Source organism: Schistocerca gregaria, chromosome 6 (genome assembly GCF_023897955.1).
Source record: "Schistocerca gregaria isolate iqSchGreg1 chromosome 6, iqSchGreg1.2, whole genome shotgun sequence".
Taxonomy (NCBI): Eukaryota; Metazoa; Arthropoda; class Insecta; order Orthoptera; family Acrididae; genus Schistocerca; species Schistocerca gregaria.
The window spans coordinates 50,085,165-50,229,343 of NC_064925.1; the positions used below are offsets into that span (position 1 = coordinate 50,085,165).

Below are 144,179 nucleotides of genomic sequence, written 5' to 3' on the forward strand. Positions count from 1 at the left end.
CGTGTTGGCGAATTCTACGATGTGGTCGGCCTCACACAGCGCGTGCTCTGCCACGGTCCATTCCTCTACCTGCCCCAAATAGCAAAGCCGCTTACCTTTGTTGATCCTGGTGTAGACTGATCGTCCAATCATTCCAACATAGACTTTTCCTCTTGTTTATGATATGTAAATGCCCTAGTCGGTCCCTTTTCTCTTTTGTCAATGTGAGGCACTCTTTGACTTCTTTGTCGGTTTATAAATAATTTTTACACCGCGTTTGCACAATATACGGCCGATTCTATCCATCACTCTGGGAATGTATAGTAGAAGGACCCTGCTCGACATGTCTTCTTGCCATGTGCTGCCTCACCAGGTGTTTGAATCTGTGGCACCTCTTGTGTAACTGGCTTAGTATTAATTGCACCTCTGAATCCTCGAGTTGCATCTCACGTCTGAGGTGCTACGGATGACATATTCGTCCTCCTTGCCTTACGAGTATATTAATCAAGGCTCTTTTCTGCTTGGGTGTTGATTTCAAAGTATGCACAAAGTATGAATCCGTGTGTGTCAGTTCTAGGTACACGCTATGTTCCAGGTTTTCAGCATCCCTCATGACCAGCACTTTTAGAAATGTTAGTTGTTGGTCCTTTTTTCCAAGTCGCCGATTTGTTCCTCGCTATTGCTCCACACAGCAGGGAACGTTGACGTATTTGTACCATACCTTAGGTTTAAAAAGTTCCAAGTCCAGTGCCTGTGTTTCGAAGTGTTCCATGAAGAAGTTGGCCACCACTGGACTAAGCAGAGTAGTCATGGTGACCTCTTCCAGCGGGTCGTACAAGTTACCATTCAAAAGCTGGTGGTGAGACAGCATGTAACAGTTTGGTGACGTCATGCGTGAAAATGGAACCGTTATACTCAGGTGAACCTATGAGTGGCACTTTGGTAAGCAAAGAAACAACATCAAAGCTGACCAGGATATCGTCCGGTCCAACATTTAGTTTCTGTAGCTCATCAGTGTAGCTGTGTCGGATCTGCGCTTGGTTATCGTTACGTCGTCGGATCCAAAAGGTCTCACATCTTCTGCTCAGAAAGAGCGAAGGTTATGAGCAGAAGATCCAGTGCCTATTAAAGCCGACTGCGTAACCGAAAACTAAGTGCAGCGGATCACACGGAATACAAATTGGTTAATCAAGGCGTCTTCTCTCTCGTCGCACGCACATAATAACCTGCGCAACACAGATACCCTATCACCTCTGCTGTATGGATTACCAGAGATCCATAAGAATTATCTTCCATTGTTAACGCTCCTGGTTCCCCTACGTATAAACTGGCAAACACCCGGCCTTTCTGCTCCAGCCGTACGTGGCAAAGACTAACACATACACTAGGGATTCAGGACATTTCATTGAGAACCTGACCGATAGACATCCTGGTAAGTTCTGATGTTGTTCCTCTGCTTACCGTAGTGCCACTCATTGATCCTCTGGAGTACATCGATTCCATTTTCCCAAAAGACATCAGCAAACTATTTTATACATACCTCACCACGAGCTTTTTTAGTTGAAATAATAACTTCTACAAAGAACCTTTATCAGCAGCTAGAAGGCGTCGCTGGTGGTAGTCCACTTAGTCCCAAGTTCATGGAACTTCTCGAAGCACAGGCGTTGGACTTGGGATTTTTTAAACCTGAGATGTGGTACAGATACGCTGACGATATCTTTGTTGTATGGAGCCATGGTGAGGAACAACTCTGTGACTTCCAGAGACACCTGAACAGTTCCCCATGCCAAAATAAACTGTACCATGGAGTGTAACATAAAGAAGCAGAGAAAGAAGAATTATTGGAATATATGCAGAACGAATATCAGGAATTGATACACTTACATGAGAAATTGAGGACTCAGTTACAACAGTTAACAGGAGTAATAGAACGAACGCTAATACGTGAAAAACGAGGTTGGTTAGATAAGGGGGAAAAACTGTTCTTGGAACCGTGGATAATAAGTAAATCAAGAAGTTAAACAGCCTAATTGTAAATGTAAGAGTCAGCGGAAGATACAAAAGTATACTGGCACACAACACAGTTAGGAAACATGGAACAAGGAATGTTATTAAAACGGCCGGAACTTTGCATGAAGCAGTACATCATCCTGGTCATGGGCAACTGAGTGCATCGTAATTAAATCCAAAATAAATTTTGATGGCATTTCAGAGAGCACGAAGAGACTTTCCAGAGGGACTTCTACATGTCGTGTCTGTAACAAGTAAGAATATAGCATTATTTTATCGAGTGTCTGATGGAAGAGTGGATACTGATGAAGCTAGTTTGCACATTAAAATACAGCTTCCAGTAACAGGTATAAATGTCCAATACCAGTGTTACGTGGTACATCGAAATCCGACGAAATGGAATGCAAATGGGAAATAGATAGAAATTCAAGTTCATGAAGTATTATTAGTTTCTACACGGAGAGATGATCATGTAAATATGTTTATAGTATATTTGAAAAATTGTATTGGAGAAAATGTTATTATCTGTCCAGCACGGGTGATACAAGTAGACAACAAATCATGTTAAATGCAGTTTTTAGGGAAAATGGAAGCAGTAGAGTACGCCAAAAAGGTCATAGTTCCTCAGCCAAAATTCCAGAAATTTGAGATGACTGGATTTACTCTATATCTGCACCTGAAACAGTAATCATCCTTTGCTATAAAAATGGTAAAGCAACTGGGATAATGAAACTAGAGTTACAGGATAATAAATTGTTAATTGACGGAACTAGATGTGAAATAGCAGGGAGAGAATTTCACGCTCCTGGTACCATCCCAGGCACAACAGTTATTAACAGGACGTGACCAACGATGCACCGGCTGTAGCATCCGCCACACACTTTACCTAACCGAAAGCTAACGTGTACTGACGATACCTTAGAATCCACTTTGCTACAATTGCCTAGACAAATTAATAACTTCAGAAAAAGTTATATTTCTGTCACTGGAATATTGCACCATGTGGAACAATGTCATAAGAAACGAACATAAAATTCAGCTATTTTCTGTGTATCAACAACAAGCATACTCTTGTTTCTAGAGTTCATTTGCACAACATACTTTTGTATAAGGCGTAAGGTATCCCATTCAAATGAGACAACCTATGGAATGGATATAAACTGGTAATAAGTAATGGAAATAAGAAGTATAAATAAAGTGTGTAACCAGGACAGAATGATCAGCAGATTATTTAAGCTGAGATTGAAGATGGGTTGAGAAACAGCACCGAAAACTCTAGTGGAGTAGATTTTTAATTACAAGAGAGCTATAGTCTAAAATTACACTACTGGCCATTAAAATTGCTACACCACGAAGATGACGGGCTACAGACGCGAATTTAACCGACAGGAAGAAGATGCTCTGATATGCAAATGAAAAGCTATTCAGAGCATTCACACAAGGTTGGCGCCGGTGGCTGACATGAGGAATGTTTGCAACCGATTTCTCATACACAAACAGCAGTTCACTGGCGTTGTCTGGTGAAACGTTGTTGTGATGCCTCATGTAAGGAGGAGAAATGCGTACCATCACGTTTCCGACTCTGATAAAGGTCGGATTGTAGTCTATCGCGATTGCGGTTTATCGTATCGTGACATGGCTACTCGCGTCGGTCGAGATCCCATGACTGTTAGCAGAATATGGAATCGGTGGGTTCAGGAGGGTAATACGGAACGCCGTGCTGGATCCCAACGGCCTCGTATCACTAGCAGTCGAGATGACAGGCATCTTATCCGCATGGCTGTAACGGATCGTGTAGCCACGTCTCGATCCCTGAGTCAACAGATGGGGACGTTTGTAAGACAACAACCATCTGCACGAACAGTTCGACGACGTTTGCAACAGCATGGACTATCGGTTCGGAGTCCATGGCTGCGTTTACCCTTGACGCCGCATCGCAAACAGGAGCGCCTGCGATGGTGTACTCAACGACGAATCTGGGTGCACGAATGGCAAAACGTCATTTTTTCGGATGAATTCAGGTTATGTTTACAGCATCATGATGGTCGCATCCGGGTTTGGCGACATCGCGGTGAACGCACATTGCAAGCGTGTATTCGTCATCGCCATACTGGCGTATCACCCGGCGTGATGGTATGGGGTGCCACTGGTCACACGTCTCGGTCACCTCTTGTTCGCATTGACGGCACTTTGAACAGTCGACGTTACATTTCAGATGTGTTACAACCCGTGGCTCTACCCTTCATTGCCGGCCGGAGTGGCCGAGCGGTTATAGGCGCTACAGTCGGGAACCACGCGACCGCTACGGTTGCACGTTCGAATCCTGCCTCGTGCATGGATGTGTGTGATATCCTTAGGTTAGTTAGGTTTAAGTAGTTCTAAGTTCTAGGGGACTGATGACCTCAGCAGTTCAGTCCATAGTGCTCAGAGCCATTTGAGTCTACGTTTCATTCGATCCCTGCGAAACCCAACATTTCAGCAGCATAGTGTACGACTGCATGTTTTCAGGTCCCGTACGGGCCTTTCTGGATACAGAAAATGTTCGACTGCTGCCCTGGCCAGCACATTCTCCAGATCTCTCACCAACTGAAAACGCCTGGGCAATGGTGGCCCAGTAGCTGGCTCGTCACAATACGTCAGTCACTACTCTTGATGAAATGTGGTATCGTGCTGAAGCTGCGTGGGCAGCTGTACCTGTACACGATATCTAAGCTCTGTTTGACTCATTCCTCAGGCGTATCATGGCCGTTATTACGGCCAGATGTGGTTGCTCTGGGTACTGATTTCTCAGGATCTATGCACCCAAATTGCGTGAAAATGTAATCACATGTCAGTTCTAGTATAATATATTTGTCCAATGAATACCCGTTTATCATCTGCATTTCTTCTTGGTGTAGCAATTGTAATGGCCACTACACAGAGGCCTGCTAGAAACCGTTCTTCCCGTGACCCACAAACTACTGGGACAGGGAAAGGAGGGCGTGATAATGGTACACAAAGAATCCTCCGCCACACACGGTAAGGTGGCTTGAGGAGCGCAGGTGTAGAAGTAAACACGGTAATGTTAATAAGGGCACGGAGCAGTTCAGTCGCAAGCAGACAGAAAACGTCGTTATTCTTGTGGGTGATCGAGGAGCGTCAAAACGCTGCAGTCGCTACGAAACGAGCACAGCTGTCTTCCGGACGCATCCGTGTCTGGACTGAGCCTACCGTGTTTCCATAATGACTCCTTTATCGACAGGGCGGTAAACCCCAATTTCCCCCTCGTCTCCGTTCCACTTTCCCCACAGCGGCAGGTAAGCATTATGCGTTCTCACCGTTACTCTTAAAACGGTCAGCGCTCAGCTCCTCCTCGCAAAGTGGTCCCTTCTGGCACTCGCATTTCCCTTGATCTCTGTCGCACAGTTCGATCTCTTCAAACCTCCCTCTTAAAACTAAACTACTCCCGAACAGGCCACGAAGGCCCAACGTTACCGACCGGCCGCCGTGTCATCCTCAGCCCAGAGGCGTCACTGGATGCGGATATGGAGGGGCATGTGGTCAGGACACCGCTCTCCCGGACGTATGTCTCTTAGGAGAGCGGAGCCGCTGCTTCTCAGTCAAGTAGCTCCTCACTTTCCGTCACAAGGGCTGACTGCATCCGGCCTGCCAACAGCGCTCGGCAAACTGGTTGGTTACCCATCCAGGTACTAGCCCAGCCCGACAGCGCTTCGGGTATCTGAAGGGGAAGCGGTGTTACCACGGCGGCAAGGCCGTTGGCAAACCTCCCTCTTACACGTAGCAAATAATGAAATGAGAACTACTCTGCCACGCATTTATAATAATTTAATGCCGATATACGTCCAATTTACGAGAATATACATCTACATCTACGTACATACTTTGCAGGTCACCGTATGGTGCATAGCTTGATTCGGGAGAGGGGATCAAACAGCGAGATCGTCGGTCCCATCGGATTAGGGAAGGATCTGGAACGAAGTCGACTGTGGCCTTTAAAGGGAACCATCTCGACATACGAAACGATTTAGGGAAATCAAGGAAAATCTAAATCACGGTGGCCGGACACAGGTTTGAACCGTCGTCCTCCCGAATGCGAGTCCAGTCTACTAACTACTTCGACACCTCGCTCGGTATGGTGCATGGCGCAGAGCACCTTGCACTACTACTGTCATTTCCTTTCATGTTCCATGCGCAAATACATCGAGGGAAAGACAACAGGCTATATGCCTCAGTACGAGTCCCAATTTCTTTTATTTCGTCTTTGCGGTCCTTAAGCGAAATTTATGTTGCCGGCAGTAGAATCGTTCTGCAATCATCTCCAAATGCTGGTTCTCCAAACTTTTTATCTCTCGCGGAAAGAACGTCGCCTTCCTTCCGGGGATTCTCGTGAATCGTCTCTGTACCACTCGCGTGACGGTCAAGTCGATCAGTAACTGCAAGCTTCAGAATAGCTTCGATGTACTCGTGTAACCCGACCTGGTGGGGGTCCCAACCACTCTAGCCATACTCGAGAATGAATCGCACTACTGTCCTAAACGCGGTCTGCCGGCCGGTGTGGCCAAGCGGCTCTAGGCGCTTCAGTCTGGAACCGCGTGACCGCTACGGTAGCAGGTTCGAATCCTGCCTCGGGCATGGATCTGTGTGATGTCCTTAGGTTTGTTAGGTTTAAGTAGTTCTAAGTTCTAGGGGACTGATGACCACAGATGTTAACTCCCATAGTGCTCAGAGCCATTTGAATCATTTTTTAAACGCGGTCTGTTTAACTCGTCCAGTAAACCGAACTTGGTCACTCACCTTTACTACTACCGGCCTTTCGTGCTCGTCTCATTTCGTAACGGTTTGCTTACGTCTAGATGTGACTGTATCAAGCAGCAGTGTACCAATTCTCTATTCGAACATTATGGGATTGTCTTTCCTATTTTTAGAGAAGGCTACCAAATTTTGTCTAAATCGTCCTTTATCGCCCTACAGTCACTCAATGACGACACCCGCCAATACACCACAACATCATCAGCAAACGGCCCCAGACCGTTACTCACCTAGTCTGTCAGATGATTTATGTGTGTAACGAATAAGAGCCGTCCTGTCACACTTCCATGGGGCACCTCTGACGATACCCGTGTCTCTGATGAACTCTCGCCATAGAGGACAACGTATTGGGTTGTCTTATTTAAGAACTCTTCTACCGTTCACGTATCTGGGAACCTGTCCTGTATGCTCGTACCTTCGTTAATAGCCTCCAGAGACGCACCGTGTCAAAATAATATGCTTAATATAGCAATTTCTCACGTTCTCATCGAGCAAGGTGGGACGGCGACCGACACATTGGGTGTAGTGCGAACGGACAGCGGTGTTCAAATCTCCGTCCAGCCATCACGATTTATGTAATGCCTGATTCACTGAAATAGCTAGAAACGAATGCCGGAGTGGTTCCCTCGGAACGTAGACGGCCGATTTATTTCTGCCAAACCGAGACTGTGCCCATCTCTGACGACCTGCCAGACCCTAATTTTCAGCCTTTCCTTTTTATTTCCTCGCTTAATGAAATGTTGATTGCTAATTTCGAAGAACGATTGCCTATCGCAGTCGCTGGGTCTAAACGATACATATCGAACGCGCGATCGTGAATCGATCATGCAACTGTGGTGGCGGGCGTTATGAGTATGTTTACACTGGTCACTAAAGCAACGACAAAAGAAGAGCGTTACAAAAATACTTGCAATTACAAAGGAGACGACTTACCTTACTCGTCGTCGGTGTTTTTGTCATGTTAAAGTCCATTACAGTGGTCTGGATGGATAATTCTTCCTGATACTCGTTCGTTTTCGGCACTGTCCACAATGAAATTGTAACGGTATTTCACAATCCAAACTGTTCTCACGAAGTTTTGCACACTTCGTACCACCACAGTCTACCCAGTCCCTTCTTCCCCCGTCTCGTACTCCTTTTTCTACACTGGATAAACATTGAATTAGACTTTTCCATGTGAGAGAATCCGCTGAAGAAACATCAAGAAGGCCAGACATCTCACTCACTAATGACTTATTTCCCTAGCAACTCACAGACAATTCGCAGACGTATGTAATTTAGAGCAATGGGAAATAGATGAAAATGACGATCACAAATAATTGATCACAACGCCCACCACCGTTGTCGCATGATCGATTTACGATCGCACGTTCGATATGTATCGTTTGGACCCAGCGACTTCGATAGGTATTCATTCTTGGAAATTATCTGTAGATTTTGGTAAAAGCCTTTAACGAGACATTGTTGTTGTTGTTGTCTTCAGTCCTGAGACTGGTTTGATGCAGCTCTCCATGCTACTCTATTCTGTGCAAGCTTCTTCATCTCCCAGTACGTACTGCAACCTACATCCTTCTGAATCTGCTTAGTGTATTCATCTCTTGGTCTCCACCTACGATTTTTACCCTCCACGGTGCCCTCCAATGCTAAATTTGTGATCCCTTGATGCCTCAGAACGTGTCCTACGAACCGGTCCCTTCTTCTTGTCAAGTTGTCCCACAAACTCCTCTTCTCCCCAATTCTATTCAATACCTCCTCATTAGTTATGTGATCTACCCACCTAATCTTCAACATTCCTCTGTAGCACCCCATTTCGAAAGATTCTATTCTCTTCTTGTCAAAACTATTTATCGTCCATGTTTCACTTCCATACAAGGCTACACTCCATACAAATACTTTCAGAAACTACTTCCTGACACTTAAATCTATACTCGATGTCAACAAATTTCTATTCTTCAGAAACGCTTTCCTTGGCATTGCCAGTCTACATTTTATATCCGCTCTACTCTACGAGACATATTCTTTACTATTACGCTGGTGCATAAGTTCGTGGCGTTTTTGTTTTGCATGTTGGAATTCCGGCTGCTGTGCGTTTATTTACCGAGTATCAGTTTATATACACTGCCCGTTTACTGTTGCTGTTTGAGTTTCCATTTTGTTGTTTTTTCATTTGGAGATAATGAGTGGAGCTGTGGAAGGTAGAAAATAGAGTGCCATTGGAGAAATCGGAGCATTTCGGACATATTCTTCTGTTTCTCAGTAGAAGGGTGACAGCAGCGGAGACAATCAGAAACATTTACCATTGGACTGAGAAAAGCAAGAAAAAGGCTTTTTCGTTTGATGGAGGATCGTTTTGAGATTAGTGACTTTCGACGTTAAAGACTATCTTCCGAATTTGATGTAGATCGTTTAAACGCGTTAAGCCACAATGAGACATTTCAATGTGATCGAGAACTGGCAAATGGAATGAACTGTGATCATTCACCATAATGCGACATTGTAGTGCAGTGGGGAAGGTGGTCTAATCCAAAATCACAAAAATCAGCATGTGGGCAAATGCTTGCGCATCATCAGTTAGCTCGGGAACAACTCCGACCATTCCTGTCCGGTATCGTTACTGGTGACGGTCAGTGGTGTCTTTATGCTAACTTAAAGAAAGGGGTGGAATGGTTGAGCCCAAATAAAGCCGTACAAAGACCTGTGCCCGTCCACAAAGATAACGTTGCGTATTAGGTGTGACGTACTGCGAATTGCGTCCTCGAGTGTAACAATCACTGCTGACATTTATTGCCAACAAGAAGTCTAGCAGACGCAATCTAAGAACAACGACCACGAATACGTGAAGCGATGCTACTCCACAACAAAGTCCTCCAACATTCTGCTACACTGAAAAAGTTATACAGGGACTGGGTTTGGAAGTCATCCCGCACCCACCTTATTCACCCGATTTTGCGCTGTCAGATTTTCACCATTTACCCTCCCAGTACAGCAGCCTTCAATGAATTTGCTTTCCGGATGCGAATATCCCCCAAACTTGGTTCGACGAGTTCTTCGGCTCAAAAGCACGTGGTTTCCACAATCGCAGTGTCGGGATGTTACCCCAAGATTGTGGACTATTGTGAACTTATGCACCAACTTCATATTTCGCAGCAGGCTCTGGAATTTAGACAGCGAGAAGGGAAACAACTCAGTTTTCTGTAAAACGCAAAGACAGCGGTGCCTGTTTACACTGACCACCTTTCGAGACTAGCTTCGTATCTTTCGCGCTGAAATGCTTTGTGCGAGCGGCGCTTCAGGGAAAGAGGGGCCTGACGTAGTGTTCTAGTGGGGTGTGCGCCGCGAGCTAGTGCAGTGGGCAGACGCAGCAGCAGCGCAACACGTGGGGTGAGAGCGAGACCGCCTCTTCTATCGGACACAAACTGCGCAGACTGGGTTTCTTTGACGAACGACTTTTGATGGTGACAGTCAAGTTTCATTTATTTCTTGCACGGCGCTTTTAGCAAAGTGATTGCCATTTTCAAGCACGTTTTTCCGTATATCGACAGTTGTGCAAAACCCACGGAAAAAATATGTCCATACGTTGTGGAATAATTAAATCAAAGAAAAGTCTCATTGACTGCAGCGAATGTTGATTTGTAAACAAATCAGTTCTTACAGTCATAGGCGTTTACTAGCCATTTCTAATGTATGGAATAGAATTAAATCGCGACGATTAGCTACTTAACTGTGTGTGTGTGTGTGTGTGTGTGTGTGTGTGTGTGTGTGTGTGTGTGTGTGTGTGGTGACTGGGGGGGGGGGGAGGGAGGGAGGGAGGGAGGGAGGGAGGGAATAGCAGGACTCTGCTAGGATAGCAGACAACTTAAGGAGGGTAGGAAGTCAAACGTGTCGACTTGGAGCACGAGAGGCACCGCAGGACACTTTAATTTCCACTGTCTATACTTTTACAAATAAATTCATAAAACTTTGAATTCTGAATCCTTCCTGGTCATGGTGACACACTCATAGCAGTGGAAGTTCGAAAACATAACTAAATAATTTTCTTTACATGTGAAATTTCATCATTTTTTCACTTACTAATGGAAGCATTTGTTGCTATAGGTACACTTTTCTTCGCAAGTAAGAGATTCGAGTAATTTTACACGACATACAAACCATACTTAAAGGTGTAGGAAACTCTAGAATTTTCCACATGTATTAAAAACTGTGGTAAAAATTGAGGTAATTAACTATTAATTTTTTTCTAAACATCAAGTTTAAAATAAAACTCATTCGTTTTTTCATAATTTAAATAAATTCTAGAGTTTCATACACCTGTAAGTAAGGTATGTATGCTGTGCAAAATTCATCAAAGAATCTCTCTAACTTATGAAGAAAAGTGTACCTATAGCAACAAATACAGCCGTAAGTGGAAAAAATGAAATTTCACATGTAAAAAAAATTATTTCGTTGTTTTCGAACTTCCACTGAAAGGAATTTGAATCCCTCCTGGTGATGCTGACAGTTTTATGACTTTATTTGTAAAAGTGTAGACACTGGAAATTAGTGTCCTATGATGCCTCTCCTGCTCAAAGTCGGCCGGTTTGACGTCCTACCCCCCCCCCCCCCCCCCCCTCCTTAAGTTGTTTTACGCGCATTAGTTTGCTACAGAAGTGTAAATACCGTATTAGTTGAAGGGGAGGGGAACGGTTTGGTTTCTCATTTTCAAAATTTTTTGTTTACTTTCACATTTGTATTACGCATGCCACTGTTTCCTATTCGTTTCGCAGACAGCACTCGGCAAAAAAGGTTGAATTTGTCGTGATAAAGGATTTTGTCAAGCTAGCGTCGAACCGAGATAGCCTGTTTCCAGACGATTACTTGTGAAAAGCAGGCAATCTGCGCACGCCTTAAGGCCTGTCTCAAACTGCCACTCGTCTTTCCGCCTATCACTTAGACATTCCAACCAGACGTTTTGTGGGGTACCGAGCAAAGACTCCACTGGGGGAGCGTGCGTTGGTCTGTCACAGGAATGCACGCCTACTGAATTAAATCACTGAAACCAAACGCAGGCAATGGGAATGAAATCCATGAAGCTATAGTGAGATGAATACCGTTCCAGAAATTCTGAACCCCCTATGAATAGTGTCGTGGTAGAAACTGCGACTGTTGTTGAGGTAATGCATGGAAACAGCTGTGTGTGTGTGTGTGTGTGTGTGTGTGTGTGTGTGTGTGTGTGTGTATTTTCCCCGCCAGCCCTGAGCACGTGCCCACACAGTCTGACTGAGGCGGTAAAATACGCTAACCGCTAAAACAGGGTTAGTGTCGGTCTGCACAAATTTTCATCGGAAGCTATGTCTATTACACTGCAGTTCCGATACTTCTCATTAGTTTTCACTGCATTTTAATTACTGTCGTCTGCTCTGAATGCATTTTACTGAAACTAGTTTCGCATAAATTCTCGCTGCCCTGCCAGAAGGAACATACTACCATTCATGTTTGACATAACATGGTAGATGAGTGGTACCCAAGATCGGGCGCTACAGTAATTTCTCGAACATCACAATGCGAAACGCATTTATTGTAGCGCCTTCCGCTGCCGTTTTAGTACATACCGACGCTCTCGCCCTGATTAACACGTTCCTCGATTAACTGTACAGCTAGTTTTGAAATTTGCTGCATGCTTCCTGGTGCCCTAGATTAGTGCTAGATTGACGAACACTAATCAAGAACTGATTTATTTTTAATTTGACCTCTACTGTGCTGTGCAAAACTTAATTTCTGCGTAATTACCGCGACTTAGCTCCCCATGAAAGTGCTTCCTGTAAGACAAGCATTGCTCTGTCGTCGCACCTACCTAGTCCTTGCTGCCTCAAAACTTCCTGCCGTCACTTCCAGTCGAGTTTTGTCACAAAGCGTCGTCTTCCTTTATTCGATTCAGTCCCTCTTCACTAGTTACACACGCCCCCCTCTCTCATCGTCTGTACTTTTGATCGTACACGTAGCTTTCATACATAACACAAATGAAATAGTTTCAGGAGAGACTTCTTACAGGTTACATCCACTTTAGAGGTCACAGTTTATTTTCCACAGAAAATTCTATTGCCACTTGGGCCATAATTCTGCTGCTCAAATAGTAAAACTCGTTGCTACTTTCAGCCTCTCGTTCTGTAATCTTATTTCCTCAGCAACGCCGGGTTTAATTCCACCACATCCAATACTTTTCCAAGCATCGTCCATTCCCTTTGTACGTCAGGGTCCATAGCCGCTCCATGTTTTAGGAAGGTCATTGTCCTGGGTAGGTTTTTATTTTTGAAATAAACTCTTTAATTCATGTTTTTCCGCTCTTTAATAATTTCCTCCCTTAGGTTGTTCCAAGCTACCCGGTAGTGAAAAAAATGCCTAGTGACAGCAGTTTAAAGAATAGAAAAATAAATCAGGGTAAACTTTTTGCCCACATCCGTCGTAGTGAGAAACTAGTCACATCCCTTCCTCCATATTAATTGTCAAGTTTTTATGTAATCGTACATTTCAAACTTCATTTTTCTATTCTTGAAGTTGCTGTAGTTTTCCTAATTTGTTTCACTGACGAGGTAGATTGGAAATGGTAAAGAGGGTGCAATCAGCCTACGGACCAAAACTATGAAATATCAGGTTTATTTCAAAAATAAAAAAGCTTACACACCACAATGACTTCGTCAATAAACTACAGGGCGTCCGATCGCACGCGTCGGCCTTGACCCGTGACGTAATGGGGCTTGTGTGACGTCATGATGGCGTGGTGTTCGGCTTGAGTCTGCCGTGTTTGTAGATGTCGTGTTGTGGTTTGTTGCGCTCTCTGGTGGTATGTTCAGGGTTTTCGTTTGTGTGGTGTTATGGGCTGTTTGCTTTTGCTAATCATCCAGAATTGTTAGTGTCGGCTGTGTTTATAGTGGAATTCGTTTCAGTGAGTTAACGGTTTAGTGTGAAGGTTAATTTAGTGTTCGCTGTACATCGTATGGTAATTTTAGTAAAATTAATAGATTGCTGTTTTTGTTCAGGAATGGATATGACGGATAAGATTAACAGTGATCAGGTCAAGGGAAGTGTTAAATCCCAATGTATGGCTATGTATGTTGATATTGGTATTGGGAGATGTTTTTGAGCCATATATGTCAAGGGAAGTTTTGATCCTAATTTATGGGAATAAGCCAAGGGAAGTGTTTGATCCAAATTTATGGGATCGGGAGCTGCTGTTGAGCTATATAGGTCAAGGGAAGTGTCTGTTTCCATATATTTAGTGGTATTTGGGGAGATCTGTGATGTCGGTTTTTTCGTCGTGTTGTGTGGTTTTGTATGGGGGTGGGTGTCTAAATTTGTTTATTTAGTTTGCCCACATCCAAAAACACCCCATTTCCCGCGCTTGTCCCGTAAGTGTCATTAGGCTTTTTGTGGAAAGTGTTTTTCGATGTATTTTCGTCCTCATGTGTACCTACCGACTTTATATGCGCCATATTGGAATCGTTGTTTATGATAATTTCCGCCATATTTGTGACGCCATGGGTCAAAGCAGACGGGCGGGATCGGACGCTTCCGTATTTCCAACTACAGATTCCGTTAAGATCTTCGAAGTTATATTGTCTCCCAATTTTATCGGCAGACCTCACTTAGCTTTCCTACATGTCCTCTGTTTCGTTCACTGCTTGCTAAACGTAAATCGGTGAGAGGCTACAAACGCGTCTGCCTCCCTACTCAACTACCACTTTACTTTCACGTCGTCATTCTTGTAACTGCAGTCTGGTTTCTGTAAAAATTGTAAATATCCGTTCGCTCCCTATATATAATAACTGATAATTATATAGTTGTGGAGACCGTATTTCAGTCAACACTGTCAAAAACATCTCTAAATCTACGAATGTTATAAATGTCGACTGGCTTTTCTTCACGCAGTCATGTAAGACACGCCATCGTGTTAGTACTTCCTCGCGTGTTTCTACATTACTCTGAAACCAAAAGTGCTCAAGTGGCTCTGCATCAGTAAATTTCTTTCGCAGAAAATTTTGGTTTTGTCATAACTGGTTCCCCTCAAGAAAAATACTGAAGGAATTTTGTGTACTGCAGAAAACATGTTTCAGGATGCTTGTTCATGTGTCCAATTCTTATCGCAATATCATTTCCCGCCAGTTCATTCGCTTTCTCTTTTTCTATAATGTCGTGATTCTATAGTTTTGAATTTCTCTTGTAGCATGCGTTGCCACTTTGCACAATTTTTATAGGCGTCTAGTTTTTTACTGTAGTTCATTTTTATCAAAGATGAACTAAGTTATTAAAATGGCATGTCCTTCAGTGGAGTTGTTTCTCTGAAGCCCTCACTATTTCAGCTCTCTAAGATGTTCTGTAAGCACCCATTTTTAGGTACTAGGTGACGTTGCTTAATGTTTTTCTGAAGTCAGGGAAAAGCGACACATTTGTACTTCTTAAATCGTGGACCGTGTGAAAGAACAGAGCACGCTTGTAGAATGACTCTCCGGTTCTGCGTTGGAGAGGACCGTTTCGCAGGACCGGGAAAGTACCAACGCCCGATGTAACTTCCCGGTGGAAGGCGATCAGTGGGGGCCAGTGACTTGTAGTGCCTGGGCAGAAGGGCGCTGCCCGCGAAGCCCAGGAGTCGGCCTTCGTGCCGTGCACCACACAGGGGTGCAGTCCTGATTTGCCAGGAAATTTAGGAGTACGCCTCACCGCCTCTCGACCGGCGGGTTCGTGAGGCAGACTTTCCCTTTGAGAGAGAAATGCTAAAACATGTTGGACTTCCCTGTGTTTTAAATTTTCAAGTTGAATAGTTTGCAGTGCGGCTCCTATTAAAGCAAGACTTTCTTTTTTACTGTATTTGGTCCGGTGCGAGGAGGTCATTAGCCATTTGCCGTTGTGACGGCGTCGGTGAAGGCGTCAGGGTACGGTCGACATTTTCCGAATGTCTCAAATCGGTATACCACTAGGTCACAATGCAGTAGAATTCATAGCCTTGAACGTACCTACTTCAGACGCCGATCTGTCAAATTCATGCCAGTTTTTTCTTTTTGTGGAAGCTGGCGACATTCTCGCATAAAATACGGACTGAGAGTGATAAGTATAGTCCAAGAAAGGGGTTTGTCATCCTCACGATGACAAATATCGTAACTGGAATATAGTTCGGAATCTGTGGACTGAAATTGCAACTTTATTTGAAGACCAGAAGTGGGTAACATCTTTATCGGAAATTGTATGCCTAAATTATAACCCCAAAAATTAATTCCTTAAAATGACAATGGAGGCGTATCTTAGTTACTGCAGTGGAATTTTTTTGGGTTCGGGTAGGTGGTATCAACTGTCTACAGGGTGTTAGAAAAAGGTACGGCCAAACTTTCAGGAAACATTCCTCACACAAAAAGAAAGAAAATGTTATCTGGACATGTGTCCGGAAACGCTTAATTTCCATGTTAGAGCTCATTTCTTACTTCTCTTCAAATCACATTAATCATGGAATGGAAACACACAGCAACAGAACGTACCAGCGTGGCTTCACTTTGTTACAGGCAATGTTCAAAATGTCTTCCGTTAGCGAGGATACATGCATCCACCCTCCGTCGCATGGAATCCCTGATGCGCTGATGCAGCCCCGGAGAATGCCGTATTGCATCACAGCCGTCCACAATACGAGCACGAAGAGTCTCTACATTTGGTACCGGGGTTGCGTAGACAAGAGCTTTCAAATGCCCCCATAAATGAGTCAAGAGGGTTGAGGTCAGGAGAGCGTGGAGGCCATGGAATTGGCCCGCCTCTACCAATCCATCGGTCACCGAATCTGTTGTTGAGCAGCGTACGAACATTTCGACTGAAATGTGCAGGAGCTCCATCGTGCATGAACCACATGTTGTCGTACTTGTAAAGGCACATGTTCTAGCAGCACAGGTAGAGTATCCCGTATGAAATCATGATAACGTGTGCCATTGAGCGTAGGTGGAAGGACAAACTAAAATGAGCTCTAACATGGAAATTAAGCGTTTCCAGATAACTTTTCTTTGTGTGTGAGGAATGTTTCCTGAAAGTTAAGCCGTACCTTTTTGTAATATCCTGTATAAATGTTATTACTGCTTGCTGGTGGCTGTCGGTTGACTGACGTGGTCTGTGCTTGTTATAGGTATTTAGTGTCTTATTCTAAAACTTCTCTTTTTATTTCATATGTTCGCTGAAAAACTCATTGAAGGTTAATTGGCATACGGGTATGTCTGTTCTACTGAATTTATTTGGAGTTGTGCCGTGTGTCTGTAATACTCCTCTCCAAAGTCACCACGAATCACCTGTGGCGTGTAATAGGATATTTCTCTCTTCATGTAACGTAATTGTAAAACTTCTGTGGTTACTTCACTGAGTAAAACCAGTATAGTACAGAGCGCGTTCTTTTGAAAACAGATGCGGCTCATTAGCGTGTATTAGGCGTATTTTTAAGGGCATTGTAGTACCCGTAGCCAAGCAGAGGCGTCCTGGCCCCCATCCCGTCCAATGAAGTTAAAACCTAACCTCGCTGACAGATCAGTCTAACGTAATCTTAATCCCTCCAAAAACCTAGTCGGTGGGACGCAGTTTTTGGGCAACGTTGTGGGGCGGCCTCTGGCGGCGCCACCGTGTTAACGCAGCCTCCGTGTCTCGCTTGTAGGTGGAAACTTGTCGCCAAGATGTGGCGTTGCTAAATTAAACTTCTGCTCCAAAGGTATCTCTAGGCACCTCTAGTCTTTTATTAAAAGGGTGCACGGAATTAATCCTAACCAAAATAAAGCTTTACTCTGACGTAATAACAATCATAACTAAAATACCTGTAACGGATACGCGGTTACTACTCTTGTATCTACACGTGCTCCATCTAATCGGCCGACCGATCAATTTCGTGACAGCCTACAGACGTCCCGACCGACTGCATTCAGGAATTACAGCGCCGTCCTATTGAGATTTATCTTTAAGTCATTCTTTGTTCTAAGAGATCCCGTTTGGTTTTACACAAACAGATATGGGGCTTGTCTTGACTGTTGGAGAGGTAACAAATCCAAAAGTGGAGAGAAAGCTGTGGCCAGAGAAGTGGCTAACTCAAAGAAACAAATTCACCCACTTTCGGTCACTTTAGCTGGGAGCTGATAATTTTCGTAATTGTATAAGAATGGATGGATTGTGCATTTCGGTGCTGAACTTAAATCCTTCACAAGAAACGTCATGAGAGGCTGTTAACTGAAATTCATAGGCAGTGGCAGAAGTTGAGAATCTCAAATTGTCGTTGTATCCTCACAATTATTAACTGATTCCTGAAACCTGCAACGTGATTTGAGTGAAGAAATATATAATGGTAAAGCAAAATAAATAAAACATGTTCATGTAAACATTAATTTACATATGTAGCATAAGATGACCTGTATGCTTAAGAAAGTCATTTCAAATTCGAAGGAGGACTACAGATAGTGGTGCCGCCCATCTGGTAAGTACATCAGATACATAAGTGATGCATTGAGCGACAGAGCTGCAGAAAAAAAGCATGCTTTGCTCTTCATAGCCGAGGGCTTGGATATAGGCTGGACCGTTTTGACACTCCAATGCAGCAACTATGTTTAATGAATGAACTTCCATTGAATTTAGGTATTTGTTTTTAAATGTCATTTCCGGTAAGTTTCGGAAACAAAACCTAAAAATAGGAACACAGAAGGTCGACGGACTTCCATATACCACACGAAACCATTTTGAATTCGTCAAAAATATGAAAACTGCTTCGTTTCTTATCTCTGTATTGAAAAAATTATGCAATGCTGAAAGTTGTTAGCATCTGTATTGCTATACTCCTTGCACATCCATTTCCTACAAACGTCTGCAGCCCTTAAATTGCCGACCGCGGTGGTCTCGGGGTTCTAGGCGCGCAGTCCGGAACCGCGCGACTGCTACGGTCGCAGGTTCGAATCCTGCCTCGGGCATGGATGTGTGTGATGTCCTTAGGTTAGTTAGGTTTAAGTAGTTCTAAGTTCTAGGGATTTATGACTACAGATGTTGAGTCCCATAGTGCTCAGAGCCAACCTTTAAAGAAACCTCAAAACAGTTCTGCCTCTATTTCTTATTCGTGGACCATCTTCCGGCTTTCCTATACACACTTCTGCCACACAAACATGCTGTTTTAAGTCAGATAACAACCATAATTTTATTCCACATTTCCCTTTGGGTTTGGAGGAGGGGACTCCTCCCTCAGAGTGGAACCAATTGCTCATCCCCAATGATATCTTCGTAAGGAACAAACATTTTAGGAAGTTGTTCCAGGAACATTTCACAGTTTGAGAGAGTGTGGGTTTTATTTTGTCAAGTTGTGCAATGCGTTGCTCTAACAAGTACCCTTTGGCTCCTGGAAGAAAAAAATTCCACCTCACACTACTACAGAAGTCAGCCAGACGCTCCTAATGTATCATCAAGAACTGCTTGAAAAACATTCAGCAACACATCTTCTGGAGTCGTCCAGTGTAAGGAAAAAGACACAAATATTCTCTTAAGTAACTAGTGGGTTTCTTGGGTGCTGGAGTATCGCTAGTTAGTGTAAGAAAAACATTAAACGACCGAAAAATATTTATTGCAAAAAATGGAGAAATGAAAAAATTTTCTTATAAATTCATGAAATTCCAGGTTCTTTTCGGAACAGTATATTTCTTATGTATAGGAATGCTATTAATTTACAAAGTATGGAAAGGTTCTTTTCTCCCTTTTCTTTAAGAATCTTATTTACTCGGCAGAATGGCTGAGGGCCGCACCTCCACAACTTGAATAACTTTTCTAGGTATGGTCAAGGCTGTCATGTGAGAAAGGTAATGGTGTGTACTGTTATGGAGGACAGATGGGGCTCACGTGTGCTGTAGCGCACAATACCGTGAGCTGCGACAATTGCTGCCTGTGTTGCTTACTGCTGACAAATAACCCACCTATCTGGATTAACCTTTGCCAAGCACTCTCCCTACGCCTTGATGAAGTAAAGGACTCGTATCTGCATCTAGGCTAACTATTGGTGTGGTACACCAGTCAGATAACCAGTCTACCGCGATGCCACTCAATACTCACTCGCAGGCGTTTAACTAGTACTGTCAGTGTTCACACCGCATAAGTGTGGTAGCCAACACAGTGAACAATGCTTCATTGCGAGTGACTCAATATAGAGTATCTCTGATTTGCTAATGAGAGGTGATCTCCCAGTGAAGTACTGAGGAGAGACTTTGTTCCTCACTCTTTCAGTGCACTCGCTCTTGTTAAATGTTCCCACTCAAAGAGCGACAATGGAACGGCCCCTTTTTCTGGAAAAGTTGCAAGGGTATATCATTCGCTGTCTTCCCTCACTCCTCTGGCTCTTTGAGTCAGAAATATTCCGCCAATCAGCATTGCTCTTTTAAACGGGAGAAGGACGTTTCGTTTAAGTCGGCCAATGCGGAAAGATGTAGCATCTCGTTAGGTGTATACTGTCCTCCTGTGAACTCCGTAACTATGCAGTTGGTCCATCAAAAAATGCGTCTCTTGGGCACTACAACACAATGTAGCGGAATCTGCTTTAAAGTCTAACACGGGGGTCATTATCCCTTAGCTCTGGCTGAAGCTGTGCTCTCTGGGCGTTCGTTCCAGTTGAAGTGTGTGTGTTGACTCACCCCTCTGAAGGGACGGGCCTTCCAGTGGCCCGACTGCCTCCCTAGAACAAAAATTCCTGTGGCCGTCATGTTGTGTACATCAGCATCGACTTTTTCGACCTCAGTGCGCACTTCAGATTTACTTACTAGATTTGCATATTGCTTACATGAATTCATACAAAATTGACCCTACCTTGTCGAGTTTTGGTTTGAATGCAGTGTCTTGCTGTGCAGAATAGGATTGTGAGGACAGAATATGCAAGAAATGTTCAGAAGACCAGGCCACCTTTAAAGTTATGATAGCAGCCAGGAAGTGAACGCCCAACAAGTCAGATGTTGGTCACCTGTTCTGCTGTAGGGTGTACAGACCTACAGCTGTACTTCATTGCTGTAGGAAGTCTTAAGGTAGCCAGTTCCCTTAATGCGTGACAAATGTTTGTTCTAGCTATGTGCTAGTAGCTGAGGTTGTGGCGGTTATGTTGTTGCTACCAATTTCAACAACTATAAGTTTATACAAACCTGAAGAATAATAATTTTCTGCAAAACTGTATCACTTGAAGTAACTTGCATCACAGTAGTTACAAGCATCTTAACCATCACAGAGGAAAATTGCATTCATGATGGCTGTAAGAAGTGAGTTTTCTGCTGTAACGTAGATATACTCATACACTGAGATAAGTCATAGGCTACTTCCTAGAAACCTGTCTGACCTCATTTTGCCTAGCGCAGTGCAGGAACTCAATGTGACAGGGAAATATTGAACCATACTGCCTCTGTAGCCGTCCATAACTGCAAAAGTGTTGTGTGGCAGGATTTCGTGCGTGAACTGTTCCCTAGATTGTCCCATCATTGTTCAATGAGTTTAATGTCGGCCGATCTGGGTTGCTAAATTATTTGCTCAAATTGTCAATGTTCTAGAAATCAATTGTGAAAAGTAGTGGCCTGGTGACATAGTACATCGTCATCCATAAAAATCCCGTAGTTTTTTGGCTGAAAATGATCTCAAAGTATAGGAACATAATAATTTCCAGTCAGTGATCGTTTGACCAGAGGACCCAGTTCACTCCATGTAAACAGTCCACAGCATTATAGAGCCACCACCAACTTGCACAGTGCCTTGATGACACCTGGGTCCATGGATCTGTGGGCTCTGTACCACAATAAAGCCCTACCACCAGCTCTTTCCAACTCAAATCTCCCCCCTGGGGGTCCGGGGTAAGAATAGGCCCGAGGTATTCCTGCCTGTCGTAAGAGGCGACTAAAAGGAGTTTCAACATTTTCAGCCATTCATGTTATGGTCCAGCGCGGCCCCAAAGACCATCGCATCGACACCAGGGACTTTATCCTCGCCTTCGAGAGAGACCTTCTCCCAGAGAAGGTAAAGGTGATGAGCTACCGGTGCGACGTGCGACCTTACATCCTGCCTCCTATGCGCTGCTTTCAGTGTTTGTGCTTCGGGCACATGTCGTCACAATGTCAGGCTGAGCCCCTTTGGGGCGATTGTGGACGTCCTCTTCGTGAGGAACATGCATGCACCCCACCACCTCTGTGCATCAATTGTCCTGGCCTCCACTCGCCTAGATCTTAAGACTTCCCCGCATATCAGAAGATGACTCAATAATTAAAAACTTCGGACCGTCTCTCTCATTCTGAGGCCAGGAAGAAGTATGACCGCCTCCATCCCGTGACGTTAACAACTTCATTTGCCTCAGTCGTGTCCACTCCTTCCACAGTATCCTCACCGCTATCCTGTCCCCCCTCCACCTCCTCACCCCATCCAGGTCTATGCCTCCGCCTCCCAAATCCCTGCCCCCTCTGCCCCAGGGCACACCCTTCCTCCTCACCCTCCACACCTGAGAAGCGGTCATCTTCTCAGGCGTCCATCGGGGAAACGTTCCGGACCCCAGCTTCTGAGGTCCGGTGTTCCAAAACGGACCCCGCTCATGAGGACCTTCTTCGCGTCCAGCCCACCATCGCCGTTCCTCATCGGACTTCCAATAAGGCCTCAAAAGAAGTTCTCTTTATCCCCCTCTCCACCCTGGCGCGTTTCGTCTGACGCTCCATCCGTGAGTCGCTGCTCCTGGCCGTCCTCTGTTTTGCTGGGACACTCGGCTGCCAGGCACTCAGCTGGCCTGTCGTCGGAGAAAGATGCTGCCCTTCCTACGCAACCCAGGAATGCAGAAGCAGCAGCTGGCGACGACTCGATGGAACAGGATCCGCCTCCCGCCGATCGTAGCGTTGTTCCCTCGAAACCTGGCCCTCCGCAGACATAGGGGTGACCAGCTCTTCACCCGTTTCGTTCCCCCTTTCTTCTGACTAGCGATGCCTTTGTTACATTGGAACATAAGAGGTATTCAATCTAATTGGGAGGAATTAAAACTGCTCCTCCACCTGCACTGTCTCCTCATCCTTGGTCTCCAGGAAAACAAGTTGCGCCCAACTGACCGTATTGCTTAGAGCAGTCTGACCTCGACCCTGTGGACGGTATTCCAGCTCATGGTGGGTTCATGTTGCTCGTTCGTGGACGATGTCTATTACCATCCTATCCCATTGACCACTCCACTCCAAGCAATAGCTGTCTGTATTACTCTTTCTGCCTTTACTTTTTCTTTTTGTACTGTCTACACTCCGTCATCCGCAGTTATATGGGCTGACATGATGCACCTGACTGTTCAGCTTGCTCCGCCGTTTTTATTGTTTGGCGACTTCAATGCCCACATTCCCTTTGCTCTCCTGCTTCCTGTCAGAGAGGCTCCCTCTTGGCGGATGTCTTCAACCAGCTCAATCTTGTCTTCGTCAATATTGGCGCCCCGACATTCCTCTCGGACTCCTCACACCTACTCCCACTTGGAACCTCTCGATCTGTTCTACCACTCTTGCCCGTCGGTTCGAGTGGTATGTCCTTTCTGACGCCTATTCGAGCTATCATTTCCCCTGTGTCATTTGTCTCCTGCACCACATCCCATCCCCACGTCCTTTGAGCTGGAACATACTGAAAGCTGACTGTGGACTTTACTCCTCCCTGGCGACCTTTCCGGACCACGATTTTCTCAGTTGTGACAGTCAGGTCGAATACCTCATGGCTTTTATCATCAATGCTGCCGAACGTTCCATTCCTCGTACTACCTCTTCTTCACGTCGCGTTTCCGTCCCCTGATGGAATGAGGCTTGTAGAGATGCTATCCGTGCTCGACGACGTGCTTTACGCACCTTTCGCCGCCATCCTACGTTGGCAAATTGTATTGGATACAAACGATTTCCCCTCCAGGGGGCTCGCGGTCCTTTCGTGAGTACGTGCGTGGCGAGCACGGGGCCCCGAGCTATTGCAGCCTTCCTTCCTTTTTCCGGGCTGCATTTCCTTTCCCTTCCCCTCCTTTCCTGTCCTTCATCCTTCCCTCCGACCTCTCCTCTCCCTCTCTTGGTGTCCCTACTTATGGTGTCCTTCCTTATGTTAGCCCTGCTATTCTCCTGGTTCTGTTGACCTTGCAATTTGGCCTTGTTCTGTAATTCCTTCATCCATTTGGTATTCTCTGGTCCCCTCTGGGGTTTGACCTCCATCACTAAATTTTCTTCCGTAGTGTGAGCCATTTGGGGAAGAGCACCTTACCTAGTGTCCCCGGCGTGTGCCATCATCATTGATTCCATCGTTTCCTTTACGTCGTTGTTTGACGCTAGGGTCCATAGCCAGCACGGTAGCCAGCCCCTGTGGTGGGGTCGCTATGTACCCTTTTGGTTGAGCCCCCTGAAAACACAGGGATCACACGTCTGATACCTGAGCTGTGACCTCCTCATGTAAGCCTAGGAGTGGTTGCTTGTCGTCCTGGAGCATCGGAACTCCCAGCAATGGCCGCCGTGCCAGACGGTCCTTGCTGTGGCTGGGTGGCGCCCATGAGGAGAGCCCCTGATCGGAGTGGGTGGTATCAGGGCGGACACTATGCTCATGAAACGCATAAGAGTCCACAACTCTGGCCGTTCTCCGGCCGTCTCTTTGACTGGAAAAGATTCTTCACGCACTGCTTCCTCTGCCCCTTCCGCCTTCCCTTCCGTGTCTACCCCCTGGGAGGAGGGCCAGGCTCGTCGGCTGGGGGCGAAACCTTTCCCTCGCTATCTGGTTTGCGCCAGAACTGATGGGGATACTTTTACTCATACGAAACCTATGTTTTTTGTTGAACACATCGAAGACAAGTTTGGCGAGGTGGACTCTATCAGCAAGATGCGGTCAGGGTCACTGTTGATTAAAACCGCTTCAGCTACCCAGTCTGCAGCTCTCCGTGCCTGTACCCATCTTGGTACGATTCCTGTGTCAATTACCCCACACCAGTCCTTGAACATGGTGCAAGGTGTAATTTTCCATAGAGACCTCCTCCTTCAATCTGATGAGGAACTTCGGGACAATCTAAGCCGGCGGGGGGTTCACTTTGTTCGGCGGGTTCAGAGGGGTCCGAAGGACAACCGCGTTGACACTGGTGCCTTTATCTTGGCCTTTGAAGGGGACACCCTCCCTGAGAAGGTCAAGATTATGGTCTATCGGTGTGACGTGAAGCCATACATCCCACCACCTATGCGATGTTTCAAGTGTTTGCGTTTTGGCCACATGTCTTCGCGCTGTTCGCAGGCCCCCTTCTGTGGTGACTGTGGACATCCGTTCCATGAGGGAAGTTCCTGTGTTCCCCCTCCTGTGTGCGTAAATTGTCATGGGAATCATTCTTCACGGTCACTGGATTGCCCAGTGTATCAGAAAGAGAAAAAGATACAGGAGTATAAGACTCTTGATCGTCTCACCTATACCGAGGCCCGTAAAAAGTATACACGCCTTCATCCAGTGACCCTGACAACTAGTTATGCTTCAGTAGTATCTTCACCTCCTCCTCCTCATTCCTTACCCCAGTCCCGAACCCCTTTCCTCCCCCCTCCCCCTGCGGTTCCCACACCATCCCCCCCGGGCACCGCTTCCTCTCCCCGGCTGGAGAAGTGTCCTGCTTCTTCGGCGTCTGCCGGTCATGGGCGCCCCTCGCGGGATCCCCCTTCCCGGCACCTTCCAGGCCAAAGGTCTGCTGCCACGCGGCCACCACGAGAACCACGGTCTGCGGGCCCCCAGATCGCCCGCTCTCTTTCTGTTCCCGATCTTGCTGTGGCTGGCTCCATTTTGTTGCACAGCCCTCCACGATCCCAAACAGAAAGAAAGAAGAAGCACAAGTCCCGGGTCAAGGAGTCTCTGGTATCGCCAGAGGTCTCGTCCCCATCTTCACAACCTAACTCTGACCTGTTATTCATGGATGTCGCCCCCTCCTTGTCGGTGACGGGTGGTGACCCACCGGCATGACTGACATTAGCCTGTTCACCCCCCAATTGACTCATCGTTCTTTGGCTATCCAATGGAACTGTAATGGCTATTACCGTCACCTACCGGAGTTGCAATCCCTTCTTTCGTTTTACTCTGCGGCTTGTGTGGTTCTACAAGAAACTCATTTTACTGGTGGTCACTCACCAACCCTCCGTGGCTTCTGTGCTTTCTGTCGAAATCGGGTCGGCCCCTACGGGCGTCTGGCGGAGTTTGCACGTTGGTCCGAACGGACATTGCCAGCACGTGGATTCCTCTCCAAACTACATTGGAAGCAGTTGCTGTTAGGATCCACCTGGACTCTGGGGTCACAATTTGCAATCTGTATCTCCCTCCTGACAGAACTCCTACACCTGCCTCCTTAAGTGCCCTCCTTCAGCAACTTCCTCCTCCCTTCCTTATACTTGGCGATTTTAATGCACATCATCCCTTGTGGGGCAGTGCATTTCCATCTAGTCGGGGTCATCTCATTGACCAGTTTATTACCGACCACGACTTGTGCCTTCTTAACGATGGCTCCCCTACCCATTTCAGTGCCGGTCATGGTAGCTTTTCTGCCATTGATCTTTCTCTCTCTTCTCCCTCCCTCCTCCCTTCCCTACAATGGTCACCGCACGACGACCTTTGCGATAGTGACCACTTCCCGTTGATTCTCTCGCTCCCTTCCCGCTCCCCCATGGACAGATCACCTCGTTGGTCCTTCCAACGTGCCAATTGGCCTCTGTATACTGCACAGGTCGTTTTTTCTCCCTCATTGTCGGATGGTATTGATGATGTCATACGTGACATGTCTGACGCGATTGTTCACGCTGCTAGCCTTGCTATCCCGCGCTCATCTGGACCATTTCGCCGCCGGCAGGTCCCTTGGTGGAGTTCGGACATTGCCGTTGCCATTCGTGATCGCCGTCGAGCTTTGCAACACCTTAAGAGGCATCCATCCGTTGCCAATCTTATTACCTTTAAACGCCTTCGCGCAAGGGCCCGTTACTTAATCAAACGGAGCAAACGGATGTGTTGGGAACGCTTTGTTTCTTCCCTCGGTTCTGCTGTCCCTCTGTCGCGGGTATGGGCTACACTTCGCTCTCTCCAAGGTTGCCATCGGCAGTCTACCCTCCCGGGTCTTCACCTCCCGGATGGCCTTTGCACGGACCCGTTGATTCTCGCGGAACACCTTGCGACCCATTTTGCAACAGCGTCGGCATCAGCCTCCTATCCGGCTGCTTTCCTTCCCCAGAAACACCGGGCCGAAGCTTCCGCCTTATGTTTTACCCCCAGCCAGTCAGAATCATACAACGACGCTTTTACTGAATGGGAACTTCTTTCCGCACTCTCCTCTTCTCATGATACGGCCCCTGGCCCAGACTTCATTCATAACCAACTGCTTCAACATCTCAGTGCTCCACAACAGCGACATCTTCTCCGGGTATTTAACCGTATTTGGCTCCAGGGTGACTTCCCTTCTCAATGGAGGGATAGCATCGTGGTTCCCGTCATTAAGCCCGGTAAGAACCCCCTGTTCGTCGACAGCTATCGGCCAATTAGTCTGACGAACGTTGATTGTAAGTTACTTGAACGGATGGTAGCCCGTCGGCTCACTTGGGTCCTCAAATCTCGGCGTCTGTTGTCCCCTTACCAGTGTGGCTTCAGAGAGGGACGGTCTCCGATCGATCATTTACTTCGCTTGGAATCCGCAGTTCGGCAGGCCTTTTCCCAGCGCCGCCATTTGGTTGCTGTATTTTTCGACCTTCGCAAGGCCTATGATACGGCTTGGCGCCATCATATCTTACTTACACTTCATGAGTGGGGTCTTCGGGGCCCACTCCCGATTTTTATCCGCCAGTTCTTGTTTCATCGTTCGTTTAGGGTTAGGGTTGGTACAGTTTTAAGTTCTCCGCGAACCCAGGAGAATGGCATCCCTCAGGGTTCCGTATTGAGTGTACTTCTGTTCCTCATTGCTATAGATGGACTTGTGGCCTCCGTCGGTCCTTTGGTCACTCCTGCTCTGTATGTGGATGATTTCTGCATTTGGGTTAGTTCCTCTTCGATGGCCGCTGCAGAGCGTCAGCTCCAGGGTGCTATACGGCGTGCCTCTGCATGGACCATCTCACACGGATTTCAGTTTTCTCCTTTAAAATCGCGAGTGGTCCACTTCTGTCGCCGTGTGACAGTCCACCCCGATCCAGAGCTCTATCTCAATGCACAACGATTACCTGTGGTCCCACAGTTTCGTTTCCTTGGCCTTCTTTTCGACAACAAGCTCACTTGGCTGCCTCATATCAGACGCCTGAAGATAGGATGTTTCCGTAAACTAAACGTCCTTCGCTTCCTTGCCCACACCTCTTGGGGTGCTGACCGTTCCACTCTCCTCCACCTTTATCGGGCCTTAGTGTTGTCTCGCTTGGACTATGGTTGTCAAGTTTACGGTTCAGCTGCCCCTTCTACATTGCACCTCTTGGATCCGGTCCACCATCGTGGTATCCGTTTGGCCATCGGTGCCTTCCAGACTAGCCCTGTTGATAGTCTCCTGGTTGAGGCTGGGATCCCCCCCCTTTCCGTTCGGCGCTCCCAGCTTCTGGTTTCGTATGCAATCGCTGTCCGTTCCTCTCCCACTCATCCTTCCTATTCTATCCTGTTCCCTGCCCAAGGAAGTCGCCCACCTGACTCCCGCCCTCGGGCGGGTTTACCGGTTGGGCTCCGCCTAGCGTCTCTTCGCCGTGATTTTCAGCTTCCTTCCTTTTCCTGTATCCCACGTTCCCTCCCCAACACACCTCCTTGGTTAGTTCCTCGGCCCCGAGTTCGGATGGATCTCTGCCGAGGTCCGAAAGATTCCGTTCCCCCGATGGTGTTCCGTTGTTTTTTCCGCCGCATTTTATCTGAGTTTCGGGATGCTGTTGTTTTTTACACTGATGGCTCTAAATCTGCTGATCGTGTGGGCTATGCCTTCACCTCCTCTGTAGGCATGGAAAATCATCTCCTGCCAAATGCATGTGGGGTGTTCACTGCGGAATTGATGGCGGTCTCCCGGGCCCTGGCCTTTATTAAACAGTCCAAGCTCAATCTCGTTTTGTTATGTACAGACTCAATGAGTGGCCTTCAGGCACTTGACCAGTGTTTCTCCCGTCATCCCTTGGTCTCCTCCATCCATGACCATCTCGCTGATCTCCACCATGCTGCTTGTTCTGTTAGCTTCCTTTGGGTCCCTGGCCATGTGGGCATCCAAGGAAATGAGCTTGCTGATCGTCTGGCTGGGGGAGCAGTCTCTTACCCCCCATTCCCTGTCACCCCTCCTGTGGCGGATTTACGGCTTCATCTCAAATCCCACTTTGCGCAATCATGGGCCACATCCTGGGAGGCTACCTCCTTGTCTAATAAACTTCGTACGATTAAGGTGACACCTGTCCCATGGCGTTCTTCCTTACGCCTCTCGCGAAAGGACTCAACCACCCTCTGTCGTCTTCGCATCGGCCATACCAGGCTGACCCATGGTTTTCTTTTGCGTGGTGAGCCACCCCCACTTTGTGGTTGTGGAGCTTTCCAGTCAGTGGCCCACATTTTGGTGGAATGCCCCCTTCTTTTAGCTCTGCGTACTAAGTACAGACTTCCCTGCACTTTACCCTTAATATTAGCAGACGATTCCCGGATGGTTGAACTGGTTCTCAGTTTCCTCCGTGAAAGTGGTTTTTATTCTCAGTTTTAAGGATTTTCATCTCCCTCTGGAGTAGGGGCAGGGCGGTGAGGGTTAGGATGTCTCCCACTGTAGGCTGTGCTTGGAGATTCCTGACTCCCCTCCCTGGCCATGTTCCTTCTTTTTTCCCTTTTACTGTTTTTATCGCCTTTTAGGTTTGTTTAATCCCTTTTACAATCCGCCCTTTTACACTCTGGCGGTTGAACGCTTTTAAATAGCATGTGGTCTTGCTTGTACTGCTTCACAGGTGGGATATTTCCTCTCTTGAGTTTGCCCATTTACTGACTTCCCTCCTTGTGTTTTTATCATTGACGACACAACTGCACTTCTTTAGCCTTTTACCTTTTACCTTTTATCGTTTTTGACTCTTCTGAGCTGTCCCTCTGTCGGAACTGACCGTCTTTGTAACAAGGGACTGATGACCTTGCTGTTTGGTCCCTTCAACCCCAATCAACCAACCAACCAACAAACGATTTCGAGCGCAACGCCGTAGAGTCATCAAAGACAGCAAAAAAGCTTGTTAGGCCTCTTCCACCAGTTCCTTTAACAGTTTTACTCCCTCTTCTGTCGTCCGGGGTGGCCTGCACTGGCTGTCGGGCCTGAAGGCCCAGTCCTTGGTACATGGCCTGACTTCAGGTAATGAGGTACTTGTTGATCCTGTGGATGTCTCGAACGCCTTTGGCCGCTTTTCCGCGGAGGTTTCAATCTCCGCCCATTACCACCCTGCCTTCCTTCCCAGGAAAGAGGCAGAAGAGGCTCGGCGACCTTCCTTCCACTCGCTGAAGCTGGAAAATTATAATGCCCCCTTTACTATGCGGGAACTCGAACGTGCACTTGCAGTGTCCCAGTCCACTGCTCCGGGGCCAAATGCCATTCACGTTCAGATGCTCACACACCTTTCTGCGGCAGGCAAAAGCTTTGTTCTTCGTACCTACAATCGCGTCTGTACCGAAGGTAAAGTCCCCATGCGTTGGCTTGACGCCGTCGTTGTTCCTATACCCAAACCTGGGAAGGATAGACTCCTTCTAGTTACCGCCCCATTTCTCTTTAAAGCTGTATCTGTAAGGTGATGGAGCACATGGTTAACGCTCAGTTAGTTTGGATTCTTGAATCTCGACGGCTACTTGCCAATGTTCAAATCGGCTTTCGTCGCCGCCGCTCCGCTGTTGACCACCTTGTGACCTTGTCGACATTCATCATGACTAACTTTCTGTGAAAGCGCCAAATGGTAGCCGTGTACTTCGATTTGGAGAAGGCTTATGATACCTGTTGGAGAGGAGGTATCCTCCGCACTACGCACAGGTGGGGTCTACACAGACGCCTACCCCTTTTTACTGATTCCTTTTTAACAGATTGAAAGTCGGACGTCTTCCTCCAGGAGAACTGAGTGCCTCAAGGCTTCGTATTGAGCGTAGCCCTTTTTGCCATAGCGATCAATCCCATTATGGATTGCATTCCACCTAATGTCTCAGGCTCTTTTAGTCGATGACTTCGCGATCTACTGCAGTGCCCAAAGAACATGCCTCCTGGAGCGCTGCCTTCTTGACAGCCTATACTCATGGAGTGTGGCTATTGGCTTCCGGTTCTCTGAAGAGAAGACGGTTTGAATCAACTTTTGGCGATATAAAGCGTTCCTTCCGCCATCCTTATATCTTGGTCCTGTTCTCCCATTCGTGGAAACGACAAAGTTTCTAGTGCTCACACTGGACAGGAGACTTTGTCTCTGCATGTCTCTTATTTGGCTGCCCATTGTACACGTTCCCTTAATGTCCTCAGAGTTCTTAGTGGTTCATCTTGGGGAGCGGATCGCACTGTCCTGCTTCGCTTGTATCAGTCCATAGTCCGATCAAAGCTGGATTATGGGAGCCTCATCTACTCGTCTACTCGGCCATCCCTCTTACGCCGTTTCAACTCCATCCACCATCATGGGTTGCGTCTTGCGACCGGAGCATTCTACACTAGTCCTATCGATTCTTCATGCTGAAGCTGCCGAATTACCATTGACCTACCGGCGTGGTGTACGGCTTTGTCGGTATGTCTGCCGGCTGTTGTCAATGCCCGACCACCCATCCTATCAGTCCTTCGTCGTCGATTCTCTCGACCGTCAGTATGGGTTGTACGTGTCTGCCCTGCTGCCCCCTGGAGTCCGCTTTCGTCGCCTGCTTCGAGAATTGGATTTTGCCCTACCTACCACCTTCAGAGAGGGTGTGAGCTCGACACCACCTTGACTCCAGGCTCTGGTCCATACTCACCTCGACCACAGCTCGCTCCCGAAGAAGGGTACTCTGGCTGCAGTGTATTGCTCACGGTTTGACGAACTTCGTGCGCGACTTGCCAGTCACACCTTTATCTACACTGATGGCTCCAAAACTTACGATGGTGTCGGCTGGGCCTTTGTCGTCGGGGCCGTCACCTTTAAATATGAGCTCCTCGGCCAGTGTTCCAGCTTTACGGCCGAGCTTTTTGCTCTCCATCAGGCCGTTCAGTATGCCCGCCGCCACCGCCATTCATCGTATGTACTCTCTGATTCACTCAGTGCTCTTCAGAGCCTTGGAGCTGCATATCCGGTCCATCCCTTGGTGCAACGTATCCAGCAGTCCCTCCATTCTTTTGCTGATGATGGCTCTCCTGTCAGCTTTCTGTGGGTTCCCGGCCATGTAGGAGTGCCTGGGAATGAGGCTGCTGATGCTGCAGCCAAGGCTGCAGTCCTCCTGCCTCGGTCAGCCTCCCATTGTGTCCTGTCATCTGACATTAGTAGGGTTGTTTCTAAGAGGCATGGTGGTGGGATACTTGGTCATCACTTCAAGGAAACAAGCTCTGGGCCGTAAAACCGTTCCCAACTGCTTGGACAACCTCCTCCCGACCATCTTGGCGAAAGGAGGTCCTTCTGACCAGGTTGCGGATTGGGCATTGCCCGTTTAGCCACCGCTATCTGCTCTCTGGTGACGCAGTCCCGCAATGCCCTTGTGGTCATGCATTGACAGTGCGCCATGTTTTATTGCCGTGTCCCCGTTTTAGTCAGTCTCGTGTTGTCCTGTCTCTGCCATCTACTTTACAGGATATTTTAGCTGATGACGCTCGTGCAGCTGCTCGTGTTCTTTGTTTTATTACTTTGACTGGCTTGTCCAAAGACATGTCTTTCACTTATTTTATCTGCATCTTTGTAAGAACTTTCTGGTGTCCCTCCCCCTCTTGAGTTTCACTAGATTCTGTGTGATCTTAAAATTGTGGCTGGGCGCTAACGACCTCAGTAGTTGAGCGCCCTTAAACCCCAAATAAAAAAAGCTATCCACATTCAGATGATGCAGCACCTCTCTTGTGGACAAGCACTTTCTGCTGAACACACACAACCACATCTGGACTGGGGGCACATTTCCTGGACGCTGGCGTGAGGTCAGTCACTCACACCTAAGCCCTGTAACGACAAAAACCTTCCTTTAAGCTACTGCCCCTTCTCTCTTGCCAGCTGCGTTTGCAAGGTGATGGAGCATAAGTCATGCCTGGCTGGTGTGGCGGCTCGAATCTCGCCATTTACTTAGGAATGCATTGTGTGGATTTAGAGCGTGGCGTTTTGCAGTTGACCATCTCGTTACTTTGTCCACCCATGTCATAAATGGTTTTCTGTGGAAATCCCAGACAGTGGCAATGTTTTTCGATTTAGAGGAGGACTAAGACACCTGCTGGAGAACTGGTATCCTCCGTACTCTTTACACGTGGGCCTTCAGTGGTTCCCTGCACCATTTGCTACGGGCGTTTTTACAAGAGTTGTCAAGGTGTGAGTAGATTCTGCCTTGTCGGACACCTTATTCAGGGTTGCGTCCTGAGCATCATCTTTGCTATCGCCATTAACCCTATCATGACCTTTCTCCTGCCAGGCTTTACCCACTCCCTTTTTGACGATGATTTTGCCATCTATTGCAGTTCTCTACGGACCTGTCTCGCTGAGCGGCGTCTTCAGCGCTGTCTGGACAGTTTTAAGTCGTGGAGCATCGCCAATAGCTTTCGCTTTTCTACCGACAAAAGTCTGTATGAATTTCTGGCGCCGCAAATGTTCTCCCATCATCTCTACACTTTGGGACTGTTGCCTTTTCGTTCGTTAAACTAAGAAATTTCTGGGGCTCATGCTCGATAGGAAACTCTCGGTTCTTCCATGCGTCTTACCTGGCAGCCTGCTGTACGCGATTCGTCAATGCCCTAAGTGTCCTCAATGGTACTTTCTCCCCCCTGCGGGGTCGGGGGTTAGAATAGGCCCGCGGTATTCCTGCCTGTGGTAAGAGGCGACTAAAAGTAGTCCCTCCCACTCAAGGGGGTAGTTAGCGCCTGCATCCGGAGACGGACGGTTTCACGACCTATATTTGAGTTCATTTTGGTTTTTCACTACTTGAGGTTTCTTCATTCCTTTGGTTGGTTCCTTTCTTAGTTCTTCTCCATCTCACTGTCTTACTCTTCTAATTGGCTTCTTCTTCTTCTTCTTCTTCTTCTTCTTCTCCTCCTGATTGGTTTCTTCTTCTTCTCCTCCTCATGCTTGGCTTCTCCGCTTCGGCGTTTGAGACAGGCTGTCCTTTCTTTTTCCTCTTCTTCCTTCCTCCTTGTGCGTGCCTGAAGGCTGACCCATGCGTTCACACGCGTAGCTGGTGACGGGGTAACGCTTAATTCTCCGCCATGGGTAGACAAATAAGGCATGGACGTACCCCCTGGTAAAGGCAAGGCCCAGGGAGTGGTGATTGCCTGAGCTGCACCTTCCGACCATGCCGATTGGTCCCTCCGCCCGTTTCTCGGGAGGTGTGACCTGAGGTGTGAACAATCACCTAAGGCGGGAGTGCCCTCTGAGAGGGTCCCCACAAGGAAGGAGCGCGCCATAGGAGACACGGGCAATCATGGCGATTCCTCCGCAATGGATTTCTCTTCTTCTCTCTCGACTTCTGCCCAGCCACCAGTGACAAAAGTACTACAATCTGTCCCACAGTTCCTCGATCTGAGGACGGAAAGGATTTTTCCTCGGTCAACCCTTTAGTTATCCAGAAGGGCGTAGATGCCAAAGCCGGATCTGTCAAGTCTTGTACCAGGTTGAGTAATGGTACCTTGTTACTAGAAACTGAGAGCGCGTTTCAGGCACAAAAACTGCTTCGGGGCCACACGTTCCCTGTCCAGGTGGAGGCCCACCGCACTTTGAATTCGTCTCGTGGTGTGGTATATACTAGATCACTCGACGGATTGACTGACGAGGAGATTGTCTTCCCTCGCTGAGCAGGGGGTGACGGCTGTCCATAGGGTCATGAAAAAGTCAACAATGACCTTGTACCAAACCGGACACTTTCCTTGACCTTTGATACTGTTCAGCTGCCGTCGCGCATCAAAGTGGGCTAGGAGGTTATATCTGTTCGCCCCTATGTCCCGACACCTATGCGCTGCTACAAGTGTCAGCGTTTTAATCACACTCGCCAGTCTTGTTCCAATGCAGCTACATGTATGACTTGACAGGGATGCCCATGAGGGTGACTGTCCACCTCCATCCCCTTGTTGTGTGAACTGTCAGGGTGACCATGCAGCGTCCTCCCGCGACTGTCCCATCTACAAGGAAGAATGCTGTATCCAAGCAATTCGGGTCAAAGAGAGTGTCTCCACCTCGGCTGCTCGCAAGCTATTCGCTAGTAGGAAGCCCACGCTGCTCCCAGCGGGCAAGTACAGTACAGTACAGTACTGTCCTCGCCTCTCCTCGGACTACCAGGGAGGTGGCGTCACAGACATGCGATCTGACCTTCAGCACTACGGTCGTCCGTTCGGCCAGTGCTAAGATCACCCGGTCGACGTCTCCTCTTCCTCCCATCACCTCTCCGACACAAGCACCTTTATCAGCTTCTGCCAGGACGAAGACTCAGAAGTCAGATGCACGGGCCTTCAAGAAGGAACCGTCCCATGCAGACCTTCTACATACCTCGAATTCCCAGCCATCGACCAATACTTCCACAAAACGACCTTCCAAGAAGGCTCATAGGAAGCACAGTTCTCCTTCTCCGCCACGGCGCATTTCTCCTCCTGCACCACCCAGCGGTTTCCGCCCCAGGCCGTCATCCGTTTCGCCTGGCCGCACCGCTGGCAGCCGAACATCAGCCCGTTCACAGACGGAGGAAGTTCCCCCTCCTGGCCTTCTTAACAAGATGGCCGATGAACCTATAGAACAAATGGACGATGACTGTCCGCCCACTGCTAGCGGTGGCAGTGCTCGCTCGAAGCCGGGCTCTCAGCGGCCTTCGAGGTGACCCCCTCTTGCATCTTCTTCTCACGATGGCACTTATTAACTGGAACATTCGGAGCATTCGCTCCAACCGAGAGGACTTGAAATTGCTGCTCCACTTGCCCCGTCTGCTCGTCGTAGCCCTCCAGGAAACGAAGCTACGGCCATGTGATCAAATTGCCTTGGCACACTACACCTCTGCGTTTTGACTTGCACTTGTGGCAGCTATTCCGGCTTATGGAGGGGTTATGTTGCTGGTCCAGGATGATATTTACTATGATCCCATCACATTGCACACCGACCTGCAGGCAGTTGCCGTCTGTATTACTCTCCCCACTTTAACATTTTCCTTTTGTACCGTTTACACTCCATCGTCGTCTGCCGTTACCAGGGCAGACATGCTGCAAATTATTGCTCAGCTACCTGCACCATTTTTGTTAACTGGAGACGTCAATGCTCACCGTCCTCTTTGGTGCTCTCCAGCATCCTGTCCGAGGGGCTCCCTGTTAGCAGACGTTTTCAACCAACTCAATCTTGTCTGCCTCAATGCTGGCGCCCCTACTTTCCTTTCAGACACCTCTCACACCTATTCCCATTTAGACCTCTCTATATGTACTACCCAACTTGCACGCCGGTTTGCCCCCCTGTGGGTTCGGGGGTAAGAATAGGCCCACGGTATTCCTGCCTGTCGTAAGAGGCGACTAAAAGGAGTCTCAAACGTTCTGGCCTTGTGAGATGGTCCCCTAACGGGTTTGACCTCCATCCTTCTAAATTTTCCGAAGAGCGAGCCGATTGGGGAAGGGCGCCTTAAAAGGAGCGATGTGTCCATCATGCATTACCATCTCTAGCCAGGTTTGTCGTAATCGCTTAGCAGTCCCACTCACCTACCATCTCTTGGGCGTGGATTTGTTCTTGGGTGCTTTTTATTGCAGTCTGCTATGCTGTGTCACTTTATGCGCCAATGACGATATTGGACTAGATCAACTGAAATCCAGCACGGTAGCCAGTCCGTTGTGGTGGGGTCGCCATGTACCCTGTTGGTTGTAGCCCCCTGACTACACAGGGATCACTCTGCTGATGCCAGCGCTGTTAACTCCCCACGTATCCCAAGGAGTAGATGCCTATCTCCTTGGGGCATTGGGACTCCCGGCAATGGCCATCCTGCCAGGTGGTCGTTGCTGAGGCTGGGTGGCGCCCGTGGGGAGGGCCCTTGGTCGGAGTAGGTGGCTTCAGGGCGGATGACCTGCAATGAAGCTTGGTACATCATCTCTTGCTGGTGGACAGCCGCCAGCAGTCTCTAAGCGTTCCAGGGCTCAATACAACGCAACTACATGTGACCCCAAATCGTTCCCCTCCCTGGCTACACCATAGGAGGAACGAGACTAAGGATGCCAGCGAACCATACTCGCCCCACTACCTGGTGTGTACGAGAGCTGATGGTGAATCCTTTACATCCATGAAGCCTCAGTTCTTCGTTGAGCACTTAGAGGACAAGTTCGGGGAGGTGGAGGGCTTGTCCAAAATGTGCTCGGGCTCATCTTCATCTTGGCCTTTGAGGGTGATACCTTACCTGAGAATGTCAAGGTGATGGTCTATCGTTGTGACGTCAAGCCATATATCCCTCCCCCGATGCGGTGCTTTAAGTGCTGGAAGTTCGGGCATATGTCTTCCCGCTGTACTTCCAGCCTCACATGTCGAGATTGTGGACGCTCATCACATCCCAACACTCCATGTGCTCCGCCTCCCATCTGTGTAAACTGCGGAGAGCACCACTCACCTTGCTCGCCGGACTGCAGGATCTTCCAGAAAGAGACCAAAATCATGGAGTACAAGACCCTGGACCGCCTGACATACACTGAGGCCAGGCAGAAGTTCGAACGCCTCCATCCTGTTTGAATGACTGCCTCTTACGCCGCGGCTACTACTGTTATGGCCCCATTAGCTCTCCCTCAGACTGCCACCTCTCAGAGCCGGAATGCTACACCTGCCCCCTTGATGGTGGGGGCACTTCACTCCCTGCTGCTCCTGCACTACCTGCCTCAGGAGCAGCAACCCCCAACCATTGGGGACATCAGTCCCCACTTCTAAGCTGGGGAAGCCTCAAACTTCCCCTGCTCGAATAGCACGGAAAGGGTCCCTTGGGTCCCTTCCTTCCCAGGTTTCCGCCTCTGGGAAGGGTGACGTCAGCCAATGGAAGAAAAGCAGAACAGCTGCTGGTCACAGGGCTTCCCGCTCCTCCTCCGTCCCGGAGACTGACTCGCTGGAGCCCTCCCAGCCAATGAAACCCAAGGACCAGAGAGACAAGACGAAGAAGACGACCTCTAAGGCCAAGGACCACGCGGTGGCAACCACCCCACTGCTCCCTACAGGCTCTGCGTCCAAGGATAAGGTGGAGATCCGGGCGTCCGCTGAGGACCTGGATCTCGCCGGACCCTCCATCGGTGGCAGCAGGTGACCCTGTGGCGTGATCTGCCTCCTCGGCCCCTTCACGCCTTTTTCGGACATGGACAAAGCGATACTCCAGTGGAACTGCAGCGCTTTTTTCCACCACCTTGCTGAGCTTCGCCAACTCATCAGCTGTCACCCTTTCCTCTGCATTGCCCTACAGGAAACTTGGTTTCCGGCAATGCGGACCCTTGCCCTACGTGGGTATCGGGGTTATTACAAGAACCGGGCAGCTTATGAGAGGGTATCTGGTGGAGTCTGCGTCTACATCCTTAACTCTGCCTATAGCGAATGTGTACCTCTTCACACACCTTTAGAGGCTGTCGCTGTAAGGATGTGGACGCCTCAGCCTATTACTGTCTGCAGTTTGTATCTTCCGCCAGATGGTGATGTCTCGCGTCATTTGTTGGCCGCATTGATAGCACAACTGCCTCCTCCTTTTGTGTTACTGGGCGACTTTAACGCCCATAACCCCCCTGTGGGGTAGCGCCGCGATTACTGGCCGGGGTAGAGATGTCGAGACTCTTCTCTCGCAGCTTGCCCTCTGCCTCTTAAACACGGGAGAGCCGACACATTTCAGCGTAGTCCATGGCACATTTTCGGCCATCGACCTTTCTATCTGCAGCCGTGGACTTTCACCATCCATCCACTGGAGTATCCATGACGACTTATGTGGTAGTGACCATTTCCCCATCTTTCTGTCACTACCACAGCGTCACTCTTCTGAACGCCCCTCCAGATGGGCTCTGAATAAGGCTGATAGGGGCTTGTTCTCCTCTCTCGCCACTATCGCACCTCCTTCCCCTGACACCATTGATGCGGTGGTTGTCGGTCACCACCGGCATCGTTTCTGCGGCGGCATCTGCGATTCCCTGCTCATCCGGGTCCCCTCGACGGAGGACTGTGCCTTGGTGGGCGCCAGAGATCGCAGAGGCGATTAGAGATCGCCGGCGGGCTCTTCAACGCCATAAGCGGCACCCGTCCTTGGAGAACCTCATCGTTTTTAAACAGCTCCGTGCCCGTGCCCGACGCCTTATTCGCCAACGGAAGCAGGAGTGCTGGGAACGGTATGTTTCCACCATTGGCGACCGTACCTCTGCATCGCAGGTTTGGGCTAAGATTAGGCGACTCCATGGCTATCGGCCGCCTGTCTCTGTCCCTGGGCCTTCGCTGAATGGAGTGGTGTGTACTGACTCCGACACGATTGCGGACCGGTTAGCAGCGCATTTTGCTGAGTGTTCCGCATCTACGAATTACCCACTGGCCTTCCGCTCCCGGAAAGAGCGGTTGGAAAGTTGGAGGCTTTCCTTTCACACGCGCCACGCGGAGTCGTACAATGCTCCTTTCAGCGACTGGGAATTCCAGAGTGCCCTATCTGCTTGCCCTGATACGGCTCCTGGGCCAGACCGCATCCACAGCCAGATGCTGAAACACCTCTCTGTGAATTGCAAGCGACGCCTCCTAGATGTTTTCAACCGCATCTGGGTTGAGGGTGTGTTCCCGTCTCAATGGCGAGAAAGCATCGTCCTCCCCGTGTTGAAACCTGGCAAGAACCCGCTGGAGGTGGACAGCTACCGCCCCATAAGCCTCACCAACGTTCTTTGCAAGTTGCTAGAACGTATGGTGAGCCGGAGGTTGAGTTGGCTCCTCGAGTCTCGAGGCCTTCTGGCTCCGTCTCAGGGTGGGTTCCGCAAAGGCCGCTCTGCCGTCGATAATCTGGTCTCCCTAGAGTCTGCCGTCCGTACAGCCTTTGCACGCCGCCAACATCTGGTTGCCGTCTTCTTCGACATGCGGAAGGCGTACGATACGACTGGGCGATATTACATCCTGGCCACACTTCATGGGTGGGGTCTTAGGGGCCCGCTCCCGATTTTTATTCAGAATTTTCTGTCGTCTCGTTCCTTCCGCGTGCAAGTTGCTGCGTCCCATAGTTCCTCCCGGGTCCAGGAGAACGGGGTCCCACAGGGGTCTGTCCTCAGTGTCTCCCTGTTTTTAATTGCGATCAATGGGCTCGCTGAGGCGGTGGGATCGTCCGTCGCAGCTTCGTTGTATGCAGACGACTTCTGCCTCTACTACAGCTCCGCTGGCATTGCAGTTGCTGAGCGCCAGCTGCAGGGCGCTATCCGCAAGGCGCAGTCGTGGGCTGTAGCGCACGGCTTCCAGTTTTCGGCCGCTAAGACCTGCGTTAGGCATTTCTGCCGGCGTCGCACGGTTCACCCTGAGCCACGCCTTTACCTTGACAGTGAACCTCTTGCTGTGGTAGAGACGCATCGGTTCTTGGGACTGGTATTTGATGCCCGGTTGACTTGGCTGCCTCATATTAGGCAGCTGAAACAAACATACTGGCGGCATTTAAACGCTCTCCGTTGCCTTAGCCACACCGGATGGGGTGCCGATTGGTCCACCCTTCTCCGGCTGTATCAAGCGCTGATCCAGTCCCGCCTTGATTATGGGTGTGTGGCTTATGGTTCGGCATCGCCATCAGCGTTTGCAATTGCTGGATCCCATCCATCACTGCGGGATCCGACTCGCCACAGGAGCATTTCGGACAAGCCCTGTTGACAGCTTACTTGTGGAGGCTGGTGTTCCTCCATTGCGGATCCGGCGCGACCGACTTCAGGCCGCTTATGCTGCCCACGTTTGTAGCTTGCCATGGCATCCCAACTACCGTCTCCTGTTCCCGCACTCGATCGTCCATCTTCCAGACAGGCGGCCCCGGACAGGGTGTACGATCGCGGTTCGCATCTGGGCTCTACTGTGTGGGATTGAGTTTTTTCCGGACCAATCTCCGTCTGCCCCCTTGGTGTGTGCGCCGACCATGCATTCGGCTGGATTTGGCACAGGGTCCGAAAGACTCGGTCCCTCCTCCGGCCCTCCGCCGCCGCTTTGTTGCTCTCCTTGCCGAGTTTCCCGGATCTGCCGTGGCCTATACCGACGGTTCGATGGTCTCTGGTCGCACTGGTTACACTCTTACTCTAGAGGATCATTGTGAGCAACGGTCGCTGGCACCCGGGAACAGTGTATACACTGCCGAGTTGGTTGCCATCTATCGCGCGCTAGAGTATATCCGCTCCTGCTCAGGTGAGTCCTTTGTCATCTGTAGTGACTCCGAGTGGTTTACGAGCTCTTGACCAGTGCTTTCCTCGTTCCCGTCTGGTGATGGCCATCCACGAGTCTCTCCAAGCTCTTGCCCGTTGCGGCCGCTCCGTGGTCTTTGTTTGGACCCCAGGTCATGTCGGCATCCCGGGCAATGAGCGGGTTGATACGCTGGCTAAACAGGCAGTGAGTTCACCGGCTCTGGAACTTGGCCTTACGGAGTGTGATCTCCTGTCGCTTTTGCGCCAGAAAGTGCTTGGTGCCTGGGGTGAAGAGTGGCGCACCCTGCCCACGCCCAACAAACTTCGGGCGGTGAAGGAGACGACCGGTGTGTGGCGCTCCTCCATGCGGGCCTCTCGGAAGGACTCTGTCGCCCTCTGCCGGCTGCGCGTTGGCCACACGTGGCTGTCGCACGGCCATTTGTTGCGCCGGGAGGACCCACCGCTATGTCACTGCGGGGCAGCTCTGACGGTGGTCCACATTTTGGTGGACTGCCCGCTTTTAACAAGACTCAGGCAGACGTTTGCGCTGCCTGATACCCTCCCTGCCCTGTTATGTGATGACGTTGCTATGGCGGACCTCGTGTCGAGTTTTATTCGGGCAGGGGGTTTTTATCATATGATTTGAGTGTTTGTCCTTTTATTTCCTTTATTGACTTGGGCCTTTGGCCTGTGGTTTTAAACTGTGGGTTTTGTCATTTGGTGGTTGGCTTTTCCTTATTTTCATGGTCGGCCAACCACCTTCAGACTCGGTGTGATTTTAGTTCCGTTTGTCTGGTCTTTGTCTGTCTTTCTTGTATTGTGTCGTCCCTTGTCTCAGTTCTCCGTTTTTAACGACTGACAGTTTTTATTTCGTGTGATTTTATCGTGGAACAAGGGACCGATGACCTTAGCAGTCTGGTCCCTTCAATCCCACAACCAACCAACCAGCACGCCGGTTTGAGTGGTACGCACTTTCTGATACATATTCGAGCGACCACTTCCCGTGTGTTATCCATCTCCTGCATCATACCCCCTCTCCTTGCTCAACTAGTTGGAACATCTCCAAAGCAGACTGGGGGCTCTTCTCTTCCAGGGCGACCTTTCAGGATCAAACCTTCACAAGGTGCGACAGTCAGGCCGCACACCTGACGGAAGTCATTATCACTGCTGCTGAATATTACATCCCTCACACTACTACTTCTCCACGTCGCGTACCGGTCCCCTGCTGGATCGCACCTTTAAACGCCACCCTACAGTGGCGAATTGTATCAATTATAAACGATTACGTGTGCAGTGTCATATTATTAAAGAAAGCAAGAAAGCCAGCTGGGCTGCTTTCACAAGCACCGTCAACCGTTTTACTCCTTCTGTTGTCTGGGGTAGCCTGCGCCGGCTATCTGGCACTAAGGTCCACTCACCAGTTTCTGGCTTCACGGTCACGATGACATGCTTGTGGCCCCTGAGGATGTCTCCAATGCCTTCGGCCGCTTTTTCGCAGAGGTTTCGAGCTCCACTCATTACCTCCATGCCTTCCTCCCCCGAAAACAGGCACAGGAGGCTCGGCCACCTAATTTCCACTCCTCAAATTGTGAAAACAAGGCCCCATTCACCATGCGGGAACTCGAAAATGCACTTGCCCGGTCACGGGCCTGATTCTATTCATATTCAGATGCTGAAGAACCTTTCTCCTGCGGGTAAAGGTTTTCTTCTTCGTACTTACAATCGCATCTGGATTGAGGGACATGTTCCCACATGCTGGCGCGAGTCTGTTGTTGTACCGATTCCTAAGCCGGGGAAGGACAAGCACTTGCCTTCCAGTTATCGACCCATCTCGCTTACCATTTGTGTCTGTAAGGTGATGGAGCGAATGGTTAACTCTCGGTTGGTTTGTCTGCTCGAATCTAGACGCCTACTTACCAATGTACAATGTGGATTTCGTAGGCACCGCTCTGCTGTTGACCATCTGGTTACCTTGTCGGCCTTCATTATGAATAACTTCTGCGGCTGTGTTCTTTCATTTGGACAAGGCTCACGACACCTGTTGGAGGGCGGGCATTCTCCGCGCCATGCACACATGGGGCCTTCGCGGTCGCCTGCCTCTTTTTATTCGTTCCTTTTTAATGCATCGACAGTTCATGGTACGTGTGGGTTCTGTCCTGTCAGACACCTTTCGCCAGGAGAATGGGGTTCCATAGGGCTCCGTTTTGAGCGTCGCTCTCTTCGCCATAGCGATCAATCCAATAATGGATTGCCTCCCAGATGATGTATCAGGCTCCCTTTTCGTGGACGGTTTTACGATCTATTGCAGCACGCAGCGTACATGTTTCCTGGAGCGCTGTCTTCAGCGTTCTCTTGACCGTCTTTACCCCTGTAGTGTCGCCAATGGCTTCCGTTTTTCTGCCGAGAAAACGGTCTGTAATAACTTCTGGCGCTACAAAGTTTCTCCCACCGTCCTTATGACTCGGTCCCGTTGCTCTCCCATTCGTGGCAACAGAAAAATTTTTAGGTCTTACATTTGACAGGAAACTTAGTTGGTGTCCACATGTCATATTTGGCTGCTCGTTGTACCTGTTCTCTAAATGTTCTCCGTGTTAGTGGCACGTCGTGGGGAACGGATCGAACCGTCCTACTTCGCTTATATCGGTCGATCGTCCGCTCCAAGCTGGATTATGGGTGTTTTGTATACTCCTCTGCACGGCCGTCCATCTTATGCCTCCATACAACATCGGGGTTTACGGCTTGCGATCGGAGCGTTTTATACTAGTCCCGTCAAGAGACTTCATGCTGAAGCCGGTAAATTGCCACTCACCTACCGGCGCGATATGTGGCTTTGACCACCCATCGTATCGTTCCTTTTTTGACGACTCTCTTGACCGTCAATATGGGTTGTATGTCTCTGCCCTGCTACCCCATGGAGTTCGCTTTCGTCGCCTCCAACACCTTGATTTTTCACTCCCTGCAACCTTTAGAGTGCGCGAGAGCCACACGCCACCTTGGCTCCAGGCTCAGGTTCGCGTTCATTTTGACCTCCGCTCGCTCCCAAAGGTTACCCCCGGTTCAGTATGCCACTTACGTTTTGTCGAACTTCCTTCGAAGTTCATTAATATGACCTTCATTTATACAGATGGCTCTAAGACCAATTACGTGATCGGGTGTTGTTTTATTGTCGGGGCACAAAGTTTCAAATACCGACTACATGGCCATTGTTCGGTCTTCACAGCTGAGCTCTCTGCCCTCTACCAGGTTGTTCTTTACGTCTGCCGCCACCGACATTCTGCTTATGTCATCTTCTCCGATTCTCTGAGTGCCATCCAGATTCTCAGTGATCCGTATCCGGTTCACCCTTTCGTGCACCGGATCCAACGCTCTCTTCAGCAGCTGGTGGACGACGGGTCTCCAGTTAGCTTTATGTGGGTTCCAGGCCATGTCGGTATCCCTGGGAATGAAGCTGCTGATGCCGCAGCCAAGGCTGCGGTCCTCCAGCCTCGGACGGATCCAACGCTCTCTTCAGCAGCTGGTGGACGACGGGTCTCCAGTTAGCTTTATGTGGGTTCCAGGCCATGTCGGTATCCCTGGGAATGAAGCTGCTGATGCCGCAGCCAAGGCTGCGGTCCTCCAGCCTCGGACGGCTTCCTGTTGTGTCCCTTCATCAGATTGTAGCACGATCATTTGTCGGCCCATTTTATCGCTGTGGCATGCCGATTGGGCTGCACTTAGGGACAACAAGCTTCAGGCCTTGAAACCTCTTCCCGTAGCTTGGACGTCCTCCTCACGTTTTTCTCGGCGGGAGGAGGTCGTTTTGGCCCGGCTAGGAATTGGACACTGCCAGTTCAGCCATCGCCATCTGCTGACGGCAGCGCCGGCGCCGTTCTGTCCATGTGGGCAATTGCTGTCGGTCCGCCACATTTTAACGTCCTGTCCGGATTTTACTACGCTGCGTTTTGATCTTGGCCTTCCATGTACTCTGGATGCCATTTTAGCGGATGACCCAGGAGCTGCTGCTCGCGTTCTTTATCAACTTGACACACCTGTGTAAGGACGTTTGATTATGCTGTAGTTTTTTAATCCTATGCCTGTTAATACGTCTTTTATAGTGTTGTCCCTTTTAGTTGCTGTTTTAACCTTGTGCCTCGCGATACATTCCTAAATTAGTCAGGGCGCTAATAACCATTGTAGTTGTGCGCCCTAAAACCACAAAAAATGGTACTTTATGGGGTGCTGATCGGACCAGCCTCCTCTGTTTGTACCAGTCCTTTGTCTGTCGAAATTCGACTATGGGTGCTTTGTTAATGCATCTGCACGCCCTTCCCTCTTACGCAGTCTCAACGCTAGCCACCATCATGGCATCCATTTGGCCATGGGCGCGTTTGACACCAGCCAAGGTGAGTCAATATGCTGAAGCTGCTGAACTGTCACTGTCCTATCGCCGTAACTTTCGCCTCAGTTGGTAGGCATACCGTTTGTCTGCCATGCGTCGCCACACTTCTTATGCCTCCTTTGATGATTCCTTTGGTCGTCAGTATGGAGCCTGTCCATTTTTGTTACCTCCTGGAGTCCGCTTTAGTCACTTAATACGGCGGCTTAACTGCACACTTACCTACTGGGAGTGAACTCTTCACCACCTTGACTTGGTGAAGTTGTCCAAATTAACTTGGCTCCCCATTCAGTTACTAAGGACACTACCCCAGCTTCTGTCTATCCCCGCCAGTTTCACGACCCTCGCGTGGAAATTTGCAGTAGTACCTTTGTAAAATAGTCCCCCAGTCGGATCTCTGGGCGGGGACTACTCAAGAGGACGTCGTTATCATGAGAAAGAAAACTGGCGTTCTACGGATCGGAGCGTGGAATGCCCGATCCCTTAATCGGGCAAGTAGATTAGAAAATTTAAAAAGGGAAATGAACAGGTTAAAGTTAGATATAGTGGGAATTAGTGAAGTTCGGTGGAAGGAGGAACAAGACTTCTGGTCAGGTGAATGCAGGGTTATAAATACAAAATCAAATAGGGGTAATGCAGGATTAGGTTTAATAATGAATAGGAAAACAGGAATGCGGGTAAGCTACTACAAACAGCATAGTGAACGTATTATAGTGGCCAAGATACACGAAACCCATGCCTACAACAATAGTACAAGCTTATATGCAAACTAGCCAACTAGCTCTGCAGGTGACAAAGAAATTGATGAAATGTATAATGAGATAAAAGAAATTATTCAGGTAGTGAAAGGAGCGAAAATTTAATAGTAATGGGTGACTGGAATTCGAGAGTAGGAAAAGGGAGAGAAGGAAACCTAGTAGGTGGATATGGATTGGGGATAAGAAATGAAAGAGGAAGCCGCCTGATAGAATTTTGCACAGAGCACAACTTAATCGTAGCTAACACTTGGTTCAAGAATCATAAAAGAAGGTTGTATACATGGAAGAATCCCGAAGATACTAAAAGGTATGAGATAAATTATATAATGGTAAGACAGAGATTTAGGAACCAGGTTTTAAATTGTAAGACATTTCCAGGGGCAGATGAGGACTCTGACCACAATCTATTGTATATGAACTGTTGATTAAAACTGAATAAACTGCAAAAAGGTGGGATTTTAAGGAGATGGGACCTGGATAAACTGACTAAACCAGAGGTTGTGCAGTGTTTCCGGGAGAGCATAAAGGAACAATTGACAGGAATGGGGAAAGAAAAGAAGAAGAAGAAGAAGAAGAAGAAGAAGAAGGGGTAGCTCTGAGGGATGAAGTAGTGAAGGCAGCAGAGGATCAAGTAGCTAAAAAGACGAGGGCCAGAAAAAATATTGAATTTAATTGATGAAAGGAGAAAATATAAAAATGCAGTAAATGAAGCAGGCAAAAAGGAATACAAACATCTCAAATGAGATCGACAGGAAGTGCAAAATGGCTGAGCAGGCATGGCTAGAGGACAAATGTAAGGATGTGGAGGCTTCTCACTAGGGGTAAGATAGATACTGCCTACAAGAAAATTAAAGAGACCTTTGGAGAAAAGAGAACCACTTGTATGAATATCAAGAGCTCTGATGGAAACCCGGTTGTAAAAAAAAGAGGGAAAAGCAGAAAGGTGGAAGGAGTATATAGAGGGTCTATACAAGGGCGATGTACTTGCGGACAATATTATGGAAATGGAAGAGGATGTAGACTAAGATGAAATGGGAGATAAGATACTGCGTGATGAGTTTGACAGAGCACTGAAAGACCTGAGTCGAAACAAGGCCCCCGGAGTAGACAACATTCCATTAGAACTACTGACGGCCTTGGGAGAGCCAGTCCTGACAAAACTCTACCAGCAGGTGAGCATGATGTAGGAGACAGACGAAATACCCTCAGACTTCAAGAAGAATATAATTCCAATCCCAAAGAAAGCAGGTGTTGACAGACGTGAAAATTACCTAACTATTAGTTTAATAAGTCACAGCTGCAAAATACTAACGCGAGTTCTTTACAGACGAATGGAAAAACTGATAGAAGCCGACCTTGGGGGAGATCAGTTTGGATTCCGTAGAAATGTTGGAACACTTGAGGCAATAATGACCTAACGGCTTACCTCAGAAGAGAGATTAAGGAAAGGCAAACCTACGTTTCTAGCATTTGTAAACTTAGAGAAAGCTTTTGACAACGTTGACTGGAATACTTTCAAATTCTAAAAGTGGTAAGGGTAAAATACAGCGAGCGAAAGGCTATTTACAATTTGTACAGAAACCAGATGGCAGTTAAGAGTCGAGGGGCATGAAAGGGAAGCAGTTGTTGAGAAGGGAGTGAGACAGATTTGTAGCCTCTCCCCGATGCTATTCAATCTGTATATTGAGCAAGCAATAAAGGAAACAAAAGAAAAATTCGGAGTAGGTATTAAAATCCATGGAGAAGAAATAAAAATGTTGAGGTTCGCCGATGACATTGTAATTCTGTCAGAGATAGCAAAGTACTTGGAAGAGCAGTTGAATGGAATGGACAGTGTCTTGAAAGGAGGATATAGGATGAACATCAACAAAAGCAAAACGATAGTGGAATGTAGTAGAGTTAACTCGGGTGATACTGAGGAATTAGATTAGGAAATGACACTTAAAATAGTAAAGTAGTTTTGCTATTTGGGGAGCAAAAGAACTGATGATGGTCGAAGTTGAGAGGATATAAAATGTAGACTGGCAATGGCAAGGAAAGCGTTTCTGAAGAGAAATTTAACATCGAGTATAGATTTAAGTGTCTGGAAGTCATTTCTGAAAGTATTTGTATGGAGTGTAGCCATGTATGGAAGTGAAACATGGACGATAACTAGTTTGGACAAGAAGAGAATAGAAGCTTTCGAAATGTGGTGCTACAGAAGAATGTTGAAGATTAGATGGGTAGATCACGTAACTAATGAGGATGTATTTAATAGGATTGGGGAGAGAAGTTTGTGGCACAACTTGACTAGGAGGGATCGGCTGGTAGGACATGTACTGGGGCATGAAGGGATCACAAATTTAGCATTATAGGGCAATGTGGAGGGTAAAAATCATAGAGGGAGACCAAGAGATGAATACACTAAGCAGATTCAGAAGGATGTAGGTTGCAGTAGGTACTGGGAGATGGAGCTTGCACAGGATAGATTAGCATGGAGAGCTGCATCAAATCAGTCTCAGGAATGAAGACCACAACAACCACGTTTGTATACACTGCTCGCTCTCGGACTGACCATGGTGTGGGGGTGTGCCTTCATCTTTGGCACCTGTGTCGTTAGATATCGGCTTCCGGCTCACTGCTCAGTATTTACAGCTGAGCTCTTCGCCTTATATCAGGCCACGGAGTACATCTGGCGACACAGCTTTTCCACTTGTGTCCTGCTCACTTTGTGCCCTTCGAAGTCCCTGTGCGCTGTACCCTGCCAATCCTGTAGTGGAGCAGGTCCAGGAAAAGTCACTTGCTCACTCTTGGCGCCAATTCCTGTAGGTCCCTGATCATGCCGGTCTGCCAGGAAACGAAGGCGGCTGCCGCTGCTGTCGAGGCTGCAGTCCTCGTACCTCAGCCCCCGAGTACCTATATTCCCTCTGTCAGGTGGTGTCCCTTTGTCATCGCCAAAGGTTCTCCCTTCACGGGAATAAGCTTCGGCTTATTAATACTCTCCCAGCGCCTTGGACGACTTGCTCTCTGCCCTCCCGCCGGGAGATTATTTTAGAAAATTTTTAAGTAGGCTGCGTATTGGGCACTGTCTTCTCAGCCAGCGTCACTTGATAAGTGTGGCTACCCAACCACTTTGTACACATTGCACTCAAGTTTTAACTTTCCGTCACTTCCTGATGGGCTGCCCATTTTTTAACCGTTTACGTCTCCACTTGTGTTTGCCGTCAGTTATCGGTCGTTTTAGCAAACGACGCGCGAGCTGTCGACCGCGTCTTACTTTTTATCCGCCAAAGCAATACAGCGAAGGCCATTTAATTTTTAGTTTTCGACCTCCGTTTCCGTAGGATGTATTTTTTAGCCTGGTTTTTGCTCTATGCCAGTTGGGACTGTAGTATAGTCGTTATTAACTCTTCTGCTTTCGTATTCTCTAGTTTTGACTTAAGCGCATGTGTTGTTTTTTTCGTCCTAAAGCAAAGCAAAACCAATCCTTTCACTTCTGTGGTTAAGAAATCATTTGTATCCACAAAGGATGCTCACCGTAACCGCTGCACCAGATGGAAGGAGCCCTTGCAGCGTAAACATCGATCATCGCCTGTAATTTCTGGAGCCCTCCTATTGGAACTGAAATTACTTAATTTTGTCAGTCATTTTCAATATATTTTCTGTCTGCATACATAGTATAATTGATAAACATAATTTTCTTACAAAATAGTGATGCTCTGAAACGTAATTTTCTTCGCCCAAAAATTGCAGACAAGTGTGCAACAAAATAGTTTCGAAGCAAAGCGGTTTCGTACGCTCATGGAGAACTGTCTAGAATGCCAAAGTGAAATTGCGAGCAAACTCGTTTCTACGGTTCTCGAGTTGTTTGACGCCTACTAGAAAATGGTTTCGAGAAAAACTTATTGAAAACTTTGTCAAATTTTTGTAGTAAAGTCAAACATAGGTGTAGTCAGGGGTCTCTTCGACCATACATCAGCCGTTGCAGAGCCCATCCTCTTCGTGTTCGTGGTGGTCCATCGAGCCTCTATCGTAGCTTCTATGATCCGCTGGTCTGCTCACCCAATACGCTTTTCGTCCGCTTTTTTGGAGAAGTTGTAGCAGACTGGTCTGGTCCGATCTCAGGTCACGGTACGTTCGTATTTTCCTCAAACCTGTTTGGCCTTCGCTGAAATTGGATGCCGACTAATTTTTTGCTACTGCGAGTGGTTCTTGGAGAAACTTTTTTCACAAAGTGCCTTGTAACTTGATAACGGAATTCCTGTCAAACTTAGGATAACACTACAATAAACGTCCCAAAACGTTTTTCGCCAGAAACGAAGTAGCTTAAGGAGAAATGCCTCCGAAAATTTCACATAATCTATCTTCGTAACGAAGAAATGACTCGCCTTATTTCCTGACGTACTTAAAAGTGCTATGATAATACCCGCAACAAACCACCTCCGAGTACAGACCTAATTACTTCTTCCAAGTTTGTTGTAAGTGCTTGAGGAAGCAGGCTATGGTGCAAGACATTCGTTTATCCGGGAACAACTCGAGTTCCTTTTTCTGTACCCAGGAAAAGAAAAAGTATCTCTCAAATGAAATACTAGCAGAGTTAAACATGGAGAAATTATCCTTTTTTGATGTTTCATGGTGTGGATCGCAAAACTGCTCTAGGGAAACTGCTGTTGATTAGTTAATGGTATGCCAATGGCTACGACGTTATTTTATCTTCGTACGGAAAAACAGACTCCGTCATTAAGACCATTTCAGGCACGAAACTAACCTCAGGATGAAGTAATGTAACACTTGAAGTGACACAGGTGATTGTACTTGTCCCACTGCTGTTCCTAACCTATATAAATGATCTTCCAGAACCTTTAAAGTTCAGTTAAAAATTGTTCACATGAAACAAATATTCTCATAAACGGTCCGAAGTCGACCTTAGTTCAGTTTAAGTGTCACAAACACTAGCATCATGGAGTTTGAAACAAACAATAACTAACTAGTCTCTTTATCTATGTCCGAATCCCGCTCCAGCTACTGCCAGGTCTGGGTGCTGACGAGTCCTCTCCATTTGGCTCGGTCCTCCCACCACTTTTCTTCCTCCACTTGCTACCAGGTCACACCTCTCCTTTCTACAGATATTCTCACTCTCATTTTCCACCGCGTTCTTGGGCACCCTCTACGTCTTTTCGCATCCATCTTTAATTCTTCCATAATTTTGGGGAGTCTGCCCATGCATCCTCTTAACATGCCCATACCATCTTAATCTCTTTCTTTCAATTTTTCTCATACTTTCTTGTTTGAGAGCCTTTTTAATCTCTACATTCCTTACTCTGTCCATTCTTGTTTTTCGCTTAACTGCTCTGAGAAACTTCATTTCCCCCGCTTGCAGTCTGCTCCAGTCTTTGTCATTGTCCATGTTTCTCCACCATAGGTGGCAATAGCGATGTAATAATTCTTATTCATAAGGAGTTTTGCTCTTTCTGAAACTCCATTATTCCAAATCAGGTGTTTTATTGTTCCGTAGAAATTGCCTCCCTTCTGTCACCTATTAATTTCGTTACTTATTCTTCCATCCCTAGATATTTCACTCCCTAAATAAGTGAAACTTTCTACCACTTCGAGGGGTTCTCCATTCAAGGTAATATTTCCGTTGATTCCTTTCTCTCTTCCAAATACCATTACTTCACTCGTATCTTTATTTTTAATCCATACCTTTTCATTATTTCCTTCCACGCATCAAACTGTAACTGTACATATACGTTTATCACCCCATATTACCATATCTGCAAAAATCATCTTTTTGTCTTTTCTTTTATTATATCTTTAACTGCCCTATTCATTCCCTCCATCACAACATTATTTTGAAATATTCAGTTCCCCAATGTTGTTCTAATTCTACACTTGTCATCTGTACATTGTCTTTATAACATTAATGTATCCATCTTCTATATCCTCATTTCTTCCCAGAGTCTTGATAGTACCAGAACAAAATATGGAGAGATGCTAAATGAAACTATATAAAACTTTTTGGTATTCTGGATAAGAGGTTAAAAGGAAATTAACATATAAACTAATCAATATGGTGAATACAGCATTTTTTCATCTTAAAAGAATGGCTGTTGGCTTATTTTTACTCGATGTCCTGAAATTCTTCTGGGCCAGTGTACATAACAATGTTTATTCGCCAGACTAAAGTAGTGAGAATGTGTGTAGCAGCCAACTACGCACCTCGAAGTCTTTTTAAGGCTTTGGAATGCTTCAGCTCATTTAGAAAGGTTTTCATGTTTAATTTTTTCTCTTTCGCAGTAGGACGCAGTGTCAGCCCCAGCCTTAACAATGAAGCGAGCAGAAGGAACGCCTCCACCGAAGCAGCCACAGGCAGCGGAAGCGGCTGACGCGGTAGCAGAGAAGAGGGCGAGGGAAGAGCAGCAGCAGCAGCAGCAGCAAACGGCGACGACGGCTGCAGCAGCAGGGCGCCCGCATCCACCAGCCGGCCCAGAGTCAGCTGCAAGGCGGCAGTCCATCAGCGCCGACCACCACGTGACGAAGGTGAGCCGAGCCACTCCACACAGCTATAGGGCTGCTGCCACGTGGAAAAACTGGTAGAAGCCGACCTCGGGGAAGGTCCGTCCGGATTCTGGAGAAATACAGGAACACGCGAACCAATACTGACACTAGGACTTCCGTCAGAAGATACGTTAAGGAAAGGCAAAACTACGTTTACACCATATGTAGACTGAAAGGCTTTTGATTGTTCACTGGAACAACCACTAAAAATTCTAAAAGTAGCACAGGTAAAATATAGGAGCGAAAGGCTGTTTACAGCTTGTAAAGAAACCGTATTGCAGAGTCGAGGGTCCTGAAAAAGCAGTGGATGAGAAGAGTGAAACAGGGTTGTAGCCTATCCCCAGTGTTATACAGGGTGTTACAAAAAGGTACGGCCAAACTTTCAGGAAACATTCCTCACACACAAATAAAGAAAAGATGTTATGTGGACATGTGTCCGGTAACGCTTAATTTCCATGTTAGAGCTCATTTTATTACTTCTCTTCAAATCACATTAATCATGGAATGGAAACACACAGCAACAGAACGTACCAGCGTGACTTCACTTTGTTGCAGGAAATGTTCAAAATGTCCTCCGTTAGCGAGGATACGTGCATCCACCCTCCTTCGCATGGAATCCCTAATGCGCTGATGCAGCTCTGGAGAATGGCGTATTGTCACAGCCGTCCACAATAAGAGCACAAAGTCTCTACATTTGGTACCGGGGTTGCGTAGACAAGAGCTTTCTAATGCCCCCATAAATGAGTCAAGAGGGTCGAGGTCAGGAGAGCGTGGAGGCCATGGAATTGGTCCGCCTCTACCAATCCATCGGTCACCGAATCTGTTGTTGAGAAGCGTACGAACACTTAGACTAAAATGTGCAGCAGCTCCATCGTGCATGAACCACATGTTGTGTCGTACTTGTAAAGGCAAATGTTCTAGCAGCACAGGTAGAGTATCCCGTATGAAATCATAACGTGCTCCATTGAGAGTAGGTGGAAGAACATGGGGCCCAATCGAGACATCACCAACAATGCCTGCCCAAACGTTCACAGAAAATCTGTGTTGATGACGTGATTGCACAATTGCGTGCGGATTCTCGTCAGCCCACACATGTTGACTCTAAAAGTTTACAATTTAATCACGTTGGAATGAAGCCTCATCCGTAAAGAGAACATTTGCACCCAAATGAGGATTGACACATTGCTGGATAAACCATTCGCAGACGTGTACCCGTGGAGGCTAATCAGCTGTTGATAGTGCCTGCACACGCTGTACATAATACGGAAACTACTAGTTCTCTCGTAGCACTCTCCATAGTCACATGGTCAACGTTACCTTGTACAGCAGTAACTTCTCTAATGCTTACATTAGGGTTATCGTCAACTGCATGAAGAATTGCCTCGTCCATTGCAGGTGTCCTCGTCGTTCTAGGTCTTCCCCAGTCACGAGTCATAGGCTGGAATGTTCCGTGCTCCCTAAGACGCCGACCAATTGCTTCGAACGTCTTCCTGTCGGGAAACCTTCGTTCTGGAAATTTGTCTTGATACAAACGTACCGCGGCATGGCTATTGTCCCGTGCTAACCAATAACTTCAAATGGGCATCTGCGAACTCTGCATTTGTAAACATTACACTGCCTGCAAAAGCACGTTCGTGATAAACACTAACCTGTTGATGCTACATACTGGTGTGCTTGATGCTAGTACTGTAGAGCAATGAGTCGCATGTCAACACAAGCACCCAAGTCAACATTACCTTCCTTCAATTGGGCCAACTGGCGATGAATAGAGGAAGTACAGTACATACTGACGAAACTAAAATGAGCTCTAACACGGAAATTAAGCGTTTCCGGACACATGTCCACATATCATCTTTTCTTTGTGTGTGAGGAATGTTTCCTGAAAGTTTGGCTGTACCTTTTTCTGACACCCTGTACAATCTGTACACTGAAAGGAAACCAAAGGAAAACATGGAATATGAATTAAAGTTCAGCGAAAAAACTTTGACAAAATTAAAATATTGGCAAACGTCAGAGACAGCAAATGACTTCAAAGTTCAGTTAAATGGATGGGCAGTGTCTTGAAAGGATAATATAAGATGAACATCAACAAAGACAAAACGACAATACTGAAATGACGTCGAATTAGTGATGCTGAGGGAATTAGTTTGGGAAATAAGACACGAAGAGCAGTAGATGAGTTTAGCTCTTAGGGCAGCAAAATAACTGATGATCAAAGTAGAGACGATTTGAAATGTAGACTAGCAATGGCAAGAAAAACGTTGCTGAAGAAATTTTACATTAAAGTGCCATGTATGCCATGTATGCAAGTGAAACATGGACGATAAACAGTTTAATCAAGAAGAGAATGGGTTCGGAAATGTGGTGCTACAGAAGAACGCTAAATATTATATGGGTAGATCGTGTAACTGAGGTACTGAATAAGGGACAGAATAAATTTGTGGCGCAACCTGACTAGCAGAAGAGATTGGCTGATCCGACACGCGAGACAAGGATCACCAGTGGGAGGGATAAAAATCGTAGAGGAAGACAAATGAACTCAAAAAGCAGATTCAGAAGGGTGTAGGCTGCAGTAGTCATTTCTAGTTTGAGGCTTGCGCAGGTGTTCAAAAAGTCTCTCCGCAGTGCCGTATGATAGCTAGCCGCGCTTGCCATATGATTGTTCGCCTGCCTGGGTTACTTCCCTTCACGTGGACTCTCCCAACTTTCAACTGTTTAGTTTCTCAGCCAGCGTCAGTAGTATCGTTGGTGTGTGTCGTTACGTGTCGACGTGAACGTTTTAGTTCCTTTGTTCGTTTTCGTCACTGTTAAATTACTAAACATTGAAGAACGTGTTTTTAGCCGAACAAGTCTTCAAAGCTGGCGGTAAGTACACAATTTCAGTTCGTCAAACATTTCAGTTTTTCCCGGAGACAACACTCCCACATCGCGATACTGTGCGAGATTTGACTAACAAATTCCGAAGTATGGTTTCAGTGACAGATAAGCGGAGAAGTGGTAGTCCTAGCGTTTTGTCTGAGAATAAACTAATCGATATTTCTCCGATAAAATGTCCATGAGTGCGAACAAGTCAGTAAAAATCTCGCCTAGAAAATAGATTTTAGTGTTGGGATGGCCCACACAGCTGTAAGGAAAAAATCGGAACTTTTCCCATGCAAAGTGACAGCCGTCCAAGAACTGAGAAATACTGATCATGGCAACAGACTGCATTATTGTCAATGTATCAAAAATGTCGTTCAACAAAATGGGACATTCTTAAACGCTTTTTACTGATGAGGCGTTGTTTCGTTTGTCTGGGTACACGAACTCTCAAACTTCTCGCTGGAGTACTGCAAACCGATTGTGTATTAATGAACAACCACTTCGTTATGTGAAAATAGGAGTTTGGATTGCAGTTTCTAGACGTCGGATTGTGGGCCCCAATTTTTCAACGAAACCATAAACGCACAAATATACTGCAGTGATATGTGGTACCCATTCATAGTACTTAAGTGAAATACTGAACGTTTATTTTAAACAAGATGGTGCAACCGCGCATGCAGCTAGACTTTCACTCCTTGCTGAGGTTTCTGGTGATTGCATAATTTCAGAGACTTTGATCTCCACGATCGCCTGACCTAACTCCACCTGCTTTTTCTTCCGGAGCGCAGAGAAAGCAACTGTCTATAAAAACCGTCCAAAATCCATCGATGAACTGAAAACTGCAATATCCACATTCACTGCTTCTGTTACAGAAGAAATGTTACAGCTTGCGTTTGGAAACATCATTAAATGGTTCAAATGGCTCTGAGCACTACAGGACTTGACATATGAGGTCATAAGTCCCCTAGAACTGAGAACTACTTCAACTTAACTAACCTAAGAACATCTCACACATCCATGCCCGAGGCAGGATTCGAACCTACGACCGTAGCGGTCACACGGTTTGACTGAAGCGCCTAGAACCACTCTGACACACCGGCCGGTGGAAATATTAGACGAATTGAATTGTATATTCAACAACAGGTGGAACACTTTCAACATTAATGTGAAAATTTGTAAGTAAAAATGAATATTCAATAAATTAATAACTTGTATTTCACTGAGTTTCATTTCGGTATATTCACTGCGGCATACGGTGCGCGCGCCTAACAATCATACGGCACTGCGGAGAGACTTTCTGAACACCTCGTGCTATGGAGAGCTGCATCAAAGCAGTCTTTGGACTGAGACGACAATATTGCGGACCAGCAGGAGAAGCACTAGCGTGATGTTAGAATAGTGTGAAGTTAGTACTTTGTTGGTATTTCTCGCGGATTAAATATAAAGGTACGACGCAGCTACAAGCAATGAGTATAGACAGTGGATCGGAATCAGGGATGGCAATTCGCCGACTATGAGGCATTGGCAGAGTCCTGGGCAAAGTGTAGCGCCCCTACAAAACTGTGTGCATCACGTTAGTGCAACTCATTCTACTAGACTGTGTGGGATTCGTAACGAATCAAACTGCAGTAACATACAGGAGAAATTCAGTGGCCTGGTGTACACTCCGTGATCATAGATGGTCTCAGTGCGAACTGATATTGGATTTGGAACAGGATGCACACCTATCGTACTGCTTACAATGTTGGACTTGTGACGACAAAATGCAGACTGGAGCTCGTATACAGGCACCCAGATTATCATTTTCCCCTCACTCCCCACAGCAGAGGGACTGACCACACACCCCAACGGTTGATGCTCCCTGTCCATCAGTGCATCACGTCTGTCTGCTCTTACTTCAGCTGTGGTCGTTTCTTCGTGCTTCTACTTGACACTCCGGTCACGAAGTAGACTTGGACAGCCTGAGAAGGGTTGAAATTGCCCTGATAAATCCACATCTACATCTACGTGATTACTCTATCCACATTTATGTGCCTGGCAGAGGGTTCAATGAACCACCTTCATGCTGTCTCTCTACCGTTCCACTCTCGAACGGCACGTGGGAAAAACGAGCACTTAAATTTTTCCGTCCGAGCCCTGTTTTGTCTTATTTTAGCGTGATCATTTCTCCCTATTTAGGTGGGTGCCAACAATGTTCTCGCAATCGGAGGAGAAAACTGGTGACTGAAATTTCATGAGATCTCGTCGCAACGAAAACCGCCTTAGTTTTAATGATTGCCACTCCAATTCACGTAGCATTTCTGTGACACTACCTCCCCTATTTCGCGATAATACAAAACGAGCTGCCTTTCTTTGTACTTTTCCGATGTCATCCGTCAGTCCCACCTGATGTGGATCTCACACCGCACAGCAGTACTCCAGAATAGGGCGGACAAGCGTACTGTAAGCAGTCTCTTTGGTAGACCTGTTGCAGCTTCTAAGTGTTCTGCCAATGAATCGCAGTCTTTGATTTGCTCTACCCACAATATTAGCTATGTGATCGTTCCAATTTAGGGTATTTGTATATGTAATCCCTAAGAATTTAGTTGAATTTACAGCCCTCAGATTTGTGACTTATCGCATAATCGAAATTTAGCTGATTTCTTTTAGTACTCATGTGAATAACTTCACACTTTTCCTTATGCAGGGTCAATTGCCACTTTTCGAATCATACAGATAGTTTATCTAAATCATTTTGCAAGTCGTTTTGATATGGTGACTTAAGCAGACAGTAAATGACAGCATCATCTCCAAACAATCTAAGATGGCTACTCAGATTGTCTCTTATGTCGTTAATATAGATCAGGAACAAAAGAGACCTATAACACTTCCTTGGCGAACGCCAGATATTATTTGTTTTACTCGATGACTTTCCGTCTTTTACTACGAACTGTGACCTTTTTGACAAAAAATCACGAATCATTCTCACAACTGAGGCGACATTTCATAGGCTCGCAGTTTGGTTAGAAGACGCTTGTGAGGAACGGTGTCGAAACCCTTCTGGAAATATAAAAATATGCACCCAAATTGACATCCTCTGTCGATGGCACTAACTACTTCATGGGCATAAAGATCTAGTGGTGTTTCACAAGAACGATATTTTTTGAATCCGTGCTGACTGTCAATAAATCGTTTTTTCGTGGTACTTCATAATGTTCGAATACAGTACATGTTCGAAAACCCTACTGCAATTCGAAGTTAGTGATATAGGCCTGTAATTCAGCAAAGTACTCCTACTTCCCTTTTTGGATGTTAGTGTGACTTGAGCAATTTTCTATTCTTTAGGTACGTATCTTTCTCTAAGCGAGTGCTTGTATATAATTGCTAAATATGGAGCTGTTTCATAAGCATACTCTGAGAGGAACCTGACTGGTATACAATCTGGACCGGAAGCTTTGCCTTTGATTTAAACTGCTTTGTTACACCGAAGGTATCTACTTCTATCTTTCTCATCTTGGCAGTTGTTCTTGATTGGAATTCAGGAATATTTACTTCGTCGTCTTTAGTGGAGGAGTTTCGGAAACCCGTGTTTAATAACTCTACTTCAGTGGCACTGTCATCAGTGACTTCACCGTTGTTATCGCGCAGTGAAGGTATTGATTGTCTTGCCACTGTTGTGCTTCATGTACGACCAGAATCTCTTTGGGTTTTCTGCCAGATTTCGAGACAGAATTTCGTTGTGAAAATTATTAAAAGCATCTCGCATTGGAATGTGGGCCATATTTCTAACTTCCGGAAAATCATGCCAATCTTGAGGATTTGGTTTTCTTTTAAATTTGGCATGCTTTTTTCGTTGCTTCTGCAACAACGATCTGACCCGTTTTGTGTGCCATGGAGGATCAGTACCATCACTTAATTTGTGGTATCTCTTTCAATTGCTGTTGATACTGTCTCTTTGAAAACATTCCAAAACTTTTCTACACTTACATGATCAGATCGGAAGGAGCGAAGACTATCTCTTAAAAAGGCGCTAAGAGCATTATCAGCTTTTTTAAATATATTTTGCGTTTCTTTTTAATGGTTGTAGGTGATACGGTATTCAGCCTAGCAGCAACTGCCAATTAATAGTTTAGTCAGATTGTCAGGTATAGCTCCTACCCATATTTCACATGAACTAACCACTTCAATTTCGCTACAAGGCAAACTACCTCTGACAGAAATACACTCCACCCCGAACTGTATTCAATCTATCCTTTCTGAACACTGTTAGACCGTTTGAAAAAATTTCTTCTGAACTCATTTCCGGTTTTAGACAGATCTCTGTACCCACAACTATTTGAGCTTCAGGGCTTTCTACTAGGGCTTTGAGCTCTGGTTCCTTCCCAACACAGCTACAATTTAAAACAATACCAATCGTTGCTACAACTACCTTACTGTGTTTTACCTGCTCACTTTGGCGGATGCCCCTTTGCGGTTCCCTGAGACTCTCTAACCTAAAAAACCGCCCAGTCCCTTCGACACAGCCCCCGCTACTCATGAAGCCGCCTCCTGTGTGTAGTGGACTCCTGAACCATTAAGCGGAACCCGGAATCCCACCACCCGATGGCGCAAGTCAAGGAATTTGCAGCCTATACGGTCACAGAACCGCCTGAGCCTGTGATTCAGACCCTCCACTCGGCTCTGCACCAAAGGACCACAGTCGGTTCTATCAACGATGCTGCAGATGGTGAGCTCCGCCTTAATCTCGGAAGCAAGACTGGCAGTCCTTACCATTTCCGCTATCCGCCCGAAACGAGACAGAATCTGCTCCGATCCATAGCGACACACGTCACTGGTACCGACATGAGCCACCACCTGAAATTGGCTGCATCCTGTACTCTTCCTGTCATCCGGAAGCACCCTTTCCACATCGGGAATGACTCCCCCCAGAATGCATACAGTGCACACTGGCTTCCTTCCCCTCCTTGGCAGCCATGTTCCCAAGGGGCCCATTGCGCTCCTAACGTTTGAGCTCCCAACTACCAGTAAACCTACCCTCTGCGAATGCCCAGACCTTGTGGGCCGAGAAGCTTCCTCTGGAATAGAATGGACAACTTCTTCTGGCTCAGACATTGCCAGGCCACAGATAACGCCCAAAATCTGTTCATCAGACGATCTGGAGAGGTCCTACGATTGGCCCCTTGGAAAGTTTTTCGCTGCCTCCTAGACTTTGGAATGATCTCCCACTCGACCACGGGTGATTCAACCTCAGTGCAGGCAGAACCAGGGTGGTCACAGCAGTGGACCTATCAGAGGACATGTTGAACGTGCTCGACGTCTCTAGCATCCCCGCGTCTGAGCCCCTACAGCCCCTACAGCCTTGGCAGCAGCCTCAATCTGTGTGACAGAAGCCAACGCAACCTGAAGCTGTGAGCGAATGGTCGCCAGATCAGCTCGCATCTATTCACAACAATCACAGTTCCTATCCGTTACTGCGCTCCACCTGTTTGAAGCTCGTAAAAATATGTAACAAGCGAATGGTGGTGGTGGTAGTAGTAGTAGTAGTAACTAGCGGTGCGCTCTCGCTGACGGTCTGACACTGAGCTGTTCTAACCAAAGAAAAGCCTGCACGATACGAGAGTCGATACAACGGTCGATAGCAACGGCGGTACTGTACACTACACCTGTTACGCAGGTTCCAACGAGCAATCCACATTCAAAGTAGCTGAGCTCTTCTGATACCTACTCTGCTGTTACAGCTTCTTTGAGAACACAACACTCCCAGCCTCATTGTACACAGATAGGTCCACCTCTTGCGGAATCGTATGGTGAGTTCTGCATTATGTAAGTGCGTCCACACTCATTTGATCAGGTTATGTATATTTATTTTTACGCCTCCACTGTATGTATGTAGTCTACACATTACTTCCGGCTTTACAAGGTCTAACAAGCATGCTCGCTCCCGAAAACTGAGATTCATTCCACTTGTTTATAAACTCCTAGCTGGTGTCCTACTGCGAAGGCTTTGTCACCAACAGATTAGTTTCACAATAACCTTCAGATTTCACCCTTGTTCTTAAAGAACTTAACAATAAATTTGTAACATCCATTTTTGGTAATTTTTGCACATTGAGCCCAAATATAAACGTAAGATTTCCAAACTACATAGTGTTGCTGAATTAATACAATACAGTGGTTTCTAAAGCTACGTTACTGTCTTAAGAGCTGTCATCGAAGTGTGTTCTGACATACCAGTAACATCTTGGCTTATTATTGGCTGATCAGATGCATCTGTGCCACACTGATACGAGGGCTCACAGCCACTGCAGACAAAAGGTCCCGCTTTCTTGCCACAGCCCTTAGAGTGGTCGGCAGTGCTCGGTGATTAAACGGCTACGCTAGTGTGTGGGTGCTCCAAGTATTCAGTTTGTCACTTTCGAACAAAAATAAGGAATTTGGATAGCAAGGGAAACACAGCGTTTATAAAGGCTTGGAATGCGTTAGCATATCGTTTGATTACAACGTTCAGCAGAATATGCAGCTAGCGGCTTTACGATTTCTGAAACAATTGGTGAACTCAGTGTAAAAGTGTAGGCATCAGAGAAAAGTATATATGCGAATATACGATTCTTTTAAGCCTGTGATAATGCAGCAATGTAAATTTTAATTCACTGGCCCCCTCTTAATAGCGGGCGGTTTTCATTAATACCAAAAGCGAATTTCGAATTAGTATCATCAGGTCTTTAGTTTCGTACTAACATAAATGAGGAAGTGATGCCTATGAATGATACCTCAAATGTGGCATTGCTGTCGCCCCCCCCCCCCATCCTTTCTTAACGTACCGTACTTCTATTATCCATACATACATAAAGTTTATGTATGTTCCACATCTCGTCCTAAACCACAGGAACAATTTAAACGAAACTTGGTACATATGGCTTCCGAAAGAACCAGTGTGGGATAAGACCCACGTACTTATCAATGGGGTGGGAGCGATAAAGTTGTCCACGACGTGTGAATACTCACTTTATTCATCCAGTAATTGAGAACAACACAGTTGTTTGAAACAAACTTTACACACAATTTTAAACCTTTCTGAAGCCTTCTCTCGCCCACAAAATGAAGCAAGGAGGGAAGTTCATAGCTTATTAAATTTTCGCTGTTCATTCAGAAAATCAGGCATGTTTGCTACCAACTCTGTTTGCAACAGATTTTGCACATAGTATGCACGTGCCACAAAATGTATCTATAAAATTATATCGTCGTAAGACACTGTTCAGGAGACGTCATAAACGTTGAACTGAGTGACAACTAAACTGCAGGATGAATTTCTCTACAGACATAGGTGAAATGTTAAAATATGTATAACGACGTGTGGATATGAGAGCAGTAGTGGGTAAAAAAACGTTTCTTAAACACCTGAATAGCCTTCAAACTTGATACCGTATGGGGCTGAGAACTAGCAACTTCCATTGGGGTGGGGATGACAACGTGGAGGCTGGCCGCTGCTGACGGCGGCGCAGTTCAGCGCCTCACAAACCAACGTAAACACCGCGTAGAGATGAAAGGAGATCGGAACACATGGACATATGGGGATGAGGAGATGGACAGAGGCAGGAGGTGGGCAGAGGGGAGGGGGTAGAAGGGGCTGGAGAGGATGGACTAACAGGATTGGAATGAATACATAACCAGACAACGTTAGGTACACGGCTATTTTTTATATAGGTGTTACCTCAACAGTATTTTAGGTATATAAGAAAAACCTACGGACGTTACTGCAAAACATGAGATGAAATTCTTAGTTGAGAATTCATTCCAGCAGGTAACTTACGGAACAGTGTTCAAGAAACGAACGCTCCCTTTAATCCCTAGGCACGGTACTACGCTGCGTTACCAGACCACTGTTACTGATCAGAAACGTGTCGCCATGGCAAATACCTCTTTAAAAGAAAAAAGTTCTGAACTCTTCCATAGATCTTGCTTGATCATTTAACTCTTCTAATTGAGATTCCTGAAACTCATTTCCTACATCTATGTTTCCACCTCGGAAACCCCTGAACTGGATGGCAGAATATAACATTGAGTTTTATCTTGCCTTCACTGTACGTACTGGAGCAAAGCATAGGGGAGTGTAGTGATCGACGCGTTTCCTCACGTAAGCAGGATTTACCGGGATAGTTGCTTTGTCGTCGTGTCGGGAAGTTCAGGTCTATCACTGCCTCTGTAAAGCTCTCCCATCCGTCAAAGCTGTGACCGTTAGTGCTTTCCTCTGTAAAAGTTGACGAACCCCATTAGTCCTATTCGGTAGTGGTCCCCCAAACTTCAGGAATATTCTACGATACGACGCGTGACTGTTCATAACGTAATCTCATATGCAGATTCACCAGATTTTTCCAGTATCCCATCAAATGACAGTCTATCTATTTTACCTACAACTCAGGCTACGTAGTTCCATTTTATAGCCCTAGCAACTCACACCTACGTCTGAGTCACTTGCATATAATATATAGTAGTGATTGGACAGTATTTCCTGTTACGTTTCATGACGTGCACTATTTTACGTTTTTGGCCTTTAAAGCAAGTAGACAGTCGCACCTCATTGAAGAGTTTCACAGGTTCAGTGAGACCTCGTTAAAATTTCAGGCAGTAATTTATCATAAATAATTGTATCGCGTACAAAGGTTTTTTTGTAACTTATTATTGGCTGCGTAATGTACGAGCTTCCCAACATATTTCCCTGCGGTAAACGTAAGGCTTTGAATGTTCAGTGTGATCGAACTATCGTTAACAAAATTGGAGGAAAATTTCGCCTTATCTAAGACACCGTTTACTTTTGTTTAATCAATCTCGTATAAACTGACATTCCTCGATTCTTGGCAACCACAGGAAGTAAGATGAGAGAAAAAATACAACATAATTGCAAACAAACGTTGTTGTGGTAGTGAGTCAAATGCTTTGCGAATTAATACTGCATCCACCTGACTGCTTTGATCCGCGGCGTTCGGGAAATGGGCGGTCTGGGTTTAGCAAGACTGAGGTTTCTCGGAAACACTCATAGTTGAAAAGGAGGTAGTCATTGTTAGGTCTGAACGCAATGTTCCATGTTTAGTAAACACGTCAGTAATATTGGAAACGTCACCCTCTACCCCCCCCCCCCTCCTCCGGTTTTTTTTATATACGTGCCTGTGACGGAATGGTTGTTACTCCTGTTGCAGGGAACTCCCACGGAGCCGCTGCCGGAGCCCACTGCCGGCAACCCTCTCGAGGAAGACGAACACGAGGCAGCAGGTAACGTTCTCAACTGTCTGAGCGCACTTGACAAGAGTGCGGTTCAGAAGTGTTGTTTGTATCAGGGGCAGTCAAATGAAAACCATGGAGTATACAAGGAGTGTAGTGCGGAGAATGGTAAAGCAGGTAAGTCTGTGCACAGGTGTGCCCTCTCGGGAATCTAAGGAACAGCGCGAACGTTCGCCGGTGGGCCATATCCGTTACTGTTCGACGTGGAGGCCGGGAAAGATGAGAGGTGTAAAGCCATTTTAGACTGTCAAAGGTATCAATTTAAATTCATGCCCAAAGGTCTATCATGGCGAACTTTGTGAGTAATAAGATTTCCAACAGGTCGGATGTCACTTAGACGTCAGCTAAGAGAGAGTCGTGTCATTACCCCTTCTGTCATTCCTGTGGTGGATTCTGCCGTCAAAAGTAACCGATGGCGGACCTTGGGAGGCAATCTTCTCACTTTCTGTGTCAGTGACAGTACCGTTCAAGCCCTCACGACAGACCATCTTAAGTACAGAAAAATGTGCGCAGCGGGTTTCCCATAGGCTGACGGAGAAGTTGAACAGAATGCTGACACTACTAAAGAACGTTGCACGTATCACGAGAAAAGCATCGTTTCATGTCCCGTATTGTCGCGGGAGGTGAAACATGGTGTCTTCATTTTGAGCTAGGGAGCGTCACGGCAAACAACGGAGTCACGTGGAGTGACTTCCAGTGCAAAAATCCAAAGCCGTGTCCACTCCGGAGAAAGTAGTGATAATTTTATGGAACACGTGCCGTTCTTAACGCACACTGGTATGTGGACACTGCAAAAACTGTACGCCGTCATTCTTTTGCGGTATGATACCAGACCACATGTTGTCGAGGTTGCTCAAACTACGGTGCAGAACTCTAAGAAGCCCTTACATCTCCTCACTGTCCAGAATCTCTCCCACTTCGCTTTTCTTACTTCTGCAACCCTGAATCGACATTCGTGGTGTCGATTTGTTTCCGACGAAGAGAAGCACGCCTGCGTACAATTATGGCTCTGTAGCTAACCGAAAATTTTTTCCATGAAGGCACAGGCTTAGGGAGATACAGGGTGTTTAACAAAGTTACATACTTCTAGAGGTTGTAAAGGAACTTAGTTTTAAATAGGAACCCATGGCCGGAAGAGTCATCTAACGAGGCAACAGAGCGCCAGTTACATGCGCCCGTGCCTCTAAATGTATGTACATACAGTGTGATTCCGTGAATTTATTTCAACCTTTCTAGGATGAACAAACGTATCAATTGGAATCAAGATCCCTGTACCGGAAACGAACGAAAGTTAAAATCGAAAACCGTTCTGACAGCTCCGACAGTGCTATACATGCACCTGCACTCTTGTTGCTAAGACTAGAAGTTATGGTATGGACCAAAGCAAGAAAAAGTTCAAGAAACATGGGTTGTAAAATGCATACCTTAAGAACAATGAGCACTTGTTCAGTAGATCTTTCATACTAGCGAAGAAAGAGTGCTCATAGCTCCCCAGGTACGCATTTAGCATTTTTACTAGACATACTTTCTTGTTCAGAAAGTTGCGTATCCTACAAACTTAACAGTAGCTGTACATATATTCCACTCTTAGGTATCACAATGATTTTTGCTTGTAACTTCTGACTCCTTACTTTTCGGTACAGGGACCCTTACCTCAAATAAATACATTTATCCTTCTCCGTCATCCTAATAAGTTTGTAACGCCATCACGGAAACACCCTGTACATAGATACATTCACAGGAGTCGGTACGTGTAACTTTGACATTTCTGGACGTGGGTTGCTAAGTAAAACTTGTTCAAAGTTCCTTGTATAATCTCTAGATGCGCGTAACGTGAATAGCGAAACACCGTGTAAGCATTAAGTTATGGCGACTGCTTTCGAAATAATAAAAAATTTACTCCTTTCCATCTAATTTTCATTTGACTGCCGTTGATATAATACATAAAATGGTAATGCAGGTAATCAATTTCCATTGTATACGAACAAACCTGAAAGTGGGTTGATACGTTTGTTTGCGTGCCCATCTTTCACAGCAGCTCTTATAACCATTTACTATTAAGAAATGCCAAACATACGTTTATAGCTTTTGTTGACTTAGAGACAGCGTTTGACAATGTTGGCTGGAATACTACCTTTAAAATGCTGGAGGTGGCAGGGGTAAAATACAGGGAGTGAAAGGCTATTTACAATTTGTACGAAAGCAGATGGCAGTTACAGGAGTCAAGGGGCACTAAAGAGAAGCAGTGGTTAAGAAAGGAGTAAGAAAGCGTTGTAGCCTATCCCTATGTTATTCCATCTGTATCTTGAGCAAGCAGTAAACGAAACAAAGATCTAGATTACGGTTTAAAGTCCAGCAAGAAGAAATAAAAATCTTGGTTTTCCGATGACATCGCAATTGTCAGACATTGGACTTAGAATAACAGCTGGCAGTGTCTTGAAAGGGGAATAAGATAATCACCAAAAGGAAAAAGAGGATAATGGAATGTAGTCGAATTAAATCAGTTGACGCTCGGTACATTAGATTAGGAAACCATACACTGAAAGTAGATCAGTTTTGCTATTTGGACAGCAAAACAACTGATGGTCGAAGTAGGGAAGGTAAAATACAGACAGGCAATAGCAAGAAAAGCTTTTCTGAAGAGAAATTTGTTAGCATCGAATACAGACTCGTCAGAAAGTACTTCCTGAAAGTATTTGTAACGAGTTTATCCATGTATGGAAGTGAAACATGGACGATAAACAGGGTAGAGAATAGAACCATTTTGAAAAATGGTGCTACGGAATGCTGAAGATTAGATGGGTAGATCACTTAACTAATGAGGAGGTAATGAATAGAATTGGGAGAAGAGAAATCTGTGGTAAAACATGTCCAAAAGAAGGGATCAGTTGGTAGGGCATAATCTGAGGCATCAAGGGTCACCGTACGTGAATACACAGGTCACCGCTACGTCCCGCGTCACGGCGGAATGAAGACCTCAGCGACCCTGCTGGCGCATGGCGTGCCGGCGGCTGTTGGGGTGCTCCCTCCCTCCCTCCCTCCCTCCCTCCCTCCCTCCCTCCCCTAGCGACTGCTGGCGGTAAGGGCTCGGGCTTCGCGAGCGTAATTCGGAGCCTAGACTGAGTCTAGTCCTGGTGGGCACTGACCAGCTTCGCCCCAGCAGTTCAGATTCAAAGCCGAGAACTGCCGAGAGTGGCTGCAGCTCGCAGGCGAGCTCCTCACAGTGCTAGATAAAGAGGGTCACAGTGCAGTTGTAGATTGCACTGATAACTGGCCTGCGCCAGTCTAATGCACGACAATGGTTTTGGACAGAAGAAAAGTGTTTTTGCGGTAAGGAAGCTCCCGTGACATACTCGACTGTAGAGTCTGAATGTTAAATTGTAACAGATCACACCAAAATCGAAGTGCCTTAGACATGTTTAAGTGGTGGATGCTAGTTTTTGGATGGCCAAAATTGCATTTATCAGTCTCTCCACACAGGGAATGTAGACACATTCATTCGATTATAAACCAAAGAGGGGGGAGAGGGGGCGTGTATCGAGCCAAACTGGCACGATAGCTGTAGTGTGTTACAGATAAATTAAGTCGGGGAATAAGAGGTAACGTTTTTTCTGATTTGCGTTCGAATTATCTCACCGATCGGCTGTGTACTGAGGTGAGCAATGAAATATTTTTAAAACCGGTTAAGATAGAATATTCTAACAGGAGATATGAGTGGCTGAACCAGCTGTCCGTGTAGGGCCAACTGGAGGACCTCCCTGAAGACGTTCGTCCACTCCTGTTCGGTAGCCAGCATAAGTCAGGGCTTCAGTTAAAGCACGCACTCCACTCTGACAGATGAAATGTCAAAACTGATTCAACCCTGAAAACACAGGATTCTAGACTGAGCCAACCAGCTGCAAAGCTCCTCTTGTGGCAGCAACTTCGGGTCCATCCAACAGAATACGGGCAGCCTGTGATGGGGCCTGGCAACTTGGTGTATTACGTTTCTGAGAGTCAGATTGGTGTGATCAATACAGATGCAACACAGTTGTGGGTTCATGGCGAGACTTTCTAAAGGGAGATCACACAACTGTGGACCATTTTATAGTCCACAACAGTGATGGGGAACTAGAGGAATGCTTGCCACTGACATGGAGGTCCAAGAGCGGACCTAAAAATTCGTAAGCAGTAACGGCCATCCACAGAAACCAAAAATGGATTAAGATACACACAGCCATAGTAGAAGGAAAATAAATACTAAATATACAGCACTCTATAAGGGGACTCTGTTTTCTGTTCCAAAACAACTACCAGGTGAGTTGATGAGTGCAGATGTAGCAGTAGTCCAGCAGTCGGTCACATCCAGCGTGGCACTTTCTGCGGTCTAGCAGTGCAACTGCATATCCATGCATACTTTTCCACATCTCATGTGAGAATGGCTTGAGGTAGTTACTATTAGCTATGGACGATCTTCTGAATGCGTTCTTCAGACTCCATCTATGGTAAGCACAATCTGGTGTCATGAACTCAAACATCGTTTGCAAAATGAGGCGCAGACAGCCACTAGCCATAACGTAAAAGGGGAGCTCAGGGAGATGAATCAGACCCACAGTTCAGCCATGCTGCTTAATTTGAAATGAATCGCGAGCTCTTAACTGTTTCATAAACAGCCATCACCCATACCGCAAACTCCGCCACAAGTGAATCTGGCTAGCTGTTCGTTTTGTATCTGATAACTGCATGCCACTGGACTTGGTTATTGCACCTCATTCCGTAAACTAAGTTTCACCCCTATTGACTACAAAGGAAGTCTGTTTGGGCTTAGCAACTATCTTGAACTGGAATGAGTCTATCCACAACCTACTGTTTTGCCTCGGCATTCACTTGAATCGCCACTTAAACCAAACCTTGAACGTTATCACCTTTGAGCCTTGAGCCCCTTACTTGTTATAATTCCAATCGACCCTATCTTCGGCAGGGGCGCCAGAGGGAAAATCGTCGAACTGTCTTTGATCCTCCTCGAGTTGGTTAAACTACTTGTAGCCTAGGGAATGAACAAAGGAACTTCCGTCTCAAGGGCGAATATTTTAGCTATACCGTTCTCCAATATCAGCAAGACTCCAGCACACTGTTCTTCCGATTCTACATCTACATCCACACTCCGCAAGCCACCTGACGGTGGTTGACGGAGGGTACCTTGATTACCTCTATCGGTTCTCCCTTCTATTCCAGTGTCGTATTTTTCGTGGAAAGGATTGTCGGTGTGCATCTGTGTCGGCTCTTATCTGATTTTATCCTCATGGTCTCTTCGCGAGATATACGTAGGTGGGAGCAATATACTGCTTGACTTTTCAGTGAAGGTATGTTCTCGAAACTTTAACAAAAGCCCGACCCGAGCTACTGAGGGTCTCTCCTGCAGTCTTCCACTGGAGTTTATCTATCATCTCCGTAACGCTTTCGCGATTACTAAACGATCCTGTAACGAAGCGCGGTGTTCTCCGTTTGTTCTCCGTTGGATCTCCTCCATCTCCTCCATCAACCCCATCTGGGACGGATGCCATACTGCTGAGCAGTATTAAATCAGTGGGCGAACAAACGTACTGTAACCTACTTGTTTTCGGATTGCATTTCCTTAGGATTCTTCCAATGAATCTGTCTGGCATCTGCTTTACCGACGACCAACTTTATATGATCATTCCATTTTAAATCACTTCTAATGCGTACTCCCAGATAATTTATGGGATTAACTGCTTCCAGTTGCTGACCTGCTATATTGTAGCTAAATAAGTGATCTTTCTTTCTATGTATTCGCAGCACATTACACTTGTCTACATTGAGATCCAATTGCCATTCCCTGCACCATGCATCAATTCGTTGCAGATGATCCTGCATTTCAGTACAATTTTCCATTGTTACGACCTCTCGATATACCACAGCATCATCCGCTAAAAACCTCAGTGAACTTCCGATGCCATCTACAAGGTTATTTATGTATATTGTAAATAGCAACGGTCGTACGACACTCCCCTGCGCCACACCTGAAATCACTCTTACTTCGGATTTTGCATAGCCTTACGAAGATAAGCAGTAGGGAGGATATGATTTTTGCTCTAACTCTGCCATTAATAAAGTCCTTACCTTTCATTAAAGTAGCTGTGGTAGGAATGTCGGTTTTAATTCCATTTTCAGGTTACAGTGTTCCGAAGGCTGCACACGTTGTGGTGGAAGAACAGTCTGCTTCGACAGAAGCAGGCAGCAAGGGTCTGGAAGACACTGACCCGCAGAAAACAGACGGGGAAGGTGCCGCGTGGCGCGCAAGGAGGCGGAAACAGTTCTCGCCCAAGAAGCGGGTCTCCCTGGCCGACTACGTTCTGCCGCAGTCCTACGAAGAATGGACTGCTCTGCCAGAAACTAGCAGCGGGAGTCCCCACGAGTCGCCTGACTGTAAGAAAGCAGGCAGTGATAGCGTGGGGCGCACGCGCAGGCGGAAGCAGCAGCAGCCCAAGAAGTGGGTCTCCCTGGCTAGGCTCGGCCACCACCACCAGCATAACCAGCATGTGTGCTGCCTGCACGGCCCCGGTCGCTCCTCCCAGGCAGGGGCAGAGTCACAGCTGCCGGCCACGTCCTGCACTCTCCCAGGGGACCCCAGAGACAGGTAAAAACCACTAACAGTGTAGCCCAAGTGGACATTATGCTTCAGTTACAGGCATTTATCAGAAAAGCTTAAATAGACCATACAAATCAATTTTCTTCACTAATAATAAATTTATATACAAACTGATATGTAATGATGGTTATATTGATATTCTATAATGATGCGGTCTTCAGTCCAGGGACTGCTTTGATGCAGTTCGCCGTGCAACTCTCTCCTGTGGAAGCCTCGTCTCCAAATAGCTACATCCTTCTGATTCTGCTTACTGCATTCATCTAGGGGCCTACCTCTAAAGTTTTTGCCTTCCAGGCTTCCACACTCAATAGGTGCTGCCTTGGTGCCTCAGTGTCCTACCAACCGATCCCTTCTTCTAGTCAAGTTGTGCCACAAATTCGTCTTCTCCCCAATTTTATTAAATACCTCCTCATCAGTTACATGATCCACCTATCTAACCTTAAACATTCTTTTGTAGAGCCGCGTTTCAAAAGCTTCTATTCTCCTCTTGTCCGAACTATTTATCGTCAATGTTTCACTCCTGTACATGGTTACCCTCCATACAAATACTTTCAGAAAGGACTTCCTGGCACTTAAACCTATATTTTATTTATTTAACCTGGTCACATTAGGCCCATCAGGTCCTCTTACATCGGACCAGTGTTCCACACATGCAGCATTTCACACACCAGAGTTACATCATGACAAAAGTTTTAATAAGAAAATTAGATCACTCTAGTGACAATATGAATAAAGAGTAAGGACTAAGGCCTAATTAAGTAAATGCTGAAAGTATCTTTACAACAGGTGCTATACATGCAAATTATGATAAACGCAATAATAACAGTAAGAAATCAAATAATAATGATAAACACGACAAAAATTGGCAATAGCAATGACTTGTGCAGATGTACATTAATCTTGGTGTTTAAAGTAGATGTTTACTAATATAGCGAGTTTTGGGAAGGAAGATTTAAGGAGGGGTAAAGAGGGAAGTAATGACATGAAGTGCATTCATGTACAGAGGAAGGCATTACTGTTAGTTAAGTAGATACGTCATTAACTGTTTTTTGAAGCCTGACATGTTAAGTTCTCTAACATAACGAGGGAGGTTATTCCAGAGTCGGCTCCCCGCTACTGTAAAGGACTTGAAGATGACTGAGCGATGAAGTGGAACAGAGGATTTTATTGTGATGGGAACGTGTGTTCATGTTGTTCCAACACAAGCGTTAAGGACGAGGAGAGATAAGAGGGACAGTCTACATTTGAGGCAGTAGATGAGACAATGTATGGAAATCTCTGCGTTTATCTGCACGCAGCCAGGACAATTTTGCATATGCTGGTGAAATGTGATCAAAAACTCGAACGTCAGATATATCGGACGCAGGCATTCATGACCAATTCCAGACTCGCGAGTTCTCCTGAGAGAGGCCTTGTAGGATAATATCGCTGTAGTTAATGATTGGGAGTATAATCGTTTGTACTAATTTCTTTTTCATATCGAAAGGGAAGAGTTTTTACATTTTTGTAGGACATGAAGGGATGCTGATGCTTTCTTGCACACTGCAGTTACGTGCTCTGTCCATTTACTTTCATCTATTATTGCTCCCAAACTCTTTGCTGAGGGAGAGAAGTTAATGTTTGTCCCATTTAGGATAAGAGATGGTACGGATTCCCAGTGTTTTGGGCTAATGAGCTTAGTGACCAACAAGTACCGCTTGGGTTTTAGAGGGGTTTTAGTCCTATGTACTGTGCCCATTTTGATAGTGCATCGAGGTCAGTATTAAAAATTTAAATAGATTTCTTAAGATTGCTTAGTTTCGCACTTAGATACAACAGGTCATCAGCATACATGATATTTGCAATAGGTCAGAACCGATGACACATCGTTGACAGAAGAGTATAGGATCTAATACTGGGCCTTGGGGAACGCCTGACACTACCTGCCGCCATTGCGACTTTATATTCCCGGACAGGACGCGCTGCTGACGAGACGTCATGTTTGGGCGAAACCATTGCACTGCACTTGGTGAGAAATTTAGACCGCTAAGTTTGTCTAGTAAGATGTCGAAGTCGACAGTATCGAACGCTTCGCTGAAATCTGAGAAGCAAATAATAGTCACTTCTTGTATGTCAATGGCAAGTTTCACGTCATCTGTCACCTTTATCAGTGCGGATGTTATGCTTCAATGTTTACGGAAACCTGATTGGTATTCGTCTAGTAGGTTGTTAGTAGTTGTAGTTGGTGAGCTGGTCATAGACTATATATGCTAAGGCCTTTGATAGTGCAGGAAGAAGGCAGATGGGGCGGTAGTCAGGGGTTGCTGTGGCGATGTCCTTAGGCAGCGGCTTCATTTGTCCCAGTTTCCAGGCCTCAGGGAAAACACTTGTGATTATTGAATCGTTGAAAATGTCTGTTATAGAGGGCAGTAGGTGATCAATAATTTTTACCATCTGGATAGTGATGCATCATGTCCAGTAGATGCTGATCTAATCCGCATTATGGCTTTCTTGGCAGTATTGCAAGTGACATGCTGTAGATAGAATTTTTCTTTGCTACAGTAGTTCATCCCCATGAATTTTTTTTTTTTTTTTTTTTTTTTTTTTTTTTTTTTTTTTTTTTTTTTTTTTTTTGCGGTTTAGTTGTGGTTGTAGGTAATATGAAGAATCGGTTTAGTTCTTCAGCTGAGACCATGGGATTTTCTGCCACTTTTATTTTGCCTAAACCGAGACTACGGAGATTTTTCCACAGCATAGCTGGTCTACATCTATTGTCAGCTAATGTACGGGCATGCCTGAGCTTAGCGTTTCTCACCGCTTGACTGACTGACTTTCGTTTCTGCTTGTATACAGTGTGACTTTCAGGTGTAGGGTGTATCGTGTATGCTCGATATCGTGTATGCTCGATGTGCAGCGTCTCCGCGATTCATGAGCTATACGCGATATTAACAAATTTATTCTCTTCAAAAATACTTTCCATTTCCACTCTATTTTATGACCTCCCTACTTCGACCATCAGTTATTTTGCTGCCCAAATAGCAAAACTCATCTACTTTTAGTGTGTCGTTTCCTGATTCGCTCAGCATCACCTGATTTAATTAGACTACATCCCATTATCTTAGTTTCGCTTTTGTTCATCTTACTCCCTCGTTTCAAGACAGTCTAAATAACAGGACTTTGAATATCAGTTGAAGATAAAGTCCAAAGTCTCACAAAACTTAATGTCATCAGCAAACATAAAGGTTCTTATTTCTTCTCTCCGGAGGTTAAATCATAATACAAATCTCTCTTTAGTTTCCTTTGTTGCTTGCTAAGTATACAGACTGAATAATGTCGGGAATAGGCAACAATCCTGTCTCATTTCCTTCCATGCCCCTCTACTCTGTCATCTGGTTTCAGTACAAATTGCAAATAGCCTTTCGCTCTGTGTTTTTATCTGCTACTTTCAGAATCTGAAAGAGTATTCCACTCAACATTGTCCATAGCTTTCTCAAAGTCTACAAATGCTATAAAGGTAGGTTTGCCTTTCCTTTATCTTCTAAGATAAGTCGTAGGGTCACGTGTTCAAACATTTCTACGGAATGCAAACTGATCTTCCCCGAGGTCGACTTCTATCAGTTTTTCCATTAGTCTATAAAGAATTCGTGGTATTTCTTAACTCTGACTTATTAAATAGATAGTTCGGTAATTTTGACACAGATCAGCACCTCCTTTCTTTGGAATTGGAATTATATTCTTTTTGAAGGCTGGTAGTATTTAGCCTGTCTCGTACATCTTGATAACCAGACGGTAGAGTTTTGTCAGCACTGACTCTCTCAAGGCTATCAGTAGCTCTAACGGAATGTTGTCTGCTCTCAGGGCTTTGTTTTGACTCAGGTCTTTGAGTGCTGTGTCAAATTCTCCAAGCAGTATCGTATCTCCAATCTCATCTTCGTCCTCTATTTCCCTAATACTATCCTCAAGAACATTGCCCTTGTATGGACCCTCCATATACTTCCATCTGCTTTGCCTTCTTTGCTTGTGACTGGTTTTCCGTATGAGCTCTTGATTCCATACAGGCGATTCTTTCCTCCAAAGGTCTCTTTAATTTTCCTGTAAGCGGCATCTATCTTCCCCTAGTGATATTATATACTACTTCATCCTTACATTTGTCCTCTGGGCATTCCTGCTTCGCCGTTTTGCACTTCTGTCGATCTCAGTTTTGAGAAGTTTGTATTCCTTTTCGCCTGCTTCATTTACTGAATCGATTAAATTCAATTTATCTTGTTACCCAAGAATTTCTACTAGCCCTCATCTTTTTACGTGATCCGCTACTGCCTTCAATATTTCGCCTCTGACCTTCCCATTCTTCTATTGCATTCTTTTCTCTCTTTCTTGCTTGTTGTTCCCTAATGCTCCCTCTGCAACTCTGTAAAACCTGACTTTTTCAGTTTACCGAAGTCCCATCTCCTTAAATTCCCACCTTTCGCACTTTCTTTAGTTTCAATCTGCATTTCAGTGGTAATGTGTTCAGTTCACATCTCCCCATTAAAATGTCTTAAAATTTGTTTCCTAAATATAACCATTTATATAATCAATCTGAAACTTTCCGGTGTCTCCAGGTCTTCCACATATACAGCCTTCTTTCATGATTCTTAAGCGAAGTGTTAGTTATGATTAAGTGATGTTCTATGGAAAATTCCACCAGGTGATTTCCTCTTGCATTCCTTACCCACAATCCATATTCACATACATTTCCTACTATCGAATTTGAGTCCTGCATATTGTTAAATACTAAACCAGTATTGTGTGTCATGATTGTAATGTTAAAATTACTTGTACCACAAAAGTACAATAAAAATAAGTTACCTAGCTACTAATTTTACGATGGTTGAATGAAAAGTAATGCCTCCACCTTCGTTAATTGGGTTTGTATGGGAATATTTCAATAAATTAATCGCAGAAATAATCCTTAAAATGTTATCTTTAATGACTAATACTTACTTTTCCACATAATCACCAGCCAGTTCGATACTTTGCTGCCAACTATGCAAGTTTCCTGAAGCCTGCAACCAGTCTCACAGTTCTGTCAACGTCATCAGAAGCATAACGATGTCACCGCAGATCGTCTTTCATTATCGGGAACAGATGGAAGTTAGAAACTACTAAATCTAGACTGTATGAAGGATTCCGTACGGTGGTGAGATTCTCTGAAGTTCTGCTGTCGTGACATGTGAAGTGCGTGGTTTGGCATTGTCATGCTGCAGGAAAACATTTACCTTTTCCTTTCGGACCCTTGTTAGCCGTCGGTTGAGTTAACAACGTTGTGAGGTTACGCTCTGAATTTGTTGTTCCACGATCAAGGAAATAGATACGGATAACACCATCTGCGTCCCAGAACACTGTGGCCATGATTTTTCCAGCTGAGAGCTGCGTCTTGAATTTTTTTCTGGAGCGAATCTTCGTGTCGGTATTCCGTAGACGTTTCATCTCTGGGTTGTAATGGTGTACCCACGTTTCGTCTATCTCAATTGAACGGTGAAAGGCGTTACCTTCATTCTCGTAACGCGAGAAGAGTTCATCGCAAATTTAAAGTCTGTGCGCTTTCTTTTTTCCAGATTCAGCATCTGGGGTACCAATTGTGCACAGATCTTCTAATAGCCAAGCAAAGCAATAATGTGTCTCTTCCGTTCTTGTGAAATGCCCATTGTCAATGCAATTTCAGTCTGAGTGATACGACGACCGTCCGGAATCAATTTGTCAACATTTTGCTTGTGAAACTCGGTGACTGCTGTCACAGGACTTAAGTCTGTCACGCACATCAGATGTTTCTGCCTCAACATCTTTAAACTTACTTGCTCAACGACGCACAGTACTCACATCAACCCAATCAGCATAAACTGCTTTCACTCTGAAACTCCTTTGGCATAACACCCTCTGCTGTCAAGAATGCAATGGCTGCACGTTGCTTAAATCGCATTGAGCGACCGTGTGCGCAGTGTTCCATACTTTATACTGTAACAACACAACCGTTCAAAGCTAAGGCTTACTGCCAAATGGGGCTGTAGAGACAAGAGGCTACGGAAGAAGCCAGTACCTGCCGCATACCAATGCTGCCAACGGAGTTACGAAGGTGGAGGCATTACTTTTGTCAGCCCTCGTATTATTGTCACTACAGAATCCGTCCTGTTTATTTTGGTGCCTTTAACATGTAGATGGTTTTCTGCTAGTGAATCCACCCCCATTACCTTTGTCAACAGACCTTTTCTGCTGGATTCCTTTAGTGTCAGCCAGTTTGTCAGCAGCGTTCCCACGATAAGAAATCCCACCCGTCACTGCTACGTCTGCCAGTCCACACTTGCATGCTCACTTGGACAAACACAATTTAAATTCTCGTAAGACTTTCATTTGGTGGTTGGCGACCTCAGTTGTCCTCTCTCCATCTGTAGTGGGTGTTTTCCTTGGCGGTTTAAGGTATTAAGTGGCTGCTGGCTCACTTCTTGCAGTTGAAGCTGAATTAGAACACTTAAGAGGGGTAGGACGTAAAACGCTGACTTGGAGCAGGAGAGGCAGGACAAGACATTTTAATTTCCACTGTCTATACTTTTACAAATAAATTCACAAAACTTTTAACAGCATGACCACGAAGGATCAGGATTCATGCTCATAGCAGTGGAAGCTCAAAAACGTAACAACCTATTTTTTACATGTGAAATTTCATCATTTTTCATATACTACTGGCTGCATTTGTTGCTATAGGCACACTTTTCTTCCTAAGAGATTCTTCGATGACTTTTGCTTAGCATACAAACCATAGTTACAGGTGTACGAAACTCTAGAAGTCATTTAATTTATGAAAAATAAATGAACTGTTACTTTTTAAACTTAATGTTTAGAAAAAATTAGTTTTATAGTTAATTATCGCAATTTTTCCACCGTATTTAGATTTGGAAAAGTTATAGTTTCATACACCTGTAACTGTTTGTATGCTATGAAAAATCTCTTACTTAGGAAGAAAAGTGTACCTATAGCAACAAAAGCAGCCAGTAAAAAGTGAAAAATGATGAAATTTCACATGTAAAAAAAAGGTATTTTGCTACGTTTTTGAACTTCCACTGCGGTGAGTGTGAGTCCTCGATCCTTCCTGGTCATGGTGACAGTTTTGTGAATTTATTTGTAAAAGCATACAGTAGAAATTAAAATGTCCTGTGGCGCCTCTCCTGCTCCAAGTCGGCCAGTTTGACACCCTACCCCCTTAATGGGATCTCATGCGTAATATCTGACGCATTACCTTCTTCCCTGGTCGCCGTAGTTTTAAAGAAATGGTTCAAATGGCTCTGAGCGCTATGGGACTTAACATATGAGATCAGTCCCCTAGAACTTGGAACTACTTAAACCTAACTAGCCTAAGGACAGCCTGCCCGAGGCAGGATTCGAACCTGCGACCGTAGCGGTCTCGCGGTTCCTGACTGCAGCGCCTAGAACCGCACGGCCACTCCGGCCGGCTCGCCGTAGTTATTATCTTGAAGTAGATATCCTGTTAATCATGTAGCGGAGATGCTAGCGATAGGCACAAGAAGATTCACACAATTGTACCTCTCCCGTGTGTAGCCGAGGAAACGCTTGCCTTCATGTTCTGCAGCTGTTACTGGAGCAAAAGAGGATAAATTCTACTCATATCACGAAAAATCACGTACACTACTTTTACAAGGATCTATTGCCTTGGTGTACAGATCATTAATGTGACTCCTGAATTAGAGTAGAACATAATTATTCATACTAAATACGCCTCCCTAGCCCAACAAGACATTAAAGATTTGCATATATTGAACTGTCACAAAACCATCTTGTTTCGTTCTCAGTTTTGGAGTGCGTGGCTGCTTTTTTATGGTCAAACCACCGCCAAAACATAAAATGCCCCGCCGACACCAGGTGACTGTTTGTCGTCAAACCTTGCCTTTTAATGTCTGCACGTAGGAACACCCCCCTACGCACACTATATGCGCCGCGACTTGATCGTGGCAATATTATTAAGTAGGAGCATCTTTTGTTGTAATACACAAAGATCGTGAAATGTCGTTTGCCCAAACGGCATGTAATACCTCAGTGGCAGCACACTAACGTGTTTAAATGTCTCGTGAAGTTTTTCTTGGTCTTGCTGGTTACTGCGGCTGCAGTATTGTCAAAGTTGAGCAAGGTCGACTCGCTCCTTAATGATGCTTTGGGATCCACCATCCTTATCTCTGACAGCCATTAGCCAGCGCGTCTTCGTAGTGTGCGCAGTGTCAGTGTATTCTCGTGTATCAACACTGCTGCAGGTGCAGTTATTCATCTCTCTCTCTTTTGCATAAACTCGTAGCATTAGGACCACGGCCAAGTCAGGTAATGTACCAAACAATTTGACACGTTAAGCAATCTTTAGTCTCTCCCTGATGCTAGGGAGAAATTCGTACGTTGTGCCTATGCCGGAAGTCTCATTCTTTTGCTACAGTTGTAATGTGCGAACTAACTAACTTTTTCGTATTGGCCTCAAATCTATGCATCCTCACTTTAGATTTCCATTCTTTAACGGGTAAAAGGTTCCTCTTTTCCTAATTTCAAAGTACATTTGATATGTTCCTAGAATTACTAACAAGGCATCATTTAGCGGAGCGCAGTAAGTGCCCGTTAACATTAGCACTCCTTGCTGAGCTCTTCTCACTGGTGAGACAAACTTCAGTAGCTGCAGTCTGTCAACCCAAATGCTAGTACAGTGCTGTAAGACTGGTCCTAATATAGATACGTCGTATGCTCTTGTTTTCAGGGGAAATCTAAATTGCTCTTTTGCCATGGCTACAATTTTATTCATCACGTTTGTGCCTTTTCTGCATGCTTCCTTTATATAATGTGCGAAATTAAGACATTAGTTCAGAAAAACTCCTTGGTATCTCCTTACTGTGAATCTCCTCATCACTAAACCCTTTAATTTTAAGTTTTCTTGCGAGGTCCCCTTTCAGCAACAGGTAAGTCACTTTGTGATTTTAACACTTCGAGAGCAGCCCTCAAATGCGTGAGGGCCGCATTACATCTGTCTTCTATAATTCTTTATATGTCATCATAGACAACGTGCAGAACGCCATGTGCTAATGCTACCTTCCATTTACGTTACTACAGTAGATTCTGTAGTATAGGCTCCAATGTCACATCGTAAAACTATGGGCCTCACACTGATCCCCGCAGACAGCCTTCTGTTACTGCCTTCGTCATTTTCTTTCCTGGGTGTATTAACAGTATGTCGCCGTTATCAGTGATTTCTCAGGGAGTCGTACAGCGATTCTGGACACTCACTTCCTGATGTGACCAAAGAGACGACTAGCGGTGCTTATCCAGTGTGCCAGCAGTATCGACCATCGTTGGAGCGTACGTAGAATGAGTACCTGTCGCTTGCCAAATTGCCTTATTAATTGGTTCTTCAGTTGACTTGCCTCTTACACACCCATAATGGTGAGGGCTCGTCCCGCGTAGCGGTCTACGATCTTGTAATCTCTTGCATAATAGTTTTCCAAATACCTTGCCAACACCGTCAAGACAGTGGTCTGTAGAATTTGGGCACCATTGGATCATCTCACCCTTTCGCGGTTCAGGTTCCTTGCAAAACTCGTTGACTCATCGTACAATTCACACAAATTATTAATTGTTCACATAGGGCTTGTATTTGCTCGGCAGGGATCCCGGCTGGCCCTGGATATTTTTTCTTTGTTTCAGTCATTTGCCCAATTTCTTCTTGTGCGAAGTGGAACATAAAGTTGTTTCTAGTCTCACTGTAATATTTTTCGTAACCTATGCTGATCTGTCCCGCCTTCTCCATCGTCAGCAAGTAGTTTCCATTAGCAGAGCAGCTGACGGTTTCCAACTTTGCTACCGTCCCATCATTCTTTTTGACCCTGGATAAGACTTTTTGTGACCAAATTTTCTCGCATTGTATCGGAATCTTAGCTCCCACGAGTTGCTTCCACTTGGAGAATAATCTGAGGAGTATTTCAAACTGAGGATACAAATTAAACGTGCAGAACTACTAACGGTGTTTTAAACCATGCGCAACTCCACTTTCTCTTAAACTCTCGACGAACAGTGTGTGAAGGACACCGTTCCAAGAGATTTACTATGCGTAATTTTGACACTGAATTTGCATTATTTAAACTCAAAAGAACTTGTTTACAAATTTAACGACAGTATCGATGTCAGTTTGCTAATAAACTCCAAAAGTATACACACACAAAAATCCCATTAAATTTGTAAATGTTACTGGAGCAGGCTGCAATTATCCTCAATTATAAACGAAAATCCAAATAAATTCACACTTAGTCATGTGTTCCATCAGTTGTACTGAATGCAATGTTTCCATAGTTGGTCAGCTGTCAAATTGCAAGTTCCCAAAACAGCGTACCTTTCATTAGTAGCGGACAAAAACGCCTGTTATAATTGGTCAGTCGGAATTTAATAGCAGGCCCTTAACTTACGTATATCACCATGTGTAAAAGAACATCTCTGCAAAAAACATTTATTTTAGGGAAAGCAGATACTAAAGTCTCAAAGTAAGAAAAGAAATTATAGCTTTGAAAGGAAAAGCATTTTAAACAGGTCCAAATAGTGTTTTCCGTTGCAGCTCACCATTCCGTAGTTTGCGTGTTGTGGCGTATATGGCGGCTCATTGGTGCTGGTGGCGTAATTATTGTAGCTCCATCAGCTGTGCAATTGCCGTGGATACGTGCTCTGTGTATGATTCTCCTGAGGAATATATCATCCAACTTCTACATTACTCTGTTATTCACAATAAAGTGCCTGGCAGTGTGTTCAATGAACCACATTCAAGCTGTCTCTCTACCGTGCCACTCTCGAACAGCACGCGGGAAAAACGGGCACTTAAGTTTTTCTATACGAGCCCTCTTTTCTCTTATTTTATCGTGATCATTTCTCCCTATGTAGGTGGATTCCAACGATGTTTTCGCAATCTGAAGACTGGTGATTGAAATTTCGTGAGAAGGTCCCGTCGCAACGAAAAACGTCTTTGTTTTAATGATACCCACTGCAATTCATGTATCATGTCTGTGACACTATCTCCACTATTTCGTGATAATACAAAGCGAGCTTGCCCTTCTTTGTACTTTTTCGATGTCATCTGTCAGTCCCACCTGATGCGGGTCCCACACTGCACAGCAATACTCTAAATATGGACAAGCGTGTTGTAAGCAGTCTCTTTAGTAGACCTGTTGCACCTTCCAAGTGTTTGCCAATGAATCGCAGTCTCTGGTTTGCTCTACCCACAATATTATCTATGTGATCGTTCCAATTTAGGGTATTTGTAATTGTAATCCCTAAGTATTTAGCTGAATTCAGCCTTCAATTTTGTGTGTCTTATCGCGTAATCGAAATTTAGCTGATTTCTTTTAGTACTCATGTCAATAACTTCGCACTTCTCCTTATTCAGGGTCAATTGCCACTTTTCGCACCAGATACCTTATCTAAATCATTTTGCAAGTCGTTTTGATAATCTGGTGACTTTACAAGACGGTAAATGACAGCATCATCTGCAAACAATCTAAGACGGATATTAAGATTGTCTCCCATGTCGTTAATATAGTTCAGGAACAATAGAGGGCCTTTAACACTTCCTTCGGGAACGCCGGATGTTACTTCTCTTTTACTCAATGACTTTCCGTTTATTACTACGAACTGTGACATTTGACAGGAAATCACGTATCCAATCGCACAACTGAAGAGACCTTGCATAGGCTCGCAGTTTGGTTAGAAGACGCTTCTGAGGAACGGTGTCGAAAGCCTTCTGGAAACCTAAAAATACGGAATCAATTTGACATCCCCTGTTGATAGAACTCATCACTTCGTGAGTATAGAGAGATATGTTTCACAAGAGCGATATTTTCTGAATCCGTGCTGACTGTGTGTGAACAAATAGTTGTCTTCGTGGTACTTCATAATGTTCGAATACAGTATATGTTCCAAACCCCTACTGCAAGTCTACGTTAGTGATATGGGTCTGTAATTCAACGGGTTAGTCATACTTCCCTTTTAGGTATTCTTGTGACTTGAGCACTTCCCAGTCTTTAGGTACGTATCTTTCTGTGAGCGAGTGATTGTATATAACTGCTAAATATGAAGCTATTTTATCTGCATACTCTGAGAGTAACCTGACTGGTATTCAATCTGGACCGGAGGCTTTGCCTTTGAGTGATTTAAGCTGCTTTGTTACACCGAGGATATCTACTTCTATGTTTCTCATCTTGGCAGTTGTTCTTGATTGGAATTCAGGAATATTTACTTCGTCGTCTTTGGTGAAGGAGTTTCGGAAAACTGAGTTTAACTGTGCTTTAGTGGCACTGTCATCAGTGACTTAAGTTTCTTGGCATTCATTTTGTCACAATCTGGTAGAGCTTAGTTGCGTAGATCCAAGTTTGCATTTGCGAGATTACAATGTCCCTTAAACACAACGTTTCGATGGCAATGTCCCGTACATTGTTTTAAAACAGTAAAAAATTCACTTTAACTTGCCGGTCGCGAAGTTAGTCCATCCGCATTTAGCATGAGTACCTAAATCACGTTTCCTAGTCCTGTCAAAAACAGTACCACACACAATAAAGTTAAAATATTTCCACGGCGGCGTTTCATGTTTTAAAGCGCACCCCAGGTCATTCCTTTCAAAACATAACAAAAAACTTGAAGTGCATTTGTTTATGCAAGCAGTTTTGTGCTAACGACAACGTCAATTGGTGTACACCTTGTCCCAGCTGTTTATAGTACTTCTGATTCTCGTAGTATTCAGTCTAACCTTTTCTTTCAAAACTTTCACGTCGAAAAATAACTTTAACCGTGGCCGAAATATAAGTGGCCATAAAATTGTGTGGGGATGTCCAGAATGACAACATGAAAGCGAACATGCCACGCAGCTGCGTTGTTAGCCTGCTACTATCGACATGTCACATCACAGTTAATATGCGTTTCACGTTTTATTAAATTTAGTTTTACACAGCGCATTTACGAGAAATGTTACAAAGATCAACATTAAAATTTAATAGTCTGTTAAGACAAGCTTCATAAAGCAGTATAAATGAAGTCAAACTTCATACTGTAGAGCAAAACATTCTATTCTAGATCAGATACACGTCCAGAATAAATGAAGCGGGAGAAGAGGAAAAAATTCAACTGCCGCAATTAAGATTTTCTTCACAGGTACGGTACCTGACATAACTGTAATGAGAAACACGTCGTATTTCTGATTATCAACACATCGCTGTACCAATCGTACATTGACTCAAGAGGGACAACAATCATTGGATCCTGGTGTGACAATTTAACATGGAGTGTATATGGGGTTATTCTGTAAGAACTGTCGGACACCTCAGGTGAGAGTTGGAGATGAAACTGAGCGAAATTGTTGTACACAACACTTCACGCAACGTCTTGAGCTTGAGCTAATTTTAAAAAAAGCTCCGATTGTGCAGATTTCATACGAACAGTTTAGGCTACTCTAATCTTACTGAGGTGCCTGTTCAGTTGTGAAAGAATCCTAATGACCATAAGCCTGAACTCAAAAGTAATTCATAAATAAAATACCTACTGGCAATGAAATGTTACTTAGTCTGCTCCGTCATAGCGACGATGCACGAGTAAGGCCAACCTAAAATACAGATAACAGCCAAGCTACAGACCGTTATCTCAAAGTTGTATGCAAGCCACAGTAGTGTTGGGAAAGGTATGTAGTGTACTAGTAAAATTTCCTCCTCCAACCCCCCCCCCCCCCCCCCGCCATCCGCCATCCTCAGTACTACCTGCCAATACTGATTCACTCCCAGATGGTATACAAGCAGACATATCGTTGGTACCATCCTTCATGAAGTAAATGAACTGACAAGAGATGCGTAGAGGAAACAGGGATAACATTGAAGATGCAGTAACGTAAAACGCTGTCACTGAAGTAAAACCAGTAAACGATGAACTCCAGTGTGATATTCAGGACATCTGGTTGTTGTTTCTGGACGTAGCAGGTGTAAACCGAAAACACATCATGCAAATGTTCTAAGCATATTCCGCTATTTAAGTAAGTCTGATAGTCTGTTCCTTGCAGTAAAGCCTCTTTCAGGAACCTGCACCCTACCTAGCAACCAGTAGGTGCTTCTTGCAAAGGTCAGCTCTTGTCCGCCAGTTTAGAAGTCATGTCTACTTTCCTGTATCCTGGCAGTGCCATTACTAGGTGAAGACACCTGAAAGCCATGTTCAAAACAACTTCCTTCTTGCATTTCAGGAATTATCAGACAACGCAAAAGATAAATCAACAGAAGCAAGTCATTGAAATGTTGAATATGTGCGTGTTTGACTCCCCTTGACTTTCTGAACACTACACCTTTTGCATAAAGGAAACGGCACCATCATTAAAGTGCAAACCCAGATACCCTAAACTAATCAGATTTTGGACTTGATATCTTATTAAATGGATGGAGTAATTACTTTCAGAGTAAAAGTTTAAAAAAGAGATACATACTAACATTGTGCAGATCAGTATATTTAACACTCGCGGTGTTCTCTGCAGTTGTGAAATTGTCAGAATCCTTATTCACATACAGCACAAAGATTTGAGGGCTTGTCTACTGCAGGTCTGCTGCTACATTGTTTGATATACACTCCTGGAAATGGAAAAAAGAACACATTGACACCGGTGTGTCAGACCCACCATACTTGCTCCGGACACTGCGAGAGGGCTGTACAAGCAATGATCACACGCACGGCACAGCGGACACACCAGGAACCGCGGTGTTGGCCGTCGAATGGCGCTAGCTGCGCAGCATTTGTGCACCGCCGCCGTCAGTGTCAGCCAGTTTGCCGTGGCATACGGAGCTCCATCGCAGTCTTTAACACTGGTAGCATGCCGCGACAGCGTGGACGTGAACCGTATGTGCAGTTGACGGACTTTGAGCGAGGGCGTGTAGTGGGCATGCGGGAGGCTGGGTGGACGTACCGCCGAATTACTCAACACGTGGGGCGTGAGGTCTCAACAGTACATAGATGTTGTCGCCAGTGGTCGCCGGAAGGTGCACGTGCCCGTCGATCTGGGACCGGACCGCAGCGACGCACGGATGCACGCCAAGACCGTAGGATCCTACGCAGTGCCGTAGGGGACCGCACCGCCACTTCCCAGCAAATTAGGGACACTGTTGCTCCTGGGGTATCGGCGAGGACCATTCGCAACCGTCTCCATGAAGCTGGACTACGGTCCCGCACACCGTTAGGCCGTCTTCCGCTCACGCCCCAACATCGTGCAGCCCGCCTCCAGTGGTGTCGCAACAGGCGTCAATGGAGGGACGAATGGAGACGTGTCGTCTTCAGCGATGAGAGTCGCTTCTGCCTTCGTGCCAATAATGGTCGTATGCGTGTTTGGCGCCGTGCAGGTGAGCGCCACAATCAGGACTGCATACAACCGAAGCACACAGGGCCAACACCCGGCATCATGGTGTGGGGAGCGATCTCCTATACTGGCAGTACACCTCTGGTGATCGTCGAGGGGACACTGAATAGTGCACGGTACATCCAAACCGTCATCGAACCCATCGTTCTACCATTCCTAGACCGGCAAGGGAACTTGCTGTTCCAACAGGACAATGCACTTCCGCATGTATCCCGTGCCACCCAACGTGCTCTAGAAGGTGTAAGTCAACTACCCTGGCAGGCAAGATCTCCGAATCAGTCCCCCATTGAGCATGTTTGGGACTGGATGAAGCGTCGTCTCGCGCGGTCTGCACGTCCAGCATGAACGCTGGTCCAACTGAGGCGCCAGGTGGAAATGGCATGGCAAGCCGTTCCACAGGACTACATCCAGCATCTCTACGATCGTCTCCATGGAAGAATAGCAGCCTGCATTGCTGCGAAAGGTGGATATACACTGTACTAGTGCCGACGTGGTGCATGCTCTGTTGCCTGTGTCTATGTGCCTGTGGTTCTGTCTGTGTGATCATGTGATGTATCTGACCCCAGGAATGTGTCAATAAAGTTTCCCCTTCCTGGGACAATGAATTCACGATGTTCTTATTTCAATTTCCAGGAGTGTACTTTGGACAATTCGCTTGCTTTTCCTCAGCATTTTGCTCTCCTGCTTCATCACAGCTTGCTATGCTCCAAAACTAAATTTAATAAATTTCTCGGCTGTAGAAAAATCTCTGAAATAAGAGAAGGCTTTCTACCATGCTGCTCTTCCTCTTGTACTTCTATTACTATCAAGAGTTCCATTTTCAGTTCATTCACTGTTCAACGTAATAAGTGTAAAGAAGCTAAGATACAGTAGACCTCCGATAATAGTTTTCTTATTACTCCCATTTCGTTTCATAAATCTCGAGTTTTCTCTCGAGAAAAAAATATTTATAGTGAGTAGCTGGCATCTAAAATTCTTTGGAGTAACTTCCAGCCGAAATTCTTTTACTGTTCTTCCAATCCTCAGGTAACCAATACTATTACGAACGCTATCACCTATTAGTTTTGCACATTTTGGTAAGTCATCAGATAAGTCTCCTGGCTTGTTCAGTTAACTGAGAGATGCAGATCACCTGGTTTATTAAGAAGTCAAAACCTGTGATACTCTTTGTAACCTGAGGCTGGTTATCACGGGAAAAGAACTATGCTCACCTTAGGCAGTACGCCTAGACCATGGAAGTTATGGTGGCTTCCTAAATGTATCTAACCTTACGTTTTTCGATATACTCTTCTATTACTTCAGCTAGCTCATATTACTCAGAAAATGTGAAATGTCAGATTGAATAGTGAAATGGTGTTACTGCTGGTCTGCTAGTTAACCTACTGATGTCTTCCCAAGTGAGTAAAATGTTTTAGATGAATAGGGGATAGAGATAAAATGTAACGGTAGAAAAGGAGGAAGTTTACAGATGGCAATGTGGTCTAGCAGAAGTAATCACTAAATTCTGAAAGGGGACCAGTTTCGTATAAACCTTCTAAAACGCAGCTCATCATTATATTACGATGAATATTAATCACTATTTTTATATTGGCAGGAGCTACACAGAAATGTATTGCTCCAAGAAGATGGGAAAGAGGCGTTACAAACGCCACACATCCAGGAAGAGACTGCGGATTTCGTTAAATAGTTTAATTGCTGAACAAAGTCAGTCAGAATCGTCTGCGACTCCTGTGTCGCCTGAGGGCGAAACGGGAGGGCAGGCGTCTGATCCGCAGGAAGTGCCGCCGGTGGGGCGTGGCTACAGGTGCAATGTCGCCGCGGTGGGCGGGGCACCGCGGCACACTGCGCATGCGCGTCAGCGCGCGGCAGTGGCAGGGTCTGCCGCCGGGGGTTCCCCGCAGGTACGGCTGCCGGCCGCGGCTGCCAGCAGGTCACAGGAAGCTGACCTCCCGGAGCAGCTGGTGCCGCAAGTGGAGAGCCCGCTGGAAAGTGGCCCCGCGGAGCACACCCCGGGGCACCTGGCTGAAGACCAGCAGCTGCCCCAGCTGTCCGGCTGCGACCCCGCCCACTTTTCCAGCGACCTAGCAACCAGGAGGCACCACAGCCGCGAGCAGACCCGGCGGCAACAGCGGCTGCCGCTGCCGCCAGATCCACTGCCGTCGCCATTCTTATCTAATCTCTTTGAGATCGCTTTCGATTTATCACCATTGCTAGAGAGGTAAGTTGGCGTCGGTGTTGAAGTACACTAAGCTGAAAGTTACTGCAGAAACATGCTGACAGGTAATTCATTATTATAATAGGGCTGCCAGAGGTGGCATTGCGTGGCAACAGCTAATCGTGCACAATCCGTATACCATCTTGTCAGGCTACACCCTGTAACTGCACCTGAGAATCTACTTGAGAGGTGGCATGAGCCCTCTCTCGTTTTCTATCTTACTCTGAGTAATTTGATTCTCCTCTCTAATTGCATGCGGTGAAAAGTCGCTATTCCTTCACATGCAGACTTCCCTCGTAGCGTCTCTCGCCACCTGGGTGGCCTGGTGACAGGCGGGTTCTGCTCAGCTTGAAAGGGTTAAGCCGACAGGTGTGAGGGTGTTGAGTGGATGCTTTTCAGACCCTGACATTGTCATAAGAGTGGCGGCGACACGCCCACAAGGGCCTGACGGAGTGGCTCGGCTAGATTCCGTTACGTCGCAGAAACTTAGTGAAAAGTTTCTGGCGGTCTATCAGTGAGGCGTGGGAATGACTTGTGTTCCTAGGCAGTCTTGGTGGGCAAATTCCCGCGCTTTCTGCAAAATCATAACTATGATTGGCTGGCTCAGGGAATAGCTCCATGATGTAGCAAAATCGGCGAAGAAATTGGTGCCAGGTATCTCCATCGGTGGAATAGTACTGCGTCGGCAATAGAGGGAATTTTGTCGCTTTTCGAGTTGCCGATTGGAACGTTTAACCACGACCACTGTTGTGGGGGCGGGAATGTTCTGTGTTCGGCTTGTATGGGTGCGCTTCCGAGTCGGCTCTCGCCTTTCGGTCTGGGTAAATTAAAAGACTGAGCTCTCACTGCTCTGGACAGCCTGCCTTCCGTTGGCTGTGTAATATACTTTTATTCAGTTGTAACTGTTTGACGAAGTTGCTGAAGTTCCGACTTCAACAAAACTTTCCGATTACAGTCGGCAAATGAGCGTTCTGCGTACAAGCGGCCTATGTTGTCTGTCTTGAGCAGTTTTGGCTAAAGTTGACTGTATCGGAGTTACTGTGTGACTTCGCTTGTTACAATCAATCACTGTACCTTCAGTGATTGTGTGGCGGGCCTTCTTTGTCTCCCTCAGAGGAGCATTTGTATTGCTAGGAAGCCTTTAGTCTGGAACAACCAGACGAGGATAATTTGTTTCGGGCTTTACTCGCGACATCATCACGACGGGATGTCGAAGCAAACATACATCGCCTCCGGTATGCCAGATCGTGTCCTTGCAGTTAAGAAGACAGCTGGGTAATGTATGTCCGCAGCACAGGCAGATTAGGGAATTTTGCTCTCTGATAGAGCTCAGCAGAGCGTGCCTGTTCGTCTTTTCTTTGTTCTGTCTTGGGTGTTCTTTATCTGGATTCTCACTACTGTAGCAGCAATGGATGCTATTCCAATGCCGCAAAGCCCTGGCAATAGCGACGATTTAGGGGGAAAATAAAGTGAAGATATGAATTGAAGTTTTTGTTGGACGACATTGGACTTCAGTAGTGAATGCACCATTGTTCACCATAGTGTTGTAGAGGTATAATGGTCAGAATTGCTGCCCAGTAAGCAAAAAGACCCGGGTTAAAGTTCCAGCAATGACACAATTTTTTTATTCAGCTTCCATCATTATCGTAGAACTCATACAGTTCACGATGGGACACTCCACTCTACATAGTTAGTATGAAAAAGCACCTAACGAAACAGTGAACACTGCACAATATAGGTATAAAACAAATAAACCTATACAGGCTGGCGGAAACGCGACACAAATAACAGGTTTCTTAAACTCGCAGGACATCACTGAAAAACCAAAAAACCTAAATTAGCCGGCTGTTGTAGTTATCAGACAAGTCTTTTTCAAGAACCAGTATTACGTGAAGATTCTACAAATATAGTTCAGCTTCCTAAGTATCACATGCGCAGGGACTGTGAAGACAACGCTCGTGTTACAAATACATCCTTAGTGCTTTAGCTTGCTAACAAACGGTCATCTATGGCGCATATTTATCAGTGTGGGTGTCAGTCATCCATACATGCTAATAGCAAGACGTGATCAAAGTAAGCATACAGAAGTGTGTGTGTGTGTGTGTGTGTGTGTGTGTGTGTGTGTGTGTGTGTGTGTGTAACTTCTTTGAGTAGTAGTTGCAAATAACTTGTTCACTAGTTCCGATCTTCCTGTTCATTTTCAAACTATTATTACGTATATTAGAAGATATATTGCTAACAAAACGTAAAATTTTCAAACATTTTGTATTCAGAGATCATAGGAGAGCAATAAACTTCTGACTTACCACCATTCGTAATGTTTAAGTGGGTATAATACATAAAATCAGTATAACAAATGTTAAATGCCTGTATTGCGATTATCTTGATACATTCAAAATGCAGGTCTATTTAGTTGCTAAGACATAACAATCTGTCACGTCCCACAAGTTCTCTCTATGCTGTCTTTGAGATCATAATGTTAAGACTAAATACATACATGCTGTATTGCGCCTATTTTTAATTGCAGGTCTTCAAAAGCTTTGAGGCTGACCCTAATACTGGATCTCGTAAGTTGTCTGAATTCCCAACCATTTCATCTTGTTCAACGTTATTGGGCTGTTGCTTCCCTTCAACAGGCCCTAAGCTCAAGTTTTCCTTCTATCTGCTCTGTCTTGCACTCGACAGTCGAAATCAATTTCTACTCTTAAAATTCTCCAATAATCTCTTCTGTATTCAGATTCTGTTATCTTAACAATTTCCATTCTGTACCTTAAGTTTTTTACGCTACAATTTCTCTTCAGCTTCCTTCTGCTTCCTAATTGGTTTAATGTTCCTATGTTTCGTTCTCTTCTGATTTTTATTTTTTGTATATCTCACTGAACTTTCGAAGTACTTATTTTTACCCAGAGTTAAATTACATGTATCGATCTATGTCAAACTTGAATGATTAATCTATCGAGATAAAGTAGTGTTTGTCTGGTACACGCTGCTACTGCCTACAGTGTCAGATAATTACAAGTGCCCATGTCCACTCCTCAGTACTTCAGTATTACAGACAAGTGTAGCTTTTGTCATTAAACTACAGATTTTCCAAATTTCTACGTGCTGCTAACAACTTAACAGATGGTATCTAGGAAAGTCTGGGATGAGGGGGGACGCCCCACTGCACTCGTCACACACAGCACACCTCTGCAGTTGCCGACCCGACCACAGGTCGCTCTCACTCTCTGACCGCAGGGGGCAGCCGACAGCCAGGCAAGAAGTGGGCGGCATGGCAGAGCAGGAGCAGCTGCAGCTGCTCCAGAACCCGCCAGCAGCGCGCCTGGCGCCGCCATTTGCACGACAAGTTCCGGTGGCGCCACTAGAACCACCGCCACCTCCACCACCGGCAAACAGAGCTGCAGCGCGCAAACACAGCGACGTGCCGGCGCAGTCTCTCTACAGGTGAGAGTGTGGGGCACTGCCTGTCAGGCTACAGCTAAACCGAGCCTGCTCTCCAGATCACGGAGAAACTGAACAAACGTATGATGAGATAAAAGAAATTATTCAGATAATGAAGGGAGACGAAAATTAAGCCTGATAGTAGAAAAAGGAAGAGAAGGAAATGTAGTAGGTGAATATGGATTGGGGGTAAGAAAGGAGAGGAAGCTGCCTGTTGGAATTTTACACAAAGCATAAATTAATCATAGCTAACACTTGGTTCAAGAATAACGAAAGAAGGTTGTATACATGAAAGAGGCCTGGAGACATCGGAGGGTTTCAGATAGATTATATAATGGTAAGACAGACTTAGGAACCAGGTTTTAAATTGTAAAACATTTCCAGGGGCATATGTGGACTCTGACCACAATCTGTTGGTTATGAACTGTAGATTAAAAGTGAAGAAACTGCAAAAAGGTGGGAATTTAAGGAGATGGGACCTGGATAAACTCACTAAACCAGAGGTAGTACAGGAAGAGCTTAAGGGGACAATTGACAGGAATGGGGGAAAGAAATACAGAAGAAGAATGGGTAGCTTTGAGGGATGTGATAGTGAAGGCAGCAGAGGATCAAGTAGGTAAAAAGACTAGTAGAAATCCTTGGGTAACAGAAGAAGTGTTGAATTTAATTGACGAAAGGAGAAAAATGCAATAAATGAAGTAGGCAAAAAGGAATACAAACGTCTCAAAAATGAGATCGACAGGAAATGCAAAATGGCTAAGCAGCGATGGCGCATAATGCTAGAGTTAAGATAGATACTGCCTACAGGAAAATCAGTCTTTTGGAGGAAAAAGCACCACTTGCATGAATATCAAGAGCTCAGATGGAAACTCCGTCTTAAACAATTAAGGGGAAGCAGAGAGGTGGAAGCAGTACATAGAGGGTCTATACAAGGACGATGTACTTGAGGGCGATATTATGGAAATGGAAGAGGATGTACATGAAAATGAAATGGAAGATATGATACTGCGTGATAAGTTTGACAGAGCACTGAAAGACCTATAAGGCCCAGGGAGTAGAAAACACTTCATTAGAAATACTGACAGCCTTGGGAGAGCCAGTCCTGACCAACTCAACCATCTGGTGAGCAAAATGTACGAGACAGACGAAATACCTTCAGATTTCAAGAATATAATAATTCCAATCACAAAGCAGGTGTTAATAGGTGTGAAAATTACAGAACGATCAGTTTAATAAGTCGCAGCAGAAAAAATACTAACGCGAATTCTGTACCTACGAATGGAAAAACTGGGAGAAGCCGATCTCGGGGAAGATCAGTTTGGATTCCGTAGAAATACTGGAACACGTGAGGCAATACTGACCTTACGACTTATCTTAGAAGCTAGATTAAGAAAAGGCAAACCTACGTTTATAGCATTTGTAGATTTAGGGAAAGCTTTCGACAATGTTGACTGGAATACTTTCAAATTCTGAAGGTGGCGGGGGTAAAATACAGGGAGCGAAAGGATATTTACAATTTGTACAGAAACCAGATGGCAGTTAGGAGTCGAGGGGCATGAAAGGGAAGCAGTCGTTGGGGAGTGAGACAGGGTTGTAGCCTCTCCCCGATGTTATTCAATCTGTATATTGAGCAAGCAGTAAAGGAAACAGAAGAGTTCGGAGTAGGCATTAAAATCCATGGAGAAGAAATTAAAACTTGGAGGTTCGCCGAAGGCATTGTAATTCTGTCAGACAGCAAATGACTTGGAAGAGCAGTTCAACGGAATGGATAGTGTCTTGAAAGGAGGATGTAAGATGAACATCAACAAAAGCAAAAAGAGGATAATGGAATATAGTCGAATTCAGTCGGGTCATGCTGAGGGAATTAGATTAGGAAAAGACACTTAAAGTAGTGAAGGAGTTTCGCTATTTGTGGAGCAAAGTAACTGATGATCGAAGTAGAGAGGATATAAAATGTAGTCTGGCAATGGCAAGGAAAGCGTTTCTGAAGAAATTTAACATCGAATATAGATTTATGTATCAGGAAGTCGTTTCTGAAAGTATTTGTTTGGAGTGTAGCCATGTATGGAAGTGAAACATGGACGATAAATAATTTGGACAAAAAAAGAATAGCTTTCGAAGTGTGGTGCTACAGAAGAATGCTGTAGATAAGATGGGTAGATCACGTAACGGAGGAGGAACTGAATAGAATTGGGGAGAAAAGGAGTTTGTGGCACAACTTGACAAGAAGGGACTGGTTGGCAGGGCATGTTCTGAGGCCTTAAGGATCACCAATTTAGTACTAGAGGGCAACGTAAAGGCTAAAAATCAGAGGGATACCGAGATGAATACACTAAACAGATTCAGAAGGATGTAGGCTGCAGTACGTACTGGGAGATGACGCAGTATGCGCAGGATAGAGTAGCATGGAGAGCTGCATACACCAGTCTCCAGTCTCTGGACTGACGACGATGATGACAAACCGAGCCTCCATCGGCGCTGTAGCTTATGCAGAGACTTAGAAGGGCATTGTCTAATGTACTGCAGGCTGTGTGTGTGTGTGTGTGTGTGTGTGTGTGTGTGTGTGTGTGTGTGTTGAAATGCGAAATAAAAGGGATAAGCCCAGGAATAGATCCAAAATTCTAGATTTATCAAGATGCACAAGAAATTCGAAGTAAACTAACCAGTTGTGGTAGTTCGGTACTGGGGCCCAGTTAGGCAGTGACGTTGAATGTTTTAGTAGTTTCCTAGAGTCCCTGACAGGTGACTTAAGAAAGAAGTAATTTCCACCAGACTATAGGTTTGACAAAGTGACAAGGTAACTTGTAAACTTTTCTCCCCATTCACACCCATCACTGTGTGCTCCTCTAGTGGTAAAGACAATGTCTAGTCCCTCATAAATTTGTCTGTGTACGCTCCAGAAACTCTACAACGTATTCGAATGCATACCTAAAGTCTAAATGTCTTAAGATAATTTGTGGACACGCTCTAGTTCAGATGTCTGTGCATGTGGCGTACCTGTTCTAGCCGAACCTTAGCGTTAGGCGCGGCTATGGGAAGAGGTCAGAAGAGCGTAAATCATTCCGCACATCAGCCTGGCAGCACCTGATCACTGAGCTGTAAACGTCTCTAACTGAAACTCTGCCGATTAACGGCAGCTCAAAAGCTGACCAGTTTACAAATTGCCACGGCACGAGATTGTAACCCCGCGCTCGCACGCACAATTACTACTGGCGAAATATCAACACTCTGACGAGCAGTCAAACACTAAACTGTTTATTTCAGACGTAATCTACATAACCAATAATGAGTTAATCCCACTGGGACAAAAGCCTTGATAGAAAAGTGTTCTCGGTTGCCTATGGAACGATGATGTGGGCACGCCCACATGTTGCCAAGGTTGTTTATACTACGGTGCAGATGTTTCCCTGCGAATATCTTGCACAGCCTCCACATACTGCTTTCTCCGTGTCCCTGTTCTTGGCTGTCTTCCTTTCCGTCGCTTCGGCTTAACTTGCAGTCCTTTTAAACGCATTTCTTGAATTGTGTATTGTAGATATTCACAATATGACCCTAGTTATCTCTGGCCCTAAAAGAAAACAAAACAAACCCCTGAATAACATTTCATAGAATTTGGTGTGAAGTGATTTGTAAACAGTCGGTTGAAATACACCACACACATCGTATAAAAATATTGCTTTAAAAATTACAACTCTTTGCTGTAACTGTTCGGAAAGAACTAAACGTCTTGTGTTAATGACGTCGGAGGAAAAATAACGTTCCTTACATTTACTTGTGTAAACAAACACTTTCACTCATGTCGATGCCATGTCTGATGGCAATGTTTGAGAATAGTGTGCCCCAGGTCAGTGTCGTCAGCGTCACATTGTTTGCAATCGCTATCAATGTCATTTCTTCCGCAGTCAGCAGCCCTGTCAAATGCTATTTCTTTGTGGATGATTTTGCTATGTTCTACTCTTCCTCCGATCTTACGACGACGACGAGGCAACAAGAAGTTGTCTGGGCCCAGGTTTCCAGCCTCCTAATGGTCACTTGTTCTCTGTTCTCAACTGAGAAGACGGTGTCAGTTTTAATCGTGCTCGTCGAAGTTTTAACCAACCAGAGCTTACAATGGGGGATCGTGTTTTACTTTTTCAAGACAGTGCGCTTTTTGGGTTTATTATTTGACTCGAAATTAACGTGGGGGATCCACCTTTCTGTGAAATTTGTGGCGTGCCGCTTTCAGTTCAGCATATTGTGGCTACGTGTCTCCTGTATACGGATAATAGGGCAGCCCTTCGTCTCGCTGGAGATCTGCCCACCGTCCTCGCAGATACCGATACCAGTGTTCAGATTGGTGAAATTTTGTGAACTGACAGTCCTCATCCCTAAACTGGTAGGGAAGGGCGGCAGACTTCCGTACGTTATAAACTGCTCTGCCTGTGGGGACAGCCTTCGTGCCCACCAATGAGATTTCATGGTGACTCTTCGTCAGGGCGCTGATGACCGTGATGTCGAGCGCCCCATCAACCCCAACTCATCATCACTTACTTTGTAAGCTACAGGGAACACCACTTCCCAAACACTCTGCATTGTTGTAACCTACGTTGTTAAGTGATACGTGTTTCGTTATTTTCGTACTGATCAACTAATATTACGTAACAACGTCCTCTTTGTTTGCTATTTTTTCCAGTACTCCCTCATTCTTCAATGTTTCCTTTTCCTTTCTTTTGTCACTGTTACTGATTTTTCTTTTTGAAATTCTTCTAAATTTTGTATTTTATCTTAAAATGTTCGTGTTACTTTAGATTTTTGATTCTATTTATCTCCTTATTTCCATAATCCACTCTGTTTCTTCTAGAAATACAGCAATATTTGCGTAGTCTGTTCTGATCGAGCGGTTCAAGGCTCTTCAGTCCGGAACCGCGCTGCTGCTACGGTCGCAAGTTCGAATCCTGCCTCGGTCATGGATGTGTGTGATATCCTTAGGTTAGGTGCAAGCAGTTCTAAGTTTAGCGAACTGATGACCTCAGATGTTGAGTTCCATAGTGCTTAGAACAGGCTAACAATGGTTCAAATGGCTCTGATTCTCTCGATAGAATGTAAAAAAAAAAAAAAAAAAATCTTGGTTCAGCCGTTTCTTCTGACATTCTCCATATTTCTGTTAATTTAATTGCTTCTCATTTCCAGCCATCCGAATTTCGTATTTCACTGATTATTTTCCTACTAATTCGTCTTCGAAGTACCTCTATTCCGTCCATTTTATAGTTACTTGTTAGGCATTCACATCCATATAAACATTCTGGTAGTATCACTGTTATAGTGTTTGCATTGTTTCTCTAGATATGTATTTCTTGTTGCAAATATTCTCTGCCAAACCATATGCTCTTTCCGTTTTGTTAAGTCTCGCATGTATTGGAAATTTATTTTTGCTAGTCCATTCTGTTTGTTTCTCAGAGGTATCTAAATTTACATACTCGCTCTGTTTTACCTACTTGTTCCCATGAATTCTCCCACACTTCCCATGTTTGACATGAACGATGTATTTCCAACCGGAATTTTGAGACCAGTTCTATTTGATTTTTGTAGAAGATCTGAATAAGTGATTCTATCATATTTTCTGAAATTACTGCTAAATCGTCTTCAGAAGCAAGGCAGTTTACCTTGATTACATTTGTTTTACTTCCCAGAATTATTCGTTCATTTGTCAGATTTTTAGCTCCAAATTCCAGCTTCTATAACTGTTCAGGAGAATTTTTGATATTTCGTATGCCATTAGCAGAAGTGACACTCCTGTGTAATTGAGATCTTGTCACCCTTTTTTATGAAGTGGGTGAATTAAAACCATTTCTCACTCTCATGGAACCTGTTCAGTTTTCCAAAAGTTCTCAAAAAGCAATTGTAGATTATTGATAATCTTTGGTTCTGATTATTTCAATAATTCTGTTGTAGTGGAGTGTTAGACTTCCTTGTTTGTTTTGATGGCTTCACGAATTTTTAATGCAGGTTTTGTGGTATTTCTTGAAATTCCAGTTTTGCTGTTACAACTGAACATTCTGTGACTGTCAAATTTTGACCATATTTCACACTTTTATTTGACCCTGTTCTGCCATTTTCATCTTCAGATACTTTGTGTTTGATACCCTTTAAGCACATGTTTAAAAGTATCGTAAATATTTCTAGTGTTTTTGGTGAAATTTTCTTGCATTTCCTTAAGCTGAGATTTTGTGGATTTTCGCTTTCTGAACATCCTCTTTTGAGCCTTTTCTATTCACTAGCCATATTCAAACCATCATGCTTTTCTTAATTCTTGGCCAGTCCTAAGGTTTCCTTTCTGACTTAGTAATGTTTAACTCATTCTAACCACCTTTTTTTTGTCATCTGTTTCTTCTTTAAACTTTCATATAAGTTTTGTTGTAATAGTAGCTGTAGTGAAATTGTATCGGACTACTTTCTTGGTTGTATTTTTCTGTTTCAGGTGGGAGAAATGGTATTTTAATTAGCTTTTTTACCCAAAGCCTACTGTTATTTCAGTGATCTCTGCAGTGTATCTACTGTTCTGCTACACAGTTGATCCCGAGGGCCCTTACTGTACAAATGCCGACACCTGGACGTGCGCGTTTCATTTCACGTAGCAGCTAGTGGCCACGTGAGCGGTAACGGAGCTGTTCTCTCTCTTTTTTTCTGCAGAAGCCCAGGATTTACGCAGGCCTCCCCTCCGGGTCTGCGGATGTTCGACGAGCGGTCACTGCTGCAGATCTTGGGAATAGAGGAGCGCGGCACAGGTGTTAATGGCGTCCATGGCCGCGGTGGTCCACTCCCCACGCGTGGCTTGACCTTCGCGGCAGGCAAGATAAGCAGGTGAGCCACGTTTCCTACCGGCGTTCTGACAAGTGGGAAAAATAATCAGTGTTAACAAGGAATGCGTCGCATTGGAGTCTGGAACCTACGTGAAAACACACTCGCAACGGACGGGAAGGGGTCGAGATGAGAAGGCATAGAGCACAGAACCGAAGGCCAACAGTGTGTTTAGATGAGACGGTAGTGAAGCGAACACCACTAAATCCTGTCTCTCTGATCGCAGCTTAGACTACTCTGCTCATCATAAGAATAAACCTGATGTAAACAATACGCAATGTACTCTTCAGCGTTTGCGTGATTCTCGTCGGATTTCGTTTCACGTGGCGTGGAAGTAAAGTTGTGACCAGTACAACCATGTACGATCATAAGGATAAGTTTTATGTTGCGTTACACGCACATAGACTGAGCAATAATGTGCGGGACACCAGCTTTACTGGCGCATTAAACTTTGACAGCACTGACCAACTGGAGACTCAACTAGTCTCCAATGATGCGAGCAGTTGCAGTTCAGACCTAAAAAGAGACGGACAAAGAAACAATATAGCTTCGAACGTCATTAAATTTTTAAAGAGAATGATATAATATTAGTCAGAACTCTAGCACCATCCGCGCTTCTAAGATGAGCAGCTGGAAAGCATAAAATTCTTTCGTTTTCGCCTGACATACTACTCTAATTACAAACAAGTCATGAAAATTCGTAACTTAGACAGAGCGTAATTCTTCTGAACGAGCAATGTGTCATGCAAAAGCATAGGTTAGGTAATTCACCGTACTGTTCAATACTGAAGCCACTGAAGGTATAAGTCAGTGGTATGGTAATCTCTTAGCTCCTTCCTTATCCAAATCCGAGAAATACATTCCAGTTCTGGAACTGTCATCTATGTTGATAATGAGTCCATCAAAAACAGAATCCACGAAGCCACCCAGGAGCCACATTTTCTCATTCATGTCGTGTCATTCTGTATCCTGCCAACGATCGGCAGTCACATTTGAGAAAGCTGCGTGCGTTAGTTCCAGCACATTTGGCAGCTTAAGTCTTGTTATTTTTCGGTTCATACCTCATAAGTTGCTCCAGATGAGTTCTGTTGGGCTCATATTGTAATGGTACAGTGACAAATTTAAAAATGCAGCATTTGTATGGTGTGCTCGATGCTGTGAAAGTGATGGTTTTTCGTGTTTCTATGAAACACATCCAAATCTGTGGTATGAAACAGTAGTCGTATTCCAAATAAAGATCAGTTCTCCAATTTTGCCTAAAAAATTAAATTGGTTCCTCAATTTAAGCAACCTTTCATAAAATATGGAGAACTGAGCAATTTCGTGTGTAATATGTAATTAAAATCAGGACGTACACTATCCATAAAAATGAATTTTACAGTTATGAGACGTAGGTATTTCGAACTGAACGAGAAAAAATCATTGACTAAGGCGAGTCTTGAACAAGCGAACCATGTACTGCAATTGGTTACCGAACTACTGCGTTACCTATTCTGCTATACATCGAGTCTGTATTTGTCTCAAATGTATTTAATACAGTCCCTCGAAAAACTTCAAAACTGAGTCTCTGTAAAATTATGGAAAACTATTAAGAACATATTTCTCGACACACGCGAGCTAGAAGCGCACTCAGCAGCAATTTTCATACAGTGTATTAACAGCGCGACGATCAGAGCACAACACAGCAAAAGCTGTAACTGTACACGATTTTTAAAGAAAAAGTAGATAACTACGATTAAAACGTTGGCGGTGGTTAATACATCAGAATATTAGTTTCATGTAACGAAACTTATTAATGTGTCAAACGTAAGTAGGACGTACTTCAAAGAGCATAACACCAGAGTACATGTGCTACAGCTTCTGGCCAGTCATCGCGTTTGCGTTTGTTTGCGTCAGGTTTATTCTTACAATGGAGTATAGTTGCGAGCCCTATCTAGCTGGCGGAATTGTGCGTCACGCCCCAGGCAGTAAAGGGTAGCGCTCGTGGCTGAAACTGTTACATCCAGCCGTTGTCGTCCAGGTCTCACCTCTTAACATCTAGCGACTAATAAAAGTATTAAGGACATATGGGGATTCCTAAGCTGTAGACTGATTCAAAGAAACAGGTATATGAAATCTGAGACGCAGAGATGGAGCTTCTGAAGCAGTATCAGAGCAGTGGGTTTTACTTCCCAGTAAAGATACAACTTATATGGTTGCATTGTCGCATTCCCTCCCCTCCTCCCCCTCCAGTCTGGTCTCTAATTCACAATGAATTGTGCCATAATTCGAGGGAACTGAATGGTTACACTTTTAGGTTAAGAGGGACAAAAGCAACTCCGATTCTTCGAATAATTAAATTTTATTTTGCTTATCTTCCATAGTGGTGACCGTGACAGGAAATAAACTTGGGATTCTTCTGATATGCGGCCAGATGAGTTCAGTCGACACTGACAACGGTGCCCTATAAGAAAATTGGGAAAATATACAACTACAGATCTTTCTCCGGTCGGCATGATCTGGTGGATGCGTTTCAAGCTCCCTGTGGCGGTGCTGAAAGGAGCGGCGATGTGTGCGTAAACTGTTGAACAGTGACTGCCGGTCCAATGACCTTTTAACGTTCAAAAGGAGAAATTGCAAATACACAGAAATAAAGGCGAGCGGAATGACATGCCGCCAAATTACGTTGCGGCGGCTTCGGAACGTTAACAGGGTGGCAGCATGGATGACTCCTAGGTTACGCCGCTGTCGTATGTTAGTTATCATTTTTATATTTACTAAAAGTTTTGAACGATCTATAAGACGCTCACCAGGCACTCTTAAATGAATGAGGCTTTAATAGTGTGAGTACTTCAACACCGCGCCTAAATTACTGTTACACGTGATTAAAATAGCAGCTGGACCTATTCTGGTGTCACTTGCGGACGTTTTCAAAAATAGCCACTGCAAACTGTGGATATTATTGAAAACTTCAGATTCCAAAGAAAAGTCAAGACTGAAGTGTCACTATTACCAATTTCCCTTTAGCAAGACAGCTGTTAGGACCGTTCTGGTGTCTTCTACAAACTTCAGCTTGGTGTACCCCTGCTCGTGAAACGGTTAGCTCAAAGCAGACTTCTTCGACGGAAATCGCAGGAGGATGCGGGAATACCTGTACCGCCTCAGTATGATGTCGTGTCAACCACATTTTCTGTCTGCGACAGTAGATACCAAGGAATGGTACTAACGCAGCGTCTGTTGCCCTCTCGAAATGCATTACCAAGAAATATTCACTCGTTATGCTGCAGACGACATAAATGTATAAGCGTAGCAAGACGGCAAATAAGAATGCGAAAAGCAATGTTTTTTATTTCTCGGTCTAGCAAACGAATTAGTATGAATTATGATCGCTCCCTTCACGTAATTTCGTTAGAGCACATATTAAACTTCAGTTAAAATGAATATAACTGATAGTTATTGAAAGCTTCGAGGCTATTAACATTAAATGTTGACTCGTGCTGAGGATGGCTGTACTGGCGATGTCCGAAAGCTATTAATTTAAAAAAAGATACTACGGACTGAAGTAAGTTTAGAAGCTAAAATTTGTGTCAAGAAATACATACGAGATATTTATATTTGAACCTGTTAGCAAACCAGCCAATAACATAAACAATGCGTCTTAAGGTAATAGCAGACTACAGCTTGTAAAAAGGCTGACGTTTGAATCGTATGTTACTGAAGAGCGCGAAATGTGATGTTATTATTTGAATTTCTCAAATTCTTAACGAATTTGAGAATTATATTACCAACTACTTGATTACACAGTAACTAAGCCCAGACTTAGCTATGGAGGGAATGAAATTTGTCTATAGTGTAAAAAAAAGTTTTCCTGACACACGGTGATTAACTCAAGATTAATATGTTCATCTATAACCTGTGACTGTAGGAGCTGTATGTCATTAATCGTCTCACCAGACTTCCAACCCCACAAACTACACTACTGGCCACTAAAATTGCTACACCAAGGTGGTGGTGGTGGTGGTGGTGGTGGTCGGGTATTCATTGGACAAAATTATACTAGAACTGATACGTGATCACATTTTCACGCAATTTGGGTGCATAGATCCTGAGAAATCAATACCCAGAACAACTACCCCTGGCCTTAAAATTTGCTCTATCGGACTTAACTGGTCAGGTCATCAGTCCCCTAGAACTTAGAACTACTTCGACCTAATCAACCTAAGGACATCACACACATCCATGCCCGAGGCAGGATTCGAACCTGCGACCGCAGCAGTTGCGCGTTTGCAGACTGAAGCGCCTAGAACCGCTCGGCCCTAAGGCCATAATAACGGACTTGATACGCCTTGGCATTAAGTCAAACAGAGCTTGGATGGCGTGTACAGGTACAGCTGTCCATGCAGCTTCAACACGATGCCACACTTCATCAAGAGTAGTGACTGGCGTATTGTGACGAGCTACTTGCTCGGCCACCATTGACCAGACGTTTTCCATTGGTGAGAGATCTGGAGAATGTGCTGGCCAGGGTAGCAGTCGAACATTTTTTGTATCCAGAAAGGCCCGTACAGGACCTGCAACATGCGGTCGTGTATTACCCTGCTGAAATGTAGGGTTTCACAGGGATCGAATGAAGGGTAGAGCCACGGATAGTAACACATCTGAAATGTAACGTCCACTGTTCAAAGTGCCGTCAACGCGAACAAGAGGTGACAGACGAGTAACCAGTGGCATCCCATACCATCACGCCCGGTGACACGCCATTATGGCGATGACGAATACACGCTTCCAATGTGCGTTCACCGCGATGTCGCCAAACACGGATGCGACCATCATTATGCTGTAAACAGAATCTTGTTTCATCCGAAAAAATGACGTTTTGCCATTCGTGCACTCAGGTTCGTCGTAGAGTAAAACATCGCAGGCGCTCCTGTCTGTGATGCAGCGTCAAGTGTAGCCGCAGCCACGGTCTCAGAGCTGATAGTCCACGCTGCTGCAAACGTCATCGAACTATTCGTGCAGATTGTTGTCGTCTTGCAAACGTCGCCAACTGTTGATTCAGGGATCGAAACGTGGCGGCACGATCCGTTACAGCCATGCGGATAAGATGCCTGTCATCTCGACTGCTAGTGATACGAGGCCGTTGAGATCCTACACGGCGTTCCGTATTACCCTCCTGAACCCACCGATTCCATATTCTGCTAACCGATTCCATATTCTGCGTTTAACCTCAATTGCGATATTCTACAATCCGACATTTATCAAAAGTCGGAAAGGTGGTGGTACGCATTTCTCCTCCTTACAATTGGCATTACAACGTTTCACCGGGTAACGCCGGTCAACTGCTGTTTGTGTATGAGAAATCGGATGGATACTTTCCTGATAACAGCACGTTGTAGGTGTCGCTACCGGCGCCAAAATTGCGTGAATGCTCTGAGAAGCTAATCATTCGGATATCACAGCTTTTTTCCCCTGTAGGTTACATTTTGCGTCTGTAGCACGTCATCTTCGTGGTGTAGCAATTTTAATGGCCAGTAGTGTATGTAGCACACACTAAATATTTATTTCTAGGTTATTTGTATGCTTTACACTTCATACTCATCCCGGTCCTAGAGGTGAAAGGAATGCCTTTAGTGCAGCACTCTTCCCAGGTATCAGGTCACGTATGTACATTGTGTTGTTGACACTGCTACGGGAGCTGGAGTCGCTCGCTCCTCTGAGAGCCATGATAGGCCGCCAAACTGTCTACCGGCTGACGCGAGGCCTCGCGTGTTCCAGGGAAGTGTGGGGGTCGCGGCCCGTGCAGGGCTACCTCGACCCCGAGGCGCTGGCTGACGCTCTGGCGCCGCCCTTCGGTTCCAGATCACCGGCCGCAGCTGCTGCTGGCCGCTCACCAGGCGGCGGCGGCGGTTCATCTCCCTCTGCTCGGTGAGACGCTGCCCGCTGTACATTCCTCTCCTGATGATATCAACCACTTCGGTTGTCTAGAATATGCACACAGTAGAAATTTCAGCGAATCATTCTTCCACTCTTTCTCCAAACTTAATATTACTGTAATAATTACATTGTTTGCTGAAATCTTAATTTCTTAGAGTGGACTAATTTTTGTAATTATCGCCTGATATTTAAAATTATATCGTGAGGCAGTAGATGACACATTTTTTGAAAAAGTGAATCAGCATAAAGAAACTTAGAGATATTATGAAAATTATTCACTCAATTAAGTTAATATAAAAGAAATTTTTGAAGGAGTGTATACCAAATGTCAGTTCGATATGACTATACAACTTTCCCTTTTCTCCTTTCGCTTTTTCCCTTTTCTCCTTTCGCTTTTTCCCTTTTCTCCTTTCGCTTTTTCCCTTTTCTCCTTTCGCTTTTTCCCTTTTCTCCTTTCGCTTTTTCCCTGCTGTGTGAAGAATTCGACAACTAGTTTTCTATAAGGTGAAGTATGTCTTCCAGAATGAGATTTTCACTTTGCAGCAGTGTGGGTGTGCTGATATAAAACTTCCTGGGAGATTTAAACTGTGTGCCCGACTGAGACTCGAAGTCAGGTCCCGAGTTCTAGTCTGTTGGGCACACAGTTTTAATCTGCCAGGAAGTTTCATATGTCTTCCACTTCGGACGAATGTGACAACTTCGTGGCTGTGCTTTGTCGATACAAATATAACTGGTTTAACTTGCCATTTCATACCGGGCACAGCGCCTCGTACAAATGGATGACAAGGTATTCAATAGCGCACTGAACAACCTTCTGACTGCCACACAGCAACGATCTTTCATGGCTTGGATTCGGCAAGCCCTCAATAGTTTTCCAGATTTGACACTAGGTCTCTCCACGCAAGTCACGCAGTCCCAAAGGTGTTACAGACGATAGTGTTAAGCCTAGCGCCACAATTCCACTGCGACGTTCCTGATGACTTGCAGTGAGTGATAATGGTCAATGGTTTCTCCGACGAAGACTAGGTTTGTTGGTCCCCTAGACCTGTCAGTTTCAGTTCAGTGGGTGGCCACACCATGCTACTGCCTCTGTTTTGTAGTCTTCAAAAGGAACTCATCTCCGAAATGTTAATTGCAAAGCTGGACGATAGATCGGAGAGATTTCACCATACTGCGCAGCCCTCCGAAAACCCTTGAAGAGAGATGAGCCGGTTTTCATCCCTACAGAATTCCAGCCGAAACACACTCCTCTGCTGGACCTTTGGCACTGTATGCCTTCTGGGTTGTGCATCGTCACTTGGCCATCGCACAGATAATGGGCCGCTCAGTGAAGAGAACCCTACGTTATCCAGACGCCATTCTTGGTGTTCCCTTCAACCCCTTCTTCCCTTTTTCTTTCGCACGTTTGTGTTCTTCGTTCAGTTTTATCAGTCGTAATTGGCATCCAGGTGCCAATATGCACCTGTCACGATGGTTCGGTCCTGACAGTATTAACCCAGCCCTCCCAGTTGTCTGAAACCAGTGTTAAGTTCAGCTGTATTTTCCACAGGGTATATGTGAACCATAATTGGTACGTAGCAGTTGAGGGTACAGCTGAGATTGCGGCATTACCTTGCAAATACCGCAAGTCTGCATTGGTTGGACTCGCCGACAGTCCTGTGGCTCCCCACTGGCCCATGTGCATTTCATGAAGGTTCTGTTGAATAACAAATCACTTCAGCGAAAGTCAGAAAACTAACGATCGACATGGGGCAATAGTGAACTAACACTCGAATGTCCTGACAGTGGACAACTTGAGGAATGGTATCAAGCTCTAACTGGTAAATGGGATATGGATATCCACGGAATGGTCTGTGTAGAGCATCACTAGAGAAGTACCTAAATTACCAAATTGTTCACATGCAAGCCCTCAATTAGATACACATTGAAAATATTTTATGCTGCTAGATTTCCATCCTTCTCATTACTGTCTGAGTGAAAGTGCTATCGAATGCGTTTTTTCGTGTTTCCATTGGTAGCTTGCAGTATGGACCTTCCTGTCTGCTGTGTTGAGTCTGCCCAACTTTGGGTGTTCAAAGCAATGACGTTTGTGCCTTCTTACTAGTCTTTATCGTCAGTAGGTAGGTTGGTACCAGGAGCAACTCCTTTGGTCTGTTCTCTACCAGCGGAGATTCGTTGTTCTCAGAGGTGCTTAGGCACTAGACAGTCGGCAGTCGGTGTGTGTGGTCGGGAGCTTGAGCTTGAGCTTAAGCTTAGAGTGGGATGTGTAAGTCTTCAGGCTAGCTCAAATAATAGGTCACATTTTATTACAGCGATAGTTCCATTATGTGACTCACAGTTTACGCCAGATAGGCCATGGTGCAATTTACCAATTTTAATAAGTGTCTTTCGTTACTTTCTTCCTTTTTGATACAAGAACCACTAGTGTGCAAAGCCTTCCCATCTAGTGATGCAGACATTACGTTCCAGTAGATTTTCCTAAGTGTATAGGCTTGCATGGTTACATTCTCGTGTGAATGTTTTCACTTATTATTGCAGTTTGAATTCTTTCGGCTTCACCTGTAATACATTTTCCTTTGCTTCGCACCACATGGCGTGAACTTGTCTTCTGTGTTCAGCGGTAATAAGTTGTGTTCCCTCGAGTGACATTATGCGGTGTTGAATGTTCTGTGCAATTAATGGATTTTAGTGCATTTTACCGTGCGAAATTTCAAATGGATAGCGTGCTTGATTTGTTAGTCTGAACTAGGTGCTTGGACGAGCCAGTTGAGCCCTCAGCTCTGTGTGATCATAAAGGACAAATTTCTTACAGTTCGTTTTCTCTTGGCGCTTCGCGCATGCAATTTAAGCGTTTTGTGAAAATATTCAGGCACTTGGTAAATGTGCTACCTTTCTTAATCTAGTATCCACGTTGTCTCACCCCCCCCCCCCCTTCCCCACCAGGCATCTGTTTTATTTGTGTGACAATATTTTAAACAATTGCATTTGTCGAGAGATTAATACCTCGGAAGGCGGACCGAACACTCACCTGGACCTCTATGCCCAGCCTGGCTCACTATGTATCCAGCAAAACGGAGACTGTTACATAGTATATAGGAAAGAGTCGATTAATAAAAAAAGTATACGACGTAATCCTGGCAGTCACTGACGTTCCTGATTACAAGCATCAATTATTTTGTCAGGAAGTCAAATAGTAAAATTACTTACGAATGACAGAAGTGGTGTGCCAGTCCAGTACCAGTAACACCGAGCGAGGTGACTCAATGGCTGTCACACTGGATTCGTATTCAGGAGGTCGACGGCTCAGAGCCGCGTCCGACCATCCTGATTTTGGTTTTCTGTGATTTAGGGAAATCACTTCAGGCAAATGCCGGGATGGTTTCCTTCAAAGGGCACTGCCGATTTACTTCCCATGCATGCGGCGGGACCGATGAAAGGTTCAAATGGCTCTGAGCACTATGGGACTTAACATCTGAGGTCATCAGTCCCCTAGAACTTAGAACTACTTAAACCTAACCAACCTAAGGACATCACACACATCCATGCCCGGGGCAGGATTCGAACTTGCGACAGTAGCGATCGCGCGGCTCCAGATTGTAGCACCTAGAACCGCTCGGCCACATCGGCTGGCTAATGGACCGATGACCTCGCTGTTTGTTCCTCCCGCCGAAACCAACCAACCAACCACTAACCGGGAGTCTCCAGCATTGGTCGGAAGATCAGTGCTCTGATGCACACCATCTGTGTTTTGTGTCAGTGACAGTGGCTGTATGCTAGACTGACGCCACTGTTGCAGATCACATTCCATGCTGTTTGTACTGACTTTTAGTCGGAGTACTGTGGCGAAAGTTTGATAAGTTTAAACTAGTGCCAGTCTTCAGAATAGTGAAACAGTTCGTGTAAAATTTAAAATAATGAAAATGATGAGTACTTCCTCTTAAAACTCTAAATTGCACCTACGGGAAGTACTAATACACTGTCCGCCTGCCTGAGTGGTAACAAGTTTGCCTACCGTTCAGCAGGCCCAGTTCTGATTCCCGGCCAGGTTGGAGGTTTCTCCTCTCGTGGGCTGGGTATCGCGTTGTCCTAATCGTCCTTTCATCACTGACACACAAGTCACCCAGTGTGGCGTTACTTGAAATAAGACTTCAGACTCGGCGGCCAAATTTCACTGGTCGGGGCTACACGATCATTTCATTTACCAGGTACACTACTGTAAAGAGCAGGCGGCGGCAACATGTTTCACGTGCCCCCAGTGGACATTTAGGGTTTAAATGGTTAATAAACCTTCGAAGACCACCAAACTATACAAAAGTGGAACATTACGATCCCTTGGGAGCAAATACATTGGTGAGACCCAAGTCGCATTGGACGTGTAAAAAATTAAGTCCTTTCTGAACGTAACACATGTTAATGATTGTAAAAGCAGGAAGATCTCAACATTGTCGCTTTACGCGAGGTGTGCTCCATTGCAGGGAGCCGAGGATGCCCTGGCGAGCCCGGTCCGGGTCTCTTTTTCCTCTGCGGGGGTTCTTCGACCCCGAGGCTCTGGCAGACGCTCTCAAGCCGTCAGACCAGACCACAGGAGCCGCCAGCCATCCACCAGGGGACGCGTCCTCCCCGGCAAACAGGTAAGGCCGACCCGCCACTGTGTGCTCAGTGTGACCACCGTCCTAGAGATGTGTACTACTTTGGTAGCGCTGAATATGTACGTCGTAATGAATAACGTTAGAGAAATTAGTTACTTAAAATACTGACCATTAAAATTCCTACACCACGAAGAAGACGTGCTACAGACGCGAAATACAACCGACTAGAAGTAGTGTGAATGCTCACAGCAAGCCTCCCCTGATGAACCACGGACCTTGCCGTTGGTAGGGAGGCTTGCGTGCCTCGGCGATACAGATGGCCGTACCGTAGGTGCAACCACAAAGGAGGGGTATCTGTTGAGAGGCCAGACAAACGTGTGGTTCCTGAAGAGGGTCAGCAGCCTTTTCAGTAGTTGCAGGGGCAACAGTCTGGATGATTGACTGATCTGGCCTTGTAACATTAACCAAAACGGCCTTGCTGTGCTGGTACTGCGAACGGCTGAAAGCAAGGGGAATCTACAGCCGTAATTTTTGCCGATGGCATGCAGCTTCACTGTATGGTTAGATGATGGTGTCCTCTTGGTTAAAATATTTCGGAGGTAAAATAGTCCCCCATTCGGATCTCCGGGCGGGGACTACTCAGGACGACGTAGTTATCAGGAAAAACTGGCGTCCTACGGATCGCAGCGTGGAATGTCAGATCCCTTAATCGGGAAGGTAGATTAGAAAATTTAAAAAGGGAAATGGATAGGTTAAAGTTATAGTGGGAATTAGTGATGTTCGGTGGCAGGAGGAACCTTACTTTTGGTCAGGTGAATATAGGGCTGTAAATACAAAATCAAATAAGGGTAATGCAGCAGTAGGTTCAATAATGAATACAAAAATAGGAGTCCGGGTAAGCCACTACAAACAGCATAGTGAACGCATTATTGTGACAAAGATACACGAAGCCCACGCCTACTACAGTAGTACAAGTTTACATGCTAACTAGCTCTGCAGATGACGAAGAATTTGAAGAAATGTATGATGAAATAAAAGAAATTGTTCAGATAGTGAAGGGAGATGAAAATTTAATAGTCATGGGTGACTGGAATTCGAGTGTAGGTAAAGGGAGAGAAGGAAACGTAGTAGGTGAATATGGATTCGGGTTAAGAAATGAAAGAAGCCGTCTGGTAGAATTTTGCACAGAGCATAAATTATTCATAGCTAACACTTGGTTGAAGAATCACAAAAGAAGGTTGTACACATGGAAGAATCCTGGAGGTACTAAAAGGTATCAGATTATGTAATGGTAAGGCAGAGATTTAGGAACCAAGGACAGATGTGGACTCTGACCACAATTTATTGGTTATGAGCTGTAAATTAAAACTGAAGAAACTGCAAAAAGGTGGGAAATCAAGGAGATAGGACCTTGATAAACTGACTAAACCAGAGGTTGTAGAGTGTTTCAGGGAGAGCATAGGTGAACAATTGACAGGAATGGAGGAAGGAAATACAGTAGAAGAATGGGTAGCTTTGAGGGATGTGATAGTGAAGGCAGCAGAGGTACAAGTAGGTAAAAAGACGAGGGCTAGTAGAAATCCATGGGTAACAGAGGAGATACTGAAATTAATTGATTAAAGGAGAAAACATAACGCAGTAAATGAAGCAGGCAAAAGGAAATACAGAGGGTCTGTACGAAGGCGATGTACTTGAGGGCAATATTACAGAAATGGAAAAGGATGTGGATGAAGATGAAATGGGAGATAAGATACTGCGTGATGAGTTTGACAGAGCACTGAAAGACCTGAGTCGAAACAAGGCCGCGGGAGTAGACAACATTCCATTAGAACTACTGATGGCCTTGGGAGAGCCAGTCATGACAAAACTTTACCATCTGGTGAGCAGGATGTATGAGACACGTGAAATACCCTCAGACTTCAAGAAGAATGCAATAAATTCAATCACAAAGAAAGCAGGTGTTGACAGATGTGAAACTTACCGAACTATCAGTTTAGTAAGTCACGGCTGCAAAATACTAACGCGAACTCTTTAGACGAATGGAAAAACTGGTAGAAGCAGAGCTCAGGGAAGATCAGTTTGGATTCCGTAGAAATGCTGGAACACGTGAAGCAATAATCACCTTACGCCTTATCTTCGAAGAAAGATTAAGGAAAGGTAAACCTACGTTTCTAGTATTTGTAGACTTAGAGTAGTCCAGTCAACATTGTCAAAAGCTTTCGCTATTTCAAATTCTAAAGGTGGCAGGGATAAAATACAGGGAGCGAAAGGCTATTTACAATTTGTACAGAAACCAGATGGCAGTTATAAGAGTTGAGGGACATGGAAGGGAATCAGTGGTTGGGAAGGGAGTTAGATAGGGTTGTGACCTCTCCCCGATGTTATTCAATCTGTATATTGAGCAAGCAGTAAAGGAAACAAAAGTTCGGAGAAGGAATTAAAATCCATGGAGACGAAATAAAAACTGAGGTTCGCCGATGACACCGAAATTCTGTCAGACAGCAAAGGACTTGTAAGAGCAGTGGAACAGAATGGACAGTGTCTTGAAAGGAGGATATAAGATGAACATCAACAAAAGCAAAACGAGAATAATGGAATGTAGTCGAGTTAACTCGGGTGTTACTGAGGAATTAGATTAGGAAATGAGACGCTAAAATTAGTAAGAGGTATGCTATTTTGAGCGAAAAATAAATTATGATCGAAGTAGAGCGCATATAAAATGTAGACTGGCAACGGCAAGGAAAGCGTTTCTGGAGAAGAGAAATTTAATATCGTGTATAGATTTAAGTGCCAGGAAGTCGTTTCTGGAAGTATTTGTATGGAGTGTAGCCATGTATGTAAATGAAACATGAACGATAAATAGTTTGGACAAGAAGAGAATAGAAGCTTTCGAAATGTGGTGCTACAGAATAATGCTGAAGATTAGAGGGGTAGATCATATAACAAATAAGGAAGTATTGAATAGAATTGGGGAGGAGTATGTGGCCCAACTTGGCAAAAAGAAAGGACCGGTTAGTAGGACATGTTCTGAGGCAGCAAGGGATCACAAATTTAGCATTGGAGGGCAGCGTGGAGGGTAAAAATCGTAGAGGAAGGCAGAGATGAATACACTAAGCAGATAGAGAAGGATGTAGGTTGCAGTAAGTACTGCGAGATGTGGTGGTGGTGTGTTGGGGCTTATGGGCGTTCAACATCGAGGTCATCAGCGCCCACTGGGAGATGAAGAAGCTTGCACAGAATAGAGTAGTATGGAGAGCTGAATCAAACCACTCAGGACTGAAGAAAACAACAATCACAGCAAGGTTGGCGCCGGTGGCGACACCTACAACGTGCTGTCATGAGGAAAGTTTCCAACCGATTTCTTACACAAACAGCAGTTGACCGGCGTTGCCTGCTGAAACGTTGTAATATCTATTGTAAGGAGGAGAAATGCATACCATCACGTTTCCGACTTTAATAAAGGTTGGATTGTAGCCTATCGCGATTGAGGTTAATCGTATCGTGACATTGCTGCTCTCTTCGGTTGAGATCCAATTACTGTTAGGAGAATATTGAATCGGTGGGTTCAGGAGGGTAATACGGAATGCCGTGTTTGATCTCAAGGGCCTCGTATCACTAGCAGTCGAGATGACTTGCATCTTATCCGCATGGCTGTAACGGATCGTGAGGCCCCGTCTCGATCCCTGGAGTCAACAGATGGCGACGTTTGCAAGACAACAACCATCTGCACGAACAGTTCGACGACGTTTGCAGCAGCGTGGACTGTCAGCTCTGAGACCGTGGCTGCGGTTACGCTTGACGCTGCATCGGACAGCAGCGCCTGCTATGGTGTACTCAACGACGGACCTGGGTGCACAAATGGCGAAACGTCATTTATTCGGATCAATCCAGGTTCTGTTTACAGCATCATACACGCACATGCACGTAGGCTGTTACAATGTGCGTGTGTCTGAGTAGCAGCTAAATTCGTCGCCACGTCCTCTATCACCTGGTGGGGTTTATATCGATAGGTCGGTTATCATAATGTTCTAGCTGATCAGTATCTATTACAAAATTCCACTGAAGACAGCTGTACATGACATTCGTCTACAATAGAACTTGCTTCACGCAGAGCGTCCGTTCACGCGAGTCTTGTCGCACGTTGCAGGGAGCAGCGGGAGGCGCCGCCCCAGCAGGGCTTCCTGGACCCCGCCGCCTTGGCAGACGCCCTCGAGCAGTCTCCAGAGTCTGGAGAAGCTGGGGAGTCTGGAGGCTCCAGCAGACGGACAACAGGGGCCGGCGGTGGCCCACCTGCCCGTCGTGCTGTGTAAAGCTGTCTGCTAAACGCGACTACCAACCGAAAACAAACATCCACCACTTTGGTAGTCTAGAATGGAGTCATTCACCCGTTAATCCTTCAGACTAAATTTTTTTTCAAACCACATTGCTTTAATGAGTTATTGTTCGCTAAAGTGAGTCCTTTAATGTTAGTAATTTTCTTCTATTTTCTTGTTCGGTCATTTTTACTGAAGACTATTTCGTGCTACTGTTCTCGATGTGGAACAAATTAACAGGGCAATTTTATGAAGAGAGAGGGAGATGTGCAATAAAAGCAAAACATCCATGAAATGACAATACGATTTGTCAGAAAGTAAAGATATTTTAGGCAGCCTGGATACGTACTTAAACATCGTTATGAACTCTTGTTTTGCCTTTAGTGTGGAACTGGCTACCTGTTTCTAGCTACTCGTAGAGTTTACATCCATTTCGTAGAGTCACATTTTCAGAAACTGTAACTCAGTTTTATAACCTGATGCAGTTTATTTTCCTCTGTAAATGAATTTGATATCTTAGCTTTGATTAGTCAATAATGGCATCATTTTCTTATCTTCACATTTTATAGCAGACACGCTGCCTTTTCCAGAGAAGATAAACTGAACATAATTTCGTTGTCACTATTATGATGTGGAAGTAACTTTCCCAATCAGACCTGAATGTATAGCTATGGTCACTACGTAGATACAGAGGTCCATACAGACACATAAGTGGAGAGGAATTGCAGACATTAAAGGCAACAAGCTGACATAGTCCTTCCTCGAGCGTACGCGCGCGCATGTTATTAACCTAAGTTAGTTTCAGTAGTAAGTATAGGGACTGATGAAGTTAGCAGTTGGATCCCTTAGGAATTCGCACACCCCCTAGCCTGTAAATCCTACCCCGTCCCCCGTGCAACCTCTCCCCCCCCCCCCCCCCCCCCCCACCTTGGGATGCAGACTGTTCCACTCTTCTATATCGTTACAGTGCTCTGGTCTTACACAGACTAGATGATGGTGGGCAGGTTTATGGCTCAGCAGCTCTTTCCACTTTGAAACTCCTTGACCCTGTCCATCATTGTGGACTGCGTCTTGCGGCGATTCCCCCTCTATACATCCAATGAAGCCAACTCCTTGTTTCTTACGCAATCACTGTTTGTCAATACCTTGATAACCCTGTGTACCCCATACTCTTCAGCAGTGAGCGATGTCTCCCTCCTAACACCTGCCTACAGGTGGGATTGCCGGTCGGCATGCGTCTCACTTCACTGTCAGGATTGCTTTCTCCACTCGCTGAACTACAACCTGCGTCATTCCTCCCATACCTGCCCTCTTGGATGATGCCTAGACCATGCATCATTACCGCTCTATTCCAGGGACCCAAGCTTTGTCACTCCTGTGGTTTTCCGGCGTCTTGTATGTGCTATCCTTCCAGGGTTCCAGGGTGCCACTCTAGTGGTTCTAAGACAGTCAATAAGGTGCGATACACTTTCATGTCTCCTACGATCTTCAAAAACCATTTATTGCCAGAATCGTGTATTGTGTTCACAGCAGAGCTTATAGCTATTCACTGGGTCCTCTTTTGCCTTTTTCAAGCCACCCTCCATTGTTTTAATTTGTTCAAACTCGATGACCAGCCTGCAGACTATCGGCCAATGCTATTCTCGTCACAGTTGGATCTCTACCAATGGCCACCTGTCTGCCGTCTGCCCTCTGCCCTGTCTTTCCCTGGGTCCCAAGTCATGTGGCCATCCCAGGGAATCAACTAGCTGACAGTTTGGCTAGAGAATCAGATAATCACCCATTTCATGATTCGAGCTGCAGATATGTGGATCTACATTAAATTTCTTAGCTCAAAACTAGAACGCCACCTGTAGCACTACTGCTCGTAATAATAAACTCTGCACAATCAAGGAGTCACTACTGCAGTTTGGCAGACTTATTTTCACTCTTCTCTGGAGGAGTCAACTGTTTCATGCCGTTCACGCATTGGTTATAGCCAGCTCATCTTTAGTTTCCTCCTACATAACGACCCACCCCCACACTGTGGTTGTGGAGCCAGACTGACGATTTCACATTGGTAGAATGCAGCCTTCTTTTGGCCCTTCTTGTTTAGTATAGCCTTTTCAATTCCTTATAATTATTACCAGGTGGCTGAACTGATCCTCAGTTTCCCCTGTGGAAATGGTTTTTATATCTGGGTCTAAGGTTCTACTTTAGTCGCAAGGGGGGGGGGGGGGTGGTGGTGGTGGTGGTGGTGGTGGTGGTGGTGGTGGTGGTGGTGGTGGTGGTGGTGGTGGTGGTGGTCCTTTTGCCTCATCGCTGTAGGCAAATGCCACGATGGCTCCTTTGAAAGGGCATAACCAACTTCCTTCCCAGTCCATCCTTAATCCGATGCAACTGATCACCTCACTGTCTGGTCTTCTCCCTGAAACAACCCTCAACTTCATCCTTGCTGCATCACCAGCTTGGCAGCCAGTCCATGTGGTGGGGCTTTGCATACCCATCAGGCTGAGGGGCCCGAACACCACAGGGATGACACTGCTGGTACTTGGCGGTGAAGGCCTCGTGCAAGCCTAAGGAATTCACTCTCTCCTGCCCTTCATCTTTTTGGGGCATCGGAACCCCCAGCAACGACTTTACTGCCAGGTGGCCGTTGGTGTGGCTGGTGGCGCCAACATTGCGAGTCTTCTGCCTCTCTCTGCTTCTGTCTCAGCTCCTGTTTCTGCCGTCCTGGCCTTATCCCCTTGGCTAAACCCAGATGCGATGGCTTGGGGCAAAATTCTGTCCAGGGATTATAGCCTGTCCAGAACTGATGGGGAGCCTTTTACCGCCACCAAGCCATTTTCTTCGTGGAATGTATTGAGGACAAGTTCAGTGAAGTTGACTCATTAAGCAAGATATCTGCCTATCTCCTTACAAAGACAATATCTGCAGTCAGTCCCTCTGTGCCTGCAGCCATTTAGGAGACATCCCTGTGACTATAGCTCCTCTAAAGTCACTCAGCCCCCTCTGGGTCCGGGGGTTAGAATAGGCCCGAGGTATTCCTGCCTGTCGTAAGAGGCGACTAAAAGGAGTCCCTCCCCCTCAAGGGGGTAGCTAGCGCCTGCGTCCGGAGACGGACGGTTGCACGACCTATATTTGCGTTCATTTTGGTTTTTCACTTCTTCTGGTTTCTTCCTTCCTTCCTTCCTTTGGTTGGTTCCTTTCTTTGTTCTTCTCCATCTCGCTGTCTTACTTACTCTTCTCCTTGCCTCATTGCCTCCGCTTCGGCGTTTGAGACAGTCTGTCCTTTCTTTTTCCTCTTCTTCCTTTCTCTCTGTGCATGCCTGAAGGCCGACCCACGCGTTCGCACGCGTAGCCGGTGACGGGGTAACGCGTAATTCCCTCCCTGGGTAGACAAGTAAAGCATGCACGTACCCCCTGGTAAAGCCCAAGCCCGGGAGGGGTGATTGTAGGAGCTCACACCCTCCGACCATGCCGATTGGTCCTTCCGTCCGTTTCTCGGGAGGTGTGACCTGAGGTGTGAACAATCACCTAAGGCGGGAGTGCCCTCTGAGAGGGTCCCCACAAGGAAGGAGCGCGCCATCGGAGACGCTGGATATCATGGGGGATTCCTCCGCAATGGATTTCTCTTCTTCTCTCTCGACTTATGCCCACAAACGGAAACTTGACCAGCCACCAGTGACAAAAGTACTACCGCCTGCCCCACAGTTCCTTGTAGTTTCTCAGTCTGAGGATGGAAAGGATTTTTCGTCTGTCAACCCTTTCGTTATCCAGAAGGGCGTAGATGCCATAGCCGGATCGGTCAAGTCTTTTACCAGATTGCGTAATGGTACCTTGTTACTAGAAACTGATAGCGCCTTTCACGCACAAAAACTGCTTTGGACCACACTCCTGTACACGTTCCCTGTCCAGGTGGAGGCTCACCGCACTTTGAATTCGTCTCGTGGTGTGGTATATACTAGATCACTCTACGGATTGACTGACGAGGAGATTCTTTCCTCGCTGAGCAGGGCGTGACTGCTGTCCATAGGGTCATAAAAAAGGTCAACAATGACCTTGTACTGACCCGGACACTTTTCTTCACCTTTGATAGTGTTCAGCTGCCGTCGCGCATCAAAGCGGGCTACGAGGTTATTTCTGTTCGCCCCTATGTCCCGACACCTACGCGCTGCTACCAGTGTCAGCGTTTTAGTCACACTCGCCAGTCTTGTTCCAATGCGGCTACATGTGTGACTTGTGGCAGGGCTGCCCATGAGGGTGACTGTCCACCTCAGTCTCCTCGTTGTGTGAACTGTCACGGTGACCATGCAGCGTCCTCCCGCAACTGTCCCATCTACAAGGAAGAACGCTGTATCCAAGAAATTCGGGTCAGAGCGAGTCTCCACCTCAGCTGCTCGCAAGCTATTTGCTAGTAGGAAGCCCACGTTGCTCCCAGCGGGGAAATACAGTACTGTTCTCGCCTCTCCTCGGACTACCAGGGAGGTGGCGACGCAGACATGCGATCTGACCTTCAGCACTACGGTCGTCCGTTCGGCCAGTGCTAAGATCGCCCGGTCGACGTCTCCTCTTCCTCCCGTCGCCTCTCCGACACAAGCACCTTTATCAGCTTCTGCCAGGACGAAGACCCAGAAGTCAGATGCATGGGCCTTCAAGAAGCAACCGTTTCGTGCGGACCTTCTATGTACCTCTCTCAGCCATCGACCAATCCTTCCACGAAACGACCTTCCAAGAAGGCTCATAGGAAGCACAGCACTCATTCCCCGCCACAGCGCATTTCTTCTCCTGCGCCAGCCAGCGGTTGCTGCCCCAGGCCGTCATCCGTTTCGCCTGGCTGCACTGCTGGTAGCAGAATATCTGGCCGTTCACCAGCGGAGGAAGTTCCCCCTCCCAGCCATCTTCACAAGATGGCCGATGAACCTATAGAACAAATGGACGATGACTGTCCGCCTCCTGCTAGCGGCGGCAGTGCTCGCTCGAAGCCGGCCCTCAGCGGCCTTAAAGATGACCCCTTCTTGCATCTTCTTCTCACGATGGCACTTATTCACTGGAATATTCGCAGCATTCGCTCCAAGCGAGAGGACTTGAAATTGCTGCTCGGCTTGCACCGTCCGCTCGTCGTAGCCCTCCAGGAAACGAAGCTACGCCCATACGATCACATTGCCTTGTCACACTACACCTCTGCGTTTTGACTTGCACCTGTGGCAGGTATTCCGGCTCATGGAGGGGTTATGTTGCTGGTCCAGGATGATATCTACTATGATCCCATCACATTGCACACCGGCCTGCAGGCAGTTGCCGTCCGCATTACTCTCCTCACTTTTACATTTTCCATTTGTACCGTTTACACTCCACCGTCGTCTGCCGTTACCAGGGCAGACATGCTGCAAATTATTGCTGAGCTACCTGCACCATATTTGTTAACTGGAGACTACAATGCTCACCATCCTCTTTGGTGCACTCCAGCATCCTGTCCGAGGGGCTCCCTGTTTGCAGACGTTTTCAACCAGCTCAATTTTGTCTGCCTCAATACTCGCGCCCCTACTTTCCTTTCAGACACCTCTCACACCTATTCCCATTTAGACCTCTCTGTATGTACTACCCAACGTGCACGCCGGTTTGAGTGGTATGCGCTTTCTGATACATATTCGAGCGACCACTTCCTGTGTGTTATCCATCTCCTGCATCATTCCCCCTCTGTGCTCAACTAGTTGGAACCTCTCCAAAGCAGACTGGGGGCTCTTCTCTTCCAGGGCGACATTTCAGGATCAGACCTTCACAAGCTGCGATAGTCAGGCCGCACACCTCACGGAAGTCATTCTCACTGCTGCTGAATATTCCATCCCTCACACTACTTCTTCTCCACGCCGCGTACCGGTCCCCTGGTGGACCGCAGCATGTAGAGACGCCTTACGTGCTCGTCGACGTGCTTTACGCACCTTTAAACGCCACCCTACAGTGGCGAATTGTATCACAAACGATTACGTGCGCAGTGTCGTCGTATTTTTAAAGAAAGGAAGAAAGCCAGCTGGGCTGCTTTCACAAGCACCTTCAACAGTTTTACTCCTTCTGTTGTATGGGTTAGCCTGCGCTGGCTATCTGGCACTAAGGCCCACTCACCAGTTTCTGGCTTGACGGTCGCGAATGATGTCCTTGTGGCCCCTGAGGATGTCTCCAATGCCTTTGCTCCCTTTTTCGCAGAGGTTTCGATCTCCACTCGTTACCCCCTGCCTTCCTCCCCCGAAAACAGGCAGAGGAGGCTCGGCCACCTAATTTCCACTCCTTGAATTGTGAAAACTACAATGCCCCATTCACCATGCGTGAACTCGAAAATTCACTTGTCCGGTCACGGTCCTCCGCTCCGGGACCTGATTCTATTCATATTCAGATGCTGAAGAACCTTTATCCTGCGGGTGTTTCCTTCTACGTACTTACAATCGCATCTGGATTGAGGGATTTGTTCCCGCATGCTGGCGCGAGTCTATTGTTGTACCGATTCCTAAGCCGGGGAAGGACAAGCACTTGCCTTCAAGTTATCGACGCATCTCGCTTACCAGCTGTGTCTGTAATGTGATGGAGCGAATGGTTAACTCTCGTTTGGTTTGGCTTCTCGAATCTCGACGCCTACTTACCAATGTACAATGTGGATTTCGTAGGCGCCGCTGTGCTGTTGACCATCTGGTTACCTTGTCGACCTTCATTATGAATAACTTCTTGCGGAAGCGTCCGACTGCGGCTGTGTTTTTGATTTGGAGAAGGCTTAAGACACCTGTTGGAGGGCGGGCATTCTCCGCATCATGCATACGTGGGGCTTTCGCGGTCGCCTTCCTCTTTTTATTCTTTCCTTTTTAATGGATCGACAGTTCAGGGTATGTGTGGGTTATGTCCTGTCAGCCACCTTTCGCCTGGAGAATGGGGTGCCACAGGGCTCCGTTTTGAGCGTTCCTCTCTTCGCCATGGCGATAAATCCAATAATGGATTGCCTCCCAGATGATGTATCAGGCTCCCGTTTCGTGGACGATTTTACCATCTATTGCAGCGTGTAGCGTACACGTTTCCTGGAGCGCTGTCTTCAGCGTTCTCTTGACTGTCTTTACTCCTGGCATCAGTTCTTCTGCCGAGAAAACGGTCTGTATTAACTTCTGGCGCTACGAAGAGTTCCTCCCACCGTCCTTACGGTGCTCTCCCATTCGTGGAGACAACAACATTTTTAGGTCTTACATTTGACAGGAAACTTAGTTGGTCTCCACATGTCATATTTGGCTGCCCGTTGTACCCGTTCTCTAAATGTCCTCCGTGTTCTCAGTGGTATGTCGTGGGGAGCGGATGGAACCGTCCTTCTTCGCCTATATCGGTCGATCGTCCGCTCCAAGCTGGATTATGGGTGCTTTGTATACTCCTCTGCACAGCCGTCCATCTTACGCCGCCTCAACTCCATACAACATCGGGGTTTACGGCTTGCGATCGGAGCGTTTTATACTAGTCCGGTCGAGAGTCTTCATGCTGAAGCCGGTGAATTGACACTCACCTACTGGCGTGATATACTGCTTTGTCGTTATGCCTGTCGGCTACTGTCAATACCCGACCACCCATCGTATCGTTCCTTTCTTGACGACTCTCTCGACCGTCAATACGGGTTGTATGTCTCTGTCCTGCTACCCCCTGGAGTTCGCTTTCGTCGCCTCCTTCAACACCTTGATTTTTCACTGCCTGCAACCTTTAGAGTGGGCGAGAGCCACACGCCACTTTGGCTCCAGGTTTGCGTTCACCTTGACCTCCACTCGCTACCAAACGTTACCCCTGGTTCGGTATACCACTCCCATTTTGTCGAACTTCGTTCGAAGTTCATTAATATGACCTTCATTTATACAGATGGCTCTAAGACCAATGACGGGGTCGGATGTTGTTTTATTGTCGGGGCACAGTTTCAAATACCGGCTACATGGCCATTGTTCGGTCTTCAGAGCTGAGCTCTTTGCCATCTACCAGGCTGTTCTTTACGTCTGCCGCCACCGACATTCTGCTTATGTCATCTACTCCGATTCTCTGAGCGCCATCCAGAGCCTCAGTGACACGTATTCGGTTCACCTTTTCGTTCACTAGATCCAACGCTCTTTCCAGCAACTCGTGGAATACGGTTCTCCGGTTAGCTTCATGTGGGTTCCTGGCCATGTTGGTATCCCTGGGAACGAACCTGCAGATGCCGCGGCTGAGGCTGCCTTCCTCCAGCCTCGGACGGCTTCTTCTTGTGTCCCTTAATCAGATTGTAGCTCGGTCATTTGTCGGCGCATTTTATCGCTGTGGCATGCCGATTGGGCTGCACTTACTAACAACAAGCTTCGGGCCTTGAAACCTCTTCCCGCAGCTTGGACGTCCTCCTCACCTCCTTCTCGGCGGGAGGAGGTCGTTTTGGCCTGGCTACGAATTGGACACTGCCAGTTCAGCCATCGCCATCTGCTGACGGCAGCGCCGGCGCCGTTCTGTCCATGTGGGCAATTGCTGACGGTCCGCCACATTTTAACGTCCTGTCCGGATTTTACTACGCTGCGTCTTGATCTTGGCCTGCCATGTACTCTGGATGCCATTTTAGCGGATGACCCAGGAGCTGCTGCTCGCGTTCTTCGTTTTATCAACTTGACACACCTGTCTAAGGACGTTTTATTATGCTGTAGTTTTTTAATCCTATGCCTGTTAATACGTCTTTTATAGTGTTGACCCTTTTAGTTGCTGTTTTAACCTTGTGCCTCGCGGTGCATTCCTAAATTAGTCAGGGCGCTAATGACCATTGTAGTCGTGCGCCCTAAAACCACAAAAAAGTCACTCAATATGATCCAGCGTAATTTTCCATAGAGAGCTTGTCCTACAGTTTGATAATTAACTAATGTCTAATATGGAACGACATAACGTTCATTTCAACTAGTTTGTCCAGAGGCCCTAAGGACAATCATGTAGGCCCTGGTGCTTTCAGCCTCCCATTTGATGGGGATACACTGTCAGAGAAGTTCGAGGTAATGGTGTACAGACATGTCAAACTGTATTTCACCTCCCAGGTATTGCTTCCATTGCCTAAAGTTCGGCTGTGTGTCCTCGCGATGTGATGCAATGTCACTCCCATATGTGACAACTATGGCTGCCCTCTTTGCGTGGGAAGCCCTTGCAACCCACCACCTAACTCTGTAAACGGCTCTGGTCTCCATTCGCCCCATTCACCAGTGTCCAATATACATAAAAGAAGAAATAATTCAGCAAATAAAGATCCTTGACAGTCTCACTAACTTGAGGCCCAGGATTAGTTTGACAGACTTCACCCTGTAAATTGCCCCTATCTGTGTCTGTTAGGTCTTCCCATCCTTAACCCTTCCCCTTACGCCATCCTGCCCCTGCCCCTTCCCTTCCCTCACCCTTGATGGACCCCATCCCTTCCTCCTCTTCCTCCTCACCACCAGAGAAGACATCATCTTCAATGGCTCCTGTTAGGTATGGTGTTCCCTCTCAGAATAGCCCCCCCCCCCACCCCCACCCCAGTGTTCTCAGGACAGGAAGCTTGCAACCATGGATTGGACAAGACTCATGCTCAGGAGGCCCCAAAGCCATTCACTATCTGTCCAATCCCAACCAACGTCGTTACTGATTTTCCCTCCCTCCGTCCCTCCCAGGGAGAAGGAGCAGTGAAAGTCAAAGGATGAGGCTTCTCTGGCTTCCCGAGGAGCTTCACCCACTCCTCATTCCAAATCAGACCCAGTGTTTATGGATGTCACCCCATCCTCGTCGGTGGCCACCACTGACTGAGTACATAAACTCCCCTCAGCTTCTTTATGTCTAATATGGACTCTCACCACATTATAATCCAATTGTATTTTCAGTATGTTGCTATATCTGTTGCAATTCAAAGCCTTGTTTCCTCCTATTCTGCATTCTGTCTTGCTTTTAAAGAAACGCACATCCATAATGACCACTCTCCAATATTTCGTGGTTATCAGGCATTCTGCTGGAATTGTAATGGCCCCAGGATAGCATCTGGAGGGCTCTGCACTTTGGTTTGTGCTGGTGAATGGAGCTTCCTTAAATCAACCTGGAAGCAACAGTGGTTAGTGCAAATGAGACCAGCATTCACTGTTTGAAATTGTCTACATTCCTCTACGTAGGCGGCATGTTGACCTGTCTGCCTCAATGCAGCAACCCCCTCTCTCCTCCTTGGAGACTTCAATGCACACTACCCTCGGTGGGGGAGTGCCACTTCGACAGGTGTGGGTATTGTAATTAACTAATTTATTACAGAATTTCTCTCTCCTAAATAGCAGTTCCCCTACCCACTTCAGTGCCACTCAAGGCACCTTTCCTGCTATCGATCTCGCGATCTTCTCCTCTGCTTGATCCTTGCAGAACACGTCACAACACACTTTCCCACAGCATCAAGGTCCTCTTGTTATACTGCTACTTTTCTTTGGCAGAAGTGCAGAGTTGAATAAACCCCTTCTGTTACAGTGCTCACAAAGCTGGCCCTACAATGAACCCATCACTGAATGGGAATCCTTGCAGGCTGTTTCCTCTTCATCCGATACGGCCCCAGGCCCAGATTTCATACATAACCATGTGATCAAATACTTGAACGTTACCAAAGACATCTACTCAGGGTCTTTAACTGCATTTCGCTCACAGTCTGCATATCCCCATCCTCAAGTCTGGAAATAACTCAGCGTCTCTCGACAGCTACCGTCCCATTAGCCTAATGAACGTACTTCGTAAGCTGCTTGAAAGGATGGGTTAACTTCAGATTACGTTGGGTTACTCGAATCTTAGAGCCCTTTCATCTCTGCCTCAGTGTGGTTTCCAAGGACGACGATCTCCAACTGACCATTTACTCAGATTGGAAACTTCAAATCCGACAGGCTTTTACTAATCGCCAGCACCTTGTTGCATTATTCTTTGACTTAAATAAGGCATTGAACATGGCTTTGTGCCATCATATTTGTTACCTGAATGACTGGGGCTTTTGTGGGCCCCTTCCAATTTTTACCTAAGTTTTTATCCCACCGCCTCTTCAGCTTCTAGTTTGCAATTCACTCAGCATTGCTCAGATTCAAGAGAATGGTATCCTACATGGTTCTGTGTCAAATGTCACACTCCTCGTCAAAGCCATCAATGGGCTTGTAACCTCTGCTGGGCCTCTGGTTATCCTGGCAGTGTGTGTCGATGATTTTTTAATCTAGTACAGCTCCCACTTGGTAGCATCTTCTGAACACCAGCTCCAAGGCGCCATCCGGTGGGCCTTTGCATTGTCTGTATCCCATGGCTTCGTTTTCTACCTCCAAACTGTGGGTTATCCATTTTTGTCCTCGATCCATAGTACACTCAAATTCCTAATTTTATTTAGGCAACCAGCGCCTGCATGTTGTAGCACTGTCCCATTCCTCAAGCCTGCCTTTTGATAGAAATCTGATGTGGCTGCTGCATATTCGCTACCTGAAGACAACATGCAAGCAGATGATCAATAGATTAATGCTGTCCACCTCCCAGATCACACATCTTGGGTTGCAGACTGCGCTACTATTTCCATTTTTACCATGTTATGGGTTTGTCTAGATTAGATCATGGCAGTCAGGTTTAAGGCTCTGTGGCTCCTTCCACTCTGAAACTGCTTGACCCTATTCATCATCCGGGGGCGTCTGGTTATCAGCACCTTTTGCACTAGTCCTGTCGACAATGTTCCCTAAAATTACTATGGAGCCAACTTCTGGTTGCTTACACAATCCCCTTCGACGATTTCCTGACCATCTAGTGTATGCCATCCTCTTTGCAAACAAGGGATGTCACCCTCCTGATCACTCCCCATGTGTTGGATTGTTGGTTGGAATGGACCTCACTTCCCTCTGCCAGGATCTCAATTTCCGCTCACTGCAATGTGCCCCATGTAATTCTTCCTGCAACCCCCTTTTGGACTGTGCCTTGACCAGATGAAGTAGTATGGCAGGGCTGTAAGATCTCTATCGCCCGTGTGTTCTTCTGGTGTCCTGTACATTTCATCCTTGCAGAGTTTCACGATGCTGCCATATTCTACACCGATGGTTCTAAAATGATAGATAACATAGAGTATGCTTTTACGCCTCTTCGTGGCCTGGAACACCATTTATTGCTGGGAACATGTAGTGTGTCCAGAGCAGAGATGCTAGTCATTAACAGGAGCCTCCATTTTGTTACTCAGGTCCCTCCACAGTGTTTTAATGTGCACAGACTCAATGCGAAACTTGAGGGCTATAGACTGATCTACTCTCGTCACCTTGTGGTTTCTACTGTACACGACATATCTGCCCTTGGTAGTGCCACCCTCTGTTGGCTTCCTCTGGGTCTTCTCTGGGTCCCAAGTCATATGGCATTCCAGTGAATCAGCTGGATGACCGTTTGGCTTGAGCGGCAGATAGTTACTCATTCCCTCTCATGGTTCCAGGTGCAGCTATGTGGATACACATCACATCTGTCTTCTCCAAAAGGTGGAATGACGTCTGGTGCGCTACTGCTATCAGTAATAAACTCCACATAATCAAAGAGGTACGTGCTCGTCCTTCCACTGTCTTATGCCATCTACACATTACTCATACTGTGCTACCTTGCATAACGATCCGCCCCCTACATTGTGGCTGTGAAGCCAGATCGACAGTAGCCCATATATTGGTGGAATGTTTCCTTCTTTTGGCTCTTCGTACGAAGTATAGCCTTCCAGATTCATTGTCTTCAATATTTGCAGACGATTCACAGATGGCTGAACTGGTCGTCACTTTCTTCCTGAAAGTGGTTCTTAGTTTCAGTTATAAGATTTTCCTTCCCTATTGGAGCAGAGGCAGGGTGGTTGTGGTTCGGCACCCTCTTCGTGTTTCCTAGGTCTGGGATCCATGATCACTCCTCTGTGCAAAGGTCGCTCTTTTATCCTTCTGGTTCCCAGTTTTTTAGAATTATTCCTACTCTTCTACCTTCTAATGTGTCTTTTAGCTTCGTTACGTCTAGTTTGACCTATCAGACTGGGTCCACCTACTTTTAGCGGACGCCTCTATTTTACGTATGTAACTTTCGAATCGCAGGACTGACGACCTCGCAGTTTAGTCCCGTAACCCCCCCCCCCCCCCCCGCTCCCCCCTCAACCAATTATGTAAAGTCTCATGGGCTGCAGTGGTAGGCAGATGCCTGTATCTTCCTGACCAGGGCTTCTGAGGCTTAGGCAGGTACTCTCACGTCGTTTGACGAATCCAGATCTGCAGACCAGTGACTGGGAGATGCTTCTGGCATCATAGCACGCCAACGTGCCCTTACCCACCCCATAAGGCTGTCACCTGAACGCGATTCGTGACCATTTTTGAGGTCCTGGTTATTTATACAGCAGGCGGTGGTGATGCATACCAACGGATAAATACAACACTAGCTAATTAAATTTTCACTTTCGCACGTCAGTTAATTTTAAAATAAGTCTGGTGTAATAGTTCCAAGGAACTGGAATGCTCGTGTACTTAAACATAATCTGATTTGTTTCTTCTTCAGAATGAGATTTTCACTCTGCAGAGGACTGCGCTGATATGAAACTTCATGGCACATTAAAACGGTGTGCTGGACCGAGACTCGAACTCTGGACCTTTGCTTTCGGGGGCAAGTGCTCTACCAAGTGAGCTACCCAAGCACGACTCATGCCCGGTCCTCACAGCTTCACTTCCGCCAGTACCTCGTCTCCTACCTTCCACACTTCACAAAAGCTCTCCTGCGAACCTTGCAGAACTAGCACTCTCATGCTGGAAACATCCCCACTGTGGCTTAGCCACGCCTCCGCATTATCCTTTCTTCCAGGAGTGCTAGTTCTGCATGGTTCGCAGGAGAGCTTCTGTGAAGTGTGGAAGGTAGGAGAAGAGGTACTGGCGGAAATAAAACTGTAAGGACGGGGCGTGAGTCGTGCTTGGGTAGCTCAGTTGGTAGAGCACTTGCCCGCGAAAGGCAAAGGTCCCGAGGTTAGTCTCGGTCCGGCACACAGTTTAAATCTGCCAGGAAGTTTTGTGTCTTCTTGTCATTGTGTCATAGGTTTCAGCTAGACTCTCCGCATTATGTCCTGTTCTGAGAATCATCCTTTATCCCTATTTCGGTCCATTTCTGATGTCGATTACCGTAATTCCCTCCTTACTACTTTGTCCCCTCATAATTTTTTGTTGGCAGCTCCTACGCAATATATGGTCGTCAAAATTACTTTCCTCTTTCTGATACAGCCTTCCTTCCCCTATTCATCATTCCTTCTTCATTCTTAAGTCTGTCAATTCACTTAAACTTAAGCATTCTTCCTGATACTTAATTTTCAAAACTAGCTAAATATTTTCCTTCCATCATTCTTTTTAATGCTCCATGATTCAATACTGTCCCACACTACACTTCATAATCTTCTCCTGATCTCTATTGAAATTATTTAGTTGTTAGTAACAGCTTCGCCTTTCCAAATGCCCTTTCCCATACATATCGTCCTCATTTCTTCTGTAACTCTTAAGTTCCATTTCATTAAACTTCCCAGGAATAGAAAAAATTTGTTTATTCTTTTCTTCTCCTAATAACGTTAGCTAATGCTTTCTCCTTGCTCTATTCCCATCACTTGTCTTTCTATATTTCCTTCATTTCATACTCCACGCCCCCCCCCCCCCCTCTCCTTTCAATATTAAGCACTCGGTGTAGCTCCCCTATTCCGCCAGTACAGCTTGATTTTTGCACGTACTTCACAGCATTTACCCTCTCTGCACCAACTACAGTGTCACTCGCGTGCTCTGTGACCTTACATATTAGTTCTTCTCCATGTGTGTCGAAAAGCTTCCGTGACAGTGAGCACGCTTGCTCTACACCCTTTCCAATGATCATCTTGTTGCTTAGCATTACTAGATTTCATATGGATCACCCACCTGTGATACTGTTCACGACTAACACGTATAATTGCCTTACAAAAAATTCCTATTTATCTGTCTGATCTCCAGATCGAGTACTGTATTCCGCATTGCATCGTTTCTAATCCATCTTGTTCTCTTAATTTAAACGCCACTTTTGCAGTCTGGCTGGCCAACAGATCTCGTTTCTCTTAAACACATATTAGTAAAAGATAATGTATGAACGTCTAAGGTGTAATTCCTAAAGAAATGGCTGTATGCAGAGTGGCAAAGGAAACAATTGTTGCAGATTAGAGAAATGGAGCAGTCGTGGGGCGAATAATACAATAATACCAAAATGACCTTATCAGATGAACTTAGTAATGCAGTGGTTTTTTTTTTGCAATCCCTGAATATTCGTAAACAAGCGAGATATTGCTTACGTCCATTCTGAGCAAGAAACGGTAAGAAACAGGACACAATTAAGGTAATGGACTGCACACCTGGATGCTCAGCTGCTCAGATACCTCACAGAACGCCACGATACTACTTCCAGCTCTCAGAAGCATTGCAGAAAGTAAAGATATTGTTTCCTTATTGCTAAGCATCTGAAGGACAGCACTCACAAAAACGAAGTGCATAAGGGAGAAACGAACTATTGTTAAAGTTTGGCAATATGGCAAGTTACTTTAGTCAGATAGTCCTCCCTCCCTTTCAGAAATATTGGTTGTGATGGCAGACTTACCTGTGAGCGTACCCCTAGGTCTAGGTTAGGTAAAGATTTGGCAAGTTTGGTTGAGATTGAAGTCGGCAAATGTTAACACGAAGTACATGTTGTAGTAAAATTAATTTGTGACCTTGCCCTAGTTCTACATTCGCTAGATAATTAACGTATTTTTCGATAGAAATGAAACTGCAAAATCTATCAAGCGAGATAGTTGATATTCATGTGCTAGCCACTTAAGGTTTTGAAGTAGTTCAACGAAACTCTCCGTTGCGACAACCACATTAAATTCCTAATGTAAGTTAAGAAAAAGAAACAGTGGACGTTGCACAAGCAGTTCGCAGTGAAGCAGAGCGTTCATGTCATCAATGAATGTACGGGTAAAATGATTACACCAAGCGAAGTGTTATAATCTGTAACTGAAAAATTGAAACAGCTGGTAAATGAAACAGCCACCAGCAGATTCATGAAGCAGTCCATACACGCTTCTATCGAAACAAGCAGTACATCGTAAATTTCATGTTACGTATCTGTGATTGTTACTGTCACAGTCAATCATTATTTAACAAACATTATTTGAAGTAATGAATCGACCTGCAGAATAAAAAGTTCAGAATCTCATTTCTGGTGTCGAATTAAGACTTCGTACAACTTTGTACTACTTTCTGTAAAGTCTCTCTCTCTCTCTCTCTCTCTCTCTCTCTCTCTCTCTCTCTCTCTCTCTCTCTCTCTCTCCCTCCCTCCCTCCTTCAGACCAGGAACGCAGAAATTCACAACGAATTTTTGTACAAAATATGTAGAATTTTATAAGTTTTTAGCTTCTGGAAAACGCTGTAAAGTCAAGCGTTAGAAATGTAATATTTCATTCATAAGCTTTAACATGATTTTAGATACTTCAATTTACAAACCAGTAGTATTCAGACATTTGGATAGCTGTAAATGATAGTAATAATATTTATTAATTAGGTTTTTAATTTTTCGCCATTGTTAAAGTAAAGCTGATGAAATTTTTCATAGGGAAGTCTTCTGTTTAGCAATATCTTATCTTAAATATGTCATCAGTTTACGCACAGTAGTCATTTCTTAATCTTTGTGAACATTGAATTTTTTGTAATTAAATGTAAAATAAAATAATGTTTAACTTGGTAATTATTTATATAAGGGCCTGCGTGAGGATAAGCAGTGTTGTTTGTAGGTATGAATAATGTGACATTTGTATCAGTCACAGTTTAAGTAAAATTTTGACGCTATTTTTGAGTAAATACATATTTGAAATGAAAAATAGTGTTTATTCCACTTTTGACATGCAGCCTTCCTAGAAAAGTAATGCTTTCTGATCAGGTATATTGCTTCTGTTAAATTATCAACAAATATGGTTATTTTATGTCGGCTAGTGTTAGGATGAAATTATGTGAACAGACCGGTGCGTAGTAGTTTGAACAGAAAAAGTTCCTACTGGAAGCCATTATCAACAGGTTTTGGGGATGGAATTATTACAAAGGCATAAAAATGAGACAAAAGCTGTACATCATATCGCAGATCCAGATGGCAGCAGTACATAACCAGTGAAGTACAGGATGGTTATAAATCACCTACTTGAGAGGGTCCCCGTGAGAACTGATCGTAGCACAAACTTTGTGGACACACACAATTTGGTTAAGATATACGCAACTGAACAGCGCGAACTCCCATAATAAACCGCTCCAGGTTGTAAAAGATTTGTGCAGTTACGACCGGTACTTACACCTGTAAGGCTTTACCGGTACTTAAACCTGTAAGGCTATCTGGAACAAGAATAACAAACTGTTGAAAGAATCTCACTTTAACCAGCTCAAAATGCAGCTGCCGGCGCACAAAAAAGGCACATAGGCTTGTCATTAAGACAGAAAAGTGAGAAAGCAACTGCCTCAAACCTTTTTCCTCCTCCCTCATCAAAGATTTCGGAAAATGAACATATTGGTGCTATCTTGGTACAAAATAAACCTTTCGACCCAGTCTCGTCTTAGTTATATATTATCGGCTTCACACCTTTGTCTATACAGGGTGTAACCGATCTAAGTGCATATACATCCTAACATGCCCCCGCATCAGCGTGTTTCTTTCTTCTCTCTGCATCGGACAGTCTTCCTGCAAAAGTTGCAAATCGTACGACCTGATGTTCTGCGTACGCTCGTATCTGAACCCAATGGACGACACCTGGGCGTATAGATTGTTCCCCGTCCACGAGGCCACACCTGACCTACTTCCCAGAGGAAAAAGCCTTAAAAAGCTTGCTCTTGCCATACACACTTAGAGGTGCTAGCAATCTCTAAAACATGACTCATAACATATAATTATTACTCTGCAAATGACTCTCGTGATTCAGTAAAGTGCTCAGATATCAATAGGAACATTTGAATTTTTGCCCGTTACCCCGCTGTATCCCTCTGTCACTGTCCCCTTTTCCACGCATTCATTTATAGTGCAGGGTGTTGGGCAATTCGCCCTACGAACTTCTAGGACTTGTAGAAGCGAGTGAGTACATCCTTATCTGAATAAGAACCCATGTTCAGAAAAATGCCGTTTGTGTTCTGCGACGGTTTCATTTAGATGTTTAATTTGTCCACTGTTGCTTGAGGAATTTAATTAGTTGTTGCGCGGTACATGTGTTAGGCAACACTTCGAAAGGAAACATAATGAAACCTCAATTTAGCATTTAACCACCTTTGTCTGTATTAACACTCAAACATTTAGTTGATATTATTGCGAAACAAAAGAAATCCAATATACTATACGTACAGAACAGCACAGTTTCATTACAATAGCGGCTCCATGTGACAACCACCAATTTTGTAACAGACTTCTACCTACGAAGCATGTTGTGGTATTCTCCCTCCATTTCACTTGGTGTCTCTTCGGTTTCTATTGCTCGTGAAAGAGGTTCTTGTCTCTACAGTAATCTCGTATTAAATAAATTTTGTGTACGACCGCCCCCCCCCCCCCCCTCCACGATTGAGGCGGCCACGCGGTTGCATCACGCCGGCCCACCCGTCTTTCGTCACATCGTCTGCTGAGATGTCTCCGAACTTCGTATGAGAACTGAAATGGTGCACTATCATGCTGAAACGTTTCCTGACGAACGTGCAGTGGCGCGTCGTCCTGTTTCTCCTATTGCACACCAGGACAAACGCAGACTTTCCTCTTTCCCTCAAAAGACATGTATGCGTTACACATCTGAACTGACCCGTTATGGAGCGCAAGCGCTAAGTTTTCGAACACGGCTCACTGTTCAAAATATCACGTAATCTTCTCGAAGAGTCCTAGAAGTGTGTAATGGGAATTTTCGAACAGCCTGTGTATCCCAGTGCCAGTCTCTTCTCCTTCCGCCATTCTTGTCCCACTGCCTTTGTCACTGCCCTGTTTACTTTACTCCCAAACCCCCGTGTTCTGCTCACCACGGACCTTGGCGCTCGTGGGATGGCTTGCGTGTCACGATACAGATAGCCGCACCGTAGGTGGAACCACAAGTGAACGGTATGTTTTGAGAGGCCAGACAAACATGTGGTTCCTGAAGAGGAGCGGTAGCCTTTTCAGCAATTGGAGGAGCAACAGTCTGGATGACTGACAGACTGACAGACTGATCTGGCTTCGTAGCATGAACCAAAATGACGTTGCTGTTCTGATCCTTCAAACGGCTGACAACAATGGGAAACTATGGCCGTTCCTTCTGCAGAGCACACACAACTATATTTGGTTAAAAACTGCGTCCTTTTTGGCAAAATACTCCAGGCGTAATATAGTCCCCGATTCCGATCTCTGGCCAGCTAGTACTCAAGAGGAAGTCTTATAGGAAGAAGAATACTGCCGTTCTGTGGATCGGGGCGTGGAATGTCCGATTCCTTAATCGGACAGGAAGCTTAAATTCAGAAAGGGAAATGGTTAGTGAAGTTAGCTATGTTGGGAATTAGTGAAATTTGGTGGCAAGACGAACAGAACTTCTGGTCATGTGAATACAGGGTCACAAATACAAAATAAAATCTAAATAACTCAGGACGATGTTTAATAATGAATAAGAAAACGGGAATGCAGCTAAGCTACTATGAACATAGTGAACGCATATCGCAGCCAGGGTTGACGTAAAGCCCTCACCCACCACGATAGTAAAACCTTACATGCCAACTAGCTGTACATTGAAGACACCGAAAAAATATATGATGCGAGAAACGAAATTGGAATAGTTACGGGAGATCAAAACTTTGTTGGGGACTGGCATTCCACTGTAGGAATAAGAAAGATAAGAAAAAAGGTCAATATTGACTGGCGGCGGGGTTGGGAAGGAAGGAAGGAAGGAAGGAACGAAGGAAGGAAGGAAATAGAAAGCCATCTGGTAGTATTTAACCATCGCCAACACTTAATCATAAAACGTTGTATACTTGGAAGAGATGTGGAGATATAGGAAAGTTTGACTGATTACAGAATTGTAAGAGAAGTTCCGGAAACACTTTAAATTGTAAGACGTTTCCAGGAGCAGATGTGGATTCTGACCACAATTTATTGGTTATGAACTTAGAATAAAACCAATGAGATTGAAAACAGGTAAGAAATTAAGGATGTGAGACCTGGATAAGTTGAAAGATCCACGGAGTTCCAGAGGGCGCATTAGGCAACGACTGACAAGAGCAGGACAAAGGAATAAAGTAGACAACGAATGAATGAGTGTGCTCCCTGCCGCCGTTGGATAAGGAGCTGCAGCAGCAAGTCGTATACTCCTAGCTCACTCATTTGTTACATAGTTTAATTCTTAATTTCTTTGCCTGTTTTTGGTACTTGCATTGTTTAATTCAAATACTATAATACGCCCGAAATTTGTGAGAGTTGTAGCATCGCGTTTTAGTACCTGAATAGTGTAATATCGCGTAGTCTCCTTCCGCCGCTGAGCAGTGTGTCAGCAGTGCGCAAGTAGCAGCATTGCTGCATTTACTAGGCAGTCTTGTATTTTAATAACCGTTTAAATTTTGTGTCTATTTGTTTGCGCTCTCTGTAGATTAGCTCAGACGTTCTTTGCACAACAGTTTTTAGCATGGATAGGGACTGCAACTGCTGTATTCGGATGCAGGCTGAGTTGGCATCCCATCGCTCCCAGCTTCAGGCAGTGTTGGCTTCGGTCACACAGCTTGAGGCTGTTGCCAATGGGCATCACTGTCGGGTTCCGGATGGGGGTTTGTCGGGGACGGCCAGCTCCTCCCACGCATCCCCCGATCGAACTAAGACTGGTTGCCCGGGATACTGCCCGCATTGAGGCTGATACCTCACCTGTGGTAGAGTGGGAGATCGTCTCAAGGTGTGGCAGGGAGCGAAAGTCATTCTGGGGGGCTGAACGGAAGGCCTCTCCAGTTTGTCTGACCAACCGTTTTCAGGCGCTCTCTCAGGCTGATATTGATCTTCGGCCTGACATGGCTGCTTGTCCTGTTCCAGAGGTTGCCCCTCAGTCTGCAAGATCCGGGCGGTTGCAGAGGGTGGGCTTACTGGTAGTTGGGAGCTCCAACGTAAGGCACGTAATGGGGCCTCTTAGGGATATGGCAGCAAGAGAGGGGAAGAAAACCAGTGTGCACTCCGTGTGCATACCGGGGGGATTCATTCCAGATGCGGAAAGCATCCTTCCGGATGCCATGAACGGTACAGGGTGCACCCATCTACAGGTGGTCGCTCATGTCGGCACCAATGATGTGTGTCGCTATGGTTTGGAGGAAGTCCTCTCTGGCTTCCGCCGGCTATCTGATTTGGTGAAGACTGCCAGTCTCGCTAGCGGGATGAAAGCAGAGCTCATCATCTGCAGCATCGCCGACAGGACTGACTGCGGACCTTTCGTACACAGCCGAGTGGAGGGTCTGAATCAGAGGCTGAGACGGTTCTGCTACCGTGTGGGCTGCAGATTCCTCGACTTGGGCCAAAGGGTGGTGGGGTTTCGGGTTCCGCTGGATAGGTCAGGAGTCCACTACAGGCAACAAGCAGCTACATGGGTAGCAGGGGTTGCGTGGTGTGAGCTGGGTGGTTTCTTAGGTTAGATGGCCTCGGACAAGTACAGAAAGGGTAACAGCCTCAACGGGTGCGGGGCAAAGTCAGGACATTCGGGTACAAAGCAGCAATTGGTATTGTAATTGTAAACTGTCGAAGCTGCGTTGGTAAAGTACCGGAACTTCAAGCGCTGATAGAAAGCACCGAAGCTGAAATCGTTATACGTACAGAAAGCTGGCTGAAGCCAGAGAAATTCTGCCGAAATTTTTACAAAGGTACAGACGGTGTGTAGAAAGGATAGATTGCATGCAATTGGTGGTGGAGTGTTAGTCGCTGTTGGTAGTTTATCCTGTAGTGAAGTAGAAGTGGATAGTTCCTGTGAATTATTATGGGTGGTTACTCTCAACAACCGAGCTAGGTTAATAATTGGCTCCTTTTACCGACCTCCCGACTCAGCAGCATTAGTGGCAGAACAACTGAGAGAAAATCTGGAATACATTTCACATAAATTTTCTCAGCATGTTACAGTCTTACGTGGAGATTTCAATTTACCAGATATAGACTGGGACACTCAGTACTTCAGGACGATTGATAGGGACAGAGCATCGAGTGACATACTGAGTGCACTATCCGAAAATTACCTCGCGCAATTAAACACAGAACCGACTCGTGGAGATAACATCTTGGACCTACTGATAACAGACCCGAACTTTTCGACTCTGTAAGTGTAGAACAGGGAATCAGTGATCATACGGCCGTTGCAGCATCCCTGAATATGGAAGTTAATAGGAATATAAAAAAGGGAGGAAGGTTTCTGTTTAGCAAGAGTAATAGAAGGCAGATTTCAGACCACCTAACAGATCAAAACGAAAATTTCTGTTCCGTCACTGACAATGTTGAGTGTTTATGGAAAAAGTTCAAGGCAATCGTAAAATGCGTTTTAGACAGGTACGTGCCGAGTAAAACTGTGAGACGGGAAAAACCCACCGTGGTAAAACAACAAAGTTGGGAAACTACTACGAAATCAGAGAGCTTCACTCAAAGTTTAAACGCAGCCAAAACTTCTCTAACAGAAGCTTAACGATGTCAAAGTTAGCGTAAGGATGGCTATGCGTGAAGCGTTCAGTGAATTCGAAAGTAAACTTCTATGTAGTGACTTGACAGAAAATCCTAGGAAGTTCTGGTGTTACGTTAAATCAGTAAGTGGCTCGAAACTGCATATCCAGACACTCCGGGAGGATGATGGTATTGAAACAGGGATGAGACGCGTAAAACTGAAATACTAAACTCCTTTTTCCAAAGCTGTTTCACAGAGGAAGACCGCACTGCAGTTCCTTCTCTAAATCCTCGCACGAATGAAGAAATGGCTGACATCGAAATAAGTGTCCAGGGAGTAGAAAAGGAACTGGAATCACTCAACAGAGGAAAGTCCACTGAACCTGACGGGATACCAATTCGATTCTACACAGAGTACGCGAAAGAACTTGCCCCCCTTCTAACAGCCGTGTACCGCAAGTCTCTAGAGGAACGCAAGGTTCCAAATGATTGGAAAAGAGCACAGGTAGTCCCAGTCTTCAAGAAGGGTCGTTGAGCAGATGCGCAAAACTGTAGACCTATATCTCTGACGTCGATCTGTTGTAGAATTTTAGAACATGTTTTTTGCTCGAGTATCATGTTTTTAGAAACCCAGAATCTACTCTGTAGGAATCAACATGGATTCCGGAAACAGTGATCGTGTGATACTCAACTCGCTTTATTTGTTCATGAGACCCAGAAAATATTAGATACAGGCTCCCAGGTAGATGCTATTTTCCTCGACTTCCGGAAGGCGTTCGATACAGTTCCGCACTGTCGCCTGATAAACAAAGTAAGAGCCTACGGAATATCAGACCAGCTGTGTGGTTGGATTGAAGAGTTTTTAGCAAACAGAACACAGCATGTTGTTATCAATGGAGAGATGTCTACAGACGTTAAAGTAACCTCTGGCGTGCCACAGGGGAGTGTTATGGGACCATTGCTTTTCACAATATATATACATAAATGATCTAGTAGATAGTGTCGGAAGTTCCATGCGGCTTTTCGCGGATGATGCTGTAGTATACAGAGCAGTTGCAGCATTAGAAAATTGTAGCGAAATGCAGGAAGATCTGCAGCGAATAGGCACTTGGTGCAGGGAGTGGCAACTGACCCTTAACATAGACAAATGTAATGTATCGCGAATACATAGAAAGAAGGATCCTTTATTGTATGATTATGTGATAGCGGAAGAAACACTGGTAACAGTTACTTCTGTAAAATATCTGGGAGTATGCGTGCTGAACGATTTGAAGTGGAATGATCATATAAAATTAATTGTTGGTAAGGCGGATACCAGGTTGAGGTTCATTGGGAGAGTCCTTAGAAAATGTAATCCATCAACAAAGGAGGTGGCTTACAAAACACTGGTTCGACCTATACTTGAGTCTTTCTCATCGGTGTGGGATCCGTACCAGATCGGGCTGACGGAGGAGATAGAGAAGATCCAAAGAAGAGCGGCGCGTTTCGTCACAGGGTTATTTGGTAACCGCGATAGCGTTACGGAGATGTTTAACAAACTCAAGTGGCAAACGCTGCAAGAGAGGCGCTGTGCATCGCGGTGTAGCTTGCTCGCCAGGTTTCGAGAGGGTGCGTTTCTGGATGAGGTATCGAATATATTGCTTCCCCCTACTTACAACTCCCGAGGAGATCACGAATATAAAATTAGAGAGATTTGAGCGCGCACGGAGGCTTTCAGACAGTCGTTCTTCCCGCGAACCATACGCGACTGGAACAGGAAAGGGAGGTAATGACAGTGGCACGTAATGTGCCCTCCACCACACACTGTTGGGTGGCTTGGGGAGTATAAATGTAGATGTAGATGAATAGCTTTGAGATGTGCAATAGTGAAAGTAGCATATGAATAAAATAACGATGCCTAATAGAAATCCTTGGATAACAAATTATAATTTAATTGATGAACGGATAAAATATAAAAATGGAGCTAATTAAGCGGGCGACAGAAAACACAAACATCTAAAATATTAGAACGACAGGAAGAGTAAAACGCCCAAACAGGAACGGCTAGAGGACAGATATAAGGATGTAGAAACATACTGACTAGCAAAAACATAAAAGTGGAAGGAGATGAACGTAAGGGCAATATGACAGAATAGGAAGAGGACGTGAAGGAAGACGAGTGGTGGACATGATACTTGCTCGAATTCTTTGCAGAATAATAGAAACTGGTAGATGCCGACCCTGGGGAAAAGTTTGGATTCCAGACAAACGTAGGAACACGCGAGACTGACTTATTAGGTTAAGAAAACGCAATCCTATGTTTATAGCATTTGTAGACTTAGAGTAAGCCTTTTTTACAATGTTGGGTGCAATACTATCTTTTACATTCTAAAGGCAGCAGGGGTAAAATACAGGGAGCGAAAGGCTATTTACAATTGGTACATAAAGCAGATTGCAGTTGAAAGAGTCGAGGGGCACGAAAGGGAAGAGGAAGTTGAGAAGAGAATGTGACAGGGTCGTAGTCTATCCCCGATGGTATTCAATCTGTATATTGAGCAAGAAGTAAAGGAAATCAGAGAAAAATTGAGTGGGGATTAAAGTTCAGGGGTAAAAAAAATTGAGGTTTGCAAATGACATTGTAACTCTGTCAGTGACAGCTAAGGATTTTAAAGAGCAGTAGAACGGAATGGACAGCGCCTTGAAACGACGATATAAGATGAACATAAATAAAAGCAAAACGAGGATAATAGAATGTGGTCGCATTAATCAGGTGATGCTAAGGGAAGATAAACTTAAAGCAGTTGACAAATTCTGCTACTTTGGCAGAGAAATGACTGATGAGGGCCGAAGGAGAGAGGCTGTAAAATTGACTGAAACGGCAAGAAAAGGGTTTCTGAAGAACAGAAATTAACGTCGAATAGAGAGTTAAGTGTGAGGAAGTCTCTTTTAAAAGTATTTGTATGGAGTGTAGCCATGTATGGAAGTGAATTATGGACAATAAACAGCTCAGACAAGGTTATAGCAGCCTTTGAAATGTGTCTCTACAAAGAATGCTGAAGATGAGATTGGTAGATGACGTAACTAATGCAGTACTAAACAGAATTGGAGGAGGAAAGAAAATGGTGGCACAATCTGACTATAAGCAAGTATCAGTTGATATGACACATTGTATCAAGGTATCACCATTTTAGTACTGGTGACAAGTAAGGGGGGGGGGGGGGGGGGGAGTGTAAAATGGTACAGGCAAACCAAGAGGTGAACACAGTAAGCAGATTCAGAAGGATGCAAGTTGCAATAGTTATTCAGAGATGAAGCGGCTTTCACACGACGGAGTAGCGCGAGGAGCTGTGTGAGACCAGTCTTCTGCAGAAGAACGACATCAAGCCATGTGCTCTCCCCCTGTAGTTTCCCATTGGGAAGAGTCGTAACATTCCCCCCCCCCCCCCCCCCCCCCCCCTCCCGTCAGAGCCTATGTATGGACGCCACTCATCTTCGTTTTTTTCCACTCTCTCCTCCCTTTCTCTCCCACTGGACTGGTAGTGTTTCCTTTCTCTCCCACTGGACTGGTAGTGTTTCCTTTCTCTCCCACTGGACTGGTAGTGTTTCCTTTCTCTCCCACTGGACTGGTAGTGTTTCCTTTCTCTCCCACTGGACTGGTAGTGTTTCCTTTCTCTCCCACTGGACTGGTAGTGTTTCCTTTCTCTCCCACTGGACTGGTAGTGTTTCCTTTCTCTCCCACTGGACTGGTAGTGTTTCCTTTCTCTCCCACTAGTATTATCTTCGCTCTTTTCCACCGTCGCTGTCTCTGCTACTCTCTTTCAGTAAAAAGCAGCACGATTATACACTAAGGTACAAAAAGTCGCGCGGTTCCTCATAATATTGTCTCAGTCGCAAGTGTATCGTGATCGACTGACATCTCTAGGGATGCTGAAAGACAACATCCGACGCCAATGCCTCACCATAACTCCGGACATGCATTACAGTGCTGTTCACAACATTATTCGTCGACTACAGCTATTGTTGAAGAATGATGGTGGACGTATTGAGCATTTCGTGTAAAGGTCATCATATTTGCTTTGTCTTACTTTATGCTAATTATTGCCATTCTGATCAGACGAAGAGCCATCTGTCGGACACTTTTTGAAATTTTGTATTTTTCGGTTCTAATAAAACCCCATGTCATTCTAAGCACGTGTGTCGATTTGTACCTCTATCTACATTATTCCGTGATTTATTCAGTTTTCAACTTAATACCGGGTGATCAAACGGTCAGTATAAAGTGTCCCTGCCTCTATAGGCGTTGTTGTGGCGGCTTCTGCCACCAAAATTATCAGGATGACCAAATGTAGCGGGATGGGTGCCAGGAGGTGCCGTATTAAAACTCGGCGAGAAGTTTCCAAATGATTTATTTGCTTCCACTACAGTGCTGCATTCACCTCGGTCTGCATCACAGGGCCCAGTGCAACGCGCTGAGCCGAGCCGGCTGCAGAGTACCGATTACGTCAGGATGGCTCCGCTAGCAGCAGACTCGGCAGCCACTGTAGCTGAGAACGCGGCGGCAACGACCGCCCGTGATCCGCCGCCTGAACCTGCGGCACTCGCCTCGGAAGTCTCCGGCGTGTTTCGGGAGCCGAGCGGACTGCCCACGGTAGCGAGCCGAAAACTGGCCCGCCGTTGGCTGGCTGCGGACCCCGTGTCGGCCTCACAGGGTCGAACCGACGACCCGCCGTGGAGGGGGACGCTGTCAGCCCATCTGTTGCTGATTGGATGCCCGCAGTGTGACTCGCCCCGCCGTCCAGGAGAGCTAACACACTTGAATGAATCTCGTTAGAGATTTATACTCGGCTGTGCGCCTCTGTTTCGCTAACATGCCACTTCGCGTCATGTGCACACCACAACACGGTTGCGCCAGTCGCCCTCTTCTGCCTGTGACTTGCGCCACGGAAACTGCTGTGTACGCCCTCTCCGGCAATTCTACGCCACCGTGGCCTCTATTTGCTTCACAACTGTTGGTATGCGTAACTTACTGCAATCCAGCCCGCACCTGGCTGTAACTCGTGCTCCAAATATCGTAAAAACTAACTTTCCCTATCCTAAACGCTGGTGCCGCTACGGCATCTATAATTTTGAAAGTGTTGCCAAGGTAGAATATTACGCATGAACACAACTCTCGATTACGTCCCGTAACTGTTCGATGGGGTTCAGGTTGGGCGATCTGGGAGGCCAAGTCATTCACTCGAACTGTTCTCAATGTTCTGTGGTCTGCTGACAGGGTGCATTGTCATCCATAAAAATTCCATCATTGTTTGCGAACACGAAGTCCATGAATGGCTGCAAACGGTGTATAAGTAGCCGAATATAACCAAAGGACCCAGCCCATTCCTTAGAAACACAGCCCACCCAATTATGGACTCACCACCAGCTTGCACATAGCCTTCTTGACAACTTGCGGCGATGGCTTCGGGGGGTCTGCACCACACTCAAACGCTAATATCAGCTTTTGCCACCTGAAATCAGGACTCGTCTGATGAGGCCACGGTTTCCCATTCGTCTAGGGTCGCTCGTCTGCTGCCATAGACCATTAACGCCACATTTCACTACAGTGTCCTAACAGACAAGTTCATCGTACTGCCGAATTGATTTTTGCCGTTTAATCACGTATTTTTGCTTGTGTGTTAGCACTAACAACTCTGCGCAAACGCTGCTGCTCTGGGTCGTTAAGTGAAGACCGTCGGCCATTGCGATGTCGGTGATAAGAGGTGATGCTGGAATTTGGTATTCTCGGCATACTCTCGACACTGTGCATCTCATAATACTGAATTCTCTAGTGATTTCGGAAATGGAATGTCCTATGCGCCTGTCTCTAACTATCATTCCATGTACAAAGTCTGTTAATTCTCCTTGTGCGGCCATAATCACGTCGGAAACCTTTACATGTGACTCATCTGAGGGCAAACGATAGCTCTGTCAATGCTCTGCCCTTTTTTACCTTGTGTACGCGACAGTATCGTCATCTCCATATGTGCATGTCGCTATGCCATGACTTCTGTGACCTCTGTGCATTCGCATGCTAAAATTTTTCGTGGGCAAGGCGGAATGAGGATTAGGCAGCTGGTTTTCCACTTCACTGTCAATCTTTAAAAGAGAAACATATTAACCTTTTTTGTGACACCTGGTTCCGTCTTCTTCCATGTTACAGGTGTGCAGGATATATAAAACGAATTCTACAAACGAGTTGAGTTTTAGCAGTTCATTTATATGCTTCGACATATTTACATACTTTGACACACACACACACACACACACACACACACACACACACACACACACACACACACACACACACACACACACACACACAAATAATATGTAAGTGTGCATAATATAAGGTTGGCCCACGATCGCGGCTCCCAACCAACCCAAGTTCACTTTACACTACTTTACATAAGTGCACATAATCTAAAGGCTACACTTACAGTATACAAAGAAAATAAGTTTCAGTTGCAAGCAGAAGGAATTAAGTATAACGAAAGAATTTTTATAAAGGGCTTACGCCGCTAGGCGGCGCCATCAAATATTTTCCAGGTAAAGACAGCCTTAAACACAGACAGCGCGTCATAAAGTTGTATTGGTGAAGAAATGGTGACTAGAAACTTATTTTAATGACCTCAGAACCGTTCTCTACGTCGGTTAACATTAAATTTATGGCCTAGAATCGATATTAGGAGCATATTTAATTTGCATAAGCACAGAAACTTTGTACCTCTGGATTTTGGTAACGTATGATAATGTCGAGGAAAGCTTCAGGACTCCCTCAGAGCGTGTTCTCACAAACATATGGTAAGTATTTCGAAGATTTGTCATGAATTGAAATTATAGAAGCGGTCATCCACACACCTGACTCTTTACGTACCCAAAACATTTGCTGTTTGTTTTCTCAGGAACAAACCATGATCAAATGGTGCTTATATAAGCCACCTGAAGTTCATCTTAGATCACACCTAATGCAAAAAACAGTTTGCTTGGGTTCGGTGTAAAAATAAAGCACTGTCTTCAGGCCACGAGTGGCCTACCGGGACCATCCGACCGCCGTGTCATCCTCGGAGGAGGATGCGGATAGGAGGGGTGTGTGGTCAGCACACCGCTCTCCCGGCCGTAAGACGGTATTCTTGTCCGAAGCCGCTACTGTCCGGTCGAGTAGCTCCTCAAATGGCATCA

At 45.7% G+C, this 144,179-nt stretch overlaps 1 protein-coding gene across 1 annotated transcript; it reads left to right on the forward strand.

Annotated features, from left to right (window-relative positions):
- Positions 1-10,128: 10,128 nt before the first annotated feature.
- On the forward strand, positions 10,129-114,801 carry LOC126278389 (trithorax group protein osa-like). Its single transcript, XM_049978487.1, has 10 exons — positions 10,129-10,179; positions 52,610-52,849; positions 64,903-64,975; positions 71,156-71,621; positions 88,640-89,263; positions 92,498-92,704; positions 99,371-99,541; positions 105,293-105,442; positions 109,927-110,082; positions 114,188-114,801. The coding sequence occupies exons 2-10, from the start codon at positions 52,637-52,639 to the stop codon at positions 114,348-114,350; spliced, it is 2,223 nt and encodes a 740-aa protein (XP_049834444.1). The 5' UTR covers positions 10,129-10,179; positions 52,610-52,636; the 3' UTR covers positions 114,351-114,801.
- Positions 114,802-144,179: the final 29,378 nt, after the last annotated feature.

Coding starts and splice junctions, on each gene's coding strand:
- LOC126278389 (XM_049978487.1), top strand. CDS start 52,637: ATGAAGCGAGCAGAAGGAACGCCTCCACCGAAGCAGCCACAGGCAGCG. Junction 64,976..71,155: donor AGACGAACACGAGGCAGCAG/GTAACGTTCTCA, acceptor TTCCATTTTCAG/GTTACAGTGTTCCGAAGGCT. Junction 71,622..88,639: donor CCAGGGGACCCCAGAGACAG/GTAAAAACCACT, acceptor TTATATTGGCAG/GAGCTACACAGAAATGTATT.